General features: G+C 40.1%; 1 protein-coding gene across 2 annotated transcripts; it reads left to right on the top strand.

Moving 5' to 3' along the window:
- The first annotated feature begins 22,763 nt into the window (after window positions 1-22,763).
- Window positions 22,764-137,320, top strand: GNG2 (G protein subunit gamma 2). 2 transcript variants are annotated; one of them, XM_050796957.1, is made up of 5 exons: window positions 22,764-23,486; window positions 34,716-34,773; window positions 40,503-40,543; window positions 118,519-118,634; window positions 134,076-137,320. In XM_050796957.1, the coding sequence occupies exons 4-5, from the start codon at window positions 118,548-118,550 to the stop codon at window positions 134,202-134,204; spliced, it is 216 nt and encodes a 71-aa protein (XP_050652914.1). In that variant the 5' UTR covers window positions 22,764-23,486; window positions 34,716-34,773; window positions 40,503-40,543; window positions 118,519-118,547; the 3' UTR covers window positions 134,205-137,320. The 2 variants fall into 2 exon arrangements, with proteins under 2 accessions (XP_050652914.1, XP_050652913.1); XM_050796956.1 differs by lacking the exon at window positions 34,716-34,773 and having other exon boundaries at window positions 22,769-23,486.
- The last annotated feature ends 6,859 nt before the right edge of the window (window positions 137,321-144,179 follow it).

Here is a 144,179-nt window from a genome sequence, read left to right as displayed (position 1 = left end):
TTGTTAATGAAGGAACCAGCAGGCAGCTGAAATAGGAAAAACAAGTATTTATAGAGGCTGAAAAACAAAGAAGAATGTTTGAATAAGATTCATAATTTAGATAAAGATTGGTTCATGTCCAGAGGGCAAATAATAGTGTAACCTTGGAGTGATATTTCCAACCAAGATATTTTTATCCCTCTGCATTGCTCTTTGACGAGAATTATTTGCATTGCTAACAGTTTCCTATGAATTAACTTTTATACTTAGAGTTGTAAAATATCCTCATCAGTAGTAAATAGCAAGTCAAACAAAAGTACCCACCTGGAGAATTAGATAATCACCCACTCAGGTCTATACATAAGCCCCACTGACACTGAAAAGACTTGCTAATTTCCATGTCTTGGATAATTGTTAGCAGTACTTTATGCATATTATATGGGAGAATTTAATATTCATTATTTTATGAGAGCTACACAATTCTGAAAAGTGTTTATTAACACCTGTAATCCCAGCACTTTGGGAGGCTGAGGTGGGCAGATCACCTGAGGTCAGGAGTTCAAGACCAGCCTGGCCAACAAGGTGAAACCCCCAACTCTACTAAAAATACAAAAATTAGCCAGGCATGGTGGCGTGCACCTGCAATCACAGCTACTCAGGAGGCTGAGGCAGGAGAATCGCTTGAACCCAGGAGGAAAAGTTTGCAGTGAGCCGAGATTGTGCCACTGACTCTAGCCTGGGCAACAGAGCGAGACTCTGTCTCAAAAAAAAAAAAAAAAAATGTGGTTATTAATCCCATTTACACAGATAAACTGAAAATCAAGGAGATCAAGAAATGTGTCCAAATCTGACATAACAAATGATTACTCAGATCTGTTTACTTAGGAAGTCCTTGTTCCACTTGCTACAAATTATATATTGACAAAAAGAAAAGTGTTTTAAATTTTTTATTGAGATACAGCATTCATATGGTAAAGTGCAATACTCCCTAATAAACTCACGTTTACATATACATCTATCCTATTAGTTCTATCCCTCTAGAGAACCCTAGCTAATACAGACCCCATCTCTACAAAGAATATAAAAAAACTAGCCGGTTTGGTGGTACACACCTTTAGTCCCAGATACTCAGGAGGCTAAGGTGAGAGGATTGGTTGAGACTGGGAGATCGAGGCTGCAGTGAGCTGTCATTGTGTCACCACTGCACTGCAGCCTGGGCGACAGAGTAAGACCCTGACTCAAAAAAAAAAAAAAAAAAAAAAAGCAAGACACTCAGCAATAAGTGACCCACTGGCATGTACACCCCATGGATGAATCTCCATTACAGCGTGCCAAGTCAAATAACTCAAGTCCAAAAGGCCACCTATTGTAATGATTCCATATATTTGACATTCTGGAAAAAGCAAAACTATACAGATTGTGAACCCCAAGTATCCGAGACAGGTCTCAGTCAATTTAGGAAGTTTATTTTGCTTAAGAACACACCTGTGACACAGCCTGAGGAGGCCCTGATGACATGTGCCCAAGGTGGTTGGGGCATAGCTTGGTTTTATACATTTTAGGGAGACAGGAGACATCAATCAATATATATAAGATGAACATTGGTTCAGTCTGGAAAGGTGGGACAACTCGAAAGAGGGAGGGGGCTTCCAGGTCATAGGCAGCTAAGAGACAAACGGTTGCATTCTTTTGAGTTTCTGATTAGCCTTTCCAAAATGAGCAGAGGGGTGACTTTGAGTTCTGTCTGTCCTTTGTCCTCAAGGAAATTCCTTGTGAGGGAGGTATGTAGCTTTTTAATCTTAGTAGCTATCTTTTTAGGAATAGAATGTGAGGTAGCTTTGCCCTACACAGTTCCCAGCTTGACTTTTCCCTTTGGCTTAGTGACTTTGGTGTCCCAAGACTTATTTTCCTTTCACAAGATAAAAACATCAATGGTTGTCAGATGCCAGGGGTTGGAGGAGTTAACTACAAAGGAGTATGACAGAATTTTAGGGGTGATGCAGCTGTTCTATATCTTGATCGTGGCAGTGGTTACATGATTATGTGTGTTTGTCAAACTCACATAACTACTTTAAAAAGGGTAAATCTTGCTATATGCAAATTATGCTTTAATTTTTTTAAATGGAAAAAGAGCAAGATGTACCATAACACTTTTAATTTTTTAAACAGATTTCCTTTTAGTCATTCAGTATAAATATGGAGTCCTGGAATATGTGCAGAACCATGTCTATCTTCATGTTATTACCGTTCTGGGGTAGGTCTCCAACAGTCTTGCAACTTCAACGAGTTGTAGGATGCTCCTGGGGAGTTGGTCTTTGATTAACTGTCTTGCAATAAGCATTAGAAATGTGTTGTAGTTTTGAATCAGTTACTTGCATCTGGCAACCAGGATACTGTGAAGGACTCCAGAAGGTATGAAAGTACCTGTAAGAATGGGCAGAGGTGAGTTTCTCATGCCTAGTGAAATCACTGCTCCACCTGGGCAGCTCCATCAATAGCTAGATGTCATTGTCGGAGCTGGGAATATGGAAGCCTGCACCTCGGTCAGCAGGACACTTTATCTTCTCCTTTACTCCCAGAACTTTTCTTTCTTTCTTTTTTTTTTTTTTTTTTTTTTTTTTTTTTTTTTTTTTTTTTTTGAGACAGAGTCTCGCTGTGTCACCCAGGCTGGAATGCAGTGGCGGAATCTCAGCTCACTGCAAGGTCCACCTCCCGGGTTCACGCCATTCTCCTGCCTCAACCTCCTGAGTAGCTGGGACTACAGGTGCCCGCCACCGCGCCCAGCTAATTTTTTGTGTTTTTAGTAGAGACGGGGTTTCACTGTGTTAGTCAGGATGGTCTTGATCTCCAGACCTCGTGATCCGCCCGCCTCGGCCTCCCAAAGTGCTGGGATTACAGGCGTGAGCCACCGCGCCCAGCCAACCCAGAACTTTCTTTATCCCTTATTTTATGACTAAAAAACTTTATGTTCCTGTACAGTGTCTGTTGCATCTTTCCATCAATCGTGTCCCCTGTGACATCTATAAAATGTTCCACACAAAATCTACTTCCCACAGAGAATCCAAAGTAGCTCCTTGAGCCCATTTGTCCTCCTCCCTCTTTACTGGGCACAGTCTTAGTTCTCCACCCTGGATGCAGTCCCCACAGTTGCCCAGTTCCCAGTTTACTGAGAGACTTCTCTCCTCTGTAAACACCTCACTTCTGTTCTCCCTCTTCCACTGGTGCCCCAATCTCAAACTCTCTGCACCTTAAATTTTGCTTCTCAGCCTTGTGCCTGGATTGTCACTCATTCTGTTGCCTCAGAATATTTCCTGAGGTAGAGCGTAAGGTGGTTTTGGACTCAGGGAATGGATAAAGAGAGAAATAATCTATTTCCATCAATCTGCCCATAGGTCAACCAACCAGGAGAGTAGCCTGACCTTTCAGAGCCCTGTAAGTGACTGCCTTTTAGCACATCTGCTATGATTATATGGCAGAAGACAATCCCCTCCTTTCTTTTATATCAGTTAGTTATGTTAGATAAGCAAATCCCTGAAGCTTCTCCTACCTTACAATATGCTGATCCCTAAAGCTAGGTTCAGTCCCTCATGTATAATGCTACAACAATGTACTATCTTTCACCACAGCAAATCTAGATTAATTGGAGCCTTCATGTATCTGGTAATTTTTTTCCAAGAGTAGAAGTCACAATCATACCATGAGGAGTGACCACAAATACATAATATGAAACCCAAGATCAACAAAATACTATGGTTGGTCAGTTTAGCAAGTAAGAAAATGGGTAGTTATACAAAGGTCCATAACTAGCAGGCAAAGAAAACCCCAGACTTACAAATGGAGGAAAATGCAAGAGAATAGGAGGGAAAAACAAGGACAGCACCACAGGAGACCCCCACATTTTAAGTAGTGGTTCCCAAATGTTACTCCATGAATCAGCTGCAACAGGCCCCTCTCCAGACTGACTGAGTCAGAATCTATGGCAGGGGACCCAGGAACGTAGACTTTAAAATTTCTCCCCAGGTGATTCTGATATTTGACCAGGTTTGGGAACCCTATGTTTAGAGTCTCCACCAAAAAAAAAAAAAAAAAAGCCTGGCACTGTTTGTTCTATATGAAATTCATATAATCCTCACCGTAATCCTCTAAGGTAGATACTATTTTTCTCTCCATTTTACAGACAAGAATCCCAGAGCATAGAAAAGTCACACAGCTAATTAAGTACTGGAGCCTGGATTTGAACCCAGGTAATCTGGTTTTGAAGTCCACAATAATATTTCAACAGAACCATTAAAAGGAAAGAAAACAAGCAAGCAAAACATTAAGGCACATGAAAAGGGAAGAGAAGGAAGAGATGAAAGGCAGATGAGAAAAATTACTTTGTAGGAAACAGGAAATTATTGTGAAATAGACAAGACTTCCAGCATATAGAGGTAGGTATAGATACAAGGAAATGCTTTTCTTTGGGGCCATACAATGACAACTGTGATCTTAATGACAGTTCCAGGCAATGCAGACTTCTTCAAGAAAGAAGAATAAATTGTGTCTAATAGACTATGCATGAAAATTATATTATTAATATATTTAAGAAAGATGTTTAATATAAGTTAACTGTTTACACACAGCTACCCAGAAAATCCCATCAAGGAAAACAGGCTGATCTCTGAACATTCTGTCTAATGAAGTTTCTAATTCACTGTATGTTATTTTCCTGTTGTCAAGAGGGCCTCCTTTTTAGCTCTCCTGGATGGTTACTATGATGTCATGCTTATTTGCCCTCTCCTGACCTAAACCATAATAAAATTGAGGTCCTTGAAAAATCCTCCTATTCAGAGCCAGCACACTAAAAGCTTATTCAGATATGAGACTATTGTCCTGATAATATCTGGTCTAGACATAGGGATTCATGCAAGAAGGTACAATTAGAATCTTTTAGTCTGGCGTTGGTGTCTTGAAATACATTTTCTAAAAATTTGATTTTAATACATGTTATTTTGTAGAGAGAACAAGGAATCATCTTCCCCAGGTCTATACCAGAACAGTTCATTTGTTTCTTCCTTCTGCATCCTCTAGAGCTGTCCAAGTTGTGCCCAGCAATAATGGAACCTATGACGGCAGGCAGAATTTCTTTTGCAGCAGCCACAGGGCTCCGCACGCACAAATGGAAGTGCTCAGAAGCTGGGACACCTACTGTCCCAGTTCCAGAGTAGCTTTTCCTGAGGTCCCACCCCAATGGTCACAGACCTACTCAGGGCCCAAAATTTATTTAACAAGATGGTTGGTTGGCCTATGTTACCACAAATGGCCTGTGTGTGACCCTTTTTCAGAGTACAGTTATTTGCCAGAATTTTTTTTTTTTTTTTTTTTTTTTTTTTTTTTTGAGACAGCATCTCACTCTGTTGCCCAGGCTGGAGTGTAGTGGCACAATCTCAGCTCATTGCAACCTCTGCCTCCTGGATTCAGGTGATTCTCATGCCTCAGCCTCCCCAGAAGCTGGGAGTACAGGCACACACCACCACACTCAGCTAATTTTTGTTTTTTTAGTAGAGATAGGGTTTTGCCATGTTGTCTAGGCTGGTCTCGAACTCCTGACCCCAAGTGATCTGCCTGCCTCAGTTTCCAGAGGTACTGGGATTACAGGCATGAGTCACCACACCTGGCCTATTTGCCAGACTTGAAGAAAAATCTTCTTCTCCCTCTGGAGAACTCTGCTGTTAATCTTGTTGCCACTAAGGTAGCAGGCTGAGATGTTGCAGCTAAAGACTGCAGAAGAGACTAACAACCCAATTAAGTTATAATTAGCTGAACTATTTCAGGTGTTTTTAATCAATGCCCTCCTCACCGTAAATCATAGGCAAGGTCTTCAGGGGAGAGGGAAGAAATGACGCTTCTATATTAATGCAAATGTATACTTGTTGAAGGGCTGGATGAAGGCACAGACATCTACTTGGTTGTCTCACTCTTGGAATTAATGCTGACCTCCTCTTTCTTGCTCTTCTCTCCCTCTTACCTCCTCACAGACATACCCAGACACCTGACTGCCAACTGCTATAGAAACCCCTCAAATAGAACAATGAGAACACACGGACACAGGGATGGGAACATCACACATTGGGGCCTGCCGGGGAGTCAGGGGCAAGGGGAGGGAGAGCATTAGGGCAAATACCTAATGCATGCAGGGCTTAAAACCTGGATGACAGGTTGACGGGTGCAGCAAACTACCATGGCATATGTATACCTATGTGACCTGCACGATCTGCACATGCATCCCAGAACTTAAAGTTAAAAAATAAAACCCTCAAATATTTTGAGTGTGTCTACTCTGCTCCTGCCCTCAACCCTTCTTTCAATGCCTATCCCACACTGTCACGGGGCAGTCTTTCCAACATGCAAACCCGGTCACATCAGTCCCCTTGACTAACATTTTTAATGGTTCCTTATGTTTCCATTTTGATCGAATTGCCATGGAAGGTACTTCCTCAGTTAACCCCAGCCCACCTCTTCAGTCCACCATACCCACATACCCTGGCCTTTTGGTCCCACTATGCCAAGCTATTCGTGGCTCACAGGATAAGCCATGCTCTGGCCCAACTCATGCTTCTGAGCAGCCAGTTGCCTCAGTCTGCAAGGCCCCCTTTCTCTTCCCCAGCCCTTGGCCGCCACCTTGGTTTCCGCCGCTGCTCTCAAGACTTTCCTGGTGACTCAGGCAAAGGAAATGTGTCTCCTTTCTGTACCTCTCCCAGCTGTGTGTTCTCTTCTCAGTTCACTCTGCTCCTTCCTGCTTTGTTCATGGGGCTTTCCCAGATACTCAACTAGTTTGATTGAAGACATTCAATTTGTTGAGGCAGAAACACGGAGCAGTTTTATCTTGCAAATGGCTGCTACCAGCTGTACGTTCCTGTTATTGACTGTCCTTTCCCTCTAGGGACCCAGTCCCCTTACCATTTGATTCTATGTCATAACTCATAAGTCATCACTTGTGTTTATTAAAACAAGCTGGTCTGGTTTCCCATCTCATATTTGGTTCAAACTCTCTTTCCCCAGGGTAGGCTGGACTAGGCTGGGTAGGGGGCAGAGCTTACGTCTGAGACTCTCCCCTTGTTACTCATGATGTCGCAGAGGAGAGGAAGAGGAGGAGGAGTTTCTCTAAGTCATTGTTTTCTTCGTTGGCTTCAGTGGTGCTGAAGCTGCTGGTGACTCTGCTGTTGTTGCCAGCTCTGTGTGTGTGTGGGTGGAGAGGAGTGTTGTATAAAGAGTTAGTATGCTCAGATGGAAGCCCCAAAACCTCCACGGAAGAGGACTCAGTTCCAAGAAAGTCCCCTGAGCACTGGTGGTTCCTTCCCAGGAGAACCTACCATAGCTTCTGGCTGACCCCCCCTGGAGGCGCCACACCATGGCCCTCGGTGTCTGTTCCTCTTCACCTCCTGCCACAATTTTTTTTCTTTTTTTGAGACGGAGTCTCGCCCTATCGCCCAGGCTGTAGTACAAAGTGCAATGGCACAATCTTGGCTCACTGCAACCCCCGCCTCCCAGGTTCAAGCAATTCTTCTGCCTCAGCCTCCCGAGTAGCTGGGATTATAGGTGCAAGCCACCACGCTGGCTAATTTTTTGTATTGTTGGTAAGAATGGGGTTTCACCATGTTGGGCAGGCTGGTCTCAAACTCCTGACCTTGTGATCCTTCTGCCTTGGCCTCCCAAAGTGCTGCGATTACAGGCATGGGCCACTGTGCCCGGCCCTCCTGCCACAATTTTTATTGAAACAACTTGGTGCTCTTGCTTTGATTTAAAATAGATAAAAGACACCGAATTTATTGTGAATTCTTTTTTTTGTCTTGCCTCTCTTAAAAATCTGTTTCTCTATGGGCTAAATTAGTGTATCATATCGGCCAAATCACTTTTTAAAAATACGTAATTTTCAATCATTAATAACGGCTGGTGCGGTGGCTCATGCCAGCACTTTGGGAGATCGAGGCGGGTGGATTGCTTGAGCCCAGGAGTTTGAGACCAACCTGGGCAATATGGTGAAGCTCTATGTCTACAAAAAAAAAATACTAAAATTAGTCGGGTATGGTGGTGCGCATCTGTGTGGTCCCAGCTACTCAGGAGGCTGAGGTGGGAGGATTGACTGAGCCCAGGAGGTCGAGGCTGCAGTGAGCTGAGATCATGCCACTGCACTCCAACCTGGGTGACAGTGAGACCTGTCTCAATAAATACATAAGTATCCATGGATCTTTAAACTATACTTAGATCTTAGAGACAATCTTGCCCAGCATTTCTCAAAGGATGCTCTGAAGAACTACGATGATTCTGTGAAAGCAGTACTCAGTGGCCAAATACGTTTGGGAAACGCCACATTCTTATTCTGTAGAATTCCCTCTCAGAGAGTCATCCCAGATATCAGAATATCAAAAGCCCTGAGAAGTCCCATGGTTAATAAACCTGGTCTTTGTTCTTGAACCTAAGATTTTGAAAATGAGTTGAGCTCTGATTTCCCCATCTGTACTTTTTACCCTGTGTGCCACCTATTGATCCAGTTTGGGACATGCTGGTCTGAGTGACGAGGCAGTGGTACATGCTGGAAATAATGTTAAAAAAATGGTAGTTACAGGGCTGGATCCATCCTCTTTGTGCTCTGTAGTCCCCTGGGCACAGAGCTTTGTCTGTCGACGTCACTGCTCCAGCATTTATAAAACGTGGGACACTCTAGTTCATTGCAGCTTCCACCTTTGACAAGATAGGTATCACAAAATGACCTCGTGATTCAGCAGCCAAAAATTAACAGTAAAGCACCCGTAACTCTGTGTGAATCCTACCCAATTCAGTTTTTTAAATGTATAAACCATTTGTCAAAAGGTAGAAAGGTGGATATTGGAAAAGGAAAAACAGATTAATTTTAAACTACTTGAGTCAGATATAATCATGAAAAATCAAGGAGATGTGTTATCAACCATTTTAGTTTTTGTATATATTTGGAGTAATATAGAATATTTTTTACATACAATTTTTTTCACACACGAGTGCTCTTCATATATATTACTAAAGATAGATATTACCCAGGCTATGAAAACTATAGAAACCTGGATTAACCAACTTTTGTTATGTGGTTTTATCAGGCTGTTACAAATCAATTTTAAAAAGACAGGAAACCATTTAAATTTGTTGTTAATTCTCTGAAGTTGTTGAATAGAAGTAAAAATTCAACTTCAACCCCATATTAAATTTGAGCGTTTGGAATCTTAATGCTAAAATTTAGAACTATAAAAAGAAGAACATTCTAAAAATATGTCTGTGAGACCTGTTTTTTGCTTTGTTTTCTACCTAATTCTGCCACCCAGTTGAATATTTCAGGTTTCCTTGGTGGAACACAGGCTGAGTGCTGAAGGGCTCTAGCCACCTGAGAGTGGCATCTGCCTTCCCGTCACCATGCCAACACTCCTGGCTACAAAAAGAGGGATTTCCCCTTTTTCCAGTCTTCCCTCCCATGTGGGACAGGTGCATGCACCTCTACTCCAGGAAGGGCACCATTCGTAATTACAATTGCTTCCTTCCCTCCACTTTTGTGTGAGAGAAGAAAGCTTGAGATGCAATCCTTTGTCTTTTCAAACGTGATTTTTTTGGTTTTGTTTTTTGTTTTCTTGCTATTCTTACTGACGTCTTTGTGTGGTGCAGCGGCTGGGATCCCACTGCATCTACATGGCAACCAGGAAATCAGTCATTCAGAGTTGCCATGGTAACCAGAGGGGGGGAGGGGAGGAGAAGTCCATTTTATCATGGTAGGCTGTGTCCCTTCCTGAAAGCCTACAGAATTTTTAGACAGAGGTCATTATGAAATCAACAACAACAAACGCCCGTTGGCATCAAGACAGGCCTGTGAACTGGCATCCCCGGGCAAGATGCAGACTGGGAGGGTGGGAGTGAGCATGCAGCCGACCCCACCACGAGGCACAGGGCGTCGCCTTCTCCCCTCAGCACAGATGAGAGGTGACGAATGCCACTTGGTCTCTGCAGCGTCTGTAGAGGGAAGTCTGTAAGCGGGAGTGCCAACCCCAATTGGCAGATTCTCTGACACTTCAAGTCTGCAAAGGAAAGCAGGTAACCAACGTTGTATAAGAAGTGAGCCTCTTGGTTTGGGTGGGGGCACAGCTCTACTTTTATGGTAAGAGGAGCCCTGACTGCGGAAGTGGGCTGAGGCGTGCTGTCCCAAGAAAAACGGAAGTATCTGTTAAGTCTTGTTTCCTGTCACATCCTGGAGCTGAAGGTAGTCACATTTCAAATTTAAAAAAAGAAAGTCATGGGAAGTTAACCAGTGAGATTATCTTTTACAGGCAGGATAATTAGAATCCTCAGTGGTGTAAAATCTTCCACCTGTAGGTGGGTTGAGTTTTATCACAGACAAGAGGGGCCCTGGGCCCTCAGAAGGCCTTAGCTCCTGGATTTATTTAGTCTGATCTTTGGAGAGCAAATTACCAAGAGTTGATCACACTTCCAACTAAAACTGAGAATGTGCTCCTTGATTTTAAAAAGTCTTCTAATGGCGATATTCTAATAGGCCAGGACATAGTGATGTTACTCTATGAATACAGGTCCGTTTTTTGTTGTTGTTGTTGTTGTTGTTTGTAAAATGAAAAATGACTTCTCATCTTCCTTTTTAACAGTAGAAGGTTACGCTTTTCCTCTTTTGAAGTTAAGATGAACAAATTCTTGATTTCCTCACCTCTTCCCTCTACACTGCCCCCTCCACTCTCTTGATTCCATCCTAGTAAATAGCTCTACCAGTCACCCTTCACTTTGGAGTCTTCCTCCCCCTTACTCTCCTTCCCTCACATCCAAGTCAGCAGCAAATTCTTATAGCCCTAGTTTCAAAATAGAGCCTGAATCCAGTCTCTCCCCATCGCCTTTACTATTCGTCATCCTAAGCCAAGCCAACATCATCTTTCTAAATTTCAAAAGGCCCTTCTCATTGTTCTGGTGTCCATTTTGGCTACCTTCGTTCTGGTCTCACAATGCAAGTCAGATCATGCCATGCCCTCGTTCAGACCATTTCCCACCCCATGGCTGTACGTCACACTCAGAATACAACCATGACCCACAAAACTCGATTAAGTGTAGCCCTCGACTACTGCCCCATCCTTATACCCTATGTGTGCATTCTGCTCTATCCATGCTGACCCCTCCTTGCTGCTTCTGAACACGCCCAACTTCCACAGTCTCGGGAGGGTGTTGTGCACTTGTTGAAATAATCTTCCCTAGATGTTAGGAGGCCTCCTCTCACTTCCTTCAGGTCTCTGTCTAAATGTCTTCTCCTGCAGGAGGACGTTTGTATCAGCCTGGGTATTTTAGGAAATAGAAGGCGCACCATTTTTAGGAGAATGAAGGGAGTGTTTACCGAGGTATGTGTGGGGATCAGGAAACCAACAGCAAGATCTGATGCCACATCTAGGCTTGAAGGGGCTAGTATTGTAGGAATGCAGAGAGTTGCAGTCCTGGACACCTGTGGGGCTGCCCAGAAGAAGCTGTGGTTCTTGAGGAAGGAAACCAGGACCAGAGAACAATGCTGAGGAATGGACACACTGACCTCACTTTCTACCCACTGGTCTAACACAGATGGAAATCAGAGACTAAGGGAGTTGGAGTAATGAAGTACTGGGTACTATACAAGTTATCTACTGTTGCATAACAAATGATCCCCAAAACACAGAGGTTTCATACAATATATACTTTTTTTCTCTTATAGTTTCTGTGGATCAGGAATTTGGGAGCAGCTTATCTTGGTATTTTCTGGCCCTCAGTCTCACTTGAGGTTACAGTTAAAATGTCAGTTGTTTGAAGCCTTGTCTGGGGTGGAGGATCCATTTCCAAGGTGGCTTGCTTACATGGCTGGCAAGTTGGTGCTGGTTGTTGACAGGAGACCTAAGATCCTCCCCATGTGGGCCTCTCCACAGGGCAGCTTGAGTGACCTCACAACATGGCACCTGGTTTCCCCCAGAGCAAATGATCAATGAGGCCAAGGTGGAAGCTACAGGGCCTGTTACAACCTAACCTTGAAAATCACACATTGTCATCTCAGTCACATTCTATTAGTCACACAGATCAGTTCTGAGTCAGTGTGGGAAGAGACTATACTAGAGTACGAACAGTAGAAGCCCAGAATAATTAAGGGCCATCTTGGAGAGCAAAGCAAAGAAAAATGGAGAATGAATAGAAAATGGTGAGGGAGGAGATGGCAATCAGAGAATAACCAGCACCCTTCCTTGATCATCCAATTTAAAATGTTGTGTGCATTCCTGCTGCTCTGTTCCCCTTCACTGCTTTATTTTTCCTCTCCAAATTTAATGCTACCTAACATATTTATCTATTAATGATTTTATTTTTGGATTCCCTCACTATCATATAAAATCCATGAGATCAGAAACACTGTTTTGTTTCCTTCTGGCACCTAGTAAACTTCCAATAAATATTTGTATATTCAAATGTATGAATTATACCCAATTTTAGATACAAAGCAAATGGGTTATTTTTTGTTGTTGTTTGTTTGTTTTTGAGACAGGGTTTCACTGTGTTGCCCATGATGGAGTGCAGTGCCATGATCATTGCAACTCATTGCAGCCTCTATCTTTTGGGCTCAGGTGATCCTCCAACTTTAGCCTCCCAAGTAAGTTGGAACTATAGGCGGGTACCACCATGCCTGGCTAATAAAAAGTGAATACTTTTATATGGCCAATTCCAGTAATATCCCCATCCTTTTTAAACTAAAAAGTTGTTCCTCCCAACCCAACTCCATCCCTAAAAAGACTAATTACTAATCACGGAATTATAACTTTGTTTCTGCGAGTTTTGGAAGCAGCATAGTTGCCTCTTGGTCCTTTCTCTTTCTTTGGCTTCTGTTGTTTTCATTTGGCTGTTCCTTGGAGATTTTTATTTTTGTTTTTTGTACTTCCGCCCCTTAATTTTAGAAGTAAGTTTTCATATTTCTCCCTCTTAAAGTAAGTTGCCTCTTATGTGGCTGTTAAAATTGCCTGTTTATGTGGCTCCCATTTGAGTTCTCTTTGCAGCAATCTTATTTAAAAAATAGCTCTCATGAAAAGAATAAACCCCTCCCTCCTAATCTTCTCCCTTATTCTCTTTCTTCTGTTTATTCCTGAAATCTACCAAACATACCAGTGAAAATTTCTTGTCTTCTGTGGCACATATGAGGCTAAAAAGATTGCTGACCTATGGTTACTGATGGTTGGAGGAAAAGAACAGATTACAAGCAGAAAAACCTTTCTTCTGGGCACTGGGGAACATGTAGAGTCCATTGTATTAGGCTGTTCTTGCATTGCTATAAAGAAATATCTGAGACTGGATAATGTATAAAGAAAAGAGGTTTAATTGGCTCACCGTTCTGCAGGCTGAACAGGAAGCATGGTGCTGACATCTCCTCAGCTTCTGGGGAGGCCTGAGGAAGCTTACATTCATGGCAGAAGGTGAAGAGAGTTCAGGCACATCACATGGCAAAAGCAGAAACAAGAGATAGAGAGTGGGAGCGGGGTGCCACCTATTTTTAAGTCATCAGATCTCCTGTGAACTCAGAGTGAGAGCTCACTTATCACCAAGGGAATGGCCCAAGCCATTCATGAGGGATCCACCCCCACGACCCAAATACCTCCCACCAGGCCCCACCTCCAACACTGGGAATTACAGTTCAACATGAGATTTGGGTGGGGACAAATATGCTAAGTATATCAACTGCATATGCAATGCCAACCCACCGTGGAGCTTATGTACACAATGTTATCCCAATCAATTGATTATAAGAAGAAGAAGGCAGCCTCAGGAACATTTGCACCCAAATCTAGAGAGGGTGGAAGGATGATTTTTGTCCTCCATTGGCCCTAGAAACCGATGATAAATTAACACCTTTCCAGATACCAAGTGGGAGAAACCAGCCCCTTAGGTTATAAAGCAGGTTCCCTTGGAGCAGGGGAGATAATCTGGTTGTCAAAATACATAACTTGGCTCCCCATATGCTTACTCATCATTCTACACAAAATCTACACAGGAGTCTTCATCATAAACCCTTTGATCATAAGATGCCCTTCATATCACCATCAGCTTTTGACCCAATGGTACTAGAGCAGCAGTTTTGACTCTCATACTAAGAGTACATACTAACCTTGTCATTTACTTATATCATAAATGGGAATAGTGAGTTTCCATTGTTCTTGTGGAGTTCATTTACTCATTTGACAAAGATTTAGTGAGCACTTACCGTGTATCAGGCACCATCAAGACCCTGCCTAATCAAGCACACAGTTGTTGTCTTCCTACAGACTTAAGGGTAGAAAGATGTTTTTATTTTCCCATCTGATGATTGTCGTAGATGGTGAGTCTTTGAAGAGTTTCCTTAGACTGTTATTCCATAATAAAATGTGAGTCTGTCTCACTAATAAATAGATTAAGCAAATGTATCCATTCTGAACACTTTAATTTATTCCTTAAAATCTTATCTTTTTTCTGGTGGTGTCTTCTCAGCTGTGGGGCATGAACAACTTTTTTCTCTCTTGTCTATGTTATTTGTGGTTATTGCTGTCATGTCTTTCAGATATAAAAGCATTGATATATGTAATCCTTAAATAAGGGTGCCTGTAATGTCATTTTTCCACTTTTATATCAGCTCTGCACCAAGTGTGTTGACAGGATTTTGGCAGGATTTACTTAAGTCATATTATGCTGTTAATTTTCAGTTTATGCAAATCTACTTTCTAGATGTAAAAATTTAGCAGTGAGGGATGTACATAAATATTTTAATAGTAAATAAATGACTTGGCTGTGGTCTGGGTAAATTTCAATATTCTGAACTAGGAAGAAACCAATGACCATAACTGATCTTGAACATGTAACTCACTCTTTTCTTTGGAAAATAAAATCATAAACAATAAGGTATAATGAACAAACTTGCGATACTAACAGATACTATAGGACTTTGTTAATATTTTAAAAATAAAAACAGCCCTACAGAAAATTGACTTATCTCCCTCCTCCTAAAATGAATATCTGGACCTTACTTGTCATGCTCTTGCCTTTATTCATATATGCAAATAAGATTTATTGCACACCTACTGTGTCCTATGCACTGAGCACTGTACAAGGCACTAGAGATACAAGACTGAGTAAGACATTACCTGTGAGTTCTAGGATTTCACATGTGGTTGAAGATAGAGGTAAACATGTAATGATAATACAATGTGATAAGAGTTATAACCAGGATAAAGAAGTGGTAATTTGTCGGGGCAAGGGAGGGGAGTTATAAAACTGCACAAAAATAGTAATTTGCTAAGGAATCTTAATTATAGATTATTTTTGCCAAGTCAATAATTTGAGACTTCCAATTTTACTCTATACTACATAATTCTTCTCTGTTGAAATTTCCCTGTGTAATCATACAAGTAATACTTAAAGAATGCTGAATAACTTCTTACTAAAGTAATGGAAATCATTTTAGCAACATTTCGTGAGCAGTGTTTTGCATTACTGCAAATGCACCTTCAGAGTTCACAGATTTGCTGGAAGAGCAATCAATTGACAACACTTTGCTTCATAAGAGTTTTCTACATATAGTGGGATTTACTATCATCTGAGTAAAGACAGATTTTTTTTTTTCCTGCTGGTTTAATGTTATTACTTGGTCGGTAACTTCACGGTCTTTCCTTTTTCAAAATCACTATCACATTTACCCCCTTGCTACTCTTCTCATTTTTTTGATTTCTGGGGACATTTTTGGTAATATTTTAAGCAGTCTTAGTAGTTATTCACTCATTCTCTTAGATTTTTAGCTGATTTTATAAAATGTTCTGGTATTTTCAAAATGGTCAGTAGTGGTCATAACTTTCTTCCACAGGATCTAATTGTTTATATTCAGTTAAAGTTAACAAACAAATACTGAGTGCATGCAATGTGCCAAGTGCTGTGCAAGGTGGGTGCTGAAGATGCAGAGATGTGAGACCCAGCCCTTGCCCTCAGGGAGTGGCAGGTCTAGTGATCCCACTCTAGTGGACTCTGATGGAAGGGATACATTCACAAGCCATAGTTCCCTCCACTGCTATGGTTCTGTTCGTGAAATTCTGTCATAGAAAATTCAAAATGAGAACCTGAAAACTTAGGTACAGAATAGAGGCAGGGGAGCCAAGGAAGGTCACAAGTAAATTTATGAAAACCCCTTCCAGTAGAGAAATCAACAAAGACACAAAGAAAAATGCCTTTAAACAGCTCCTTTAATTCCCTATCCTCTCTTGCCAACCTATTTACTGACAAAATAGATCACGCTGTCTAGTCTACATTTTTGGCACAGAAAAACTAAGTCTTGCCTTTCTGCCTTGCCTATAAATTATTGGAGTTATTATTGTATAGCTTTTCTTTCAAGATACTTCAAAATGATTTACATGTGTGATATTAATCTTGCAGATTTGTATCCTTTAATTCTGACATTCCTTTTAAAGGGCTATTTTTCCAAGGCTTTGTGCGTGCACAGTGTTCTCTAACCTCTGTCACACTTCACTGCAGACTCCCTCTTCTTGATCTTCTTGCTTGTTTCCTGTTGTCCCTGAATTTCTTTTTCTTCTCTATTTATTTTTATTTTTTGGGGGGACAGAGTCTCACTCTGTTGCCCAGGCTGGAGTGCAGTGGCACTATCTTGGCTTACTGCAACCTCTGCCTCCCAGGCTCAAGTGATTCCCCTGCCCCAGCCTCCCGAGTAGGCGTGCACCACCATGCCTGGCTAATTTTTGTATTTTGGGTAGAGATGGGGTTTCACCGTGTTGGCCAGGCTGGTCTCAAACTCCTGACCTCGGGTGATCCGCCTGCCTTGGCCTCCCAAAGTGCTGGGATTACAGACATGAGCCACCATGCCCGTCCTGTCCCTGAATATCTATATTGATCTTCAGGGACTTTTTGGAAGCAACAAGTTTTACTTCGCAGAATCACTGTTTCTGTTTTTATGGTAGTAACACATTTGGTTTAAATTATTTCACCTGACCCCAATCAATAGCCCAGCTCCAACTTTTGCTGGGGTTTGGAACAGTTTCTGCTTATGGGAAGACCAGAACTTCAGAAACATATAAGGCAGCCCTGGTTTGGGGAGTGTGGAGCCCTTGTTCCTAGTAGCCTGGTCAAACTTTCTCTGGGCACAACCGTTTGTATCCACAGCAAGGCCTCCATGGCTGTTTTAAAAATTTTTTATTTGTTTTTATTTATTTTTTTTTTAGGTGGAGTCTTGCTTTGTTGCCCAGGTTGGAGTACTGTGGCGCTATTTCGGCTCACGGCAGGGTTGCAAGCGATTTTTCTGCCTGAGCCTCCCGAGTAGCTGGGATTACAGGCACCTGCCACCACGCCTGGCTAATTTTTGTACTTTTAGTAAAAAATGGGGTTTCGCCATGTTGGCCAGGCTAGTCTTGAACTCCTGAACTCAAGTGATCCTCCTGCCTCGGCCTCCCAAGGTGCTGGGATTACAGGCATGAGCCACCGCACCAGGCCGGCCATGGCTCTTTCTTACCTACTTCCAACTCTACTTCTGCCTCCCTCCTGTCTTTTGCCTTCTCCCTGCCTGTGTCCCTCTGTGCTACTGTCCTCTTCAGTAAGACCTCAGGCTTCATGGTTAGCCCTCCTCCAGCCCCCTTCTTCAACTTCCATCTACTCTTGGCCTCCTTACCCATCCCCTTCCTCTCCTCATCAACATTTGTGTTTGTTTTCTCATGAGGGATTAGGAAAGCAAGCATCTTTAACTCATTCATCACCGATAGCCTCCCCAGGAGTGTATGTATATATTCAACACACACATGTATTATGTGTGTGACATTTCAGGCAATATCAGAGAAGGATCTGGGGGGCTTCACACTACTGGCTGTGCCCAGAGCAAAAGGAGAGAACTCATGGTTCCAACACATTTCTCTCTGATGAAAGAGTTGGCTATTACTCTTCATGTCCCTTGTCCCACTAGCTTTCATGCTGGGCCGTGAGACAGAGACTGACATTTTTCATTAGTGAAGGCCAGCCACTCTCTCTCCAGAAAGATTAGTTCTGCCCACCCACCCCCTGACTCTCTTCAAGCCAAATATGATTCAGTCTTCTTGGCTCCCAACAGCTGGGCTTAGGCTCAGATGTCTGGGGGTAGGGAATGATCCTGTGACACACAGATCAGATCATGATTATATCTTTTTGAAGAACTCTTTAAAGAGGCTTCTGTTCCCTTTAGCTGATCCAAGAAATGCCTGGAATTCTAGCTTTTCTGTGATAAAATAACAGCTCAGTAATTTACTTATTATTGATTACTATTCAGCTGAACAATTAAGTAAGCCATTAAATGTACCATCAATGTAAAAGAGTGGACAAGATTTATGACTACATGGATTTACCTTTTTGTTCCCATTTACTCTTCCTTCTTCCCTGCAGCCCACACATGCACTCAAGGGGTGGCTTTGCTGGCACAGCTGATGGCTCCTTTCTGATAGGCTCCTTTCTGATTGGAAACAGAGAGAGAGAGAGAGAGAGAGAGAGAGAGAGAGAGAGAGACCGACTGACCTACCTACCTATCAAAGCTGAGACAGGGAAGAAAAAATAGGGTGGGCTCTGCCAGAGAAGGCAAGACAATCAAAAAATAACTAGGCCGGGTGTGGTGGCTCATGCCTGTAATGCCAGCACTTTGGGAGGCTGAGGCAGGTGGATCACCTGATGTCAGGAGTTCGAGACCAGCCTGGGCAACATAGCAAAATGCCATCTCTACAAAAAATACAAAAATTAGCTGGGCATGGTGGCGCACGCCTATAATTCCAGCTACTCAGGAAGCTGAGGCAGGAGAATCCCTTGAACCTGGGAGGTGGAGGTTGCAGTGAGCTGAGATTGTGCCACTGCATTCCACCCTGGGTGACACAGCAAGACTGTCTCAAAAAAAATAAAAAAATAAAGAACTAGCTGGGCATAGCGGGGGAGGAGAGAGAAGGAGGTGTACAGCATTGCAGAGAGATTAGGGAGTTTGGGGATTTGGCATATGAGATGCTCTGGGACAGTTGGGATGTGGCAAAGATTTGAGAGTGCAGAAGGGGATGTGAGAAGTGTTTCTAGCTTATTCATCAGTCTCTTTAAAGTTCCTACAGAGATACAAATAAAGAATAGCTTTCTTTTTAATATTTATTTTCTTTATTGATGTTGTTGTTCAAGGTGGAGTCTTGCTCTGTTGCCTAGGTAGAGTGCAATGGCAAAATCTTGGCTTACTGCAACCTCTGCCTCCTGGGTTCAAGTGATTCTCCTGCCTCAGCCTCCTGAGTAGCTGGGACTACAGGTGTGCACCATCATGCCTGGCTAATTTTTGTATTTTTAGTAGAGATGGGTTTTCACCGTGTTGGCCAGGCTGGTCTCGAACTCCTGACCTAGTGATCTGCCTGCCTCAGTCTCCCAAATTGCTGGGATTACAGGCATGAGCCACTGAGCCCAGACTTAATATTTATTTTCTAATTACTTTTTTGTTGCCAGATTATGCTTCTTTATAAGAAGTTCAATGCAGAAATGGAACTAGGAGTTGTCCTAGAATTTTTTAGGCTTGCCCATATAACAAATATTAAGAATTTGTTGTGCATGTGCCATGGATTGCTATAGAAAATTTGCAAAATATATATATATATAGAGAGAGGAATTATTGTTTCTTACCCCATGACCAACTTCTCGTTTTTGAGACTTCCTTTTTCTCCCCTCACTCAAAGGAATGGAATTTCTGCCAATGATGCCTTTTCATTATACAAACATCTGTTGACTACCTGCTGTGTGACAAGCAAATGTGGACTTAACCTTAACAGACCCAAATGCTGAGGGGTGAGATGCACATCTAACAAAACATGAAAATAATGTCCTTAATGCTGAAATGGAAGTAGAGGCAAGGCACCAGTCGCACTTACAGAAAAGGAAGCACCTGCTTAGTTTCCACGGTCAGGGAAGGCTTCTGAGAAAAGCTGAGTCCTAAAGGATAAGTAGGGGTTTACTAGTAGGCAAAATAGAGGAAGGGATAGGGCATTTCTGGCGACAGAAATAGCATGTGCCAAGATGCAGGGAGAAAACAGCACAGCCCCTTCAGGAACCTGCTGTGAAGGTTGTAGCATATAAGGCTACAACAGGCACTAAGGGAGAATGTGGACAGGTGACATCACAGAAGGCTTTGTATGCCATGCAGAGGAATTAAGGCATACATCCTGTGAGCAACCCAGAGGGGAGATACTGAAGTATTATAGTAGGAAAGTGATTTGATCAACTCTCCATCTCAGCAATGTACTTCTGGTGGGGATGGCTTTGAAGAGAGACTGGAGGTCGGAGGACAAAGTAGAAAGTATTATAATTGCACAGAAAAAAACAAAGCATTTGTGAAATAAGACAGTGGCAAGAGGAAGAGAGAGGAGGAGTTTGGGCAAGGAGATAGTTTGGTGGTGAGAATGAAAGGATGAAGAATTTTAAGTCAGATTGGGATAACAAAGATAAAAGATTTGGTGGTTATTCTTATATTCCTGATGTGGGCAAATGGTTTGTATTCCTCATTAAATGAAATGGAGAATATAGAAAGAGGAACAGGCTTTGGGTGAAGGTATAGTATATAATCTGGGGATTATTAAACATAAGAACTCCAAGGAACATCCAGCTAGAAAGCTCAATAACATAGGAGAGACATCAGGCCAAAATTATGTCCTCTTCATTACCCAACCTCCGCTGCCAGTAGATGTAAGAAATACAAAGTATTAATGCCTGCAAATACGGCCATGCATGAGTGTTAGAGTATTTTATAGACTTTTGTTTTACCCAGTGATAAAATGTACTGGGATAGGCTCATGGTTGGCAATTGATGCATAAACTATTAATGGTGAGATGTCATTTTCCTAAGAAATTAACACTTTGCAAACTTGGTATGCAAACTTGTGTTAAGAGCTCTAAACTGGATTAATCTATCCTGGCCAAGTTATACCCCCACACTTTACTTTTCTCTCCTGAAAAAGAGGCTATTAGGATCAGTTGAAAAGCAATGAGGTATTAATGAGAGAGAGATCTTAAAATCTACTTTTTAGCTTTGTATAGAGTTTTGTTGGCACCTCCTAAGACTGGCAATTAACCTACTCTGAGTTTTATAAGGGCCAGAGATGGAAGAACTGATTAGAAGGCAGCAGGCAAAATTCCTAGAGATTTTATTGTTTGAAAGAGGTTTTACTATATAGGCTTAAATATAAATACCAGCCACTCTCTGATGGTTGAGAGAGAGAGAGAGTGAGTTAGAAACAAAAAGACACAAAAAATTACTGTACTTGAATCTAGAGTTAATGCCAGAACCTACTGGTCTAAAATTAACCATAGTCTTGTTTCCAACCATTAATAACATGCTTCTCATTTTTCTTAGGCTTGGCATCATGCATGTTTAAATTTACATTTAAAAGCTCCTGGTAACCTTTGGCACCAGGGTTCCTGGTGTGGAGGTAACTCACATGTTGGTGGATTCATGCCCAATCCTCTCACTACTGCAATTCTATTTGCTGGTGGATCGAAGGTAATTGCTCATTTTCAATCTTAAATCAATCCATTTTGTGGCTTTCAGGTTTGAGTGAGTTGACATCAGGGTCCTTTTTGATGGAAGATTTCCTTGAAAAAATAAGCAAACTCTGTTCATGGAACATCAAATCGAAACAAAGGGTGTTTTGGGACTGTCTCAGAACATTTCACAGAAATTAAATTCTGTACCTTCTAGGTTAATGTGCTGTGGTCCCCACGGTGTGTTTGGAAGGCTCACCTGGTGAGTTATTCTCCATCAGTCCTAGATTTCTAACATTTCCTGTTAGTTTACTTGCTGGAGGATTAAGGCAAGACTGGATTAAAAAGGAGGAGTTGGGGAATTAACTGTTGCCTGGCAAGATTAGCTTTCCAGGCACTGATTCCTGAGAAAAGGTGATTTTTTGTTGTTGTTTTTAGCTCCATAGTGTTGCCTGGACACTAGAACAGGATTCCCCTTCCCCCATCTCATGTTTAATCTGTAGCTTCCCCAAAGTACCTTGTGTTAGTACTGGGGGGAGAATGACTCACACGTTGAATAAATTGTTATTAAGGCATCCGGGTTCAGTTGCGAACATACTAATAGTGAGGAATCGGAAAACCAAGTACTGGTGAGGGTTTGGCTGCTGACTGCCGAAATCACTTACTGAATGTGAGGCCCAATGTCCTCTAAAAATAATAAGAGTTATTATGTGCCGAATACTCCCTATGTCCCCAGAACTATTAGCATTTTGTATACCATCTCATTTAATCCTCAGGTTTCCACTGTAGAGCATGGCTATCATCAACTACATTTTGCAGATGAGGAAACTGAGGCACATAGACGTTAAATAATTTGTCCAAGTTCATACAGTCAGTAATGGCAACTTGGATTGAAATTCTGGCAGGCAAACAGCTTGCAGTCTCTACCCTTGTGTGTTCCACGATATTACCTCCTAAGATGAAGGGAAGGGACTGGAGGATGGCGAGGGTCCTTTCAGCCCTGCTAGTGTGTGGGGGATGGGGAGAGGGATATTCAGTTTCTCTGTTGGGAATGTGTAGCATTCAGCACCACCTCATTCCTTCCCATCTATGAGAATCTTTTGGAAATAGTCCTCACTGTTAGGCCTATAGGTAGCATCGCCAAACTTGGTTTAGTTCCTGTGCCCCATAAGAATACTTATCAGGCCATTCTTTTCTGAGCATGTGGGTTAAGTAAGATCTCAGTGGTAGTGGGACCTTGGAGAAATGAAGCATCTGAAATGTTGGCCACTGAGAAAATGCTGCAGTGAGAAGCTGCAAGCTGCAAGCTGCAAGCTCCCAGCTAGCTGGCTTGATGGGGACCACAGTAAATCAGGAGGAACAGTGGAGGCTGGTGTGGGATCTTGGGGGCCAGAACCTGACCAGGGGATGTTGACCCAAAAAAGCAGCAGCAGCAGTAGCAACAACAACAGCAAGAACAACAATAGCTACAAGCCAAGTTCAGGCTAAAAAAGCAGGCAGTGTGCCAGGAAGGGGGCCGACTGAGCGGTGTGTGGAAGCTGTCGCGGAGGTGACGGTGGGGCCATGAGAAAAGGGGAAGGAAGGAACAGACAGCACCAGAGGGACTTGAACAAAGGGAGAAGGGGGATTAAAGTCAAATCACTGTCAGCAGCCCAGGAGCAGACAAAACCACCAGAGTAAGCCCTGAAATGGAAATGAGAGGGAAAAGAAGCAAGCCGCTAACAGCTACCAAGAAGAGGAGGAAGTGGGAGATGCGCTGCTTCCTGTAGAGAGAACGTTGATTGAAGACAAAGCTGGGTGGGGACTAGTCCCTGGGCTGCAGCCGCCGCTACACATACTCACAACGCTGCCGCCGCGCTCCGTGGGCAACTCCTACTACTGCTGGGCTGGGCTGGGCTGGGCTGCGCCGGAGCTCGCCTGCACAGATCAGCTCCGGAGACAGGGGAAAACCACACTCCTCTGACCAAGCCTCGGGAGCTAAGGTAAAGGAAACGTTTTCCATGTTGCTCGTTTTTAATTGAGAAAAATGACCGTCGCCTGTGGTTTTAAGGTCCGATTTCTAAGGGATGATAAAGACATCGCTTCAGGACTAGGGGAAATGATTAGATTCTTTTGGAAGGGTCTTTGAGAACGACCACATTTATGACACATTTGATTAAAAAAAAACCTCATCATCAGTGCTTAGATTTGATGACTCGACAGGGCAACATGCTAAATACAAGAAGCTGTTTGTATAGTTCTCTCGGAAGAAAACCAGGGCTGAGTCGAAATCCATCTGGGGCTGTGAAGCCGTGGTCTGGTCATCGGAGCCTTGCAGTCCCCTTGTTTTAGGGGAGTAAGTGGTGTAAAATATTAATTGCATTCTCTTTCTTACACATTGCACTGGGATGTCTTCTGATCTGCAAAAATAATGGCTGTGATTTCGCTTTTGGGGGAGTTAAATTCTTTTGTACTTAGATTTTGCCAACAAAGGCTCGAATTGCGTATGTGAGGGGCAGTATTTACCATTAAAAAAACAGTGTCTTCCTCCCTTAGCTTGTGCAGCTGCTTTCAGGATAACCTCAGGCACAGCTATCATTTGCCAGTAGGTCTTATCCTGAAGTTGCATCCTTGTTCAAAGGAGTGTGGCGGGTTTAAGGCCAGTAACTTGTCCAGAATCAGATACTAGTATATGTATGGATTTTATGTTTATATGCGTTTTCTTCACCTCTAGGTCAAGGTGCATGCTAGCCTCGGTGAGGGACAAAATAAAAAAGTGCAGCTGGGTTCTTTCCTTACACGAATATGCTGTAGATAGACGGAAGTAGTAAAACCAGAACATGATTTTTATCCTTTGATTTTCTTGAGCCAAGAATGTTCTTAATGAGAGCTTGGGTCTATGGCTTGTTCATATTTATGAATGATATGTAAAAGTACACTAAATAGGTCTGGCAGATGAGAACTGAGATTGTGAGATTCCTCTGACAGGATATATAGGTGAGTTTAATACCCTGGTGTAGCACGATTTAAAGAATTAAGCTATTTTTTTAATCTTCAACAGAAAGTACAGTTAAGCAGTAAGTAGTTATTGATAAAAGGGTTTTTTTTCTAGAGTTTCTATAATGAAAGGAGATAATTTTTCAAAAGAAAGAGGAAAAAACTGCTTATATTGGAGTAAAAATAACAAAAATGTCAATATTTTGACACTCACAAATTCTTGAAGCATAGGTTCTTAAATACCAAATATGCTAGTTGAGAGGGCATGTATATATGTATCTCCTCGTTTATCATCATTCTCACTTGTGAAGAGCTATAGGGCTGTTTTTAATGCTGTCTTTATGAAATCGATATGGCTTCTCAAAATCTGTGGAGTAGCAGCACATTTTGAGAGATGGGAAGCTTTCATAGCTACTAAAGAAAAAAAATGTCTATTTCTCAGAGGTTTTTTGCTCATTAAAGTAAACCTGCACCGTGCCTAAGAGACAAAGTACTGCTGGTATTGAAACCATGGAACTCCTTGAAGGATTTACTGAATTTAATCAAACTTGTGGGCAAAACAAGTCGTGACATGGATTTTGCAGTTCGGCTTCCTATTTGCATCCTAAAGGGAAATATGTAAAGATCATCTTCTTAGAGAGGAGACCTAGGGTAGATCTTAGATCCAGAATGACCCAGTGGAGTTCTAGAATCAAGCTGTACATCATGAAATGAAGTAAAAAGTTGGTAACCTGAGCTGCATGGATGAGGACAGGCTTACCCTTTGATACTTACTCCTCTGCAGGCTGTATTCACTAGATAATGCCAACACCCTGCTTTGTTTGGGGAGGCACAAGACAATCTGCATTACTCTTCTGTGTGTGTTTCACACATGAGTAAGAAAATGAAACCTTGCCCGACGGGCATAGTAGAGTCAAGAGGGCCCTGCTATCTTTCTGAAAACAACTAAGAGGTGCCTATTTTCTGCACAGCACAAAACATTTCTTAATTGTTAAATTCCAGCTTGAAGCAGAACATTAGTGAGTAACAGCAGATCAGTAACTATGATGGTAGAATGTTTAGCAAAAAGATGAATATGCTTCTATGCTGTAAAATGAAACTATTTCTACTTATTCTGGCCATATGGAATATTGAAAGACATAATGATTTTTCTTGGGGTATTCACTGGCTGTTGAGGAGTAGACCAACACTGAAATTTTAATTGTACTATTTTTTTTTTTCTGCCATATGGCCAATGGCTGAATGGAAACATGACTCCATTATTTCATGGCCAGCCTTGGGCCTCATATGGTGGGCATGTAGTGAATATGTTTGGTTGACTGACTTTGTTTAGCCTGCTTCAGAAAGCAAGCCCAACTTTTAAGTCTAAAAGCTGTATAGTCAAAGTAGAAAGCCTGTTCATAAAAGACTTCTGTGGGTAGGAGAAAACACTGTGGAGTGAAAAGAACACAGGCTTTGGAGGCAGACAGATCTGCCTTTGAAACCTATCACTGGTTCTTACTACTTAACTTGGTACATTAACTTAGGAACCTCAGTTTCCTCATTGTAAAGAAGGGCTAATAATACATAATCAAAGTTTTTCTTTTGTTTTGTTTTTGCTTTTGTGTGCGGATAAGTGAGTGCTTTCTACATAGAAGATACTCAAATGTTATTTTTTCTTCCTTGGTGACATAAGGAAAAGTTAGCATATTCTTGGCCTTTACCACTGCCTCACAGGTTTAGGGAGACTTTTTTTATAGTGATAAAATATACATAACATAACATTTCCCATTTTAACTATTTTTTTAAGTATGCAGTTCTGTGGTAGCGAGTATATTGATGTGCTCTCATCACCACCGTCCATCCACAGAACTGTTTTTATCTTGCAAAACTGAAATTCTATACCCCTTTATCAATACCTTCTCTTTCCCTCCTTAGCTCCTGGAAACCCCCATTTTACTTCTGTCTCTATGAATTTGACCAAGTATCCCATATAAGTAGAATCATACAATATTTGTCCTTTTGTGACTGGCTTAATACACTTAGCATAATGTCTTTGAGATTGATCCATGTTGTAGCATGTGCTAGAATTTTCTTCCTCTTTAAGGTTGAATAATATTCCATTGAATGTATAGACAATACTTTGTTTACTCTCTTTTGATGGCCCCAGGGCCACATTTTGGCTATTGTAAATAATACTGCTATGAACACGGGTGTACAAATATCTGTTAGAGTCCCTGCTTTTCCTACTTTTGGGAACCCAGAAGTGAAATTGACATAGTAATTATATATTTAATTTTTTGAGGAACTGCCATACTGTTTTCCATAGCAGCTGCACTATTTTACATTCCCACCAGCAATGAACAAGGATTCCATTTTCTCCACATTCTCATCAATATTTACTTTTTATTTATGTTTTTGATAATAGCCATTATCAAAGAGGTATGAAGTGGTATCTCTTTGTGGTTTTGATTAGCATTTCCCTAATCATTAGTGATGTTGAGCATCTTTTCTTGTGCTTATTGGCCATTTGTGCATCTTCTTAGAAAAATGTCTATTCGTATTCCTTGCTGATGTTTTTCCCCAGAAATACTGTGTTGAGAATCTTTGCCAATTTTTAGTCAGATTTTCAAGGAGACATTTTCAAATGGTGGGATCTTTTAACTTAACGTGTCATTAGATCATAATCATAATCTTTGTATTTAACGTCCTTTATACAACAGTATTATCCCTGCCCAGATAAAATACTTCTCTCAAAAGTAACATTTGAAATCAAAAGGAGAGGGTAAGAAAATGTGCCTAGTTTCTGCTAGTTGGTGATGTCCAGAACCTGATAGTGAAATTCAAACCTTTATTGTAGACGGTCACACCAGTGATTCTGCTGGTCAAGTCTTAGACCAGGCTACCACTACGGAGGCACTGGAGAGCTGTTTCTTCAGTGCTTTTCTGGTCCCCTCTCATTCAGCAGAGAAAAATGCTCAATAGGTACATGGTCAGAAAGGGAGGGGAGAAATTAAAGTACTAAATTACTCTCAAATCCTTTATAATGGGGAGCATTAACTTGTGGGGAGGGGCTATGGTAGTTAAACAATACAATGGGTTTCTGAGACAACAAGTTTCTACTAATGAAATGTGATTCTAACCAAAATTTCACTTTTAAAAATAATGAATCCTCTGTTTCCTTTTCCATGACAGATTTTACTCCTTATCCTTAAACTGGTGAGGCAGGGTATGGTGAGGCTGAGGAGAGTTGGGCAGAACAATTAGCAGGGACCCTACTGAATAGCAGCAATATCTTAGCTTTATGGTGTGGGGGCAGATATTGACCTTACACGGTTTGAAGAGCTCCTGAATAATTAATGTTAACTTTCTGTAATGCACTTTGTCCATGTGCTGGGGGTCGGGGTGGGGGGAAGTTTGCAAATAATGACCCCTAATTTTATTTAATGTGCACATCTATTCATTCTACAATTACTGGGAGAACCCAGGTGCCTGGCATTACTAGATCTGGGGGGGAGAGGAGAGTTGCAGAGCTGTGTTAAGATTTAGTCTCCACCCTCCCACCCTCACCCCCAAGATGATGACTATGTTAATTAGCCTGATTTGATCATCACAATGTATACGTGTCTCAAAACATCACATTGTACCCCATAAATATACACAATTATTATTTTTCAATTAAAAATATAATGCAAGTTTTATGAAGGACTTAGTCCCTGGCCTAGGACATGCTAGAATGGTAGAGCTAAAAATGATCTGGGGCTGACCCAGCCTATATCGACCTCTTCATAAGGGATAATAAAATAGGCCTGGAATTTAGAGTTGCACAGTTCATTAATTCTTTACCTCCCAGTTAAAACTCCATTTCACTTACCTCCATATTAGAGCAAAGTCTTTATACATTATCACATTTAAATTTGTTTGTAAGACTAAAATATTTTGTTTAAAAAAAAAGAGTAGACTGTTTACATTTAGTACCCTATATAAATATGGAGTTTCTGTGTACACACTTGTTCAGGTGTAAAGGCTGCCACTGTGGAATAGAGATTTAAATTTTCAGGTAAGAGTATTAGAGATATCTGTAAATATATGGTTCTTGAAAATTCTTATGTTAAAGACAACAAGTTGTATTTAGTGGGAGTCAATGTTCAGACAGTCTCTAGAGGACTTCATTAAACACTGAAAATAAAAAAGGGAGCTCAGTTCTCAAACTTTAGTGATAACATGTTTCTTAGAAGTAGTACCACTGTATACAGAGGCTCAAGATAAGACAGGATCAGCCCCTTTATCTCTTGGCAAATATGTGTAAACAGTCAAGCTGTTAATGAAAAGGCTTTGAAAAACCAGTCTCTTGACCACTTCTTCCCTGTTCCCTGGCCTTCCTTTGCTCCCTGGCCAGCCCGGGTGTGGGGTCAGGCATTCCCCTGATCCTTTTCCCAGAACCCAGCACTCAGAGGTAGAGGAGAGGGGCTGAAAACTGGGCTGACTGGTTCTACTTCAGATTCACTACATCTCCGAGGGCCATTGCTGTTCTTTCAAAATTCCTTCCTTCTTCCTTTTGTAGTTCACTTTTCACTCTCTGCTGTGCATTTTCAATGGAAACCATTCAACCAAGTCCCTACTGCCTTTATTCATTAGAAGTGACCTCACCTTTTGTCTTTCTGAGAAGGCACATATTACAGACTTCCTCAACCTCATTCTTACCACCTCAAAATTTCCCCCATGTTTTCCTTTATTTTAGTTCATTTGAATTGCTGTCACAAATTACCAAAGATGAGGTAACCCAGAAACAATAGAAATCTTTTTTTTTTTTTTTTTTTAACACTTCTATGGGCTGGAAAGTCCAAGATCAAGGTGCTGGCAGATTTGATGTCTGGCAAAGGCCATGGACATCACTTTCTGTGTGTCCCCACGTGGCAAAAGGGGCCAGCTGGCTCCCTCCGGTCTCTCTTATAAGGGCACTAATCCCATGCATGGGACTCCATACTCATGACCTAATCACTTCCAAAGGTGGCCTCACGTCCTAATACCATTGCATTGGGGATCAGGTTCCAACATATGAATATGTAGGGGGACAGAAACATCTGCATCATTCACATCATTCCTTCTCCTCTTCTTCCTAAGTCAAATTAACACCGTCTTTCCTTCAAGCCAAGAGTAAACCCTCTACTTGGACTCTCTATACCATTCCCTTTTACTTTCTAAGGGATCATGTTGTGACAATAATTCTGTCCTACATATTTAGTTTCTTCTCTTTCTTGGTCCTTTCCTCTTTGCCTGTAAACATGCTCAGTTTTTCCATACTCACACAGAGTAATTAAGAAGTAGATGAAACAAATTTCCTCCTACCTCTCTGAGGGCTCCAACTTCACTAACTTCAGTTCCTGTCCCCAAATATGAGTGTTCTCAAGATACGAGTCTTTGGCCATTTAATTTCTCCCTCTCCCTTAATCAAATTCTGTCCTGTGATTTCAGTCATTGTTTCTGTGTGGGTCAGTCCCAAATCTGATTAAGCATCCTGATCTCTCACCTCCTCTCTCAGCTTGCACAGCAAGCTGCCTGCAAATTCACCAGAACATCCAACCCACAGAAATTGAAACTCACATGTCCAAAACCGTGCTCACCATCACCTTTCCCACTCCTCAAAACCAGCTCCTCACCTGATTTTGTAACTGTTAATGACACCCCATTTCTCATTACCTCAGTTATGATAATTCAACTTCACTGTTTTCCTCAGCAAGCACCCCTAGTTGCAGGAAGTTGTATAGCCCTTTGCAATTGTGATTGGGAAAATATCTTCATACTGATTCTTTTCCATGTTTATCGGCAGTGTCTTAGTTCAGGCCCTCCTAACCTCCAGCTGGGCTGACTTGTTTTTTGAGTTCTTTTCTCTCTGCCTGGGATAGGTTAGTTCCTGCTTCCCCTTCCATACTTCTTCCCCACAGTCTTACTTCTCTGAATAACCAAATTCCATCTGTCCTGTAAAGCTCAGTTCAAATGCTGCCTCTTTCATGAAGCCTCCCTTGGTTTCTTCCCTTTTTTCCCCAATAGAAAACAATGCCTCCTCTGAAATCTTTTGTTCTTTCATCACAGCATCTAGCTCATTCTAGTGTGTATAACAGCAATCTGCATTTTTTTTTTTTTTTAAACCACACTCCAATCTCTTTGAGGACAGCGGTCACATTTGGTTTCATCTTTGTCTTCCTTATACCACAAAATGCAGTTTGTTTATCATTCATTTATTTAGTGAACATTCTTGAGTGACTCAGTTTTTGATGCAGAGTGTGTTAGACATAGTACTTGTCCTCTAAGAGCTCACAGACTCATGGGGAAAACAGACAAATACAGAAATATAATTACAATACAATTAGTCAATCTGTTCTAAGTCTTAACGTCTGCAGTGTGCCACGTGCTCTTCAAGATGCCAGGGAGATTAGGATGAACAAAACTGTCCAGTTGTTTTCTTGAAACTTCCATTCGAGAATTGGGAGAGATTCAATAAACACAGAAACCAGTGGTTTTTAAATCTAACTGCATGTTAGAAATCACTGAGTGGGTACTTTGAAAAAAATATCTATGTCCCAACCTCACCACAGAGTAATTAAATCAGAATCAACCAGGATTGGAACCCATTGACAGAAATGACTTACAATAAAATAAAATATCAAGTAGCAGTGAGTGCTTTGATGGATTGAAGTAGAAACAGATTGAACGGTGGGGACTGTGCCTATGCTGGCAGGGGTAATTGGGAGATTACTTCATTGAGTAATCCCTGAAGGGTGTCTCTGAAAAGGTGACATTTGAGTTGAGAACAAAACGATGCTGAGGAGTCAGCCATGTAAAGATATTGGGGTGAAGGGGGCTTGTGGAGAAGGTTTTGAGCAGAAGGTGCAGGTGCCTTTCTGAAATAAGGATCAGTTGAAATTTCAGAGGACATGTGTCCTTCTTCACATGCATGTACTGTAATCTATAAAATATGTCTTTTCCCTACAGAAAGCAGCTTTTCAATAAACTTTGTGGACTCCAAATGCAGAACACTTGGCTGCTGTGTTGATTACTTGATCTGGGTTGGATTTTATTTAGTTCAAATTGATTTACACAGTCAGGAAGACTACTCTGTTTATTACTTTTTTTTGTTGTACACTGCAATCAGCACTACACTACTTGTCTGAATTAAATACTGTTCTTATTGTTTAAAATAACCTTAGGTACCTGATATTATCTTTATCTGAATAAAGAGGAGAAAGCAATCACTTCTGCCCTTAATTCTGTTTTGGGGAACCAGGGAAAACCTCCTAGAGGAGTCATTCAGACCACACAGAGTAAAGAAAGCATTAACTAGTTTGAATAAGTGAAGATGAACATACGTCAAGAATTAAGTTGAGAATGAGCATTTATTAAGCATTCAGTTTGTGCTGGATACTTTATATACATTACTGTTTTAGCTAGTTTTAAAAATAACCCTATGAAATAAGGTCACTATTTTTCTATCAGGATATTTCTGGCTGCTGGTAAAGGAATGCCCTACAAAAATGGTGTAAACAATAGGAAATTGATCCCAAGACCTCTGAAAGGAGGGTAGCTTCAGAGTTACTTATGTGGTAGCTGGATAATGTCTTTAGCAACCTGGATTCTTCCCTTCCTCCTACTGTGACACCTTCAGCAGGTTGATTTCCCGTCACTGTGTGGACATGGCTGCTACAATTTTGGAATTAAAGGCATATTTCATACGTAGAGGCATATCAAGGGGCGGCTGATTTGTTATGTGGCTCTTTTTGGTTTGTTGAGACAGGGTCTCGCTCTGTTGCCCGGGCTGGGGTGCAGTGGCATGATCATGACTCATTGCAGCCTCAGCCTGCAGTGGGAGGGCTGATCCTTTCACCTCAGCCTCCTGAGTAGCTGGGACCACAGGTGCGTGCCACCATGCCCAGCTAATTTTTGTATTTTAGTAGAGATGGGGTTTCACCGTGTTACCCTGACTGGTCTTGAACTCCTGAGCACAACAGATCCACCCACTTCAGCCTCCCAAAGTGCTGGGATTACAGGCCCGAGCTACCTTGCCCTGCCATGGCGCTTCTTAAAGTCACAGAAAATCTGTGTCCAGTGGAATTTCCCCTCACAACTCACATGCTCTATGTATGAGTAAGTAGGCAGACAGAACCACTGTGATTGGCTAATTTAAGAGTTTCCTCCTGAGGCCATGGAGCAGCCCAGCCTCTGAAAAACAAAGTCATCAAACCCCAGCAAAAGAGTCTGGTTCTGTTAACAAGGAAGAGGGGGTTAGTGGGTAGACAGTCAATAGAGTTGGCCACTATTATTATTCCCATTTTATAAGTGGAGATATCAAGGCTAAAAAGCTTAAATAACTGAGCAATATCATACAACATTGAATTGAACAGAGTTTCCACGCATTTCCTTTTGAGAAAAACACAAACAAAAGCCTTGTTTTTGGCTATATAACAAACCTATACATGTACCCTTGAACCCAAAAGAAAATATATATATTTTTTTAAAACTTGTTTTTGTTTTTAGCAATGATCCAGGTAGGCCAGAGGAAGAATCCTGGCAAAAAACACAGACTGGAGGAAGCTAGGCCAAGTGAAGAATAACCTCCTAAACAAAATATTCCAGAAGGAAATACATCAGGTCCTATAAAGCAATAAGAATGCCATTTAATTTAGACAACCAGCCCTGCATTTCTGCATTATAAAATATATATATATAATTAAATTGAATTTTCCTGACTGGTCATTTAAATCAATTTGGTCTACGTAAAAATCTACCCTGGGCCAAGTAATGAGCTAGAGACGCCAAGTGTTCTGTGTATAGTATCTGTCAAACTTAAATGAGAACCTTGTTTTCTCTAGAGAGGTAGGTATTTTGTTGACTACAGTACCTGTAAAGAAGAATGGATCATCTCTGGAATTTCTGATTATGAGTTATTTAGAAAATAGTTTCCACTTTCCAGCTCCGGAGGCAGCATATACAGTTCCATTATTGTTACAGTCTCTTTATGGTTGCTACCTCCTACTTTGGCATTATATTTCAGAGGCTATGCATGTGAAGCAGCAATAGTGAAAAAGGGAAATTTCAGTGGAACTGCTGTCATTACAGTGTTTTGACTACTTGTCTCTAAGGTGTATTTCTGTGCATGTTCATCATAACAGACTAAGCATTAATGGTAGGAGTACTTTTTAAAATAAATGATGGAGTGCTTCCTACTCTTAGATTTGCATTTTTAGACAGGAAAGTAAGTTAATTCTAGACTTTGCCAACAGAGCTCTGTTTAAGGAGAGTATTTATCTGATATATATATATCTTATATATTAGAACCATATAAGAAAAATTGTGAAAAAATTTAAACCGAAAAAAACCCCTCACTTTCATTTTCTTTCATTATAGAGGCTTTATTTAGGAAAACTAATTGATCCTTTGCCATTTTTTTAAACCTCATGAATGATGGTTGTGTTTAGGGAACATTGCTGTATATGGGCATTAAGACATTTCACTGACATTTTTATTTTTTCTTTGGAAAAAAGTTGATATTAAATAGTTTTATGACTTTTAAAATTAAAATAAGAAAAATTTAAGTAGAGGTGAAAAGTCCTAGGCAAAAAAAAATATATATATATATATGGTCCAACTAGTCTTATTCATCTTAAAATAATCATAAAATACTGAAGTGTGGAAAAGTAACATTCAAAGATAGCACGTAGGAGAGCATAGTAGTTAAAGGATATTGGTTTAGAGTCAGAATTACTTGGGCAAGTTTCCTAAGCTTCCTATGCCTCAGCTTCTTCATCTATAAAATGGGAAATAAGATGATATCTACTTCACAAAACTGTCAGGAGAAAATTACATAATAAATGTGAAATGTTTACTTAGCAAGGTGCCTGAATTGTAACGTCATTATTCAAAATGAATCTATTATTAGTATAAGTTATTGTTACCACAAGTCTGCAGTAGACTATCTTTTATTCTATCCAAGGGATTTGCACCAAATTCTGCAGAAATGATTGCTATGGCCCAACATTAATCATAGGTGCTCAGACCTTGGAATAAAGCATCCCCGAAGGAAGCCTATTATCGTCGGATGTCGTTTTGGCTTCATGAAGTGTTAGTCTGGGTTTGTGCTATTTGTTCAGGAATCCATGTGCTTGGCTATCAATATCTCCAGTTTTCCTTTCCAACTCAGGATAGGCTTCCACTTCCCAGTCTGCTTTGGTTAGGTGTGACCACACGCCTTGCCTTGGCAGGTGCAGTGAACAGAAGCGAGGTGTGTCACTTCCTGGAAGAAGCCATCAGAACCAGCATGTGAGTGCCATGGTTGAAGGATAGAAGTGGTCTCTGCACTCTTAAGCCTGGGTCGAACAGTCAAGACAACACAAAGATCATCTTTGCCAAACCGCAGTAGACATGGAGAGAAAGTGAGAAATAAGCTTTGCTCAAATAAGCCAGAGAGTTTTTGAGTTGTTGCCACAATATAACCTAGCCTATACGGATTGAAACAATCTGGTTTGCCCTTCAAACTCTAGAGAAAAAAAATATATTATTGGTTACAGTACAGTAGATATTTGAATATAGTAATTTTAAATGACTATTTTGTGTGTGTGTCTGTGTGTGTGGTGTGTGTGTGTGTGTAATATATGTTAGCATCAAGGGATTTAAGTGAAATAGATTTATATAAATTCCATTTAAATTTCTTTTAAAATAGGGTTTATTTCCACTTCACATCAGAAGAAATCAACATATTAAAATTACTAGCATATATATGTTTTATTTGTTTTGAGGGAGTCCACTGTGATGCCGATGTTAGGACTCTGAACTCCAGGCCTGGTATAATCATTAGGTAATGTTCCCTCTCACTGATAACCTTACCCAGAATGGTGCCTTGTGAAGCAAAGGAGCTCCCTAAGAGAAGATAATGCACTGAGCCATGCCCATGGCCTTTGCCTCCCGTGAGAACATAGTCTTCCCTAAGCCCTATTGTGATGTTCCAGTTATAAACAATGGTGCTTAGTACATAGAGGGTCTAAAAGATATTTATTGAATAGATGAGTGGAAGTAGTCCACAGTTCTCCAAATGTCTGGACTCTTTCATGTTTGCATTTTAAAAATAAATGCTGTTGTTTTGTAGATTTGTTTGAAAACGTCTTGGTATTAAGACTGACATCTATTCTTTTATAACACTTTACATGTGGTCATGTACCCATAGATTTAGACTTTGATTTTATATTTTTTCACTAAGTTTATTTCACCTGATTATTTCATTTGGGTCTCTAAAACCACATTATGAAATACTGTAGATTTAGACTGTTTTATTTTATATTTTTCACTAAGTTTATTTCACCTGATTATTTCATTTGGGTCTCTAAAACCACATTATGAAATACCTTAATTATTTAAATTAGGAACAGATTAATTATCTCCAGTGTACAAACTCAAATTAATTTCATTATAAACCTGAGGTTTAAATTGATTAATCTTGGAGTGTTTAAAGAACAAAATGGGTTTTTTCATCCTTAAGGAGAAAGGCATATTTGATGAATCTCTCTTCATCACACCAGTTATGATAATAGGCACAAGATATGTGCAAGAAAACTTCAGATGGATTTTATAAACCAGCCAGAAACCTGTGTGTCTGGGGCTTCTTGGGGAACAATCTGTGAGTCATTTTAAAAAACAAACACACTCATAATCACGGTGCATGTTGTTACCATGGTAATTAGGCCTGTTGAGTTGGCTTGCTTATGTTCCTGCAAAGGCAAGAGGGGGAGAGAAACAGAATTCAGAGCTTTGACTATTAGCTTCAATTTGCCTACTGCAGGAGAGAGTGAAGGGGTTTCTCAAGAATGTACTGGCACAGTCATTCTGAGAGGGAAGTGAAGAAACCCTGGCATCCTGCCTTTGTTATTGAATATAGGTTAGTCATATTAGTGTTGGATATTATGGTTCACAAGGGAGAAAAGGATCATTTGGCATTCTCTTGGGGAAAATAGTTTCTTTCTCTGATATATGACTTCATGTAAGTCTCTAAGGTCAACCTTGTGGAGTGTCTTGTGTGCCTCTGCACAAGGTTTTAATGATCCTCTAAAAGGCATCAAATGCTGCTGATGAACATTATTGCAAGTTTAAATGATCTCAGCATATTATTCTAATATGGTTAGAGGCTGGTTTTAATGAGGCCATTGTTTCAGATCTGATTCCCAAGTAGGCAAGATATCGTTTCTCTATTTTATGGACTAGGTATGACTCCTTTATCTTGGACAGTCATCTTATAATGCAGACCTGTGGGACACAAAGGAGACCAGGAAGGTTATGTGAGCTCTGCCAAATCTATTACTACTCCAAGGGAAAATAAAATCAAAGCATATACTTGGTTGATGGACAGTCAACCAAATTCATGGGCCAGTGGAATTACTGTAGGAGAAATCCAGTATGATTCCATGTGAAGAACCAACAGCACCCTTAAATTAAAGGTATGAGTGTACACACAAATCTGTTTTGAAGACTATTACTAAATTCACTTCAAGAAGTCTGGGGCCAGGCACTGTGGCTCACGCCTGAAATCCCAGCACTTTGGGAGGCCGAGGTGGGGCGGATCATGAGGTCAGGAGATCGAGACTATCCTGGCTAACACGGTGAAACCCCGTCTCTACTAAAAATACAAAAAATTAGCCTGACGTGGTGGCGAGCGCCTATAGTTCTAGCTACTTGGGAGGCTGAGGCACGAGAATGGCGTGAACCTGGGAGGAGGAGGTTGCAGTGAGCCGAGATTACACCACTGCACTCCAGCCTGGGTGACAGAGCGAAACTTCATCTAAAAAGAAAAAAGAAAAAAATAGTCTGGCTGGGTGTATTGGCTCATGCCTGTAATCTCAGCACTTTGGGAGGCTGAGGCAGGAGGATTGCTTGACTCCTGAGTTTGAGACCAGCTTGGGCAATGTAGAGACACCTGTCTCTATAGAAAATAAAAAAAAAATTAGCTGGACGTTGTGGTGTGCACCTGTGGTCCCAGCTACTACTTGGCAGGCTGATGCAGGAGGGTTGCTTGAGCCCAGGAAGTTGAGGCTGCAGTGAGCCACGTTCACACCACTGCATTCCAGCGTGGGTGACAGAGCAAGACCCTGTCTCAAAAAAAAAAAAAAAAAAAAAAAAGTCTGGGTATCCTCTGTAATGAATAATTATAATGCATTGACTAAAGTTTTACTGCTTAGAGTATGCCTCAATCAGATTTTAAAGCAGAACTTTTTAAACTATAGATTTCGTTTTTCCTATCCTATGTGGAAAGAAGGCACATGTTGCCCAAACTTTATACTATGTTTAATTTTCTTAACATTAGTAAACAAAACTTAGTTTTTTTCGGATCAGCAAAGTAATTCATACTGATTATTGAAAAATGTGGAAATTATTGAAAATTTGAAAGAAAAAATAAAAATGGCCCCATCTATTAATTAAATTGTTAGTTGAACTACATGTAACAGAGGCCTGAGTTCACAGTGGCTAACATAAGTTAGAAGTTACTTCTTTTTAATGTGACAATCCAGATGTGGATGGCCCAGGACTGGCAAGGTAGCTATGCTCCACAAGATCATGCAGGAACCCAGCCTCCTTCGATCCTGTTGTTCTATCATTCCTATGAGGTTTCTCTCACTTTCGTCATCTAATGTGGCTTGCCATAAAGGCTCTGCTATAACGGGCAGGATGGAAGAAGTTAGAAGGGGAAGCTCTGACCCAGAAGTTACACATACCACTTTTGATGCTGTACCATTGAATTTTGTCACATGGCCACATACCTAGCAGCAAGGGAGGTTGGGGAAGGTAACTATTATTGATATGTAGGTGCTTAGCTTAGAATTCTATTAAAACCATGGAAGAAGACAAGAGCAGATGTTGGGATATATCTAGCAATTTCTGCCACTTTGGTTATTCTATTGAACAGAGGAAACATATTGTTTATATTTTGATGTATTTTCTTCTAGTCTTTATGTATTATAAAGATACTGTGTATAATTATACTAGAAAATGTGTTATATAATACAACATATGTATGTATATATATAATATATATGTTAGTACGTATATATTAGAAAAATATATTGACATAGAAAATATATATTTAAAAATATTAATATATGTAAATATGTATATTAGAAAATCGTTGAGTTCACACTATATGTAATATTTTATATTTTTACTTTAAAATTTAAATGACAAAAATGCATTTTATATTCTTTTTACTTTATAATAAAGTAATCTTATTTTAAGTTACTTTCTAAAGTAACAGTATTTATTAATTTTAAAATAAAGTTAAGTAAAAAGAGAATATAAAATGCATTTTTTCATCATTTAAAGCTTTTTTTCTTTTTTGAGACAGCATCTCACTCTGTCACCCAGACTAGAGTACAGTAGCATGATTATGGCTCACTACAGCCTCACTCTCCTGGGCTCAAGCTATCCTCCCACCTCAGCCTTCCAAGTAGCTGGGACCACAGGTGTGCGTCAACATGCCTGGCTAACTTTTGACTTTTTTTGTAGAGAACATGTCTCGCTATGTTGCCCAGGCTGGTCTCGAACTCCCAGACACAAGTGTTCGTCCCTCCTTGGCTTCCCAAAGTGCTGGGATTACAGATGTGAGCCACTGCACCTGGCCCATTTAAATTTCTTGTATTCGTTGTTTTAAAATTTTATCATGTGGAATTTCTGTTTTACTTAATAGGTTGAATTATTGATATTTAGGCTATTTCTAACACCTTGATAATTCTTCTTTGTCCACATTTTGGGTTTGTTTTGGTTAAAGTCATGGAGTGGCATCACTAAAACAATGACTGAGAGCATATTTGGGTCTCTTGATAAACAAGACCAGACGGCTTTCGAGAGAAGTTGTGCCAGCTTCCACTATCACCAATAACAAATGAGTGCCGGGTCCAGAACCCCCTTGAACAGGCTTATTTTGCGTGTCGCACCTAGTCTTTGTTACTCTAGGGTTCATTCTCTGAAAATAAGTTGTTTTTAGCCCTTGGCTTTTTTTTTTTTTCCTCCTTTTTGCTGTCATTAATCATGAGATAATGGTTTTCTAATAACTTTAGCCCATTTAAAAATGTATGGCCCTTATGGTAGTCTGGGAATATAATTGGTTGGGTTGACATTGTAGCACACATGCCAGTCTCAAGTAATGTGAGGCCTCTGGAGATACTGATGTTCATTTGGTCCTAGAACCCCTTGTGAATCTGAGTTCCACCCTCATTCATAATATTCTAGATGTGAGATATCTCTTTGTTCTCAGACACAGCAAAATAGGAATGGGAAAGTGTTCCTTGAGGCTTTAGCAATTCCCTTTGAGCTGAGCGCTCTAGAGCTTTTCAGGAATAAAGAAGCTCATCTACGCAGGAACTTTCTTCCGTAGGAACCACACTCGGCACTGGACAAAAGTAGGCCACCTCTGCTCGATAGCCACAGAGGTCATCAGTGGCTAAGGGCATAGGTGTCTTCTACTTCCAAACAGCCTTTTGAAGCTTTGAGTGCCAAAGATACTCTTATAACCACCAACGTGTCCTCTCCACCCTCCTAAAGGGCCAGATACACACAAACTGTATGTACTCAAACTCTGTTCCTAATACCTGGAACAAGACTTTGTTGGTCTCTGCTGCTTTGGTCCTGCTCGGAGCAAATTAGGTTAGGTCAGAAGGAAAGATGGTTCTTATTCATTCCATTGGTATACAGCCTCTCCCACCAAGAACTCTGCTTCGTCTAGTTTCCTAAGTGGGCGCTTTGTGTTTTCGTGTTTTCTTGCACGCTAGGGGATTTCACAAAGAAAGGGACTCCAATTTCACAAATCTATTTCTTAAAAGGAAAAGAGTTAATAAAAGGTTCATTTCTAGGCTCTGAAACGTAAACCTGTGAGACCTCCTGCCCTTATAACTATACTGCCATTACCACCCACCCCCGTGTCAGAAACTTCATTCATTCTGCTCATCCAGCTCTTGTGTATCATGTTATTTTTCCTTTTAAAAAATTCATTTTTCTCTCTGCTTTCTCAACAGCCAGATCTGCCAGTGAGCCTCAGGCTTTAGGAGCTGAAGAGGTAAGAATTCTGACATATTTTCTTCTAGAATCTTGAATTTAACCAGAACTTAAAGAGGAAAAAAAATGTTAAGTGGTCTATAGATGAAAACATGTGATGTTTTATTGAAAGAAACAGTCATAGAGTCCTTATCAATAGTGACATGACTTCAGGATTTAAAGAAATAATATTTAAAATTGATTTTCATCCAGAATTTTTTCATTTTCTTCTAAAAACCTGAGTTGGAGAGCCTTTGAGGCTGCTGCCTTAACAGAATGTATCCCTATGGCACAAACATAATTAATAGGTGGCAGACATTGAGGGCATACCCTGTGCAAGATAAAACCTCAGATAAGGCAGATTAGGTCAGAGAAAAGTAAACCCTGTTCTTAACAGATGGTTGTAAACATTGTAAGGGCTTTTCCAGCAGCAGCAGCAACAACAACAACAAAAGGTCAATCTAATGCTGTAGGGGTTTCATCTTGAAGAAGCTTACTTAGCTTTCGGAACTAGCTATAGCATTTGAATCTTGTTGTAGACTTGAAAGGTAACCATAATCCTAGACGGGTGATAATGTGTTTGCCTACTCCAAGATACACAGTTTCCTGTAGTCAATGACTTAGATTCCCCTCCACATTTTAAAATGTAACTTCATTATGAAAAATGCCAAGCATATACCAAAGTAGAGAGAATAATATAATGAACTCCTACATCTCCATCACCCAATTTCAACAGTTGTCAACTCGTGGCTGGAATTGTTTCATTTATACCTCTACCTACTTCTCTTCTTTCCCCATTGGATTATGGACACTTGTTGAATTGTTAGGCTTTTAATTGTTTATTTACATAACTGTTTAGGGAATACAGCAAATGCTAATAAAAAATAAAACCTACTCATAACCTGATTTGCTTTACTGGAGCTAATCATCCATCCATTTATGCATTCAGCAGGTATTTATTTCATGTAGACTAGGTATCAGACCTTCCTTAGGATAAGAGGATCAATTTTCCTCAACTCATGTTTATAAGGTTTGCAAATTTGGACTTTGGATATCTCCAAATGAGGTGATCTGTCAGAGATGTACTGACAATGAAACAATGGCCTTCATCATACAACTCTGTCAAATGTAAACATTCAGAATATGCCATAATTTTTGAAACCTGTTTTTGACATTTCTTCACTTTTGAATATACTGGAAACATGCAAGCATAAAACAAAACAAAGCTCCCAATCCTCTGATGGACCTTCCTGTTTCACCACAAACACTCATCCAGCCATCTGCCTCCCTTTCAAGAATACAAGCTCTGCGAGAGCCAGAATAGCAAATAACTTCCTAACCATTTGCCTCCAGCATATAGCAAGGTGTCTGGCACTTGTTATATATTTAATAAAACTGTTGAATGAATGGACAAAAGAATGCATGCCAGATACTGGGAATATGAACATGAAAAATACACAGGCCTTGGCCCAGAGTTGTTCAGTCTCACAGAGGAGAAAAGTGTGTAAAGAAGGAGGTGCTTGTGTCCAGCTTAGTAAGGTGGGAGCAGGGTGTGGTGGATGCTGCTGGAGGAGAGAACCAAGATGGGGAGGGGAAGAAGCTTGAAGGGAAAGGGGTCTTTGAGCTATCCATGAGGTACCTTCAGTCAGAGAAGTCAGGAAGGGCATTCCAAGAATAAGAAATCACGTGTAAGTGTACACAGAGGCCCCAGAGGGCATGACTTATTCCAGGAAGCTTTAGAAATTTAGGGTGGCCAGGGTGTGGCCAGAAAGTAGCCAACTGAGGAGATGAGGCTAGAGAAGAAGGCTGGTGAAGCCTGGGAGGGACCCTACGGGGCAGGCTCCAGAGTTTGAATTTTCTCTGCTGAGTGGGGAGGCAGAAAAGGGCACACAATCAGAATTTTTTTTTTTACAGGATAATTCCTTAGGCAGCAGAGAAGTGGGGAGAGACTAATGGAAGGGAGACGAGTGGAGGTCTTGGGTCTGGAAATGTTGGGCTGGATTTGGGAGAACTGAGGGAATTGTTGATTAAAGGTGAGAAGTAAAGGAGAGGAAGACATCTAGAATAACTCCCAGATTTCTTTTTTTGGAACAATGAATGGGTGGTGATAACTGTACTACAAAACAGGAAGGGAAGAACTGATTCAAATCTGTGGAGCAGCCACATTCACGTGAGTATGTGCAGGAGGCTGCTCCCTACGGACAGAGCAGTGGTTCTCAGTCCTGGCCGCATGTTGGAGCCTCCAGGGGAGCATCTAGAAACCCTAATTCCAGGCCCTACCCAGACCAGCTGAATCAGAATCTCCATGGTTGGGGCCTGAACATCTATAGGTGTTCCTTAAAGCTCCCCAGGTGACCTTAACGTGCAGCCAGGGTTGAGAATCTCTGGTCTAGAGCTGATTGGAAGAAAACCCTTTGTGCATGTGTGCTTTTAAGACCATGTATCGCTTTTGCTGCCCTATAGTCAAGTTCTTTTGGATTTAAGTACCTAATGTATTTTAGGTGAGGGCTGAGACATCCCGTATTCTATCAAATGCTACTAATAATGACTCTTTTATAAGTATCTGATGTTCTTTGAGTTGATTTCTGTCATGCTAATAAGTATGCTTAAATTTTTCAAATCAATCCAAGCAGAGTTTGTCAATGGAGTTTGCTGGCATGTCCAATGGGACAATTCTTCATTATCCTCTTTGGTATCCCTGTCCTTGGTTCACAAAAGGCTGTGGCATCTTCCAGTCATTGTGACATCCAGAGCACTCTAGGGAGACATTGTGAACCTGGTAAACTACTGTGTCTTTGCACACAACTTTAAAGAAGTTATTTGCCATTTTCCACTCAAAAAGCATTTTTCCTTCGTACAAAATCAGTGGTTTCAGTTATGCTCAGTAGTTCCTGATGTAAGTAGTCTCTGTGCTAACAAAGGCAAGAAGCTAAACAAAGTAGACAAGTAAAAGGAAGTATCATTCTGTACTGTCAGGGGGATTTTGAGAATATTTGGTCTAGTGCTAAATTTAGTTTTCAAAGTATACACATGGAAGCAAATTAAACATGAGGTAATGGTCAAATATTGAGGTTAGAAGCAAAATACTACCCAGGCATTATTGAACAGCAACTGTGATAAAAGATGTATTAGTTTTCTATGACTGCTGCAACAAATTATTACAAACCTAGTGGCTTAGAACAACACAAATGTATTATCTTACCATTCTGTAGGTTAGATTCTATAGGGATTTCACCAGGCTAAAAGCAAAGTTTCAATAGGACTGTGTTTCTTTCTGAAGGCTCTCTGGGTTGGATTTATTTCCTTGCCTTTTACAGCTTCTAGAGCTTCCTCCATCTTCAAAGCCAGTAGCATTGCCTCTCTCTGTGTCTTTCTACCATAGTCACATCTTCTTAATTTTTAGCCAGGAAAGGTTCTCTGATTTTTTAAGGACGCTTGTGATAAGATTGAACATACCTGGATAAGCCAGGCTAATCTCCTCATCACCGGGGCCTCCATTTAATCACATCTTTGAAGTCCCTTTCTCTGTAAGGATATGTATTTACAGGTTCCTGGGATTAGGACTGAACATATTTGGGACCTATTATTCTGCCTACTACAAGGTCAAAGAGACTAATTCTTCAGCACGGTGGAAATGCTTCAGATAGCAGACCATCTAATGTCTAACTGTTATAGTATTAAAACGTTAACATTTCCAACTTGGATGAAGCCAATTCTCATCTTGACTCTACAGTTCTCACTTTGCAGGTCCAGGTACTGAAGTCTTTTGGTTTTCTTGAAGTATCTGGCATTGGATCAAGGGGACAGGTTGAAGTCCAATGGCTTCTTTCTTGGCCAGACTTTTGGGTACTACAGGTGTGACCCCTAGAGAGTATGCTGCTTTCATCATTTCTCTAACTCTGGAGGGTTTGCCTACGGTGTACAGGTTACAAGGTCTTGAATAGAACCAAAGAAATGTGAGGTTTTTATTTTATGCTGTTATGTCTGCCTGTCATTTTATGTATTATTTATTAGGCTTTCAAATGTGGAAATTGGAGGAAAAAATAACATCATAATACAGAACCTCACTGGAGTGGTATTTATTATAGCCAATTTCTAGGTATGGTATAATTTCCTCCATACATTAAGTCATCCCCACAAAGTAAGAAACCATTTCTTGCCTGGTATATGAGATCGATCACTGGGTTGTTTTTTTAAAAAAAATCATCTTTTGAGTAGAATATGGCTGGAAATTTATGGTGAAGATTTAAAATTTTTCAGCTTTTTTTTTTTTTTTTTTTTTTTTTTTTTTTTGTAGCAAGTCCTCTTAAAATCCACTTTTAGATACTTCAGCAGTACAGACCTGAAGTCCAAACCTAGAGCTAGCAGCAGGGCAACAAACTGCCCTTACTTGCCAAGACAGGGCTTTCCTGGGACACAGGACTATCGGTGCTAAAACTGGGAGAATCCGGGGCAAATCAGGACAGTTGGTCATTCCAGATGCCTAACAAAATGACTCTAATAGAAAGTAGCTGTCACATTGATGCATTGTTAAAATATAAATTTTGAGTGAACCAAATAATGACCATATCCCATAATATCTGGGTTGAAAACGGGGGTTAATCTAACTCTTTTGGAAAATCTATATCTATATATGCATGTTTGTTCAGGCCAGCTTAAAAAGACCAAAAAAGCCCCTAAGACTCAGAACTGAGAAGCAGCAGCCACGTTTGTAGTCACAAGCCCTCGCTGCCCTTTCAGTTCTCCTGTGTTACCAGCAGGCTTCTGCACGTTGCCTCTGATGATGGAAGCTTTAAAAGCTTTGTTACTGAGGTGACCACAGGACCTCGCCGAATCTTTTTCAGCCTGTCAGCCTGCATGGAAGTTATAAAACCCAAGTTTGCCAATGCAGCACAGAGCTCTCTTAGCTTTAATCTTGCCTTTCATAGAGCAAAATTGAACTTTTCCCCGCTAAGAGATAGCAGAGACTGTTCAAGAAGAGGTAAGTATTAGGAAGACTATCTTGAATGCCCAGGGGGAGGGGATTGGAGTGGATCATGTCTTGGAGTCTTATTTGATTCTAAGAACATGGCGCTTCCTGACCTCCCAGCAGTGGAGCGTGAGCCACTTACCCCCATGTAAAGTTGGCTGCATCTGGGTAAAGACGCTTGCTGGGCCTTTCCACACTGCTTCTGCGGTACTCTGCCCACATCATCCATAGCAAAGCCACACTGAGAAAGCAGGGAAGCTGAAGGTCCTGGGGCCTCATCCCTTACATTTCTGTGGCTTTTCTTTGGAGAATTTTGTTCTCTAAATCATTAGGACTAAGCAAAGAGAGCTGTAATCGTACTTGAAAGAACAATAAATTAGCTTCCCTAGAATAGGCATCTGAGTTTTAGGAGCTGGAAGACTTTTTTTTTTTTTTAATATATTTAATCGTTTCCTGTCTTCCAAAATTTCCTACTTGGTAGATCCAAAGCATATTTCAATTCTTTTTTTTTTTTTTTTTTCCTTTCCAAAAAAGATTCAGCACTATCAGTCATTGAAGTAGAATCTGGCCTTCTGACAAGGATGGGGCCTGGACAGAATTGTGAATTATTTTGACTTTTTCCTCAATCTCTTTTTGGGTTTCTTCCTTTCAGGACTTTCAATCCTGGTTTCATTTTGCTAAGACTAGCCTCATTTCAGCTTCAAATCTTTACTGATTTTTGTGAATCAACAAGTTTCAGAAGAATTGAAAACACATCAAGTTCTTATGCTGTAATTTAAACTTAGGTTCTTTTATTGTTTTTCAAGGAGAAATTACAGAGTAAATGTAAATAAGGATCAAAATAGCTATTTATCTGGTACAGGGCTTCCTCCTGGGGTGATGGAATGTCTTGGAACTAGACAGCGGTGATAGCTGCACAACACCGTGAATGTACTAACTGCCATTGAATTGTACACTTTACAATGGCTAACGGTTAATTTTATATGTGAATTTTACCTCAATTCAAAACAAAATGCCGACTGAACGTCAAGAGGAAAAAAGAAAAAGACTGTTTCCTCCTACCTTCAAATTCTGGAAGAAGTGTGAATCCGTTTTAATACACTTATATTAAATTTCTATACCAAAGTTGTTCTATTCTGTTCCATTGCTGGGCGCAGATATTTGGATGTTATCGTGTCTGCAAGGTAGAACTAATTAGGAAACCCTTGAGAGGTAAAAGAGGAACATCTCTGAGAGTTAAGATACTAGTTGTTTATTCTTTAGATGTGTAGTTTTTGTTACTATGTTGTAGACTGGCCTATACTTTGCAGAGCTGGTCACAGTAAAAAATTGTTTTTAAGTTTAAAAATTTAAAATACTGGACTTTCTTCCACCTATCGTGGGATAGAATTTGCACCAGCTAGGCTGGAAAGTGTTTTAATAGCCTATAGTAGCAGACTGCAATTCGTAGTGATAAAAGGGAGAGTCCATTTGGGAGGTCGAGGCAGGCAGATCACAAGGTCAGGAGATCGAGACTGTCCTGGCTAACACGGTGAAACCCCGTCTCTACTAAAAATACAAAAAAATTAGACAGACATGGTGGCGCGTGCCTGTAGTCCCAGCTACTCGGGAGGCTGAGGCAGGAGAATGGTGTGAACCCGGGAGGCGGAGCTTGCGGTGAGCCAAGATCGCACCGCTGCACTCCAGCCTGGGCTACAGAGTGAGACTCCGTCTCAAAAAAAAAAAAAAAAAAAAAAAAAAAAAAAGGAGAGTCCAGATGTAATAACTTTAATGAAATGAGAGCAAGGCAACAAATTTCATATATATAAATGCTTTTGATTTAAAATCTCCTTAAGACATTCCCAAGCACCATTACCTGATGGGGATTTGTGTCAAGGCATGACTGCAGAGGGATGCGCAAGCAATCCTTAGCTTAATCATGAAACTTTAGGACTTCAAATTTCTTTTAGATTTAGAGACAACCATTTTAACCTTTCTACAGAGATGTAACTAGGCAACCAGTATAGCACTTAACCAGTGCATAGCATTCAAACTTCCTAGCCATTTACATCATTTTTAAAAAATACTATTTAAATCTCTCTGTTAGCTTTGGCATATGCTGCCATGTAACCTTTAATTTCTTAGAAATATCATGCAAACCCGCAGCTGTAAAATGGTATGGTTCCTAGAAGCCCAGCATCGTCCAATGTTAATAAGGAAGTCAGCTTATAAGAAGAGCAGTAACAGCGTTGAAAGGTAGCCACATGTACTGTGTTTATAATTGAGAATTTAAAAAGGAGGTTTCATGTTTGGTGTGTGAATTTATGAGTTTAAAATCATATCCGTGGCAGATGGTAATGAGCATTTCTTACAATATGATTCATGGAAAAATATACATTCATAGAAATAAAACTAGATTTTATTTTAGCTGATTAGGTGGTAACTAGGGATATCTAGATCAATAAGCACGAACTTATTGAAAGCTTTTTCTGTACCAGGCACTATATCATTTATATACTATAACTGCTATATACTGTATACTATAACGGGCATATACTATATACTGTATACTGTAACCGGTATACGATCCTTTTTTGTGGCAATTATGATTTTATTTTTAGTTAGGGTTTTTTTTTTATTATGAAAGGAATTCATGCAGGAAAAAAAAGAATATATGTGAAAGATTTTAAAAATTCAAGTAGTAGAGACAGGCATAAATGAAAAATAAAAGTGTTTCTTTCCACCAACTTTTAGCCTCAGTCCCTAGAGGTAACCACTGTTGAGAGTTTCTTGTGTCTCTTACAGAGATTTTTCATCTCCTGGTTAATCTGTATCAAAAAGGTGAGTATAAGTGCCATTGAACCATCTGTTCATAAGCTTTTCTTCTGAGCTAAATTTTACATTTTGAGACACTATTATGCTTCTTTTTAAAATGTGCCTTTTAAAACTGAAAGAAAAAAAATGTCAGAACCAAAGTGATGCTAACAGAGAGGGCTGGTGGTAGTGAGAACTACAGCTGAAGGATGTTAATGTGTAGTTTTAGCCTCTGTTAACATTTACATGTGGAACTTAAGTAATAAACCTTAATGTAGTTCTTTTATGATTTTCAAAGTCATCTGGGGTATATTATCTCCCTTTATCCTTTAGATGACCCTGCAATGCAGGAACTGTTTATTTTACAAAGGAGGAAGCTGTGGTTCCCAGAGGTTAAGTAATGTGCTTAGGGTCACACAGCTGAAAAGTGACAGAATCAAGACAGAATCGAGTCTTTTCCAACTAGTCTTGACCCAGACCACATGGTAACTGTGAGGAAGAGAGAAGCGCAGTTACACCTCTGTGGCTCCTGCAGGCAAAGGCTGTGAAGTGAAGGAGATGGGTGCAGCCTGAAAATCTGGGCAGTTGTTTTGATTCAGCCCCTGTACAAGTTATTTAAGGCAGTAGAAACAAATTAAGGTGGCTGCCTCTCTCCTCCTAGTCTCCTCAGTGGCCGTTGTGTTCCGATTTTGTTAGGCTGTTTAGGTAACACTGACCACAGGGGAGGAGACTTGACCCATGCTGAGGAAGCCACAGTATTTCATCCCCAGACCACAGTGGTTAGTTCAGAGGGTGGGCCTGCCATCAGCAGGGGCCAGTAGGTTCTTCCTCTAGAATTTTCCAACTCAAGTTGAGAGGAGAGGTCCCATCCTTTCTGGTCCCAAGGCAGTAAGAATCACGTAAAGCTGTGTTTCAGTCTGTGGAGAGAATCAGGTCCAGTGCACAGAGGGGAAGCAGAGAGAGTCAGAGAGAGAGAGAGAAAGGAAAGAAGGAGAGAGCTCAGTCATAATTGCAGTCCATGAATCCAGTCCACATGAGCCAATACATTCCCATGTTTTGCCCAAGCTAATTCAAGTTGTGATTAAAAGAGTTTTGACTTATACCTCTAGGCCTTAGTTTCCTCATCTGTAAAATGGAGGTTGTCACATTCACCCTGACTCTACCTGAAATACGTAAATATCAGTTGAGATAATGAATAGGAATACACTGTATAAATTGTAAAATATGACACACATATAAGATGGTATTATTCACTGATATGTCACACTGAGTTAGGAAAAATTGAAAGGGCGAAATTACCACTTATTTGGAAAATAAGTGAGTGCTTTCTAAGAGCCATCTGATGTTATGCAGAGTTAAACGAAAGCTGCCAGGGTCCTCCAGATCTTCTTTTGAGACCTTCTTTCAAGTACTCTTTTAAGTTCTAATCAATACCCATAACGAATACAAAGATAGAGCTTTTACCTTTCTGGCCTAGATTTATTCCATGGGTTTCTCTTTTCTATCCCCCGCCCTATTCTATAACATACACACACACACACACCCACACACACACACACCCCCCAAACAAAAAATAAACAAAATGTCATTATTAATATTTCAACATTTTAGCCTTTTTACTTAAAAGACCTTCATAGATTCATGTTAAATGTTAATAACATTTTGGCTTCATTAAAGAAAAATCAAGGAAAATAAATCTTAAAGCAGCTATTTTAGATATACTTCATGGGAATGATATAGTTGAGGTGATTCTGGAGATAGGAAGGTATTTGTTTTGGGCTCAGATAGGATCAAGATCCATCTTTTCCTTAATGGACTTATGTCTTTGCTATAAGCTCTAAGTAATCAAAATCTACTTGAGATTATAACTTATTCATGACACAAAAAGCATCACTTCACTTTTATAGCATTTTTCACTATATATGATAATACCTCTCAATGAGGAAAAACAGATGGTACCTCTCTGAAATCTTAGATTTGCCATTTAGGCAGTTTTTATTGTAGCAAGTGTCTCTTTCTTTATATTTGATAATTACAACCAAAAAATGGCTTAAAGCTTCAATCGAAGTGGAATACCATATGCAAAAAAGGTTGATGTCACCATGGAAATATAATTTATAAGCGTGAAGAAGCATGACATATCAACCCGAAAATGTTTGGCTTTCCTCGCATTTTAAAATCTGTGAAATGTATCTACCACCTTCACTGTTCTCCTAAGTCTATGTGACTATGCTTTCACCTTACACAATTGCCAATGAGCATTGGTGTGAGGCTGAATTGATGCTGTCTGACCACTCTACACCTCATCTAGCCATTGTTTATCTTTGCCTGGGCTTGTTATTAACCCCATGAATGTCAGTGTTTTCATATAAACTGAGAACTTTGAATAAGTTCATATTCTGAATAGGGCATACTCAGCCCTCAGAAAATGTCAGCTGTGTTGGAAACAGTTGACATCCTCAAACTGGTTAATTTCAAGAGCACTTAGTAAAAAGAGTATTTCCAAGGATGAGGGCAGAGTATAGGAAAACTGCAAGGGAGAATGCAGTTTCCCAGGGCTCCTGTATTATCCTTTGGCCTGAGGTATGAGGACAGTGAGGAGAGGACCTCCTTAGTGGAGCTGTGGCCTCCAGGAAAGGAATATAGCCAGGTTATAATGATCCTGCAGGCAGAGACCCCAGGAAACAAGTAGCCTGAACTGATTCTTCCACTTATTCTGACTGCCTGCTCATGCTCCTCATTGGCCAAACCCAACTGGGAGGCAAAGAGCAAGGAAGTCTACTACTGGCTTCATGCAGTTTAGTTTCCTGGGGCATAAACCAGGTGGATGGAGAATGGGTTTGGAGGGGCAAATGAAAGATACACAACACAGTTAACCTTCATCGTGGAAGTCTTGCATGAAGGAAATGGCAGCATTTCCAAAAAGTGTAGATAACTTAGAAAAAAATTGTTTTAACCAGCTTTCATGTTTTTATTAATTTTACTTAGTCAAGGTCATAGCCCATGTCCAAGTGGACCCAGCTACAGTGGTGGCATTTGGACTGAGTTCAGTTGCTTGTGTGGTGAAAGATGATCTGGAGGAGCTACACAGAGAGAAAACCACCCTATGCTTTCCCTATTCACAGATAGGATGGCAACCTCAACTTACAGTTTAAGTTTGCTACAAAAAGTAGCTGGACACCTCAGAGCACCTTTAGATAGCCACCTTCTTGGGCCTCCCAACATCAAAGGAAATGACTGTTATCCCAAAGAAATGCCATGCCTGGCTAGTGGATTGAGTGGTCAGTTTTTAGTGTTGTCCATCTTGCTTTGAATCTCAGATGAATTATTTTCATTTCTTTGAGCCAGGGACCAGGATTACTTGCCTTGATCTAATCTAGATTAACCACTCTGATCCACTGAAAATGAATAAATCCACTGAATCAGATAAATTTGTTGGGGAAGTATTTGTGGCAGCACAAAATGATGGACAAAACAAATGTGGAATGCCATCCTAAAGCACAAACCTCCTCTGTGGATGGGAAAATTCCCTGACTTGGGAAGTGCTGGGAAGGGTTGGGTCTATAATAGGAGCAGTGAGAGGCAGTGTGGTGTAGAGAAAAGAGCTGGGGCAGTGGAATTAAAACTAACTGAAGTTAGCATAGCACTGACTGTGACCACCTTGGCAAGTTACTGAACTTTCTCAACCTTAAGTATCCTAGTATGAAAAATGAGAATAACTTGACTTGCTGTAAAATTAATTGAAATTATATATGCAAAATTAAGGCAGTGTTTTCCACACAGTAGTCATGCAAATACCTCTTTAGGATGTATACACTTGTTGAAAACAACCATTTGGAAGTATAATTGAGATTTTAAAAAACTGCACATATTTGATATATGTAATTTGATGAATATGCCTATGCTCCTTTAAAAAATTATTTCTTAACAGCTTTATTTATGTATAGTTGATATACAATAAATAACACATATTCAAAGGGTATGATTTGATGAATTTTGATTGCCTACACCCATGAGACCATCATCACAAACAAGATGATGAACATATTCATTCAAAAGTTTCCTCATGCTCCATGATCATCTCTCCCTTCTATCTCCCTCTCAGTATAATTACACTGCGATACATCCATGCTGTATGCATCAACTATTTATTCTTTTTATTCTTGGGTAGTATTCTATTGTATTGGTATACCACAATGTTTATCTGCTTACCTATTAATAGTGATTACTTAATTATGGTTTTGTTTGTTTTTGTTGTTTTGAGACAAGGACTCACTTTGTCACCCAGGCTGGAGTGCAGTGGCATGATCATAGCCTCGACCTCCTGGGCTCCAGCGAACCTGCCACCTCAGCCTCTCCAGTAGCTAGGACCACAGGTGCACACCACCACACCTGGCTAATTTTTAAATGTTTTTGAAGAGATGGGGTCTCGTTATGTTACCTGGACTGGTCTTGAGTTCCTGGGCTCAAGTAATCTTCCTACCTCAGCCTCATTTTTTAAAAATTCCATTTTCTTTCTTCTTTCCTCATTAATAGTATAAAAGAAATTTTTAGAATTCCATGTTACCACAGCTGACATCTCATTGACATCCTCCAGGAGTAGGGCAGTTTGCAAGAACTGGGTATAAATGCAGATATAATAGTAATTGTGTTTGTTAATCCCTGGTTTAGGTTGAGTACACAGCTGGAATCTGGTTCTTTCTGCTTCCCAGGCTTGCTTTTGTTTTTTATCATAAACAAGCAACCTGGAGGAAACACCACAAATGTGGTGTATCCATACGATGGATTATTCAGCCATAAAAAGGAACAAGGTACTGATACATGCTACAGTGTGGATGAACCCTGAAAACACTGTGCTAGGTGAAAGAAACCAGACACAACAGGCTACATATTATATGATCCCAGGCACTGAAATATCCAGAATAGACAAATCCATAGAGATAGGAGGTAGATTAGTGGTTTCAGGCTAGGGGAGAGGGAAGAGGGGAAGGGGAAGTGACTGCTAATGGGTATGGGTTTGCTCTTGTTTTGTTTTGTTTGGTTTGGTTTGGTTTGTTTGAGACGGAGTCTCGCTCTGTCGCCTAGGCTTGAGTGCATTGGCGCTCCAATGCAACCTCTCTGCTCACTGCAACCTCTGCCTCCCGAATTCAAGCAATTCTCCTGCCTCAGCCTCCTAAGTAGCTGGGACTACAGGTGTGTGCCACCACGCCAGGCTAATTTTTGTATTTTTAGTAGAGACGGGGCTTCACCATGTTGGCCAGGCTGATCTCGAACTCCTGACCTCAGTTGATCTGCCTGCCTTGGCCTCACAAGGTGAGCTACCACACCTAGTCGTTGGGTTTGCTTTTTTGGGGTGATGAAAATATTCTGATATTTGATCGTGGTGTTGGGTACAGAATTCACAGTCTAATCTGTGACTATACTAAAAACACTGAATTGTATACCTTCGAAGTGAACTTTATGGTATTTCATTGTATCTCAATAAAGCTGCTATTTTATAAAAGCAGTCTGAAAAACTTTGGGAAAAATAAACATTCAAGGGAAGCCATTAATTTAATCCGCCCCCCTTTTTTTTTGTTTGCCAATGGGAAAACTTAAAGCTTTTTAACTCATTGGTTGTACTGCACCTATATTTCCAGGTGTTGAGCACAATGTAGAACTTTCTAGCATTAGAAAATAAAAATGTGACATCTGCAGATAAATTGTGCTTGCAGATACAAGGTAGTTCAGTGCCGTACTGTTTTGGTTTATTGGAGATAATAAAGGCCCTGTACCTACTTTGGCTTTTTTGGCTTTTCCTTTACTTTTTAAAAATAACATGCATTCAGATTGTCTAATCACTCTTTCCTCTAGCCTTACTTAGTTAACTAGATACAGGATATCCTGTCGGTAAAGCATCTTAGCTAAATCAGATTATTTATCAAACTCCTAACCACAGTAGATACAACTGAGTGAGTAAAATAGAAGTCCAAGTACTCAAAATAATCCTTGGAAAGGAAAAGAAGCTGGGAGATCAAAATGAGTAGTGATTTAGTCATGGGTACAACTTTGGTTTCAGGCAGCTGTGGAGGATGGGAATAAGGACAGACTTCCTCCCTTTCTAATTGTCTTCCTTCACCTGGTGAAACACTGCCTTATTTAGAATGCTTTTAGCTGCTCAACTGCTGTGAATCAGGACCAACATTGTAATATCTGGAAATAGAGCTCCACCTGGTCTATTCCCAACAAATCATTGTTTCCTGAGTACATGAGATTTGTGGTTGAGAAAAGGCATTTTTTTCACCTGCCCTCAAAAATCTTACTAGCCAAGGTTGGAGTTTTGGTGTCATTTAGTTTAGATCTTAAAGTGAAAGAAAGGTATTATTAACCCAGGGTAAAAGTAAAACCAATGTAACTCTACTCAGAAATGTTACCTTTGCTTTTTGCTATAACTTGGTAAATTATTTTCCCAAGGTGACTTGGAAACATTTATGTCACAGTGTGTGTTTAGCTTGGGTTTTCTGTTATATTCTTTCCAGCTCTGGCATACAACAAAAAATTCCATAACTTTCCATTTTACTCTGGCACTGGAAGAATATGGCTCCCAGCAATGTTCCTTTGAGTATTACTCTAGAAATATATTCATTCCGTTATGTATTAAGAATCTACAACACAAAGTACACCTGGAAGATGGTTAAGTGGCTTCTTCAATAAGAAGCCCATCTTCAATAAGATAAAATTCAGTAAAGTAAGTTTTTCTTCAATATTTATAGGTTCTTAGTTGGAATGACCCCCTGTAACAAAAGACAGATTAAAAAGCAAAAAACAAACAAGTTTATTAACATGTTTATTTCATATACACATAGTACACATGGGAGACACACAAAGATTGAGTAGTTCCTAAAGAGATGACTTTGAATTCCAGCTTATAGAGCATCTTCAGCAAAGAACAGTACATTCTTTAGAGAAGTGACAAGACGATGGAAAAGAACTTTGAGTCTCTAACTGGGCCAACTGTGGGGAAGGCAAATAAATGACAGATAAAAGCAAGTTAGTAATCGTTGTTCATGTGGATTCCTCTCATACCATCTCCAGGCCAATAAGCGTCTAAAGTTGTCCCCAGTAATTAGCCTTCGTTCTCCCCGGTACAGAAGGAGAGGAGTGCAGGGCGGGATACCTTTTGTCTTTAATAATCTGTGTCCTACTTTAAGGCAAATAGAAGGAGGTAAAGAACTTTCTTGCGTCTACTTCTTGGTAACCTCCAGATGAACATTCCTTCCCATTTGGGGGTTGCATATGCTGGTCTTTCGTAGCTTCATAGGCGTGAAGCTATGAAAGTTAGACATAGACCTAAAGGCATTCTTTCTGTGTCTATATGTGTATGTATGTGTGTGTATGTAAAATACATCAAAAGAATGCATATGTGTATATACATATATATATTAAAGACTGTTAGTAAAACAAACCCACATACATTCCCCATCTTTTAAGTACCACCTTTAAAAACTCCTGTATGCTTCTCTCCAATTCCATCCTCCTTTTTCCTCCTTCCCAGAAAGCCATAATCTGGACATTTTATTTATCACTTCCCTGCATATATGGTTTAGTTTGCCTGTTTTAGAACTTTAAATAAATGACATCATGCTTCTTCTTTGGCTTGGATTTTTAACCAACATTATGTTTTAAGTTTCATCTAGGTGGACGTGCATAGCTATAGTTTACCCATTTTTTACTGCTATCTAGCATTAACTAGTGTACCATTCTTCCACTGTGTGAAATACCACACACTTTATTCATTCTACACACGTTGGGCGTTTGGGTTGTGTCCAGCTTTTTGCTCTGATGTGCGACGCTGCTGTGTGCATTCTGTTCGTGTATTCTGGTTCACATCCAGGAGTTTTTCTAGGACATATACGTTGGAGTTCAGTTGCTAAGGCATAGAACATTGCAAATGTTCACTTTATTAGGTTGACCATTAGTGATTATACCAATTTATTCTTCATTAGCAGTATGAGAGTTCTTTTTGCTCCACTTGTCAACAGTTAAGTGTTGGACAGAACAGTCATTCAGTTCTCTGAATTTTAATTTTTGCTAGTTGCAAATATATTCTGGAATTCTATTTTTTTAAATAACAAAGAGTTGTTATTTAAACAACTCATTTTTAACCATCTTGGTGAAAGAGACAAGGATGTAAATTATTTGTTATTATGTTTGATAAAGTGAGCCATTACCATAGACAAATGTAGATATGTTTTCAAGCAATATTGAACCTGAGAGTCTTTTTTCTTTCTTTTCCTTTTTTTTGAGACGGAGTCTCACTCTGTCCCCCAGGCTAGAGTGCTGTGGCATGATCTCGGCACACTATAACCTTCGCCTCCTGGGTTCAAGTGATTCTCCTGCCTCTGCTGGGACTGCAGGCATGTGCCACCATGACTGGCTAAGTTTTGTAATTTTTATAGAGACGGTTTCACCATGTTGGCCAGGCTGGTCTCAAACTCCTCACCTCAAGTGATCTTCCAACCTCAGCCTACTCCCAAAGTGTTGGGATTACAGGCATGAGCCAACGTGGCTGGCCTTCTTTATTTTCTTTATCAGATATTTTAAATTTACAAATGTAACATGCTCTTGGTTTTACAAGTAAAAAGCTATAGGAAGAAGCTCATTTCTCCTTTTTCCCTTACTTCCCTCCTCCCCCATGTAACCAATGTTAATGCTTTGGGGTATATCATTCCACATTTTTCTTCATGCTCATGAATGTGTAATAAATATATGTTGGGTTGCAATTTATGAGATTGTTATTTTATTAGGCCATAGTAGTTGAAATCAGCAATTGCATATAGTTCAATCACATGCATGCATATTAGGTAGTTGTATGGAAATTTTTCAAATGTAAGAGTTAATGTGCAACTATCTTTTATGTGACAAATGTCACATAATTCACCTAGCTTGTAGCTGTTGGTCTAACAGATTCATGTTAATGATTACATCATCTTCACTCCCCTGTCGCCTGTGGAGCGATGTTAGTTTTGTCTTCTTGGTTGTGGTTGTGTTTCTTCTAACTAACCTGTCATACATCCATGCTTCATTGTGGTGGAATCCCAAACAGCGGGATTGTTGAGTCAAAGCACTTAGATCTCTTAAATTTTAAAATATATTGCTAGATTTCTTTCTTAAAAGGTTGTAGCAATTTGGATGCCCATTAGTAAGTATGAGCCTGCCTGTTTTCTGTCTCCTAGTCATCACTGGAAATTACCACTCTAATGGGTGAGGAATGGTATTCTATTTTAATTTGCATTCCCTTGAATTCTGGTGAAGTTGAGCATATTTTCATATGTTTTCATTGATCTTTTGCATTTTCTTTTCTGCAAATATCGTTTCGAATCCTTTGCCCATGTTTTTGTAAGGTCATTTGGCTCTTCACTCAATTTATACAGAACCCTTAGTTTATTAGTGATAGTAATACTTTATCACTTTACACGCTGAAGTTACTTCTTTCCCAGCCCATCATTTGTCTGTTTTGTGTATAGTATCCTTTGCCATAGTTTTTCTTTTTCTTTCTTTTTTTTAAAGTATTCACATATGTCTATGTTTTCCTTTATGGTTTTTTGGCTTCTTGTCTTGCTTAGGCATATTTCCTCTATCTAAGGTAATATAAATATCCTCCTTATTCTTCTTCTAATATTTTAAAAAATATTTCTCCATGTTATATATTAAATCCATCTAGAATATATTTTGTATATGACATGAGCTATAAATATGTTCCTCCAAACAGCCAACTCCATGACACCATTTACTTTAAAAACCCTCTTTTATCTAATGAATTGAAACACGTCTTTAATCATATATTGTTTCCACATATACTTGGATCTGTTTCTGTACTTTGTATTATATTTCCTGGATTTATTTTCTATTCCAATATCAATGATACCATCTTCATTACAATAGTTTGATTTCAGGTTTAAGATCTAGAAAAGTAACTGGGTCCCATTTTATTCTTCTTTTTAAACATTTATTGCTATTATTTGACATTTTTTCCATATAAAATTTAAACTCATTTTGTTATATTGCCAAAAGGGGAAAACAACCATTGGAGATTCTAATTACAACTGCATTAAAATCATGTATTATTGGAAAGGACTTTTTTATATTTTGCTGTTTCCATCTGGAAAACATGCCTCTCAATTCAAATATATTGTAGCTTTATTTTAAAGTGCATTCATCAATATATAAAGGTTTTTGCTTCTTTTGGTGTTGGAAATTTGGTAAAATGGCTGGGTGTATGTTAAATATTAAATAGCTTTTCTTTTGTTAATGCTAAAACTTGTTCTCAGACTAACATACTGAGGAGTTCCAAATTCAGATCTCCAGGGACAGATGTCATAAGCTTGACTTAAGAAATGAAGAAATGTTAAAGCAGAGCCTCGCACCACTTGACTTAATTCCAACTTTGCTACAATGGATCGTATTATTGTGGATTATTATTATAGAGGAAAACAGTACTTTGAGCTCTGTGTGGTTAAGCAGGATGTTTCTTCTTTTAGTTCTAGATCAGCTATGATGTTAAGAGTAAAATTCTAACAGAGGAAACGAATTACCTTCCATTTTTTTTTAAAGTATAATTTTATCTGTTGGACAGAGGCTCATTTGAAGATAAAACCTCAAGATATAAGCTTATTGGTACATAAAAGTACATGGAGGAGTCTCACTTATTGTAAGAATTTTATCATTAGTTTAACAAAACCTACAGTACTTATGTACTTATTTCTAAAAAGTAGTACTTACAAGTAAAAAGTACTGTTGCTTCTGGGAAATTAATGGCCTAAGTAGCAGTATAGATAGCCTTCTTCATAGTAAACCCATTCAAATGCCAATGACAGTGTCTCAAACAAAAATCTTCAATAACATAACCTCAGTATCCAAAAAACAAAGGAGAACTTTTAAAATAATTCAACTAATTTTTAAAAGTTGTAATTCCAAATTGCAAAACTATAAAAGAATAGGAAAAAAGAAAAACCAATGAAGTTTAAAATTGCCTGATATAACTAAAGTCAGGAAATAAAAAGCCATTTAGTGAAAATTACAGTATTACATGCAATTAAGAATATTTCCAGAACTAGTAAAGAGAAGAGTTTACATGGAGAACTACTAAATAGTTAATTAGGGAAGCATATTTATTAACTACAGAATCAAATAAAAAATTAGATAGCTTAAATAAACATGTATAAATAATGCCAGACCAAAATGATCCACTTCTATAATGGAACACAGTGTTTTAACTTAAAAATAGTAAGTGAAAGTACTTGAACTGATAGACTAAATAAATGTTAATGAATCAACAATTTAAGGTAGACAATATTTCCAGAATTCATTAAGGACGTGGCCTACATATTAGGAAGTTAATCTGGAAATTAACATCCAGAGAAAGATGCCAAGATGTTTACTTATAACATTTTCAAACTTCAGTGAGGAAGAAATCTTAAACATCTGGAAAAAAGGCCAGATAATATTCCAAGTACTGATTTCAGATGTAACTGAAATTAAGACCGTGAACTCCCCAAGGAAATGAAACAACATCTGCAGCTCTTTTTGTGGAAAAAATTATCCAGGCAAGATGTCATTCATTTGGAAAAGCTAGAGAAAGATTTTCACATATCCCACTGATATGGTTTGGCTATGTGTCCCCACCCAAATCTCATCTTGTAACTCCCATAATTCACACATGTTGTGGGCGGGACCCAGTGGGAGATGATTGAATTATGGGGGCGGGTCTTTCCTGTGCTGTTCTTGTGATAGTGAATGGGTCCCATGAGATCTGATGGTTTTAAAAATGGGAGTTGCCCTGCACACGCTCTCTTTGCCTGCCGCCATCCATGTAAGTAAGATGTGACTTACTCCTCCTTGTCTTCTGCCATGATTGTGAGGCTTCCCCAGCTATGTGGAACCGTAAATCCAATTAAACCTCTTTCTCTTGTAAATTGCCCAGTCTTAGGTATGTCTTGATCAGTAGTGTGAAAACAGACTAATATACCCACTAACCCTAAATAGTCACTGACCTACACTTTGGATTCAGAACAGGAATTTCTTCACACTGTGGCCATCTTATCAAGTCCTGCTCTCAAGATGGGATACCAAAAACATTAACTAGGAGGATCATACATACACATTAACTAGACCATAGACCCATTGCAAAATAAAATTGTGATCTAAAATGTAAAAGGAAGAGAGGAAGGGAACTAATATTTAGAGAACATCTACAATTATCAAGTTTTTTATAACACATTGTTTCATTTAGACTTCAAAAAACCCTGCTGGTATTGTCCTCTTGTTTCAGATGAGAAAATAGTCTCAAAGAGGTTAAGTAACTTGCTTTGTTAAGTTGTAGAGTCAGGATTTGAATATGTGTCTTTCTGACTCCCAAGAAAAGTATAACTTTCCGAATAACAATCTAAAAATTGAGAATGAGATAAGAGGAGGAAGGACTAAAACCAATAGCCTAAATGTTCTTTTTTACCCATAGAAAGAAGCCTAAGAGCTTTGGGTTTTACTATTGCTGTAACTAGAAATCACCAAAAAGTGACTTTGATAATTTTAGTGACTTGTGTGTGTATGTGTTTGTGTGCAGATTTGATTTACATAGAAATAATTTACTTGAAATAAGGTAGCATATTTAAGATGCTTAATTAATAACTACAGCATTTATAAAGTAAAAATAAGCAATAGCAAAAATAAGAAAAAAAGAGATAGATGGCCAAAATATAACAATCATTATAGCTATAAACTTTAAAATGCCACATAAAAGATATGCACTTTAAACAAAAAGTCATACATTAGAATACAAGGCAGGATTATAATACATGAACTAAAATCATAAGGAAATAGAATAATGTGTCATTATTGAACATAACATAAAGCCAAAAAAGATGAATATGTGAATTATGTAATGATGACCACTATCACAAATAATAAAGTGACTAAAGGAGCAATAGTGTTGAAACAAAAGGAACAAGCAAATAATGCTACCATGCAGTAGAATGATATTAGAATAGATACCAGTCTCTTTGGGTGTCGTCCTTTTTGCCACAATCCAGGAGTGAATGTTGACTTACCATGGGGTATATTCCAAGAGCCTTCAGGGCTAAAGAAGAACTTTGGCCTTTGGAAATTTAGGAATATATGTTGTATACTGCCTGCTTTGTTAGCACTAACTAGAGTTGGACAGTTTGGGTCAATCTGAGCTGAATACAGTAGAGTCAAGTCATTTACTTACAGTTAGGAAATGTATGAGTTTCCTTAGCTTGATCATCTAGGCGAGGAAGGAGACTTTGTAATGTCAGGCAGCTGTAGAAGTGATGGCCCCCCTAACTAAGGAGGCAGGTTGTCATCTTGTACAACTCCGGGGTGGTGGCATCATGGGAGTAAACCTGTGATGTAAAAAGGATAATGTTAAAATTAAGAGGTATCACTTGGTGGACCCACAGATGGAACCAAATTTCCAGTTGAACTAGTATTCTAGCAGTAACTTCAAAAAAGGAGAGATAAGTTGAGAAGTTTGATGAAAAAGTTATTAAATGGGTGAATCCATGATCAAATTTGCTTTCCGGGGACATAAGCCCATGTTTAATGTTGCCTTCATTTCCTAGTAGATTACCAAATAGTGTAGGGTCCCTTCTCACCTGGTTCTGGGAGGGCAAGGAACTTATGTGATGGGAGGCTAGATGGAACTGAACATGGCCAAGTAGACAGACTGTCCTTGGCTCTGCCATGTTGAAGCCAGGGTCCCACAGGGGCGTAACAGCTGTGTGCCCCACAATGTTTTGAAGGAATAATGTTTTAAAGCAAGTTAGTGGGAAATATCTGCATAGTACTAACATTCCTTTCAAGTTCTGCCTTAAAATGAGATGGCTGGGAGGCCTGCTAGTATGAAAGGGGCTCTATCAGCAGAGAAACCCTCTGGCTATGTATTTAACACTCCCTAACTGTTCTCTAGAGGGTTCATGCTCTCTGGGTATTGTTTCCCATTTATTTTACTTTCCATGTATGGCCTGGGCTTCTCAAGTGAATTGCCTGTGTCCTGTGGTTACATATGTTAGAGAACATGAATACTAGTTTACAGATCTCATTTTCTAAAAATTTTGGAGTGGCATTATTCCAACCATGTCCCCAAGTTGCCTTTGAGGCTAATATTATTGCTTAAAAATGATTATGAAATATTCAAATTATACAGGAAAGGACAGAGAATTATTATTTTTTCCTTAGTGGTTCTTTTGAATGACTTGCAAGAACAATTTTAGGGGTAGAAGTAGCCCCTGCATTTAGATTTTGCTGGGTCTGACATATGGGTCTGATGAGCATTGGAATGGATGTAGGAAGGCACACCACAGACCTGGCCAGGAGAAAAGTTGGGATGGTTCTCCGAGCTCTTCCCTTGCTTCCTCATCCCTGTTTAATAAAAAGTGAAAGATACAAGCAAGTAACATGAAACAAAGCTAAAAAAGATCACTTATTAAAGAAAGAAAGAGGAAACTGTTAAATAACAGCTCCAGCAAAAGCCCAATGGAACAAACAACCAGCCACAAAGGACCAGGGAAAGCTCTTTGTCTGAATTAAAAATAACTAAAAATGGTACAATGTGCACTGAATGCAAATGTGCAATTCATTGCAGAGCCATCGAACTCTGTAACATTGCAACCTCTGAGATGAGGAATGTCTCTGCCACCCATAGGGAAGAGCTTCCCGGCCAACTGCTCCTGGGACCAAGGCACTGTCCCCTTTCTTTGACAGCCAGCTACAGCACTTGGGTATTGTCAGTTCTCCCTTCAGTGCTCCTACTGCAATACCATGAGGATTTGGTGGAAACCAAATGGTAAGGTAATCCAGAACACTCATTAATAAAGACCAGAAGATTCTGGTTTATTTCCCTTCAGCAGCAATGAGGAAAGATGGTAAAAGTGGAAAGAAAGAGCAGCTGTGGGAAGATTTCTGTATCTAATGGTGCCTTATTGAGCTTTCTGGGACCCCCATCTCTACTCTGGAATTGACCTGATCTTCAAGGACCTATGTCCCGATGTATGATACTCTCCCTTTTAACACTACCCTGTCTCTACAGCATATTTCTTGTCCTGACCCCTTTCTGACAAATAGTTTGCTCTAAGGCTTGTTAGAGGAACTTGATCCTTTCCCCTCTCCCTGCCTATTTCAGCCCCCAACCCTACCCCCATCAGCTCTTAACTGGCTTTGCCTCCACCAGGTTCCAGCCATTCTCTAACTGATGCCACAGTCTCTGAGCCAGCCCTACTCCCTTGGGGGTTAGGCCATCCCTAGCTCAGGCATTAGTTGGAACTGAAGTATGAATGGTTCTGACATTAAACAGAATTAGGGCTTATGTTCAAAATTGAGGATAGAAAAAGGAAAATAAACTTTTAAAAGTATGGTAAAATACCCATAGCATAAAAGTTACCATCATAACCATTTTTAAGAGCACAGTTCAGTGGCATTAAATGCATTCACATTGTTGTTCAACCATAATCACCATCCATCTACAGAGCTCTTCATCTGGCAACGCTGAAAATCCAACATAGTGAGACCCCCCATCTCTATAAAAAATTTTTTAAAAATTTAAAAACTGAAACTCTGTTTTAAATAAACAATAATTCCCTATTCTGCCCTCCCCCCAGTCCCTGGCAATCAGCATTCGGCTTTCTGTCTCTGTGAATTTGACTACTCTACATACATATAAGTGGAATCACACAGTATTTGTACTTTTATGACTGGCTTATTTCACTTAGCATAACGTCTTTAAAGTTCATCCACATGGTAGCATGTGTCAGAATTTCCATTCTTTTCACGGCGGAATCATATTCCACTGGAAGTGTTCGTCATGCTTTGTTTCCCCAGTCACCCATCAATGGACACTCGGGTTGCTTCCACCTTTTACCTACGGTAAATAATGCTGCTATGAACGTGAGTATACAAATATATCTTCAAGGCCCTGATTTTCTTTCTTTCAGGTATACACTCAGAAATGAAATTGCTGGATCATATGATAGTTCTATTTTTAATTTTTTAAGGAAGCATCATACTGTTTTCCATGGCAGCTAAACCATTTTACATTCCCCCCAACAGTACCCAAGGACTCCAATTTCTCCATATCCTCACCAGTACTTGTTATTTTCTGTTTTTTAAATTCTAATTCTGAAAGGTATGAGGTGATATCTCATTGCCATTTTTATTTGCATTTCCCTAATGATTAGTGACTTTGAGCATTTTCATATACTTATTGAAAAAGTTAAGAACATGAAATCTCATACAAATATGTAACAAGCACATGTAAAAGATCTGATTAACTCATTGAAGGAAACACTGAGTGAAAAAACCTGGTTTCAAGAATACAAGAGACTGAATTATATACAATCAATGAAAGAAAAAATGCTGAAATGAGATTGCCAAGTTATATTCAAAACTGGTTAATGTCCCACAGGGCAATAAAACCATAAGCTTTGGGGTTATTTTTTCATTCAAATAAGCGTCCTTCTACAGTGTCAGATGAATGTAGGATCTAGTATGACATTGAAGGGGACACAACAATCTTTCTACCTTCTTTCTGAGCTTTGGAACATTTTCCTTAACAGACTCAATACTTTTACTCCCAGAAACCAGTTCTGTTTCTTCTTTCCATGTTCTCTGCAAGAGGGTAGAAATGGGCCTGGGACAGAGCAGAGAGAAACTTTTGCTTTCCTAAAGTTCTTTCCAACTGGCCTTAGTGGGATTTTGGATCTATTGGTAGTCCAATTGCCAGAAAGAGTAGCTCAACAGTTAGGATTGAATAAAAGCGATGGTGCAAATGTATTCATCCTTTATATCCTTTCATCAGTTGACTTTGGGTTTTGTTTATTTAGGTTAGATATTCAGTCTGTGCATGCAAAGCTCAAATGTGGAGCATTTAAGGATGATACCAGCGTGTTCCCACATCCTGCCATATTGACCATCTAAAATATTTGAGAATGCTTAGGATTTGCTATCTAAGTAAGTGTTAAGTCTGCCAAAATTATGTTTCTGAATTATCATTTTATATAAAGCATTTGTTGTTGTGTGATATCCAGAGTTGGCATGCACCATTAGAGCTATATTGGGTGTTAACATACTGAAATGTTTTCATACCAGTTGGTAAAGATAAAGTATCTTTTTTTGTTTGTTTTCTTTTTTTTGGAGACAAAAAAGTTGCCTAGGCTGGAGTGCAGTGTGATTACGGTTTACTGGAGCCTCAACCTCCCAGGCTCAAGCAATCCTCCCAGCTCGGCCTCCCAAGTAGCTGGGACCACAGGTGTGCGCCACCATGCCCACCTAATTTTGTTTTTCTATTTTTTTGTAGTGAAGCAGTCTCACTTTGTTGTCCAGACTGATCTCAAACTCCTGGACTCAAGCAATCAGCCTGCCTAGGCCTCCCAAAGTGCTGAGATTACAGATGTGAGCCACCACACCCAGCTGAGAAAGTGTCTCTTTATTGAGATTATAAGGCATCTAATCATGCCACCCATCAGTGGCCATGGCAGGGTAGTGGACCTGGGAGGACGGCCAGCATAGATACTGACAGCCCCAATAGCCACTGAGTGGTCAGTGGAGGTGTGCACAGTGCCCTCCCTCGGCCCTAGAGTTGTCAGGGATGACAAAGCAGGCAGTGGAGCAGGTGGCATTGGTGGCAGTGTTTTGGAAGTGGGGGTTGGGGAGAATGGGGGTGCAGGGGTAGAGTCAGTTGGAGCATAGACCCTCTGGGAGGCACTAGCATCCAGGTATATAATAACCCAGTAGTGCAGAGCCTGTGGTGTGCCCAGGAGCAGACTGTCAGTATGACAGCTACATCAACTAAGATCACAATAACAATCTGTAAAAAAAAAAAAAAAAAAAAAAAAAAAAGACCAATGATGTGGAAATTTCTAGAATATTTTGGTGAATTATTTTCTCCATAATATAGCATGTATATTTTATGATATAGTTAATTCAGCAAACAAAAGAAATTTTAAATAGATTTTGATTAAATCTTTTTGATTTTTTTATATCACATACTGATATTTTATCTTTCTAATAAACATTTTCATTTTGAGTATGACTGTTATTTCTGGCTATATAAAAATTAAAGTTATTTAACCAAACCATCAAAACTAAGAAAAGAGGAAATTGGGAAGATACTGGCAATAAAATAGGTACATATTTGTTTTCTAAAATTACATAAAGTGCTTATTCAAGCTAAAAAGATGGCACAAGACTCCTATAAGCAGACAGTTGAATTTTAATAGACAGTTTGTATAAAAGTAAAGACAGGTGGAGGAGAGGTTCCCCAAAGGCAAGGACAGCGTCTGACACAGGCCTGGTGTCCTGGTCTGCGTAGTAGGAGCTTGATAAATGTTAATTAATTGAATGAATAACTGAGTCAATGTATGAACAACTCTTCAACCTCACCAGTAATTAAGTAAATGCAAATGAAAACAAAAATGAGATATAATGTCATATCTATTAATTTATTAAAATTAAAGAAATAGGCTGGGCATGGTGGTTCATGCCTATAATCCTAGCACTTTGGGAGGCCAAGATGGGAGGATTGCTTGAATCCAAGAGCTTGAGACCAGTCTGGGCAACATAGAAAGACACTGTACAAAAAAAATTAAAAAATTAGCCGGGCAGTGCACACCCGTAGTCTCAGCTACTCTGGAGGCTGAGGTGGGAGGATCATTTGAGCCTGGCAGGTCGAGGCTGCAGTGAGCAATGATTGCACTACTGTACTCCAACCTGGGTAACAGAGGGAGACTTCATCTCAAAAAGAAAGAAAATAAATTAAAATCCAACGCAAGAGAAAAATTCAATGCAGGAGAACCATTGTGGAAACAGGAAAGCTTGTCATCACTTTCTGAAAGGACCTATTTAGTTTATTATGAGCAATCAGGGATACTTTCTTCAACCTGTTTGGGGTATTTATCCTCAGGAAATGATGGTAAAGAAAATGAAAACTTTCTTTAAAATTGTTTACAATAGAGCTAAAAGCAAAAACTATAAGCAATTTACATACCCAATAGTTCAGTGAAATATAATGCTTTATATTTGAAATAATATATTTCAAATATAATCAAGTGATTATATTCACCTCTAGTTTAATGTTAATGAATCAACAATAGATATTAAATGTCTTTTAAACAAAAACACACAGAAAACAAGGTTATATGTTGATTGGTTGACCAAAATGTATAACAGAGGCTCCCAGCAACCTAACTCCATATTTTTGTTAGATGCAATGTTCTGTGTTTTTGGCAATTTATAGAACATAACTACCATGAATAATAAAAATTGATTAATATGTGGTTTGAGCAAGGGCGTGGACTTACGTGCTTACAGCTGCTCAAATATTGTTGATGATATTCAAAATCTTGGGTAAGGCAGAAATCTGTTTTTAGGTTATTGTATTTTTTAAAAAAAATATGTTTTCCCTATGGCAGTTCTGGCAGAACATACACAGTTCCAGACCTCTATGATTTTCAGTCTTTTCTGGAATTTTTCAACTCTCTTATTCTTTTTTTCCCCTAAGGTCAAGAAGAATATCATTATTTGAGTAGCATAGACCTGTACAATAAATCCTTACAAGATGGCAGGGACTTTCACAGATGTACTCAATATTTTCCCTTGTGTCCCTGCAAGGTCAGAAAATGAAAACCACCACCAATTCTATGGTTTGGGAAGAACTCAGATAGTGGCAGGGTAGCTGTGACCCAAACCCTAATCAAATAACTTTGCTACAAATAACAAGGACTCCAACCTCAGAGAATTTTGTTCTGTTCCCAAGCTGTATCCACCACGGGCATTCTTAGTTAAAAGCAGTAGTCAGCAGCTTTGGTGAACTTTACCATAGAAGGAATTTCTCAAAAGCCATGCAATGCTCAGAGAATCTTGGGAGAGCTAGAGAATCTTCAGACATGCAGGATGGGTAGACAGAGTAACACTCAAATCACACCACAGACCTGATCCTAACAAGGTGCCCCACCTACCTCTATTGAATGCAAACACCACAGCTCACACAGCCAACACCTGACCCTGGGTGCTCAAAAACTGCCACTGGGATTGCTGCCACAGCTGTCCCTGAAAGTCCAAAGTGGCTGCCATCACCCCCACATCTACCATCACTGATTCTCCACATTACCAGCTTCCAGTTAAGGGTCTGGCAGGAGCCTGAGTGTGTACCTGTACCTTAGCTGCAAGGGAGCCTGGGAAATGAATTTTAGCCTCTGCTTCAAAACCTAGGAAGAGAGGGAAAGGAGGGGAAAAGAATAGTAAAAGTGCCTTACCACCTTGCACAGGCTGTGTTAGAATTCTTTACAGAGAGGGATTCATTTGTGGTTACTCAGAGCACCATAGGGAGAGGTTGTTGGGATGAACTGCCCTGGCCCACCCACTCCAAACTAAGGCAGTTGGAGCATGATTCGTGAAGGGGCCTGGGCTTCCCAGACTGATGTAACTGCTCTGTATATATCCCCCTTTCACTCTAGTGTTGAGAAAGAGAGAAACTAGATACAGTGATTAAAAAATTTTTAATACCAAACTTCAAGCTTTTTGACTCACTCATGCTCCAAAAACAAGCGCAACATCAAGACTCTAAAGATGTTTGTGTCCACGCCCATTGTGAGATTCGAGTTTTCGGTGTCATATTTGTGGCTTAGCAAGTTGTTGATCAGCTTCATTTCTTTAAAAAATTATTCTTCTGAAGGCACTTTGTGCTCATTGATATATGAGACCTCTTCAAACAGTTGCTACGTCTGCCTGATTGCCCAGCCAACTGGGGACACACAGAACACTATGGTTTGGATATGTAGGTTTTGACAGATCTTGACAGATAAATGTAGATGGAAATATAGCTACACTTAAAAATATTTTTTCCTTGGGCTGTAACTTGAGGAGGGGAGAGGAAGGGCAGTATGTGTCCAAAGAATGAGATCAGGAATAGAGGAGTTGTGGAGTAGAGGGAACGGGGAAATAATAGGAAAAATGGGAAATGACCCAGGGTTAAGAGAACTTGATCACTGAAACAATTTTCATCTTTTGTTTCTGTAGTTTTCTATGGTTCTTGTACTTATTGGGGACTACAATTAGCAAGATAGACGCATTATCTTGAGCAGGATTCTGTCTTGTGTATATCTTTATATCCCTCACAGTGTCTAGTGTAGTGCTGGGCACATGGTTCTTAATAAAAGTCTGAATGAATGACCCCCCAAAATTTTTTTCTTTTGCCATTGTATTTAATATTTTTCAGTGTCAACTTCCTGTTATGTGAGTGTGAGGGGTTGTGGGAGGTAGAGGAGTTTGTATTCTCTTCAACTTCTGACTCGGTTGGCTCGCTGCATCCATGCTGCTGAATCACCCCATCACCCAGGGACTGGAAATGGTTGGTCCCAAGTAACTATTTACCTTTCACTGTGACCCCAATATGGAGAAAAGTCTATTCTTGTTTCCTAGACACTTAAGATTCAATAACATTTGAAAGAATTATTTACAGAAGTATATTTGTTTTACATTTTTATTGTGAGATAGCTGTGGTTTTCAATCTTTGAGGCGGTTTATATTTTCTGTTTACCATATAAATGAAAACTACAGTAGATAAGTACCTTGAAAATAAAAATGATTAGGACCTGTGTTAAAACTGCAATACAATTTTCATCCTAAATACCTCACTACATAGTTTGGCTGAACTTTTTCTGACCATACCTTTAGATTAACAGTGAAAAAATAAAAATAAATGTAGGGACATTAGATCCACCTTGGTTACCTTTACTCTTTAATCTGAATGACAAGACAAGTTTCAAAGGAGTGGAAACTGAATTTGCCATAGACGTCAACCATGGCAACAGAGGGGATATTCTTTGGCAGGGCAATATGGTTTGGTTGTGTCCCCACCCAAATCTCATCTTGAATTGTAGTTCCCATAATCCCTGTGTGTTGTGGGAGGGACCAGGTGGAAATAATTGAATCGTTGGGATGGTTTCCCCCATCCTGTTCTCATGAAAGCTAGTGAGTTCTCACAAGATCTGATGGTTTTATAAGGGGCTTTCCCCACTTTTGCTCGGCACTTTTCCTTGCTACTGCCATGTGAAGAAGGATGTGTTTGCTTCCCCTTATGCCAAGATTGTAAGTTTCCTGAGGCCTCCCCAGCCACGCAGAACTGTGAGTCATATTCTTTGTAAATTACCCAGTCTTGGGAATGTCTTTATTAGCAGCGTGAGAACAGACTAATACATTGGGTACCATTCGGTTCAACAGAGAACTAAAACAGATAGCATTTTCCTTCTTTACCCTTCTCAGCCAGTAAACTCAGAGGAGACTCTTGCTATCACTTTAATTCACAGAAGTTGCTAGAATCTGGGCTTTCCACAAGAGTCAAAAGTTTTTACTCTCTGCCTTTCCTACCACCTGAGCCTCAGGGGCCCTGCCCCTTTCCTCCTGCTTCTTTGTTTTACTATTTCATATTAAGCTTTGCTTTTTTAAAAACCTACTAGGAATGAAGACATTGTGATACATTTTATGTACCATACTTACTGATACATAATGAACCTATTCTCTTTTTTTGTTTAAAATTAGTATTCTATAAATGTAAATTTATGCCAGAAGCATGATTTGGTTTAATCAATTTACTGAGTTTTTACTTTTACAGAGTGGTAAAACTGGATTAGAATGCCATTATATCTTAGTGAAGAACAAGAATTTTTTAACCTCGCAGTGGCATCTCTAGAACAATAATTCCCCGCACTTTGAATTGGAAAAGATTTCTTTTTAAATAACATTTTATAAATCTCAATATATTATAGGATAGGAGATGTACTTTTAATATCCACTGGTTGAGAAAGCTATTAATTGTAAAGTATTTTTAAAGGAATTTGCATTTGATCTATCACACTACCATCTCCCTATAATCGTGAAAATAGAACATATGTGTGTAGAATATATTTTGCATGCAGCCTGCTGGAGAATCTTTTACAGGGACTCCGTGACTTTATCATTAAGCCATGCTGGAGGCATAGGCATGACAGCTCCTGGATTTTATTCAGGCTGACAGCCACTGCCAAGTCTCCTTGGACCAAGCTAGCAATGAATTGATGGTGCTATGGGAGAAATTGGTTCCTTCCAGACATGCTGGCCATGCTCCTCTGACCTGTCATTGATTTTTGAAGTGCTGATTCATTCAGACGTTTTTTTAATTATATAAAAATACATGTACAAACCATTTTAAACAGAAAATAAATCATCCTACAACTATTTGAACACATATTTATGGCTAGATTCAAAAGCGTTGAAATTAAGGGTCTTGAGTAGAAATATAGTAACAATAATAGCAGAAGAATTTCTGCAGTGAGAATTCATTTCCCTCTCTGCATTTGGTGCTCAGCAAAACTAAACCTTTATTGGAAAGGAGTCCATTCCTCTTTCATCAGAGATTGCATTTAGCAAGGAAACAATGGACAGCTTTACCCAGTGTTCTGTCCTTTTCTCATTGTCAGGGTGTTCTTCTGTGACATTTAATTTGAACCACTGCCTGACTCAATACGTAACAATTTGATTGGGTCAGATAGAAAAGGTAGAAGTCTTTTTTAAAGCAAAGGATTTTCATTTGAAGGTTTGATAACCAAATTGATTCCTGGCTCCTGTGATCCTGGTGATGTCCCCTGGATTCAGTCCCCCTCTCCTCATCATTAGTGGTATCCTCCTGAGGAGAGAACAGAATACCCTACACTAACTTTAGTTGCTGGTCTTTACCAGTTTGAGGTTGGTATAAAGACAGAACCAATGTGAGACTAGGCTTAGAGTATAAAGTTGGTATGTGCAGGTTGGGAAATAGGCACTAAAAATTATAGAGTTGACTGGGTCATGTATTAGTTATCTACAGCTACATAACACATTAACCCAAATTTAGTGTCTTAAAACAATAAACATCTATTGTCTAATAGTTTTGTGGGTCTGGAATCCAGGGTGGTTCCGGCTCAGGCGCCCTCACGAAGATAGAGTTAAGGTGTTAGCCGGGGTGGCTGTCATCTGAGGCTTAAGTGGGTCTGGAGGATCTGGTTTTAAGCTCATTCATATGGCTGTAGGCAGGAGGCCTCGGTTTCTCTTGGCCGGGGCCTCTCCATAGACTGCTCATGACCTGGCTTTTCCCAGAGCAAGCGATCCAAGAAAGAGGGCACAAGACGGAAGCCACGGTCTTTTGTAATGTAATTTTAGAAGTAACATATCATCATTTCTACAATATTCTGTTGGTCACACAGGATGTGAATACCAGGGCAGGGCTTACTGCAGGTCATCTTGGAGCCTGGCTACCACGGGCCCAAATGCCTAGTTTTTCTAGAAACCATGGAGAGCTGCATTCTTTTAAGTCCGGTGCTATGTCTAAGGACAGACTCTTGGTCAAGTTAATAAAAATGATCTGTCATATTTTATTTATTTATTTATTTATTTATTTATTTATTTATTTATTTATTTATCTGAGACAGAGTCTCTGTCGCCCAGGCTGGAGTGCAGTGGTGCGATCTCAGCTCACTGCAAGCTCCGCCTCCCGGGTTCACGCCATTCTCCTGCCTCAGCCTCCCGAGTAGCTGGGACTACAGGTGCCCTCCACCACGCCTGGCTAATGTTTTTTTAGTTTTAGTAGAGATGGGGTTTCACCGTGTTAGCCAGGATGGTCTCGATCTCCTGACCTCGTGATCCGCCCGCCTTGGCCTCCCAAAGTGCTGGGATTACAGGCGTGAGCTACCGTGCCCGGCCCATATTTTAAAGTTATATATATATATAAAAAAAAAGATACACGGGGTGGGGGGGAGAGAGAGAGAGAGAGAGTGAGAGAGTGAGTCTTGCTCTGTCACCCAGGCTAGAATGCAATGACGCGATCTCGGCTCACTGCAGCCTCCACCTCCTGGGTTCAAGCAATTCTCCTGCCTCAGTTTCCTAAGTGGCTAGGATTACAGGCATGTGCCACCACGCCCAGCTATTTTTTTTTTTTTTTTTTGTATTTTTAGTAGAGATGGGGTTTCACCATGTTGGCCAGGCTGGCCTCAAACTTCTGACCCAGTGATCCACCCACCTCAGCCTCCCAAAGTGCTGGGATTACAGGCATGAGCCACCACACCCGTCTAAAGAAAATTTTTATACCTTTGCTTTTATAATGTAAATTTGATTGTTATATTTAAGTAAAATACACTTATAAAGTGTAAATAATACTAGGGTACAATATAGAAATCAAAATTTTCATGTAAACTTCTTATATAACCATAGTTATTAACAGATATTTACATATCACTATAGAATAAAGAACTGCACTATTCTGAATCTTTTTTTTTCACTTAACAGTATATTATGTATATCTTTCAAGGTCAGTATATAAAATTCATTCTGTTTTTTGGCTACATAATATTCCATTGAATGACTCTGGCAAATAGAATAACGTTACCAGAATTATCTAACCAGTCTCGACTGTTGGACAATTGAGCTTTTTCCTTCAGCTGTTAATAAAATATGAATCGTGTTTGTACATAAATCTTTTTGATCTTTTTGTGCTGTGCGAGAATTCTTCAGGGCAAATCTTCAGAAGGTGAATTTTCAAGTGAAAGGGTATAGACATTAAAAATTCAACAGATATTGCTGAAGTATCTGCTAAAAATGTTGTACCTAATGACACTCTTTACAATGGTGACAAAACTGGCAATAACATCTTCCTTCTAAAATGAGCCTCACTCGACTTCGATATACCTTACGATGATTTTGAGGAAGGCATGGTGTCGTACTTGGCAGAGGAGTTTAAGGCCAAAAAGGAAAATAAAGGGCCTGCTGTAAGATCATAGCAACCATCAGGGATTGCATAAAGGACCCAGTGAGTGGCTGATTCGTAGGCAGAAGCAGCCCTTCAGAGCTGCATGTAGCTCCAGGGCCCAAATTTGACTTCTCCCCCTTGAGTAGGAACACTGAGGATGTTTACATACCTCATTTGTTAATGAGCTAAACTCTGACATCTTCTGGCATCTGTCTGCGCATTGATGAAGGCACTAATCGCCAGAAATGAAGAGAAATGGATTATGGAAAGCTGGCTTCTTGCAGTTCTTCCCAATAGCCTACAACCATTTCTTTTTGAAAATCCCACTGTTGCTTTGGTTGATACCTCAGACTCAAGATCCTTTAAGCAGCATACAAATAGAGAAAAGAAATGCATTGAGAGACCAGGACTCTGAAAGAATGGAATTGATCCATTCATTCATGGATTCATTCAACAATGAATAAATATAGTTCCCAGCATGGTGAGGAAGCTAAAATAAGCCATATGTATGTAATTGTGAAATAAGACCGGCACCAGCATGGAGGTTCCTGTCTAGTGGGGAAGATGTACAATAATCACAAATATATATTTTGAAACTGTATTTATGTCTAGAAATTAGTATTCCAGGAAGCCAGGAAAATGGACATCTACAGGATGAATTTGAGGTCACTAAGAGAGCTGCTGGTAGAGTCATGACAGGCAGAAAACAAACGAACAAATGGTTTGTGTGCAAAGGCCCTGAGGCAGGAAAGAGGGGGGTTAGCTAAGGAACTGAAAAAGGCCAATGTGGTCAGAGGGAATCACAGCAAGAAATGAGGCTGAAGAAGGAGCTGGGAGCCAAATCATAAAGGACCGATACATTTTCCTGGAAGCATTTTGAGAAAAAGAATTCAAGATATGGAAGTGTTCAAAAGCCCAGGGATAGAAGGAAGGGGGAAAGTGACAGCCACTGGGCAGGAAGCGAGAGATCTCAGCTGGGGCAGGAGATCTCAAGGCTCTATTAGCCATGTACCTTTTACCCCTCATTGTCTACCTGGGCGTCATGGGCAAACACTGCTGTGCCCCATCTTTGCACATGGCACACACTTCGGAAGCTGAACAGCCTTGCCTGAGCCTACTTTTACCATCATGGACTTAAAAGTCTGTGCCCCACTTTGCCTTTCATCCACCTGGGAGGATTTCAACAAAAGTCCATGCCTTGTTCTATTAATTGAATTACAGAGGAAAGGCCCTGGTGCATTCAGCAAACCTTAATCCATCTCCCCATTACCCTAAAATGTTCAATGTTGTAAAAAGCCCATGGCAGCATGCCTCTAGAACAGCACTTAATTGACATAATATGGGTCACCTGTCTACATGGAATTAGCTGGCAGAGCTTCCAGAACAACCTACTTTCCTCCCTTCTGTCTTTAGTTTTTGAACTTCTGAAATGCATCACTGCTACTCACGTCAGTTTTGAGCCATTATTTAACAAAGAGGTGTACAGTTGGGAACTGTGCTTCTAGCTCAGAATTTGTCTAGTGGTGCAATTAGGGGGTGAGAAGGGAATGTGGTCAGGGCCCTGGAAGCTGGGGCAGAGGCTTCTCAGTACCATTGGTCAGCTTCGGCATGTGCAGCAACGAAAACAGAAAGTGTAATGTGGCTTGGTGTCATGCTTTAATGGAATAAGCCTTATAAAAATCCTATGTACATGTGTATGTATGTGTGTGCTTGGGATGGGAAAATATGAATAAATTCGGTTATGGAGTAGGGAAGGGAATGGTTATCAAGGCCTATGAGAATGAAGTAGTCCCTAACCAGTAACTTGGTGGTTCTTGTGTCCTGACTTGGGAAGTCACAGAGCTGAATGGCCAAAGATGTGACCTTAGAGACCTATTGCCCGAGTTCAAATTGTGGCCCCACCACTTACTGACTGGGAAATCTTGGAAATTTAGTGAACTTGATCTGAACTTAATTTTCTTCATCTGTGGAATGAGAGTAATGATAGCTTTTTTTTTTTTTTTTAAAGAGACAAGGTCTTGCTCTATTGCCCAGGCTGGGTTACAGTGGTGCTATCATAGCTCACTATAACCTCTAACTCCTGGGCTCATGTAATCCTCCCACCTCAGCATCCTGGGTTGCTAGGACTACAGGTGTATGCCACCAAGCCTGGCTAATTAAAACAAAACAAAACAGAACAAAAAACATTTATAGAGACAGGGTCTCACTGTATTTCCCAGACTGGTCTCAAAACTCCTGGCCTCCAATGATCCGCCTACTTCGGCCTCCCAAAGCACCGGGATTACAGGCGTGAGCCACCATGCCCGTCCTGATAGCCTTTTCTTATGTTTTTTTGTTGTTGTTATTGGTAGATTAAAGGAGTTGAAGCATGAAAAGGGCTTTATATAAAGTAAATGCTTAGTAAATGAAAAAATATAGCTAACAGTATCAGGCACTGTTCTAGGCAATTTACATATATTAACTTATTTAATCTTCCCAAGCTCCCAGGAAATATGTGGTAGTGTTACCATCCCCACTTTCAAGATGAGGAAATGGAGGCACACAGGTTAAGTAACTTGCCCAACATCACATATTGAGTAAATGGCAGAACTGAGACTCAGACTTGGGCAGTGTGGCCCAGAGTCCAAGCTCTTGACCACTTTCCTGCACTGCCTCTCAGTCATACATAAATGTTAGCTTTCATTATTCTTGGGAGATGGGGAAGAAAGAATGGGGGATATAGTAGGAATGGCCAGAAAAGGAAGAGAGCACTAAGATTCCCTTGTACTTTAGGCAGGACTGTGAGCTGCTCCCATCTTCCACCCCCACACCCCAATCCCCAAAATCCCTTAATTCCAGTGGCTCAGCCTAAATACTGAGTGTATGCTGATAATGTTACCCCCTCCCTGACTCCAGTTAGGTGAGGGAAAGACCGTTGCTTCCTGCTGTTGCTAAGGCTGCCCTGGTTGGTGAAGGTTGAGCAGAGGTCTTTCCAGAGATGCCTGACCCCTTTTCCAGGACAAAACTCCCCTTGTGGGTGGAATCCTGTCGACTTTCATTACTGCTGGGCTTCTTCAGACAAACCAGTGCCCAGGGGTAAAATTCCCAAAACAATTGCATAATTGACCAAGTCTGACATTCTCAGAGAGCTATTCCCTACAGGGTTACCAGCCTGGATGCTTTCTTCTAAGATGTCAATGATTCTAATAGGAGGCCAAAGGCACCACACAGGTGAACAACATCGTGTGGGCAGTCCTTACAAAAACGTTACATCAGATATTATGCTGCAACCTGTATTTCAGCTACTGGCTTGGTTTTGGGGGTGGGGATGTGTGTGTATGTGTGTGTTTTGTTTCTTTGACGTGGAAGATAGCCCAAGAAAAATGAAAACAAATGTTTAAGTAAAACTGCTGAAGCTCACTAAATCTGCTAGAAATTAATTAATTGAACCCGTAAGCTTATGTTTCTGCTTTCAAAGGGATGATACTGTGAAGTGTTCAGGAATGAAGTCTCAAGAAATCTGCTACCTAGTTTCAAATGGTAGGAGAAACAGAGGGACAGGGGAAGCAAAAGTGACCATTGTTAACTCTAGGTGGTTGGTATGTGGGTGTTCCTTGTTTTATTCTTTCCCCTGTAATGTATGTTTATATTTTTAAAAAGTTAATAAGTTGGAGGATGATAGAAGCATTAAAAAGTAGGCCAGGTGTGGTAGCTCATGCCTGTAATACCAACACTTTGGGAAACTGAGGCAGTAAGATCTCTTGAGGCCAAGAGTTTGAGACCAGCATGGGCAACATGGCAAGACCTCGTTTCTCAAAAATGTTTAAACAAGAAAATTAGCCAGTGTGTGTCTTGTGCCTGTAGTCCCAACTGCTTGGGAGGATGAGGCAGGAAGATTGATTGAGCCTGGGAGACAGAGGTTACAGTGAGTTAAGGTTGCATCACTGCACTCCAGTCTGGGTGACAGAGTGAGACCCTGTCTCTAAAAATAAACAAATAGGTTTATGAGGGAGAGCAGAAAGAACAGGTGCTATGGGATCGGTAGGATGAGAGGACAGTACAGGATGAATGGTCCTTTCCCCCATGTCATCATCTTTGGGATCAGGGAAGAAGGAGAGACGTAGGGAGGAGGTCTAGAGGTTGTATGGAGGAGCAACAGATCAAAAAGCAGTGCTCTTGATAATAAGCACAGAGCTCTTAGTACTGCTGTAAAACTAGAAGTTACTGTGGGAGTGGAGGTGACTTCCTTTAAGGTACATTTATAAGTTCTATTATTAGGATCAAAGTACTCTATATTCTCCCTTAAAACTGACCACCAACAATGAAAATGTTGCATGTATATAATTTATGCATATGTTGCATATATAATATATGCATATATGTTACATATATCCAAATATTTTTATACATATGTTTCATTTCATATATATGAAAAACAATGGGAAGAATATCACTAAAATTTTATCTGTAGGTAAGAATTTCCTTGTGTGCTTAAAACTGGGAGTCACTCTATCCAATACAAGGTTAAAGGTCTTTTGTTTGCATGCTTGCCTTTTTATCTACTTTTGCAGAAGATATTGAAATTGCAATCAGCTTGTTTTTGGGGGAATGGAGTCATTCCATATTGGCTCTTGAGTATGTCTGCCACCACTCTGATTCTAGCTGGAGGCTGCCAGAAATGACTGTGCCATTGAATGGAGTTATTAGACAACATAAAACAGACGAGTCAGACCAAGGTAGAATGGAAAAGGACTGCCGTCTCAGGCCATTTCGCTATGTCTGAAAGAAAAACTGATGAAGAAACACAGGCCACAGTAACCATAGCTCCTGCTTTAATCCTTTCTCCCTGAATCTTCTTGAAGGATCCTTGTGCTAAGGGTTCCCAAGGTGTGGGAGGGATTAGAATAAATGCTGTTTTGGCAAGAGGTTTGGTAAATCATCTCGGGTGTTAAGTCCCGTGTAAAATTATCTAATAGTAATGAGGTGTCAGCAGTTTTTTTATCTATTTAAAGCTTTAACTAGACCACATGAGTAATGTGCTTTCAGGTGCTTATCTCTAATTAATTAATTCATTTGTAAGTGAAATACCTAATTAAAGCAGTCTAAGGGAGCTCCTTTGCGGCCTGGATCTGCTAGATCCAGTAACAAAGAGAGGTCTTTGCTGATGCAACTTGTTGAACTGATCCTCATGGGCTTTTAGCTTTAGCAGATTTCATTTGAAGAGTTCTTCATGGTTTTTGTGTTTTCAAGTGTAACACAGACCAAATACTGGTCTTTGATACTGACCAAAGTCACTCATTTATGCGTAACTGTGGAAGAAACCTGAAGATGGTATGATTAGGGTCTTAATAAAATGGGGGAAATGGACAAAGACAATACATGCCCTGCCATCATGCCTTTCTGTCATGTACACTGTGATCAGGCAAGGCCAAAGAGCCTGTCACTCCATGACTGCTTGCTTGAGTTTAAAAGTTCAGACTCCTTTCTTTCTACTTAGGAGTATGCTTTGCCTTTACTTTGTCAGAAAACTATGTAACCCAAAGTATTTACCATTTCACTTCAGCTACTAAGAGATATTGGCCATGTTTAGAGCTTAAGTGTATGAATCAATTCAGTTTTCTCTTCCCTGTACTACCACTCACCTTCTTTGTTCTTTTCTTAGAATAAAGGCATCATCCTTAAAGAAAAAGAGCCAATGCCTTCTGTGAAGGGCAGTTCACTGGCTCACAGATAAGCATGGCAGCTTTGGATTGAGAAAATTCTGTTTTGTCATATTATACCTCTGCTCCATTATGAGGGAGAGGATGCATTTGAGTGTAATAATTATGACTAACTTACAATGTGTTTTGCTTCTTGTAAACTGTTACTGCCCTAAATATGACAAATGGAGCAAAGAGCTTAAATGAATTCACAAAAGACACCTAAGCTGCTCTGAGGATATGGGAGGGGCTTAAAGAGGCAACAAGAAAAAAAATTGAATTTGGGGTAAATGGAAAATTAGGGAGGGGAAATGGGTAAATATGATACATTAGAAACCATCTGTTCTCTTTTATAAAGTGACCTTTTTAAAAAAAAAAAAAGAAAGAAAGAAACAAAAGTCTTCCTCTGAAATTTTAGCCCAGCCCTTAAACGATTTCTCCTCAACAGAAAGTTGATATTTTTCTAAAATGTTTTGTGACTAAATGCTATTTGGGGGAAAAAAAAGAAGTAGTATTTGCCTAAATTAGTGCTTTGAAAGGAACACATACTTAGCCTGAATCACTTTTGCCTACATATGTGAATTACGGGTCCTGTGTTTAGAACTTAGGAAGCAGCTACTGTCCTGTGTTCCCAGACAAAGACACACCGCAGAACGCTACATCCAGGTTTTTGGGTTCTCCTGAGACTGTGGTAGTAGGTTACAGGTAACAATATTTGTTGTGAGTTAAACCTGTCCTAACTGTCATTTTCAGGGCAGGAGGCATTACAGTTATATAGTAAAACTATAAAAAAAAATTAAAAAGTCAACCTCAAAGATAAACTTCTTGAGAACAGGGGCCTATTCCTGTTTGTTTCTTTATCCCTTACTGTACAACATACTACATATAGTAGGCACCAAAAGAATAAAGAATTATTGATTGAGTAAATGACATCACGCATCATTCTACCTATGTAATCATTTTATTTCTGTGTAAAATTTTCTGTGTTGAGTGGTAGCTGATAGTGTCTAACCAGAGGCTAATTTTAGACAGAGAGCCATATTTTACATCTATTATTATTTCAGCTAGACGCAAACACCGAAATTGAGTGGGTGCTGGAACACATCCATTATTTGCCCCCTAGAGATAAATGGAGTAGTTGAGAATAGTGCACCGTTGGCAGAGATGGTGGGAAAATGTGCACATTGGCTTCCCACGAGGACCTATTTTGTGCTAAGTTATTTCATATTTCAGTCTCTAGGATGCCAGTGTTATAACATCTCAAAATGCTAAAAATTTTCCACTAAAATAATCCCGGAAAAAAAAAAGAGACGGAAATTAATCCAATTAAACTTCTCTCCTGGGAGAGCGGATTTGTAGCTGGCGCAGCTTCAACAGTAGCCATTGCGGGGGAGGAAGCCAGGAGTAGACGACCCAGGTGCTGGGAGGCCTACCTGCCTGCGGTGTGGTGGAGCAGTGCCAGGCTGCTGTGGACCACACCCAGGTTGGTGTAGGTATCCCAAGGGTGCAGTGTGATGGACAGGGTATGTCAGGTAGTAGATAGTGTCAGGGTTCCAGGGCCATCTGCCTGCTTTGAAGTGGCCTCCCATGTAATAGCATTTATTAAAATTCAGGGAAGAAGGTCTGGCCACTGGAGACTGAGGCCTGGCAGAAGACCCAGCCAAAACAGTGGGATGAAGGGAGCATTATCTGGGTGACCAGGTGTTTCTTAGGTCCCTGGCTATGAGGCTTAAGGAAGCAAAATCTGTTTCAGACCTCACCCATTGATGGAGATCTGATTTTTATCTACACTGCCAGGCATGTTCAGGGCTGGCTTGGGCATTGGTGGGCAGAGCCCAGTGAAAGCAAGGCTGTGGCTAGAGGGGAGGATGTAGGAGTTAGGAAAAACATGATCTGATGGACTTTCCCAAACCTTTGGTAGCCCTTAGGCATGTAAGTACATCCTAAGCTAATCCTTACTCTTTCAAAATGATATCTCATTTCTGAAATTTCTTCCATCATAGTGAAAAGTCCCCAAATGCTCTGGAGCCAAAATATCCACCAGTCAGCACGCTTCCCAGTGAATCCCAGCCGCTGCTGCGAAGAAGGATAAGGAAGAAACAATTTTTCTGTAGCTGTACTTACTGGGCCCCAGGTGTAAAGCACAAGAAAATTGCATCCCATTTGTCAGACAGCAACAACATGGCTGGTTGCCTTCATACTGCAATCGCCTCTGTAATCTTCCTGTGAGACGTAACATCCTCCAGGGAGAGAGTTGGAACCTTAGCCTAGTGCAGAGTTTATTAAAACCATGTCTTTTTAAAAATCACTTCACTTCCAGCAAACAGTATAAATCTTGCACACACTGAATTACCTCTGATTAAAGGTATTTAGGATTAATCAAGGGAGATTTCTTGTTCCCTGAAAGTAAAAATCAGACTTTTTTTAAAAATCATACCTTTGAGATATTTGGTCATGATTATTTTAATCACAAAGGAAAATCTGAACTTTGGATTATTTTCTTATTAAGCATCAGAAACACCATATTAAAAACTGATAAATGGCCGGGTGTGGTGGCTCACACCTGTAATCCCAGAACCTTGGCAAGCCGAGGTGGGCGGATCACCTGAGGGGTTTGAGACAAGCCTGGCCAACACGTTGAAGCCTTGCCTCTACTAAAAATACAAAAATTAGCTGGGCATGGTGGCAGGCGCCTGTAGTCCCAGCTACTTGGGAGGCTGAGGCAGGAGAATTGCTTGAACTTGGGAGGTGGAGGTTGCAGTGAGCCGAGATCGTGTCACTGCACTCTAGTCTGGGCAACAGAGAGAGACTCCATCTCAAAAAACAAACAAACAAACAAACAAAAACTGATAAACCAAGCCTCACTACATCCCTCAAAAGTGAATACAAAAGCTACAGGATAATAAACCAGAAACGATAGGGGCAAAACAGTGGGCTGAAAGCCATCCCAAAAGCATTTTTATTAGACAGTGTCAAAAACACCTGCTGACGTGGTGACCTAACAAGCTCTGGCCATGTCGCCAAGCTGTCTTCATGCTCGTGGTAAAGAGATGCACCATCTCCACTCTGCAAAGAGCTGCTTTTGGCCAATTTTGCTTCTTAGTTGTCCTTATGTAGACATGAGTCCCAGCTGAGAGCATTTTTCCAAAAAATAAAGTCAACTTTTACCTCCTTCATTAAAAACAAAAAGCAGATTTTGCTGTTGCGTCTTGATAAAATGAGGCAAAGGGTTGAATCCACATTTTAAAATTATCTATCCCAACGTACACGAAGATATTTTCTAAAAATAAAAGAACAGTTGTTCATCTGTGGTGTGACCTCCATGAGAGAATACTTGCCTTGTATTTGCAGGCTCTCTTTCCAATAATTTATGCTTGTGAAAATAAGTAAAAAATAAATACATTAATTTATATAACACAAAAATAAGACAATTTATACTTGGAGATCAGCTACAGAATAGAAACTAAAGCAGATTTGTTACTTAGGCACAAAATAAACTACAAACTTGCGTCTGTTTTCTTATTGCCTTCATTGTAAAAGGGTTTATAAAAACAAGTTTTTAGAGAAATTTTTGGAGAAATTCTTGTGTATCATCATCAAGGAAATAGAATTTAGAACATTTTGTTTTGTTCTGGTTTTAGTTTTGGTTTTGGTTTTGGGTTTTGAGACCAAGTTTTGCTCTTGTTGCCCAGGCTGGAGTGTGGGTGGCATGATCTCGGCTCACCATAACCTCCGCCTCCTGGGTTCAAGCGATTCTCCTGCCTCAGCCTTCCTGAGTAGCTGGGATTACAGGCATGCACCACCACGCCCAGCTAAGTTTGTATTTTTAGTGGAGATGGGGTTTCTCCATGTTGGTCAGGCTGGTCTCAAACTCCTGACCTCAGATAATCCACCCACCTTGGCCTCCCAAAGTGATGGGATTACAGGTGTGAGCCACCACGCCCGGCCTAGAAAACTTTTAATGATTTTACTCTAAATTTTATAATTTTACTCTAAATTTTATAACTTAAGAGTCTTCATTAATTTAAATTCTATTGATTCACAATTTGCTTTATTTCAGAAGTGATTGGAGTGGTGTTTAATATTACTCAAAAAATCTTTTCTTTGTAGATAAAAATGGAAGTGTTTAATGCAATAATGTGAAAACAAGATTGTAAGAATAATGCTTAAAATGTTAAAAGAATAATTTGTTTTTGAATATCTTTAAAGTCTTTAAAGATAGCTCTTTACATATAAATTTGCACATGCCAAACAAAAATTGTTTTATCTAGCCTTTCAAGCAGGTCCCCAGAAGAAGTGTTTTATAGCGAATCCAGCTCACATACTATGAGTTAGCCTCAGAACTTAAAAGTAATACATGTATCCCCAATTTGGATGTTTTAGACTGGTCTTTTTCCTTAGTTTGATGACTGAGGTTTGACAACATAACCAGTCCCAGCTAGTGGGTTCCTGGACCCTGAATGAAAGGTAGATTTGTAAGACAGCTGAGCTTTGGCTGACTGAGACTCGTTTGTTTGAACACGTTCCGCCCTAGTCATGGATACGGTCCAGTAACTGGATAAAGATAATAAGCACTGAACAGCAGATGTTTATCAGACAAAACAGAGATCATCTTTTAACACTCTGTTGCTGAGGCTTTGGTATAAGTTTATTTAACAAATTTTAACCAAACACCTGTTTATGTACCAGATTCTAGGTATTTATAGTCAAATAAAAATAGATATGCCCCCTGTCATGGAGTGTACAGTCTATCTGGGGAGAGGAAATAAACACACACACAATTAGATATAAACCGTTCTCACTTTGTATCTGTTGGGGATTGATTCCAGGAACCCCCTTGGAGACCAAAATCCACAGATACTCAAGTCCCTTGTATAAAATGATATTGTAGAGTTGGCCCTTTGTATCTGGGGGTTCTGCATCTGAGAATTCAACCAACCTTGGATCAAAAATATGGTATTTGTGGGATGTAGAACCTGCAGATACTAAGGACCATGTTTGCAACTAACGCAGGACTGACTGCAAGACTTGAGCATCCTCAGATTTTGGTATCCACAGGGGTCCTGAAACCAGTCCCCTGAAGATATCAAGGGACAACTGTATTTGCATGTAACTTATACAAACCCTCCCCTATACTTTAAATCATCTGTAGATTACTCATAATATCTAATACAATATAATAATTATAATACTTATAATACCTAATACAATATAAGTAAATAGTTGTTATACTATAGTTTTAGAAAATAATTACAAGAAAAAACAGTCTGTACATATTCAGTACAGATATAACCACCCATTTTTTCCAAATATTTTCAATCTATGGTTGGTTGACTTTATAGATACAGAAGGCAGAATATAATTACAAATTATGATACAGAAGTACTCTGAACAATAGGAACAGAAAGCCATGAAACATGAGATACAATTGGAAAGACTGACTTTGGAGAGAATTTATAAATGGAAAGGTCCAGGTGAGCATCAGAGATTTTGAGCTCTTAGAATAATGTTCCTTGAATGGTTCTTATTCCCTCTTTCTGTTTCATACTATGTAGGCAGTGGAAGATGCCTTCACCATGAATTTTACCTGTGTTACTGCCAGTATAGGTGTCAATCTTTCTCAACCAAGACATCGTAAATTTCCATAGCCCCGATAAATTGCAACTGTTGGGGCCATGGAAACATAGGAGCTGGGCTGCTTAGGAGAACCTGAGTTCTTTGGGTGGGGTGAAGGGTGTGGTATCTATACATTTCATTAGGATTAGAGAGATATTGGTTCTGCTGCAAACATTGCCAAGAAGTCACCATATTCCTCTGAATAAGTCACTTAACTTCATTGAATCTCATTCTTTCTCCTATAAAATTAGAGAATTCAGATGAGGTCATCTCTGAGGTCCTTTTATATTCAGTGTCCTAAAAGGCTGTATCATATAGTGAAAAAATGTACAGACTCAGGAACCAGATTGTGAGGGGTGAAATCCCAGCTCTGTCACCTGCCAGCGATGTAACTAAGTACATTTCTTAACTTCCCTGTGCATCCTGTTCCAAAACTGTAAGATGGGAGATAAAATAGTTTGCACCTCATAGTGTTGCGAGAATTCAGTGAATTAATCTAGTAAAGTACTTAGTGCCTGCCTCATAGTATGTAAGAAGTGTTAACTGCTATTACTATTCCCTGAAAGAAGGTCACTTCTTCTAAGGACTGGACTCCTGTAGAGGTAGAATACTCAAGACCCTGGAGTGAACATATAAACAAAATATTGTATGGGAACCAATAACTGACATTTCCACAATTCTTACCAAACCTCACTCTGTGTTAGGCATGTTTTAAAGCACAACTTTTTATTGTTGGAAGAAGGCTCAAACCACAGAATGCTTTATTTCATGCCCACTTCTTCCTTAGCACACAGGCAGGTAATTAAGCCCCTGAGGATGGGGTGCACACAGGATACTGAACTAGTGGTTTCTTCATAATGCTTTCACACCTGTGGCCAGGACAACAAAGCAGGAGAAATCGATGCCATTATTTCAGAGGCCGAGAGGTAGATTCTCTTATGCCAATGGGTTTTTGCTCTTCTTAAGCAACATGAGACCTCATAAATTAAACTTGAAAAGGATTTTTCAAATTATGAAAAAATTCATTAAAAATGTATAAGCATTAACTTCAGTTGACTTACTGTATCATAGAGATTCTGTTTTAATTAAACCCATACAGATTTGCAATAAACAGCATCATTTTCTCTTCATTTCTTAACACACCCAATCTCTGAAACTCTATCATTTTGTTCCTTCACACCATTTTCTTTAGCATTTTCTTCATAAATGATACTGCCTGGACTCAGTTATATTATGATAAATGGTTATTAAATGTTTAATAAAGAATGAATTAGTAAGACTTTTACATTTCTTCCATGTTCTGTGTGTATATACATGTTTGTGTAATCCTCTGACAGCTAAAACTCTGACAATTCAGACCACTGTGATTTGGGGATGGTTGAAATAATGGAGATTACACTTTCTTATAAAAGAGAAGAAACTACTTTTTCTGTGAGAAACTAGGATACTATCATGAGAAAGAAATTGCTTGTGGATCTTATAAAACAGAAAATGTAGCTTTTTAGATAAAAGGAAAAGGAGAAGAGAAAGACAAGAAATTAAGTTTCCTTAGCAAAAATCTAGTTTCCTGAAACTTTTCTGGAGACCAGAGCACTAGAGTCTCTCAGTGTTTTTCGCTATGGATGACTCCCTCTTTTGGGGATGGTGGTAGTTGGCGAGGGGAAAGACTCCAAGGGATAGTAGCAGCCAGCTCTTCTCAGCCCTGACAACCACACCCTGGCCTCTACGCCTATCAGCGGCCATCCAACACTGTCGCTTTTGCCTTAGAAAAGTAGAGTTCAACCTTTCTGACAATTTCCACTGCCCCTCCTTTGTCCTTAGCCTCCTGTCTTCCTCCCTTGAGCCTTCTCCCTGTCTTGGGTTTCTCCTCCCTCTCCAAAGACTTTTCAGAAGGAGCTCAGTTTTTCCTAAAGTGTAAGAAACAAAAGAGTCTTTCTGTGGGAGTCTGTTTAAGACATAACGGACTCCTAGTTATAAAAGGCCCTTTCATTCTGTTTGCTGGTATGTGTTTCCTGAGCAGCCGGGGGTGGAAAGTCTCAATAGAGTCCAGTCAAAGATTGCAACTGCAAATTTCCAAGGCTGCAGGGTGGGGGCAGAGAAGAAGGGAAAGCCTTGTGTATAATGCCATGCAGACACTTTCAGCAAGACTTACTCAAGGCAGCCCCAGGAGCTCTGTCTTTAAACATGCCAACATATGTTTTGTTAGCAAGGCAGTTCTTTCTGGCAAATAACTTTCTTTATGGTTTCCCATGTACAGGGTGGTTTTGTTTTTCATAAAATACCCTTATTTAAAAATGACAACTGAGCAGAGAAAATAATAGGCATTAAGCAGGAAATGCTTGGAGCCTGTCTAAAGCTTTTTTCTCTTGTGGGCTGGCGAATTGCTGCCATGGGAAGCTGATGTGTTGATGTGTTGCCGTTTCGTTGGAACCTTCAAGATGGTGCCCAGAGTGAGAGGGAGCATTTCAAAGAGGATTCCTTTTTGCTCTTAGGTCTTAAGTTAGAATTACGTAGGGGTAAGCAAATTCAAATCAGAAAGTTTGAGATTTGGATTTGAACTGTGGAGGTTAAGAGAGGGTTGGTGTAGAGATTCACGTTCTTTGAAACTGTGAAATTGGATGGTTAGTGTTCACTTTTCCCCATACATACACAAATATATGTATACATGTTTACATTTTTATATTCTGTATTGGTAAATGTGTGTGTGTGTGTGTATATATATATATATACACGCATATGTTCTTGATTTTGATTTAAGTAAATAAATATTTGTTTGGCAGACCTTAAATGGATTTCATACTATCTTAGCACTTTCTTAAATAGAGAAATTGCCACCATGTGCCAAGATAATTATGGTAAAAGTTTCACTTTATTTAAAAAATATGTATATAGACATGGAATGGAATATAAAATGTATATGAATTTAAGATAAAATGGAATGCAACCCTTGCTTGGACAGGAAAGGATCCCAGATTCTCTGGGTTAGGGGTGGACTCTTCTCTCAGCTTCAACAGGCTCTGGGACGCCTCTGCCTAGGGCTGATCATGCCCTAGGAACGGGCAACAAAAATCAGAAAGATTCTCTGCTCAGAGATACTGGAATTCCTACTTCCCACCCAGCCTTCATTCTGTAGTTATAAAATTATGATCCTTTCCAGGTCTCTTTTTAAATGTGCATATTTCTTGATAGGCTTAAGCTATTGGTCATTCATACCTTATGAATTACTTTAAGCAACTAACATCATATTGAGATTGGCTTCATAGACCACAGAAGCACCTTTGGGTCCCTAACTGAGGTCCCTAGGTCCCTTAACAGTTTCGTAGACTAGAGCAAGCCAGTTAATTCACTTGAGCCCCAGTTTCTTAATCTGAAAATAGGAATGATGACACCCACCTAGATATCACATAATAGCTATGAAGTCAAAATGGCAAACTATACATGGAAGACCCCTATTAAATTATGAAGTACTATTTATATATCAGTCATCACTACCAATCATTTTACTTGAAATTAGTAGTACATCATCAGGCTTATTCATTTGAGTTGAGGTTAGTTAATAGAGAAGAATGGGATGGGAGAGGTAATTTTGAAATATAAAACATTTAGGAAGATTGGGCCTATATGTGAGAGTCTTTGGGCCAAAGTGAGAGTCTTTGCTGTCTGAAGGTATAATACTGCAGGTCAGAGGCAAACAGGAAGAGGAAGAGAGTCAATGCCACAACAAACTTCTGCTCTGTGATTCAGCAGAGGAACTTTGAGGAAGAAACAGCCCCTGACAACCTAAGTTGCTCTAAGGAGAAAAGTCCATGATGAGATTCATCTTAAATTGTTAGGCAAGCCGTAATACATAGACTGAGATGCAGTACTACTATACTACGGTTCTGCGCATGGCATTTTCCAAAGCCAGGATCTACCGAAAGTGTGAATAATTGGAGGTAAACACCGGTCTCACTTAGCATCTAGAAAATATCCTGTTCTCGAGCACGTCTGACAATGCTGCCTGTCATTTCTGCTCTTGTGTTCATCATCCTAATAACACACAGCAGTTGTTAAGCTTGCATTGTGTACAGGTCACTATTCTAAGCACTGGACATGAACCATCTTCTTTTATCCCCACAGTAACCCTAAGAAGTATATTCTTTAACTCTCATTTTATAAAGGATTCAAAATCACAGCTAGATAGGAGAGATAAGTTCAAGTGTTCCATAGCACTGTAGGGTAACTAAAGTTCACAATGATTGATTTTGTATTTTCAAATAGGTACAAGAGAGGATTTTTGAATGTTCACAATGCAAATAAGTGATAAATGTTTGAGCTGATGAATATGCTCATTACCCTGATTTGATCATTGAATGTTGTATACATGTATGAAAATATCACTGTGTACCCCATGAATTATTATATCCAATTATATTATGTAATTAATATAATACAATACAATTAACATACACAATATAACATATAATGCAATATAACATATAATACATGTCAGTTAAAAATTTTTCAAAAATGCTCCCATTTTACAGTTGAAAACCTGAGACTGGATGTTTAAGTAACTTGACCAGTTAGTATATGGCAGAGGATCCAGGTGACAATAGACCTGAATAGATTCTGGGCCTCTTTGAGGCTAACCTCTTCCCAACTTATGGTATAGCCATTGTAGGTAAAGATAATTAAAATGTGTACAAGATAGGAAGCGCTCAGAATCTGCTCCTCTGAAAATCAGAGGACGATGCCTTCTTGGGGGCCTGCTGCTCAAATTCTCTTATGCAAGACTTGACATTGAAGTCCTTCATTTTATTTTATTTTTTGAGACAGGGTCTCACTCCATCACCCAGGCTGGAATGCAGTGGCATGATCTCAGCTTACTGCAACCTCCACCTCCCAAGTTCAAGTGACTCTTGTGCCTCAGCCTCCTGAGCAACTGGGATTATAGGCATGCACCACAATGCCCGGCTAATTTTTGTAATTTTTTTTTTAGTAGAGATGGGGTTTCTGGTCTCAAACTCCTGGCCTCAAGTGATTCATCCACCTCTGCCTCTCTAAATGCTGGGATTACAGGTTTGAGCCGCCACACCTGGCCTGAAGTCTTAAATATACTTGGAGAAGTGAGGATGAAGTAGGGCCAAAGAGAAAAAGGCTCCAAGGAAGTGATCAGTTGTTTTTGTGTTTAATTTTTTTTTTTTTTAAGCTGAATAGATGACTGAGAAAACAGAGGTCTAGGGACATTGAGAAGGCAAAGTGTCCATTTTTTTAAAAAGAGTCCACTTTTTTTTTAAAGAAACATTATTTAATGAGTTCTCAATCTGATGATGTCATTTTTCTGTCTTCTGAAGTCTCCTGAAATCATCAGTTTGACTTTATGTTTGCTTCTAACACCAAGCTTCACCAAGGAACATTTAAGCTTATTTAGGGAAAAAAAAAGTCATGAAGAACAAAGCAAAAAGCAGATTTTAGATCTTAACTTTCACAAATATTCCATCTCTTCCCTTCTAAACAAGTCATAGAAACTATGGACAAAAGTAGACTCCTGTGTAATTAAAAAAAAAAAAAAAAGGCGAGAGTTTATATCTGACTGTGGAATGAGTTTTGGACTAATTTTTTTCAGGAGTCAGAGTAGGATGGCCAGGAACAGAAGCCACCTGTTTGGTGCTCAGCACGCCGTGAGAAACCCAAAATGACCTTGATACTTGCCCTTGCCTTCTCAGGTTGAGACAGCCAAGCGTAAAGACGTTCCCCTAGAAACCCCGACCAGCCTGCGCACTGGGCCGCTTGCGCGCTGGGGTGGAGCCTCAGGAAGTTGGCGCCATTTTGCTGGGGGGAGGAATCTGGTCTCTCCTGTTGTGGGTGGAACCTGGGATTTGGTCTCTGAGCGTGAAAGCCTCCTAGCAGGACTGTGGCTTTGCTAAGAGTCTCTCTTTCCCTTTTTTTTCTTTTCACCCAACACACCCTGTCCTTCTCACCCTTCAAAGTATCCGCAAGCCTAATTTTTCATGGTTGTGTGACAAGGACCCTGTTTTTAGTTGAACTAAGGAGAAAGCCCTACAACAATGTTTTGTCTTTCCCCGCCGTTAGCAGTTCCATTTGGTCAGATAATTTCATTTAAGTGGACAGTAAGTCCAGCAACATGATAAATAATTTTGTCTAGGATCAAATTTCTATTACTTATCCGAAGCTGATGTCATTTTGAATTACAGTCATCACACTTCTTTACTCTGATCCCATTCTCTCATTTAGTAGTATTAAAATTCTTCCAATTCACGTTTTATTTTGTAAGTCAGGGTCTCATGTTATTTACTCAAAAGTCAGGTCTTTTGAAGTCTCATGATATTTACTGTTATTCACTCAGTGGGTCTACTTCAATTAAGATCCATTGGGTGAATAACAGTAAAAACATGAGACCTCAAAAGTCAGACAGGTCTGATTCTTGATTTCATTGCTTCAAATTCTGATTCCAGTTTATCTCCATCAGATAGCCAAGGATCCAAAATGAATTTATATCACTTCCTTGCTAACTGAGGGAGTGCACTGAGCTCTGTATTTATTAGCTAGAGAAAAATTCTTATTCAATATAACAGATTGCTGTATTTCACATAAGTACTATCAACTAAAATTTTCTTTCGGTCTGGAAAAAAAAATGCCTCTTCTAGGTGTTTCCACCATACCCTGGGGCCTGCCTTAGTACAAATCACACCATGTTGAAATTCTGTATTTATGGGTCTGTCTTTACTTTTAGAGTGTAAGCTTCCTAAAAATAGGGACTGTGCCTGGTTCCCTGTTTTATCCCCAGCTCCAAGCACTGCCTGGTACATTAAATAGGCAAGCCTGAAATCTCTTGATGACACTGAGATTTGAAAGGAAAGTAGGCCCAGAGGGCTGGCAGGGTTTCTGTTCAATTGCCCAGTTAGATTAAATAAGGCCACCTAGATGTTTAGAAAGTGATCTGTTATGTAAAGGAAGGCTGAAAGTTTTTAAAATAAAGTCTTCTGGTGGTTTGTTGTTTTGTTTTTTTTGCAAACGAGAAGAAAACATGAGCTGATCTCCTTGTGTAATTAGAATCCTGAGGTTTTCATCATGACTCCAAAACATTTCCTAGAAATACCAAGTCTCCTCTGAAGTCTCTGTTGGGTGTTTGCCTTTCTCTCTCTCTCTCTTTTTTTTTTTTTTTTTTTTTGGAGACGGAGTCTCGCTCCATCCTCCAGGCTTGACTGCAGTGGCCAGATCATGGCTCACTGCAACCTCTGCCTCTTGGGTTCAAGCAATTCTCCTGCCTCAGCCTCCCAATAGCTGGGATTACAGGTGCACACTACCACGCCAGCTAATTTTTTTTTTGTATTTTTAGTAGAGACGGGGTTTCTCCATGCTGGCCAGGCTGGTCTTGAACTCCTGAACACACCACCATGCCAGCTAATTTTTTTTTTGTATTTTTAGTAGAGACGGGGTTTCTCCCTGCTGGCCAGGCTGGTCTTGAACTCCTGACCTTGTGATCTGCCTGCCTGGACTCCCAAAGTGCTGGAAATTACAGGCGCAGTGGCTCACACCTGTAATTTCTAGAAACAGATGTTTTTATTACCAGTGAACTTAAAATTAAGGTGATATATTTTTTTCTGGCTGACAAGAACAGATAATATCATCCTAGCAAATAGTTTTCTAGAGGCACTGAGTCTCCTATAAACATTTTCATTTATCTGTCTAACTGGCATCAGAGCAGCCCGCGCCACAACTGTTGCCAGCCTCTTCTCTCGACGCCAGCCTCATATCGTCCTTGTGTGTTCCACCCTACCAAGGGTAGAGGGATCAAGGAAGCTCCTGTGGCAAACGGATTCCGTTTTATCTCATCCTAAAAAAATACTGTAATGTCATGAAAAATCAAGCCAAAACTGAGGAGGAAGGAGAGATAGACATGACTTTTAGTTTTACCACTTGTCTATTCATTAACCTCACCCACGTCTAATCACTTTTGGCTTCAGGTACATACGGCTTATATTTATGACTAATGCCTGGTATTCTTTCTTTACCTTGGGCCTTGCTTGGAGGAGCAAATACTGCTGGAGCTGCTAGAGGGTTCTGTGATTTACAGGCATGAGCCACCGCACCTGGCTGGGTGTTTGCCTTTTTCTAGCCTCCATACCATCACAATAACTAGTGAGAACTAAGCTGTAGTCTATAATAAATGATGTGCTTTCTTTGTTCTCACCGAACTCTAACATTAGGCATTTTTAAAGACTTTTATTAAAGATTCTGTTCTGTCGTTTATCTATGTGTGAAGCTCAGGAATAAGAAGTATTTCCCAAGCAACTGAGATTACTGACCTTAGGATTTGTAGGACCAATCCTAGGAATTTGAAGTGACTCTGTAATGGTAAAGTATTAGCCCTCTGTAAAATGAATCAGACTCATTTACTTAATCAGGAGTTACCTCAGTTAAAGGGCCAGCCAGCAAGTAACCTGGCTTAGATACAGGGCTGCTTGTTGTTTCCTTTCCAGCTATTTTAAATAGCTGCTGAAATGGGGCCACGGACCATTTCTGTTCCTCCCATTCCTATCTATCCCCCAGTTCATATCTGCGAGACTCATCTAACATTTGCTGCAGAAGTGAAAAGAATGGGAGGATGATGAGAATCAAGAAGCACTAAGCAACCTTTCAGGACACACAGGGTTTCTGAAATGGATATCCATAAATCACAGAACCCTCTAGCAGCTCCAGCAGTATTTGCTCCTCCAAGCAAGGCCCAAGGTAAAGAAAGAATACCAGGCATTAGTCATAAATATAAGCCGTATGTACCTGAAGCCAAAAGTGATTGGACGTGGGTGGGGTTAATGAATAGACAAGTGGTAAAACTAAAAGTCATGTCTATCTCTCCTTCCTCCTCAGTTTTGGCTTGATTTTTCATGACATTACAGTATTTTTTTAGGATGAGATAAAACGGAATCCGTTTGCCACAGGAGCTTCCTTGATCCCTCTACCCTTGGTAGGGTGGAACACACAAGGACGATATGAGGCTGGCGTCGAGAGAAGAGGCTGGCAACAGTTGTGGTGCAGGCTGCTCTGATGCCAGTTAGACAGATAAATGAAAATGTTTATAGGAGACTCAGTGCCTCTAGAAAACTATTTGCTAGGATGATAGTATCTGTTCTCATCAGCCAGAAGAAAATATATCACCTGAATTTTAAGTTCACTGGTAATAAAAACATCTCTCTCTAGAAATTCCATAGTGTTTCTATGCAGAGTACCAATCACCACTCCCTCTCTGTAAGGTGGCCTGTTCATGTTAGCCTCAAGCCATGTGACACTGAATAACTCTCAGCCAAGCAAATGATGCCCTAACCAGGCATGAGCTGGTCTTCCGATTCCTTTGTGTGTGCTGCTTTTGGCATATTTGGTTAATACACTGTACAAATATAGTCAGAACATGCTAATTTCTCCTACCAGCGTCAGCTTTGCTTTATTCCAGTGACAAAAAAGCCTTGTCCGGCCCATCCACATTTCTTGGTGAGGAGGACACAGTAACCAGCAGCCTGACCAATCCATACCCACTATCAAAGCAAAATGATTTCAGATGAGAGCTCTCTCCTTGGCCCTACTTTATAGAGGAAACTAGTCATTTTCACAGGAAATAATTAGTGTGAAAAAGGACTTTGTTTCCTAGGGTTTCTTAGCGCAAGCTCTTGTTCTCAGAGACACAAAACTCGGCTTCTGGTCACCATCCTTGACCTTGGTCATGTCACCTGATCTCTCTGTTGTCTCTTCATCTGCAAAATCGGTTTCTGGTTGGCCTCAGAAGTGTTTCCCCAAAACAGGAAGATACAATATAAGTCCTTGAAGGCTACCTTTCACTATCAAATGTATCACTTGTGTTAGTCCATTCTTGCCTTGCTATAAAGAAGTACATGAGTGGGGGTAATTTATACAGAAAAGAGGTTTAATTGGCTCATGCTTCTGCAGGCGGTAAGGAAGCATGGTGCCAGTATCTGCTTCTTGTGAGGGGCTCAGGAAGCTTCAAATCATGGTGGAAGGTGAAGGGGGAGCAGGCACATCAGAGAGAAAGGGAGAGAGAGAAAGAGAGTGAGGGAGAGGGAGGAAGAGGGAGGGGGTGAAGAGAGAGAGAGAGAGACCCACCCACACTCTTTTACACAACCAGATCTCACCTGAATTCAGAGTGAGAACTTATTACTGTGAGGATGGCACCAACACATGGTGGTGGCATGCACCTATAGTCCCAGCTGCTGGGGAGGCTGAGGTGGGAGGATTGCTTGAGCCCAGGAGCCCAGGAGACTTCAGTGAGCCGAGATCATGCCATTGCACTCCAACCTGGGTGACAGAGCAAGACTCTGTCTCAAAAACAAAACAAAACAAAAAAAAAGGAAAGAAAGAGAAAAGAAATACAGAAATACAGGTAGCCAGGCTAGTGTGATAGCAGTAGAACAAGGATAAGGGGTTGGATTCTGATTATATTTTGAAGAAAGAGTCCAGGGGTTTGCTGGTAGGTTGGAGGTGAGATGTGAAGCAAAAGGAAGCAGTAAGAAGACTCAAAGTTTTTAATCTGAGCAACCAGAAAAAATTGAGCTGCTGTTGACTGCTGTATGGGAAAGACTATGGAGGAGCAGGTTTGGAAAAGAAGAGTTTGGTTTGGGACATGTCAAGTGAAAGGGGCTTATTCACATACAGAGGGTGAGTAGGCAGTGGATATATGGGCCTAGAGGTGAGAGCCAAGATTTGTAACTAAGATACAAAATCGGGAGATGTAAGCAAAGAGAAAGTGTTTACAGCCACGAGAGTGAATGAGATCACTGAGGGGAGTAAGTGTCGACATACACGAATAAAGTACAAACACTCTGAGACCTGGGGATCAAGGAGATGAATCAAACCAAGAAGGGATACTGAGAAAGAAGTGACAGGAAAGCAATACAAGAATCCAAAAAGAAAAAAAAAAAGAAAGAAAAAGAAAAAAGTGTTGGTGAGGATGCAGATACATTGGAACTGCTGGTGAGAACGTAAAATGGTTCAACTGCTTTGGAAAACAGTACAGAGTTTTAAAATAAAGTTAAAAATAGAACTAACATATGATTCGGCAATGCCTCTTCTGGGTATATATCAAAAGAATTGAAAGCAGGATCTCAAAGAGATAGTTGCACAGCCATGTTCATGGCACCACTATTCACAATAGCTAGGAGGTGGAAGCAACCCAGATGGCCATCAGTGGATGAATAAAGAAAATGTGGTATATATGCACAATGGATTATTAGCCCTCAAAAGAAGGAAATCCTCTTACATGCTACAGCATGGGTGAACCTTGAAGACATTATGCTAAGTGAAATAAGCCAGTCAGAAAAAGATAAATACTGTATGATTCCACTTTTATGAGGTATCTAAAATAGTCAAACAACTCATAGAAACAGGAAATAGAATTGTGGCTGGGCTGGGTATAGTGGCTTTCACCTGTGGTCCCAGCTACTTGGGAGACGGGAGGATCACTTGAGCCCAGTATGTCAAGGCTACAGTTAGCCATAATCGCACCACTGCACTCCAGCCTGGGGGACAGAGGGAGACTCTGTCTCTAAAATAAATTAATAAAATAAAAATAATTGTGATTGGTAAAAGAATCAAGAAAGTACAGATCACTGAAGTCAAGTGAAAAAATTGTTTAAGAAAAAGGAAACCATCGACTGTGTTAAATCCTGCTGGGAGGTTGTAGTAGCCTGAATAAATGGTCTCTAAAGTATCGGGTCCTAATCCTTAGAATCCATGAATGTTAACTATAAGGAAAAAGGATGTTTGCAGATGTGATTAAGTTAAAGCTCTGGACATGGAACAGTTATTCTAGATTATCCTGGGGCAGGGGAGATGGGGGGGGGGCACCTAAATCCAGTCCTAAGTATCCTTATAAGAGAGGACAGAGATGACAGACAAGGAAAAGGTCACGTGACCACCGAAGCAGTGATTGGAGCAAATTGGCCACAAGTCAAAGAATGTCAGTAGCCATCAGAAGCTGGAAAAGGCAAGAAATGGACTCTTCCCCAGAGCCTCTGGCAGGAGCATGGCTCTGCTGGCACCTTGATTTTGGCTCAGTGAAGCTGATTTCAAACTCTAGCTTCTCTGTTATAGAATAAACTTACATTGTTTGAAGCCATCAGCTTGTGGGAATTTGTTACAGCAGCCACAGCCAACCAAGACAGGGGTCAAATAGGATTAGGACTGAGAAGTGATCACTGGATTTGGCCAACTGGAAGTTGGATTTGCTGGTGACTTGAACAAATGTCATTTCAGGAAAGGCACTGGGGGAAACTATTTATAGTGGATATAAGAAATAATTGAAGAAGAGGAAGTGGACACAGTAAGGATAGCAACTCTTTCAAGTTGTCTATAAAGGAAAGCAGAAAAATAGGATACTGGCTGGGACGGGAAAGCAGAATCAAGGGACAGGTTTTATTTGTGTTGTTGCTTTTATTTTTTTAAGATGGGAGATATTTTAGATGTTTACATGCCAATGGCATTGCTTCAATAAGGTGGAGAGGAAAATTAATGATGCCAGAAAGGACCAGGAAAAAACTACAAGAATCAAGTCCTTTAGTGAGCAAAAGAAAATGAGAGCCACTGCTTGAGTGAAGGGGCTGCCCTGAGACAGGGGCAGGAGTGTTCATTCACCACAAAAGAAGAAAAGGCAGAGCTTATGCAGACAGAAGTGCAGATGCAGGTAAGTTGGTCATGGGAGAATATGGGCGTTCTCTTCTTGTTGCTGCCATTTTCTTAGTGAAAGAAGCAGCGAGTTCACCAGCTGAGAATGAGGATGAGGAGAGAGGAGGTATCAAAGGTCTGAGGAGAGAAGGGAAGGTGTGAAAATCATGAGGTGACTCAGGAAATGTGAAAGGAAAGCTGGATAGCACTGAGGATCCACTTGAAGTTAATATCTGTGAATTTTAAATGAGACCAGCTCTCATGATGTGTGTTTATTTTGCACTCTAGTTGCTCCAGAATAGGTTTAGAGTTGAATCCAACCAGGATTGGGGATTTTATCAGCCAGTATGATGGAAAAAGAAAGAGGCAGGATTGCTGAGTAAAAAGGGAATGGTTCCATGACAGGCCACGGACTCGAGGCCTGGTAAAGCAGCATGTGAGGGCATGAGGGTTTTGAGGGCCGGAGGAAAGGCATTAGGCTCAGTGGATGGAAGTCCTGCTAGAGTCAAAGAATCACTAGTGTCAGGGCACAGTGGGAGTGATCCTGAAAGCCAGGAAATGGACACCCAAGAATGAAAAGCTTAAAATCCCCTTTCCAACCAACTGGGATCCTATAGGTCTTCGGGCTTTTCTGCATATTCATCCACTTTCCTTGTACATTCCATTTTGGAGTATGGACTGAAACTTCACTATACTGAGAGAGTCCCAGAGCTGTCTGACTCACTGTTGCAGTGATAGGAATAAAACTACAATCGACCTCTTGAACTGGTGCAAAGAACTAGAAAGGAATCGAGCAGTTGTTTACCTCAGCACTCTCACTTTACAGAGGGGGAAACTGAGGCCCGGGGGGGAATCACTCATCCATGATCACTCAGCAAAGTTGAAAGTCAAAGCCAGACCCTCAGCCTCAGCATTCAGTACCCTCCATGTCACCCACACTGACTCCCACATCCTCTGTGAACATCGGTTCAGACCTCGGGGTGCCAGGACTGTCAGCTCATTAAGCATCTTCATGTCTCTGCTACTTCCATGACCCTCTGTCTTTCCCTTCACATTTTCATCACAAGATACCACATTTATAAAAAAGAGCTGTCCTCTAAAAGCTCCCTGGAGATCCACACAATTATCTGTTTCTCCCTTTGTACAACATTAAACCTATTTTATTAAAGTGCAGAGACCTGCTTAGCAAATACTATTCACACACTAATCAGGGAGCCTTTGTAGTCAAATTTGCAGGCTTTTTAGTCTTTGTAAAACAGTGTACAAAAATAACAACTAAGGTGGAAATTCCAGCCCAGTTTCTTTAAGCCTAATACATCAGAATGCCTCACTATTGAGTAGTGATCACCATAGGGAAGGGAGGGGTCAACAGGGACAGTAGGATATTATTTTTATTTCACACACTCCCACTCATCCATTCTCCTAACAGGGTTTCTCCAGTAGTGACCCTACATTTGGAAGAGAAGAAAGGCAACTTAGTGAGAAACCTAAACCTGAATGATGCTCCCAATTTGGGGGGATGGCAAAATGTTAGAAACATTCAAGACAGTAAAAAGTATATCTAACCAGGTGTCTTAAACCTGGATTTAAGTCCTTTCTTCTGACACTGTGTTATGGCTATGTTTTCTTTCTCTTTTCTTTTCTTTTTCTTTCCTTTCTTTGAGGTTTAATTGGCTCACAGGCCATGTAGGAAGCCTGGCGCCGGCATCTGCTTGGCTTCTGGGGAAGCTGCAGGGAGCTTTTACTCATAGCAGAAGGTGAGGTGGGAGCAGGCAAGTCACATGGCCGGAGAGAGAGCAGGAGAGAGATAGCTGTGTTTTCTGAGGCAATTCATATAATCACTCGGTCCCTTAAGTTTTTTATTTGCAAAATCAGAGTCGAGGTTCAGTGGGTTTTTAAATGCCTCATATTTAATCTCTCTTTAAGGCTTCGTGGCATAAATTTGCAGAGGAGCCATTTTTCTAGCTTGCTAATTCCTAGAAAAATCCTCAAGCCCCATCCTGGAGAGTCTTTCCTCTCATGAGTCTCCAGGGGCTGCCAGAACTGGACCAAACTTGTTAAATAAAACACAGTGCCACTCCGGGCTCCATGCTTTGGGAGGAATTTTCTAAACCTGTATCACAAGTGATTAAAGTGTATTAAAGGGACTTCTGTTTTGGATAGATGGTTCTGCAAGATACGTCTGGGTCCTGCTAAACACTTAGATTTAAGAACTCTGTACTCCATGGTATATGTTAAGTAAGGTCAGTCAAGTTCACAGCCTTTGCTTTCTTGGAAGTGCTCTTGGTACCTGGGGACTGGTCTCAAAAATGTTCATTCTATGAGGGTAGGCTAGAAAAGGAAGAAGGTGAGCAGCAGAGGTGGCTAAATAGCTTCTTAAAATAGCTTCTGCAATCATGGTAGCTTAGGAACTATATATACACAATTGTCGACCCCTTCCATTGGCACACTAACTTTTTTTTTTACTCCACTGATTTTTTTTACTTCGTATTCTTTTAGAGATAGTGTCTCACTCTGTGGCCCAGGTTGGAGCACAGTGACATGATCATAGCTCATTGCAGCCTCAAACTTCTGGCTCCAGCAATCCTTCTGTCTCAGCCTCTGGAGTAGCTGGGGCTATAGGGTGCATGCCACCATGCCTGGCTAATTTTTTTTTGTAGAGACAGGTTGGTCTTTTGGCCCAGGCTGGTCTTGAACACCTGGCTACAAGGGATCCTCTCACCTCAGCCTCCCAAAGTGCTGGGATTATAGGTGTGAGTCACCACACCCAGCTATGAATTTTAATGTATATAAATTATATCTTGATAAAACTGACTTTAAAAAATAATATCTGTAAGATAAATGCTGGTCATCAAGTCAACTTTTCAAACAAGCTCCTTTCACCCTTTGGAGATGGCAAATAAACAGTCATTCTGTAAAAAGGGCCCTTTTCTTGGTTCTCCTCCCCACAACCCAGGGTATTTCTCTACTGGCATGGGCAATAGCTGTCTATGCCCTTGGTGAGCAAGTAAAAGGAAAGGTTGCTTGTCCCTTCATCTTTAATTTCTTACATTTTCCCTCTACTCCTTATTATCAAAGGGATATTGGCATAGCAGTTTATTTTAGGTAGCTAGGGAAGTCATTTTAAAAACAGTATTGATTGAAAGACTAAAAAGTGGCTCTGTACTATACATTATCAGAGATGTATAATAACCTTAAAAGATGGAAAATAAAGTTTGACACTTGAGTAATGGGGAAAAATTAAAATAACTTCATTCTCTAAAGGAAATGGAGCAGGGTGGTAAATCCTGCAGTGTAGATAATGAGAAATCTTCCCAAAAGGTCAACATTTATGCAGGCCCCACAAATGACTATGTATATTAGTTAAATTTCCTTCCCTGCATGATATTAGACACAAAAATGTAAACACTCCAAGGTGGGGAAAAGCACTTGAAAAATTACTGCAAAGATTAAATTGGTTGTCTATAGGTGCTAGGGTTGTAGAAGATTTTTACTTTCTGAATCTCTAAGCTTTTCAGTTTTCCAAAAATGGCTATGTATTTATTTATAAAAAGAAGTACATAATTTTAAAAAGTGAGTTGGGAAATAGTATTTTTAAAAGCGAATTGGGAAACAAGTGTGTTACCAGCCCTCCCTGTACTAAGCTGATAAAAGGAGACAGGTGCCCTGGTGAGCCTTTGTATAAAAGATATAGGCCTGAAGGGGAGAAGGGAGCAGTCAATTATGGAAGCCTCAGGTGCTAGGCTTGCAAGTTTATTCTGTGGCCACAGGAAACCTTAACAAACAATGAAAGTGTCTTCCAGAATTAGTGAGGTAACCCACAGGCTCTCACGTTCATTCAGTGGCTGGTTTCTTTAGAAACATAGCATAATGTGTGCATGTGCTTCTGGGTCACACACATTAAGCATGCAGTAAATCCTTGTAAATGAGTTTTAAACCGCAACTTAAAATAGTCACCATCTCTTTAATAGGTTGTTCATGAAAATTAGAAATTTCAAAAAAGGATTTACCAACCCTCCCTCAAAAAATTTACCCCCCTTAGGATTGCTCATTAAGTTTTTGCTTAATAGAGTCATAGTTGGTTGTATCCAGAGATTTTTCCCTTTGCCATTCTTATTTCATGAGTCTTTCTTCATGTTCTTTGTTATGAGGAATGGAGATTATGCATGTAATGTTTGAGGTCACAGTGCTTAATAGTTGCTCAATAAACAGTGGTGGTCATTGTTTTCTGTTCATTCCCACTCCTTGTATAGCACTCCTTAATTTACAACGTGCTGTCACAAACATTAGGCATGCATGTACAATCCAGGAGTTGTTATCCCCACTTTATGGCTGAGCAACTGAGGCCCAAAAAGATTAAATCATTTTCTCTAAAATGGCTGGGAGTTTCAGAGTGGACTAGAATCCAGCTCTTCTGTCTCCTGGCACATGTTTTCTCACTATTATACCTAGTGTCAGTTGTACCACTAGAAATATCCCCAGATAACACAGTGATGGCAAACTAAGTGAATTTTACACAAGGGAGTGGAAGAGGTCCAGTTCCTATTTGGGGAGCTCAGCATCCTTTGTTCACCAAAGGATTTCTCATGTTATGATTTTGGAAGCCTAAGAGACCATCTGAGCAATGGCAAGGAAGCTCCACCAGGGTAGTCTCCCTGAACTACAGGGGTTGCCTGAGGTTCGAGAGACACTGAGGATTTAGGATGGAAGAAGTGTGAGTGTTTTTTTAAAATAAAGAAATTAATTAACCAATAGATAATTTCCTGCAAGGAGGCAGAAGGCTGCTGCCTGTCAGATCCCCCTTGCCTGCTGTTGCGGAGTATTAGGCATCCATAGGTTAACAGAGCCATTTTTATGGAAACTAGTTCCTTATTTCTCTTTTGTTGGAACCCTACTGGTTCATGGTCTGGGCTTCCATATTAAAAAAAAAAAAAAATCCAACATACACAGTTCAAAGTACTAATCTTTTTTCCTTGGAGTGAACAAAGCCCACCTAGCGTCTAAGAATGCCAGCTCCCATTTATAGATACAAGCCATTTCCTTATCCAAATCTCAGATGAAAACTAAAAGCTTACATGTCATTTTAAAGTTGCAACATGGCCTATTCATTTCATTTTACAAAATTCGTGAAATCCATGACTTTGAAATCATTTTTCAAGGACTCTGTTTTTTGTCAAGGTTGTTAGAAACAGCTAACCAATGACCCTCTTTCCAAGAGGAAGGCTGCATCTTGTAAGGTTAATGTTTTCAAAACCAGCCGTTTACTGGAAAGCAGAGAGCTGTCATTTCAAATGATGGCTTCTGGCACCTGCGTGAGACAGGGAAGCCGTGTTGTGTCTTACTCTCCACCCACACAGCAAAGATGGCTCCCATGCTGATTTGAGGGAAGAAATACATGGTTTTGTCTCTCTCTCACTTGGTAAGTGGCAACTTCCCAGCGAAACCTCATGGAAATAGTCCAGAGTGAATTTTAGGTTGCTCTGTCGATATTTTGCTCCCTTGAGTCATTTTCTTCCTTCTTGACCCCCACAGCAGGTTTGGTTTGATGGGGTTTCCACACTGGTCCTCATTTGCATTTGCTCTCCCCGTGGCCATACAGGCCATAAAATTGCTGTTACGGATGTGAAAATGGCCAAATATACCATAGACCCCAGATTAGGATCAGTCTGGTGCCTCTGAAAATGTGAGTTGAGAAGAACTGAAAGAAAATCTTTCCCTGGGGAGACTGCTTCCGAAACACCCTTCTGACGAATGTGCTGACCTAATCTAAGCCTCAATTTCCTTCAACAAGGGATGCAGCGCTCACTTCCCTTGAGTTGTGAGAATGAAACAAGATAATGCGGAAAGCCCTTGGCCCAGTTCCTGGCAAGTGGCGAGCTCTTGGTCCATAAGCAAATCTTCGTATTAGTGTGAGTTCCTGGTCCTCCATGAAAGAACAAAGCTTTCGGCCTGTAAAATCAAATCTCCGGAAATAAGAAGCACTAAAAAGATGAGGAGTGGGGACAGAGGGAGTGGGGAGGCACTTGGAAGGCTCCTGTTTTGTTTCGTTTTGTTTTGTTTACAAATCCATTCTTCATCTTAGCCAGCACCATGGAGTGAGTCCAGCTCTCTGCATCTGGCCCCGCTGTGAACCCCCTGAGGCTATCCACAGTTGGATATCTTCCTGTTCTTTCCCTGCCCTTCCCTCTTCAAATGCAAACTTGGGGGGGGGCTCAAGATTATTCCATACCCTTTATCTCCAAGCTAGTCCATGCCTGTTGATATAGACATCTACCCTACACACACCTGCCCCCACCCTCTCTATTCTCATCTCCTTTTTTGTTCATCTCAAACCTCCACACTGCTGCTCAAAAATGAACAAAGGTGAGTGAGGAAACCAGGACATCATGACACCTAAAAGATCTTTGTGACTTCCCAATTGTTGAAAGACATGATTGGGAAAGAGTGACTGAGTGTTCAAGGTGGATTCCAACCCAGATCCTCTGGGGCTTGTAAGAGTTGAGAGAAAAGCAGTAAGTGTCCCAATAAATCTTTATTGATTTAAAATCTCCTTAGTGACTGAGAAACCAAAAGAAATTAGTGTTTGCTGATTAGTAGAGATTGAAATGTGCTCTTTTAGTATTTTTAGGTCAAAGTGATGAACTGGCAGTAGAAAAAGGTGACTGACAAACAATGACCCTGAAACCTGGCAAGCCGATATTTTGCAATTATTACTTGTTCACAATTCACATTGCAGCCACTATTGATAAGTTCACTAGAGTTCTGTTTGTGAAAACCGTTTGGAGGAATGGATATTAACAGTATTCTAGTATATATCTAATAGTAGTATATATACCAATCTAATTAATGTATATAAATATGATCAATTTTATGTTGTGTGTATATATACATCATTTAGTAGCATATAATATAGCATATGTTAGTATATATAATATCAATTTGATGATGGTTTACTTACTTGCTGCAGAATAAATTAGAGTAGGGATCAAAAAAAGTGAGCGGCAAAAATGACCAAACTAAACATGGGTTATGGTATGAGCAATTAACAAAGACATTTATTCAGATGACTAATTGCAGAATCTCTGACAAATTCTAAATTGGAACATCTTGAAATTAGTCTACTAATTCAAAAGCAACTTACAATCACCAAAGATGTGGCTGACTGACACACAAGAATAATAAAACTATTATCAAGTGCCTAAGAGACTATAAACCCCCAATTTGTATTCTAGACACAAAAATCGTTTTTTTTTGTTTTGTTTTGTTTTTTTGCCTATGTAATCCTAACTTGTAAATACACAAAACAAAATATCTCAGCACCTACTGCAAATACCAAAACACAGTCTTGAGAAACACACAGATGTAATTGAAATTACAGGCCCTAGGGAAGTCTGTCTGGATGCCACCATTGAAAAACATCATTAAAGTATGAAAAGGATGGAATCCTCCGCAATTAACCTACGCTCTCTCCACCCATTAACAAAACATTTATTTATCTTCGTGCCACAGAAATAAGGGGTTGTGTGTTTATTAGTAAGCCTAAGTGACAAGAAAATGTGTGGTTTCTTAACAGAAAAGTTCCTTCTGAAAGAAGTTAAAGTGCTACATGTATTTTTAGAAAATGAAATCTGCTCTAATGGTTATTCTATAACAGGCCTATTTTTCATGTTTCTTGTTGGATGGGTGGGATGGGGACTATACTCGTCTCATCAGTTGAAAAGAATAAAATTCCTTCTGTATTATTCTTCAGTATGGAATTCAGGTGGGATAATTAGGGCATTCCTGCAGAATTCTATCAATCTCTTATACACATTTCCTATAATTTGTTCCAGGGATTTTTGCTATTTGTATCTTTTTTGCTTACTGGCAAATATAACCCGGAATAATCTCATTCTGTCAGTACATTGCATAAGAGACTCTGCTCTGTTTTAGATGAGCAGGGACGAGATCTCCACAAAGCACAATGTTACTGAGAATTAGGAATACTTAACACTTATTCATCATCACTGAGAAAATAATAGGGATTATAAGACATAAGATTATAAAAATCTAGTGAGTTGAAAGTTTGCACATGGAGTGCTTTCTTTGAGTAGATTTTTCATGCATAGTTTTATGGCTATTTTTTCAGTATCCTTTCATATTTCTCATTGAGGGTATTATGGGCCTTTGAGCAGCACAATTCATTGTTGACTGGCATACTACAAGGCATCAGAGTCTCCACTTTTGCACACTAAATGCCAGTAGCACCCCCAGTTATTGTCATAGCCCTAACCAACCCTACGCATTTCCAAATGCCTCGTAAGAGGCAGTACCTTCCTGGTTGGTTACCACTGCCAGTAAGTCTAGTATGGGACCTTGAGAAAGGATTGAGTCCCATTAGAATTTCCGGATAGTAGATTATTAGAATTTTATTTATTTTTTCTTTTTCGATTTTTTTTTTTTTTTTTTTTAGAGACAGGGACTCACTGTGTTGCCCAAGCTGGATTCAAACTCCTGGACTCAAGCAATCCTCCCTTCTCAGCACCCCCAAGTAGCTGGGATACAGGCATGTGCCACCAGACCTGGTTAGATTATTAGAAATTTTAAAAGACATTTTGGCTGTAGAATTCTTAAAGGATCAACCTGTGGTGTGAAGCTTTTCTCATTCAAATTTAAAGAAGTGTAACCACATGTATTCCATGCTATACCATGGTTGCCATATGATCCAGTACTTGGCAGGTGCTGGCAACTACTGGGCTCACAACAGCTTGTTGGACCAAAGAATGTCACTCTAGCATTATCCAACCTTTGGTCATCACCCCAGCTGATTTCCAGAAATGTTCTGAGATCCCAGAAGTGATTTCAGGAACTCAGATTTTCCCCAAGAGAACCTACCCTGACTCCATTTACCACTGCCCCATCAACTCCTAGAAAAGGTGAAGTCCACTGCTGGGCATGCCTCCGGGGTGGTCCTCTGGTGGCCCCAAAGCCAGGGTGGGCCCTACAAAGGGAAATTCCAGGGCATCACAAGTCGCAGGGCATCACCAAAGACTAGGCTGATGGGGTGAGGGGGACGAGTCTGTAGAAATGAATCACCCTCTTTTTTAACTAAAACGTTTTTTTTTTTGTCATTTATCTTTAAGAGGTATATATGTTTTGAAGCTTTGTCTACATGATCTTCTCAGCACATTTATTTTAAAGCCATTTCAGGGGTTAATGTATTCAAACCTTTATTGTCTCTTTAAAAAAAACTTCTGCACAATTTGGATTACACGTAAAATGAAAAAGGGACACTTGCAAAGCATATATGATGTGTGTCTGTGCTTCCCTGTTGAAACTGCCTAAGCCTCTAATGGGACTCTGTCAACCCTTTTTATTGACCCGACCATATTCACAAGGTGCAACACCCTTTCCTCAAGAAGACTTCTTATTATATGCAATTACTTTAAAACTCATGTGAAGGTAGAAGACAAAAGCGTTCTTCTCCATTAAGAATCAGTGAATGTATGCACTTACTCCAAAATTGACCCCATAGTTGGAAGTAATGCACCCCTCAGCAAATGTAAAAGAACAGAAATTATAACAAACTGTCTCTCAGACCACAGTGCAATCAAACTAGAACTCAGGACTCAGAAACTCAATCAAAACTGCTCAACTACATGGAAACTGAACAACCTGCTCCTGAGTGACTACTGGGTACATAATAAAATGAAGGCAGAAATAAAGATGTTCTTTGAAACCAATGAGAACAAAGACATAACATACCAGAATCTCTGGGACACATTTAAAGCAGTGTGTAGAGGGAAATTTATAGCACTAAATGCCCACAAGAGAAAGCAGGGAAGATCTAAAACTGACACCCTAACATGACAATTGAAAGAACTGGAGAAGCAAGAGCAAACACATTCAAAAGCTAGCAGAAGGCAAGAAATGACTAAGATCAGAGCAGAACTGAAGGAGATAGAGACACAAAAAACCCTTCAAAAAATCAATGAATCCAGGAGCTGGTTTTTTGTAAAGATCAACAAAATTGATAGACTACTAGCAAGGCTAATAAAGAAGAAAAGAGAGAAGAATCAAATGGACGCAATAAAAAATGATAAAGGGGATATCACCACCGACCTCACAGAAATACAAACTACCATCAGAGAATACTATAAACACCTCTACGCAAATAAACTAGAAAATCTAGGAGAAATGGTTAAATTCCTGGACACATACACTCTCCCAAGACTAAACCAGGAAGAAGTTGAATCCCTGAATAGACCAATAACAGGTTCTGAAATTGAGACAATAATTAATAGCCTACCAACAAAAAAAAGTCCAGGACCAGACGAATTCACAGTCGAATTCTACCAGAGGTATAAGGAGGAACTGGTACCATTCCTTCTGAAACTATTCCAATCAATAGAAAAAGAGGGAATCCTCCCTAACTCATTTTATGAGGCCAACATCACCTGATACCAAGGCCTGGCAGAGACCCAACAAAAAAAGAGAATATTAGACCAACATCCCTGATGAACATCGATGCAGAAATCCTCAATAAAATACTGGCAAACTGAATCCAGCAGCACATCAAAAAGTTTATCCACCATAATCAAGTGGGCTTCATCCCTGGGATGCAAGGCTGGTTCAACCTACGCAAATCAATAAACTTAATCCAGCATATAAACAGAACCAAAGACAAAAACCACATGATTATCTCAATAGATGCAGAAAAGGCCTTTGACAAAATTCAATAGCCGTTCATGCTAAAAACTCAATAAATTCGGTATTGACGGAACGTATCTCAAAATAATAAGAGCTATTTATGACAAACCCACAGCCAATATCATACTGAATGGGCAAAAACTGGAAGCATTCCCTTTGAAAACTGGCACAAGACAGGGATGCCCTCTCTCACCACTCCTATTCAACATAGTGTTGGAAGTTCTGGCCAGGGCAATCAGGCAAGAGAAAGAAATAAAGGGTATTCAATTAGGAAAAGAAGAAGTCAAATTGTCCCTGTTTGCAGATGACATGATAGTATATTTAGAAAACCCCATTGTCTCAGCCCAAAATCTCCTTAAGCTGATAAGCAACTTCAACAAAGTCTCAGGATACAAAATCAATGTGCAAAAATCACAAGCATTTTTATACACCAATAACAGACAAACAGAGAGCCAAATCATGAATGAACTTCCATTCACAATAGCTTCAAAGAGAATAAAATACCTAGGAATCCAACTTACAAGGGATGTGAAGGACCTCTTCAAGGAGAAGTACAAACCACTGCTCAGTGAAATAAAAGAGGACACAAACAAATGGAAGAACATTCCATGCTCATGGATAGGAAGAATCAATATCATGAAAATGGCCATACTGCCCAAGGTAATTTATAGATTCAATGCCATCCCCATTAAGCTACCAATGACTTTTTTCACAGAATTGGAAAAAACTCCTTTAAAGTTCATATGGAACCAAAAAAGAGCCCACATTGCCAAGACAATCCTAAGCCAAAAGAACAAAGCTGGAGGCATCATGCTACCTGACTTCAAACTATACTACAAGGCTACATTAACCAAAACAGCATGGTACTGGTACCAAAACAGAGATACAGACCCATGGAACAGAACAGAGCCCTCAGAAATAATACCACACATCTACAACCATCTGATCTTTGACAAACCTGACAAAAACAAGAAATGGGGAAAGGATTCCCTATTTAATAAATGGTGCTGGGAAAACTAGCTAGCCATAAGTAGAAAGCTGAAACTGGATCCCTTCCTTACTCCTTATACAAAAATTAATTCCAGATGGATTAGAGACTTAAATGTTAGACCTAAAACCATAAAAAACCTAGAAGAAAACCTAGGTAATACCATTCAGGACATAGGCATGGGCAAGGAATTCATGTCCAAAACACCAAAAGCAGTGGCAACCAAAGCCAAAATTGACAAATGGGATCTAATTAAACTAAAGAGCTTCTGCACAGCAAAAGAAACTACCATCAGAGTGAACAGGCAACCTACAGAATGGGAGAAAATTTTTGCAATCTACTCATCTGACAAAGGATTACAAATTTCCAGACCCTACAAAGAACTCAAACAAATTTACAAGAAAAAAACAATCCCATCAAAAAGTGGGCAAAGGATATGAACAGACACTTCTCAAAAGAAGACATTTATGTAACCAACAGACACATGAAAAAATGCTCATCATCACTCGCCATCAGAGAAATGCAAATCAAAACCACAATGAGATACCATCTCACACCAGTCTCACAACCACAATGAGATACCATCTCACACCAGTTTCTGGAGTGAGATGTGGAGAAATAGAAACACTTTAACACTGTTGTTGGGACTGTAAACTAGTTCAACCATTGTGGAAAACAGTGTGGCGATTCCTCAAGGATCTAGAACTAGAAATACCATTTGACCCAGCCATCCCATTACTGGGTATATAGCCAAAGGATTATAAATCATGCTGCTATAAAAACATATGCACATGTATGTTTATTGCGGCACTATTCACGATAGCAAAGACTTGGAATCAACCCAAATGTCCATCAATGACAGACTGGATTAAGAAAATGTGGCACATATACACCATGCAATACTATGCAGCCATAAAAAAGGATGAGTTCATGTCCTTTGTAGGGACATGGATGCAGCTGGAAACCATCATTCTCAGCAAACTATCACAAGAACAGAAAACCAAACACTGCATGTTCTCACTCATAGGTAGGAATTGAACAACGAGATCACTTGGACACAGGAAGGGGAACATCACACACTGGGGCCTATTGTGGGGTGGGGCGTTGAGGAAGGATAGCATTAGGATATATACCTAATGTGAATGACGAGTTAATGGGTGCAGCACACCAACATGGCACATGTATACATATGTAACAAACCTGCACGTTGTGCACATGTACCCTAGAACATAAAGTATAATAATAAAAAGAATGTAGTATCTTTATTCACTAACAATAAGTAATGTGAAAAGGAAATTTAGAAAAAAATTCTGTTTACAGTAGCACCAAAAAGAATAAAATACTTAAGAATTAACTTAACCAGGAAGGTAAAAGACTTATTCAACAAACATTTTTTTAAAAATTACTGAAAGAACACATAAATAAATGGAAAAAGACATCCCATGTTCATGGATTAGCAGACAATACTGTTAAAATGTCAATACTTAGCCAAAGCAGTGTACAAATTCACTGTAATCCATTTCAAAATCCCAATATTTTTTGTAGGAATAGAAAAATCTGTCTTAAAATTCATATAGATTCTCAAAGAATCCCAAATAGCCAAAGCAATCTTGAAAAAGAACAAGTTGGAAGACTCAACACTTTCTGATTTCACAATTTATTACAAAACTGGTAGTCAAAACTGTGTGGCACTGGCATAAAGACAGACAACTCATATATATACACCAATGGAATAGCATAGGGAGCACAGAAATAAACCCTTACATATATGGTCAAATGATTTTTGAGACGGATGCCAAGACCATTTGTCTGACTCAATTTGGGCTGCTATCAAAAAAAAAAAAAAAAAAATGTGATTGACAAGGTGGTTAAAGAATAAGCATTTATCTCTCACAGTTCTAAAGGCGAAACGTGCAAGATCAAGATGTCAGAATGATAAGGTTCTGGTGAGGGTTCTCTTCCTAATTTGGAGATGGCTATTTTTTCCCTGTTTACTCACATGGCTGAGAGAGAGGGAGAAATCATTTCTCTTTTTATAAGAGTACTAATCTCATTTATGCGAATTCTACCTTCATGACCTAATTACCTCCCAAGGGTTCCACCTCCAAATACCATTATATTGAGGATTAAGCTTTCACATGTGATTGAGGGAGAGAACACAAACATCCAGGCCATAATTCAATGGAGAAAGGCCAACCTTTTCAACAAATCATGATGGAAAAACTGGATATCCACAGGCAAAAGAATGAAGTTGGCCCTAACACTGTGAACAAAAATGAACTTAAAATGGATCAAACACCTAAACGTAAGAGCTAAAAGCTATAAAACTCTTAAAAGGAAACATAGGGCAAAAGCTTCATGACATTGGATTTGTATATAACACCAGGGCTGGCGGAGACACAATGGCATCCAGTGTTGGTGAGTGGAAGAGAGGAAGATGACCACAACTGGAAACACTGTGGTGGAGCTGGAGCAGTGTGAGAAGACTGTGAATTAAGCCATTTACACCCTTCTCTGAAACTGTGCACATTTTGATGCTTCATTCCTTTCCACTCAATGGTTTTTTATTCTTTGTGATCAGTCTCTTCCTTTTTCTTTCTCTTTTAAACTGACCACAATGTAGAATGTACATCTAAATATTCATTGGAATTTGCTGAATTACCTCCTGTGTTCTTAAGATATTCTCTTTCTTCCACTTTCCCCATACATCAGACAATATCTAAATACTAGTTGTTAGTTGCTTTTGATTTGCCCACATCTATTTTTCAGTCCATGAGCGTGGTCCACAATAGACAATCTTCCCCACCTCTACTGTGAATCACAAAATTCCAACTTTGAATACTATGTTGCTGGATCTTTTAAAAACAGATCATAATTTTCTGAAGCTCATTTCCTTGTAGACTTTTTGCTCATGTTGTGACTTCTGCACAATTTGAGGGTCAAGCAAATGAAACATTACACCCCAAAACATTAAACGCATGCTGTCCGAGAAGCAAGTATTGACTTTGTATATGATAAAAAAGACAACATACATGCATCCGTGCTTTCTAGCTATTTCCTGAAATGCCAAGTGATGTACCTCTATTCCTGGTTTATTTGAATTTGTTCAAACCTTATAAAGCCAACTATTGCAAACAAAACAAAGAAGAAAACGCATTCCAATTTTTAAGTGTGTAAGTAAGAAAAAGTTTGTCTTCTAAGCTTGAGGTATTTGGACCCTGCATCTCTCTCTCTCTGTCTCACACACACACATACACACACACACAGACATACACATACATGCACGCACCCCTCCATCTATGCTAAAAGAAGACCTCTACACTGATTCGTTTTTCTTTTTTAAAAAACTGTGATAAAATGCACAATATAAAATTTACTATCTTAACCATTTTTAAGCATATAGTTCAGTGGTATTAAATACATGTATACGGTTGTGCAATTATCACCACTATCCATCTCCAGAACTCTTTCTATCGTGCAAAACTGAAACTCTATACCCATCAAACAGCACAGCAACATGGCACAAGTATACATATGTAACAAACCTGCACGTTATGCACATGTACCCTACAACTTAAAGTATAATAATAATAAATAAATTTAAAAACAAACAAACAAACAAAAAAAAAAAAAACAATAACTTCCAATTCCCTTCTCCCCTCAACCCCTGGCAGCCACCATTCTACTTTCTGTCTCTATAAATTTGACTACTTTAGGTATCTCATAGAAGTGGAATCATATAGTATTCATCTTTTTGTGACTGGCTTATTTCACTTAGCATAATGTCTCTAAGGTTCGTCCACACTTTGAGCCTGTCAGAATGTCCTTTCTTTTTAAGACTGAATAATATCCCATTGTATGTATATACCACATTTTCTTTATCCATTCACCTCTTGATGAACACTTTGGTTGGTTCCATGTTTTAGCTACTATGACTACTGTGAATAAGGGGGTCCAAACATCTTTTCAAGACCCTGCTTCCAATTTTGGGGGGTTATACCCATAAGTGAAATTGCTGGATCATATGGTAACACTTGTTTTTGTTATTTTTTTTTTCATAGTAGCCATCTTAATGGGTGTGAGATAGTATCTCACTTTGGTTTTTATTTGCATTTGCCTAATGATTAATGAATTGAGCATCTTTTCATGTGTTTATTGGCCACTCATATTTCTTTGCAGAGATATCTATTCAAGTCTGTTGCCCTTTTTTTTTTTTTTTTTTTTTTTTTTTTTTTTTTTTTTTTTTTTTTTTGAGACGGAGTCTCGCTCTGTCGCCCAGGCTGGAGTGCAGTGGCCGGATCTCAGCTCACTGCAAGCTCCGCCTCCCGGGTTCACGCCATTCTCCTGCCTCAGCCTCCCGAGTAGCTGGGACTACAGGCGCCCGCCACCTCGCCCGGCTAGTTTTTTGTATTTTTTTTAGTAGAGACGGGGTTTCACCGTGTTAGCCAGGATGGTCTCGATCTCCCGACCTCGTGATCCGCCCGTCTCGGCCTCCCAAAGTGCTGGGATTACAGGCTTGAGCCACCGCGCCCGGCCTGTTGCCCATTTTTGAATTGGTTTTTGTTGTTGAGTTTTAAGTGTCTCATATTTACAATATTAATTCTGTATCATTTAAGTGGTTTACAAATATTTACTCTTATTCTATGGGCTGTCTTTTCACTCTGTTGAACTGTCCTTTGAAGCACAGAAGTTTTACATTTTATGGAGTCCAATTTGTCTATTTTTGCTTTTGTTACCCAGCCCTACTCCTTCACCAGTTGATTCTACTCTCTGGTGTCCTTCTGTTGCTCCTATTTTAGCTTCTGGCCTGTGGAGATCCCCCACTACGTGACTCTAAACCCAAAATGGATCCAGTATCCATTTTACATGAATCTCACCCTTAGCCCAAATGCACTGTCACCTCTTAGGAAAATAAACACTTCTTTGGAACACTGGCCTAGTACTTTACAATTCTTTCAGTCTTCAGGAGGGGATTTTTTCATTGCTTTTATGGGAAATCAGCTGGATGTGAAAAAAAGGGAAAAATGCACTAATTGATTCTAAAAGTGGTGCTTGACTCTGCCTGGTTCATACAGTAAAGGAAGAATATTCAGGGTGTAGCTGCCTAAAACTAGGAACACAAACTAAAGCCTAGGTTTACTTTTTCTCTTAAGTCCATTGAGGTTTCAAATGTGTTTTCTCTCCTGCATTTCTAGACTACTACCCCATCCCTCTTGTTTCTCCATCTCAACATCCCGCCTCCCTACTTCCCTTCCCTGCCTATACAGAGGACTTCTTCCATGATAGGCAGAATAACAGCCCCCACAAAGATGTTCATGTCCCAATTCCCAGAACCTAGAAATACATTACATTACATGGCAAAGAAGTTGCAGATGGAATTAAGGTTGTTAATCAGCCGACCTAAAAGTATATTATCCTGGATTATCTGGGTGGGCACAATGTAGTTATAAGGGTCCTTAAAAGTGGAAGAGGTGGGCAGAAGTCAGAGTCAGAGGAAGATGTGACTTCAGAGGAGGTCAGACTGATGTGACATGAGAAAGGCTCCGCTCACCTTTGCCAGCTTTAAAGATGGAGGAAAGGGCCAAGAGCCAAGAAATGTTGGCAGCCTCCAGAAGCTAGAAAATAAAAGAAAGTGGACTCTCAGAGCCTCAAAAAGGAACATAGCCCTACTTGTACCTTGATTTTAGCCCAGTGAGACCCATTTGAGACTAATGCTCTCCAGAATTATAAGATCGTAAATTTCTATTGTTTAAGCCCTTAAACTTGTAGTAATATGTTACAGCAGCAATAGAACCAATATGTTCTCTATCTCAGCCTCCTCAAGCCACTCCATCAGGAGATGGAGCTTTTCCCAGGGAGCATGAAAGGCATTGAGACACAGACTTTCCTTATGCTTGAATGACAATAATGGGTCATTTACTCAGTTAATAGCAGGTCTGTTGGCTAATGACAGAGCACTCCTCAATAATGGTGGCATCAATAAGATAGGCACTTATTTCTCTCTCACATCAAAGGTAGCCATCTCACAGTTGGCATGATGGCTCCACAAAGTCAGTAAGGACCCAGATCCTTCCTGTTCACCCTAGTGTAGCAGTCATTCTAGAGGTTTAAGATGGATTTCTGTGATCAATGCAGATGCCTCCCAGGCCAGTAGCAGGAGGAAGGAGAGACAAGGCATATACCTCTTCCCTTCAAGAACATTTCTGCTTATATCTCATTGGCCAAAACTTAGTAATGTAACTCTACCTAGCCTCAAGGGAGGCTTGCAATGTATCTTTCAGCAAAATACACCTAGCTAAAATTCAGAGTTCTTGTGGTCTCCGCTAAGAAGAAAAAAAGTCCCGTTACTAATGAAGAAGAAAGGAAGAGGGATTAGAAGGCAAGTTGTGATCTCTGCCACAGGTCACCCTGTAATCTGATGTAGATTCAGGGCAAAAGAGTCACTGGCCAGAATCTTAAATCTCCCAATAAGAACTTGGTAATTCTGTGATAGTCTGCACTCCAGCGTGATGAATGAATTCCAGTTTGGCAGAAACATTAGCTTCACAGAACAGCATCCAGGGGCTTGTAGATTGTGGCTGCACCCAACGTTGTATGAATAGAAGAGGCTACTCTTCTGAATAAGTCAATGCTCTATCTTGGCCCTGTGAAGTCTTCCTAGGCTGTTAGATGTTTGTTTAATTGTGGGGCATGTAATTTCCCTGTGAGGCTGCGATGATTGGGTCCCTAACCATGCTGATGAAATAATACTTGTTAAAGTCTCCTTTTATTATTTTGTTTTTCCATGCAATTCTCCTTCCTTTGATCTCCAAATGTACAAAAGTAGAGTTCAGAGATCTCTGATTTCAAAAATTCCTTCAATCTTCCCTCCCATTTTGTTGTCTCCAAACTCTTTGAAAATAAATTGAGGGATGGCCAGGCACTGTGGCTCACATCTGTAATCCCAGCACTTTGGGAGGCTGAGGGGGGCGGATCACGAGGTCAGGAGATGGAGACCATCCTGGCTAACACGGTGAAACCCCATCTCTACTAAAAATACAAAAAATTAGCTGGGCGTGGGGTGGGCGCCTGTCGTCACAGCTGCTTGGGAGGCTGAGGCAGGAGAATGGTGTGAACCAGGGAGGCGGAGGTTGCAGTGAACTGAGATTGTGCCCCTGCACTCCAGCCTGGGCGACAGAGCAAGACTCTGTCTCAAAAAAAAAAAAAAAAGGAAAAGAAAAGAAATTGAGGAAACAATTAATTATCCTCCAATTTATTCTGTAAATGTTGTTGGGTGGCTTATTTTCTAGTGTTCTTTAACATAATATTCTCCATGAAGGGACTTGTATGTTACAGAGAGTTATACATAATTTCTTCTTTTGTCTTGAAAAATTGGATATCAAGAAATAAGTACCAAAAGAGATAATTCATAGATTTTTGCTTTTTGGTCATTAAGAAAAGAATAATTTGTTGATTTTAGTTGGTATGTTAAAAAAATCTATGTACAGAATTTGTTATGGGTTATTCTTCCTTTTCCAGCTTTTCTGTGTGTTCTCTCTTTTTCTTTTTAAAATAAGTAACCTGATCTTGCTTCATCCTTTGGTAAAAAGATTGCCCAAAGCTAGCAGAAGTCATTATTTTTATATAGTATCTTCAGAACAAGATTCCATTAGTGTCGACGAGGCAGTGTTTAATGTTTCTGTTTCATGGGTCATGCACTCTAGTCAAATCAAAGCACTTAGGTTTTGCTTTATCCAATAGGGTATCAGTGATCTCAAGGAGCACATTTACACAGATGGTCCTAAAATTGCGTGTGACACCTTGACACAAAGTAAGATTGATTCAGAATGTGGGGGAAATGGGTATTGAGAATAAAATAAGATATTTTCCAAGATGAACAACAATAATAAAGTGAGATGGTATATCAAGAAAGGATTAGAAGAGAAATGAATGTGGGATATTCATGAATATGAAAGGATTGGAAGAGAAATGAATGTGGGATAGGATTTGAAGGAGAGCACACATGGAGAAAGAGGTACGGTAGAGACAAGGAAACCATCTCACAGTCTGCGTAGGAACAGAACTCTACTCTCAAACTCCTGGCCTCAAGGGATCCTCCCACCTTGACCTTTCAGAGTACTGGGATTACAGGCGTGGGCAACCATGCCCAGCCAAGAACTCTACTCTCAAAATGTTAATGTTCCAGATTTATAAAAGAAATAAGTTAATAAGTTTGTTGTACTTCATTTAGAATAACACTGGTGAACTAATTGACATATTTAACCATTAGGCATGGCAATCCCTCCCACTTGGCATGATAGACATGTCCCTGAGGAATTATGAGTAAAGTAGATCGTTGTGACTCAAACTTAATTTCAAATAGAGTGGGGAGGAATGGTTATTTACAACAATGCTGGAGTAAGTGACACTGAAAAGCCAAGCCTCCCACTATAGTGTCTCTGTAGTATAATACGCTGAAGTGGTCACAGTTAACCAGAAGGATAGGGTTTGAGCCCACTGGGAGAACATTTGGTAATATTCTTTGTGTGTGTGTGTGTGTGTGTGTGTGTGTGTGTGTGTGTTTTCCCTCTGAAGAAGGGATGGGGAAGTAGGGAGAGTTGGAAAATCAAACCTCATCCTCTGGTCTGCCTGCCAATCTGAGGTAATACTGACCGTGGATGGAGAGGGCTGGAGAAGCCGGGCCTGCCTACAGCCACTGCTTTGAGATCCCCTAGTTGCGATGAACTTGCACATTTGCTGGCTCGTGAATTCTCTGATACAATCTTCGTTTTGTTTTCTTTTCTAGTGTTTCTGAAAGATCTATCCAACACTCCGATGGCCAGCAACAACACCGCCAGCATAGCACAAGCCAGGAAGCTGGTAGAGCAGCTTAAGATGGAAGCCAACATCGACAGGATAAAGGTGAGGATGGCCTAACCCCACACTTCATCTAGCCTGAGTCTAAGGCACATGATTTGCCGTCATCTGTCACGTGACCACTCTTTCCTAGAGAGGGATAAAACCAGTAATGACAGGAGAGCATCTTAAAGATTAGGCAGAAGTTCATTTCTAATGTATCTTTCCCTCCTCCAGCATAAAATAATAGAATAAATTAGATCCTCTTTCCCGTGTAGAATTAAAAACAAATAACGCAACATAATAAAAAAGCAAAACAGGCTCATGGTTAAATTCCAGTGACAGAAATTAGAGAACATATGAAATATATCAGTGCACTAGTTCCCCTACCTGTTCTCATGGAAACCTTTTTCTCATTTGGTTTTTAATTTTTTCTGTCCTGGTTCAGGTTCTAAAGCTAAATGTCTATCCTTTGTGTCTAACCCTTCTAGTTATCCTTGCACATTATAAGTTTTTTCTTCTTTATTGAATTTTTTGTCCTGCAAAACACAAAAGTCACACCTTGCCTCCCTCAGAAGTCTATGTGTTTCTTTTTTTCCTCTCCCTCCCCAGACCTAACCTGACAACTTTGCCGTAAGTTGGGGCTAATGCACCTAGAACCAAGACTTCAAATTCAGACCCTTTGTTGGTAGTTTTCAGATGAAAAGTTGGCTAATATGCTGTCATTATTAATAGATGGCTATGGCATGGTGGCAAAGTGAATTTTTGTTAACCATCAAAACTTTACTGCCCCAGAAGTAAAATGCCTTACCCAAGAATTCTATGAAATGCAACTTGGAAACATATCTCATTGTACTAAGATAAAGCTACAACCTTCTTCTAAATGCCCTTTTAAAACTAGAATATTTTTCCTATTTTCTCTATACTTAATTCAGCACCTGGGCAATCCAGCTGTCCTTTGGAGTCTGACAGGGTCAATAAACTGTAGCTCATGGGCCAAATCCAACCCACTGCCTATGTTTATAAATAAAGTTTTATTGGAACACACTCATTTACATATTGTCTATGACTGCTTTCACTCTAAAACAGCAGAGTAGAGTGGTTGTAACAGAGACCATATTGCCCACAAAGCTAAAATAGTTACTCTCTGGTGCTTTATAGAAAGCTCACTGACCCCTGGGCTACAGCAGCCATTCTCAGCTCATCTGTGGGTTCCCAACACCCAGAGAGCTCTATAAAAGGACCAATTACCGAACCACACCCAAACCAATTAAATTAGAATCTATTGGGGTATGATTCAGGCATCAGTATTTTTTAAAAAGAATATTTCAGTTCATTCCGATGTATGGCCAAGGTTGAGAACCACTGTCCTATGGGAAGGAGTTTGCTTCTGCTAAGTTTCATCAGGTATGTGCTAGAGAGTGAAGAGAGAGCTATTCTTGCTCTACAAGTAAGATGAGAAAATACCCATGGACGTCTTCCCATTTATCCTGAATCTCCTTTGTAAAATTTGATGCCTAGTAATGGACCACAGGATTTAATCAGCTCCTGCTCTTCTTTCAACAGCCTTAATTCTTTACTCATGACTGAGATCAATAAAGGGACCTTACCTGGCTCCTTTGCCATCTTCCTCTTCTCTTTTCTTGCTTCTTCTTTTTCACTGTCTTGCTGAAAAAGCACAAGGCAACAGGTGGGCACAATAACTGCTGAGAGAAGTAAGGTGGCCCATGGATTGTCAAATCAGAAAGGGCCATTCAGTTATTTTTGAGGGAGAGGAGGTTCTGCCCATGGGCCTTCTGGAAAATACCACTTTGATTTTTGAGGTGGTCCAACTGTGATAAAAGTTTGCGAAGCTTTACTGTGGTTGATGTTTTCTGTTAATATTCAGCATCCCCAGTTACTGTTCCTGAAGGAGGATGTGATGTGCTTATGGGTGATGAAAACGGAGAGCAGAAGAACGATAATAGAAATAGAGCTTTTCAGAAATAGTCTAGATTTTATCATCCCTCTCCTGAATTACTGAATGCAAGGGGCTCCTATTTGCTGTCTGCAATTCCATCTCAACACATCTCCATCCCCACCATCAATTACCTTCCATATTCCTGCCAAATATAATGTTCTAAAAGAAAATCTAATTATACTCCTCTTCACTGAAAATCAGCTCATGATTCCCCATTACCAGTAAAATAAAATTCAGACCCTTTAGCAGTGTATACAAAGTTTCTCTGACCCCTGTCATCTCTTCAGCTTTATTCCTGCTCTCTTTTCTGCATGCCATGTAGAACCACTTTTAATTCTTTTGATGGAAATTTCAAATACCTAGAACATCCAATCTCCTTTGCCCCTCTACCTTGCTGCTTTACTTACCTGACTTTACTTAACACTTCACTGCATTGAATCATTAAAGATTCAGATCAAATTATTAGATCCTTTAAAAAGTTTTCCTGGATCTTCATCATAAGGTTGGATTTTTGCTGTTTGTTCAGTTGTTCATTCATTTACTTATATAAAGCTCTCTTACTGAGAACTTTCTAAATTGCAAGGGCTTGTTAGGTTCTAAAGAGATGGAGATAGACAAAAACATGATTCTTGCTCTCAGAGAGCCCTGACCTAGTTGGGGGCTACAAAAACATTGAACAAGGCCTGTTATTGATGCAAACAAGATATCCAAGAAGCATAGTTACCAAATGTCATCAGAAAGAAGCCAACCCCACATTATGATTGCCCTTTGAAGAGACACAAATCACTACTAAAAAAGAAGCAAAGCATGAACCTGAAAAATTGGGTGTGAGTAGTTGCCTTCCTAGGTGATCTTCACATTCAAATCTCTGAATCCCACTTGACGCCACTGGACCTTACATTGAGAAATATAGCAACAGCCTGCATTTCAGCATTTGCTGTGTACCTCAGAGCCAGGCAGGCTTGCTGTGGTGGAGTGACAGATTATTTTTAGTTGAGCAGTTGGATAAAACGTTGACTGTATTGACACGGTTGTCAGCTAGCTGGTTTAGGGCTTGGTTATCTGCCTTTACAAGTCTTTTCAAGGCTTTTGAGCATTCAGGCTTCTCCACCTACTTTCCATACATGATCCCGTCAGCAGAAAGGGGCTTCTCTCTGAAGATCCCAGGCTTGTGATTTTCCAGTGAGAGTAGTGACCTCTTCAAGCTATAAAGGATAGAAATGGCTTTATATATGTCTGGCAGAACCTACTGCAACTGAGGTGGCAAAGAATAGGACTCTTAAGAAGAGGATTTGGGGACACAGCTGGAATTGGAGTTGTTGAGGGTCTCTTAAGCAGGCGGTGGCCTTATCCCTCATGTGACCCCCGGAATAAATTACACTGCATAGAGTAGCCCTACTCTGTAAATAACATAGTCACATGAATAACATGTTTGTTTTTTAAGCCTTCTTGTTTTCTATTCCTTTATATCACAGACCCTGGAGATTTGGGCTAAGTGAACCCATTATCTGTTCATAAGCCTCAGGCATGTATAAATTATACTCCCAGCCTCTTTATATTTCTTTGTTAGGATTTCATTCAAGGACAGAGGGTAAAGAGAAATAAAACGAAACTGGGAAGAGAGTTAGGGGAAGGGGGAGAGAGGGGCTGTGGGCTGTGACACCTGGATGAATGAAACAGCAGTAGACTCACACTAACACTAACCAAAGACAAAATGAAATAAACCTTGTCCTTAGAGCACAAGAGGAGGGAACATGCACAAAAGTAAAGGACAGCAGGGCTTTGGTAAATCTCTTTATTCATCATTGTATTAGGACTCTTTGAGTTTCTGATAATAGGAATCTAAACCAAGCTAGCTTAAGCAGAAAGAGGTACTGATTATAAAAGATACAGGATGTCTCAATCCAAGAGCGGAAATGTGGCTGGATGGGCAGTGGAAGCGAGAACTGCAAGGCCATTGAGAACTGCGAGTGCTCCATCACCTGTCTCTGCTTCTTTCTCTGTGTCTGCCTCTTCCTTTTCCTGAGAAGAAGGGATTTTTTAGCTGCCAGGTCCATATAGTAGGCACAAGATGACTGCCCATGGTTCCCAGGATCACAACTCATAGTTCCAGCTCCATGAAAAAAGAGATGGCTTGATTCAATACTTTTCAGTCTCCATAGCACATGGTCCTAGAGTGCCATCTCTGTTCCAGCAAGAATGAGCTATCTCCAGCTTCAATCAACTGACATTCGAATTGAACTCCATTATACAGACATAGACCGTAGGAATTAACCTGCCCATTTGGAGGAATGGGAATGGGAATGGGAATCATTGTAAGCTGAAAAGATGCTCTTTGGCAGGAGTTGCTATTAGTACTATGAAAAATAATGTAGATTTAAGAGCAAAAGATATAAGATGCAAGGCCAGGAGCGTGGGTAAAATTATTGCTTCTTAATTAATTGGCTGTTCCATAAATTGACCCCACCGGAAAAAATGTCTCATTTCTCCCATATACTCACCACAGACCTTTCCAAGTGATTCCCTTTATTGTTCTAAAAGTGTGCTATGCAAAGTGTCACCTCCCTGGTTATTCTGGGTTTCTCACTGAGAATACCCTTCCCCCTTATTTCTTTGCCAATCTTATTCCTCCTTTAGGGGTCAGCTCAAGTTCCTACTTGTTCATGAATCTCTTTCTATTCTGATCATATTTACTAATCAATTTACTAATTAGTTTCATCTTCATCAAATAAATTTTTCCACCTAAACTACATAGTCCTTTTCAAAGACCATGTTGTCCACTTGTTTGCATCTTTCATGGTACTGGGGTGCACAAGCATTTTGTAAAAACTTTTTTTAGTAGACAGCTTTAAATTTGTATATTAAGAGTGTCATACAACAAAACATTACTATATTCCCCATGATATTCCCAATTACATTTATGGACTTGGAGATTCCAAGCATGAATGTAACTGGACAAATAAAACTGTGGTAATGGGGAATTCAAATTAAATTTTTTTAAAAGGATGGAATTAGTCATTTTAAAGAAAGATAAATTGTTTCATATCATTGTATGATCATACGTATCTAGCGTTTATAGTGTGCCTTCTGTTTAAAACACTTTAACATATAAAAAGAACAGACTGACTTTCTTGACGAGGACAAATATGTATAAATTAGTGAGCTGAATATGGACATTTCTAATGATTAAGTCATCTTTATGATGATTATGATAATAGATTGAAATTGAACTTCATGGAACCCTGTAGTGAGAAATGGTCCAGTTAGACACCATGCTTGGAACTAGAGAGAGGACATGTATTCCAAGTTTAGGACATTTTGAGTATTTTTCCAGCATTTGAGCTGAGAGTATCCCTTCCCTAAAATGCTTGTGTTCAATTTTATTAGGAAAAATGGAATACAATCCTCCTTCTAGGTCAACTGACAGTATTATCAGGGATGATAAAATCAGTAAAGTGTATCAAAGGACTAAATACAGGAAAGGGCTGTGTTCAAAGATAGCCAATGCTAATTCATTTAATTTGCTGAAAATGAAGCAAACACATTTAAAGTTGAAGTAAGGCATACATTAATAATGAAGCATAAAACTTCATTTTTATGATGGTTGATTAATTTTTAAAAGTTCAATAGATATTAATTACCAAGTACATATTTAGCCTTGTGCATCACATCTAACAACAATAGAAGTAGTACTATATAACTTTGGTAATTTGAAACCTCTGGGAAGTGAATTTTTCTGAATAGCCTAGTTTTTATACCAGATAAACTCTCCCTTCTTAAAAATGTAACTATTTTAATGCTAGTAGTGAATGTCTTTCTTCTTTCATTAAATAAATACATATAATATACTTTGCTTAATGACTGTTTTGCAAATTATTTACTTCCTTTAAAAAGAATCCTATCAATAAGTACATTCAGTTTAATATCACCTTGAAGGAGCAGGAAGAAGAAGACAACTTAGAAGAGTCACACATGATTTTATAAATACAAAAATAGTGGACACTTGTTCATACAATTATACTTTCTCTAGTGTCACAATCAAAATTTGATTGTGGGCATTCTTCACAATCATAGTGGAAAAATCCTTTAGGCTCACCTTTGGCCACTGGCAGTGATACTGGCATCACAGTGATTCAGGCCATCATGGTGATCTGTAGGGCATCAAGGTATTGCAGACATGGTGATGCAGACATCCTGGTGATGCAGGCTATCATGGTAATGTGGGGCATCAAGGTGTTGCAGTCATCATGCTGATACAGATGTCATGGTGATGCAGTCATCATGGTGATGCTGTCATGGTGATATAGTCATCATGGCGACACAGACATTATAGTGATGCAGTCATTATAGTGATGCAGGCCATCATAGTAATGTAGGGCATCAAAGTGATACATCATGGTGATGCAGGCTATCATGATGATGTATGGCATCAGGGTGTTGCAGTCATCATGCTGTTACAGACGTCATGGTGATGCAGTCGTCATAGTGATGCAGGCCATCATGGCGATGTAGGGCATCAAAGTGATACAGACATCCTGGTGATGCAGTCATCATGGTGACACAGACCTCATAGTGCTGCCATCATCATAGTGGTGCAGTCATCATGATCATACAGGCATCATGGTGATGCAGGCATCATGATAACTTCTGCTTTTCATTCCCTACATTAGTGATCTTGCTCTCCATAGCACGTTTCATATTTTTAGTATAATTTCAAGACACATGAGAGAGTGCTGAATTTTCTGGCATTTACACTGTTTGACATAGATTTTAATTTTCCTGACTTGAAAAATAAAGCCTTTCTTTAAAGTAGCCAATTAGCCAGGTGGGTGGCTCATGCCTGTAATCCCAGCAATTTAGGAGGCAGAGGCAGGCAGATCACCTGAGATCAGGAGTTCGAGAGCAGCCTGGCCAACATGGTGAACCCATCTCTATTAAAAATAAAAAAATAAATAAAGTAGCCAACAGCTTTTGACCTGGTAAAAGAACTTTCTAAATAAATATCAGACCAACCTCTCCTTGTTTGAAAATTCTGTGATCTCCTCCCAGTGATTAGGCAGTTTCTTTTGTCTTTGCCCACATTGCCAGACCTGTGTATACTCTGTTACAATAACATGCTGTGAAGTAGTAAGAGATATATATGTATTGGTCTCTGCCCCCAGTTCCTGACACAGAGCTCCTAAAACCTTTGTAAATAAGGGGGCTAAGACAATCTTCGTTCTCGTATTTGGTCTTTGACCCTGATTTCTAAGAGCTATGTCATTTCCTGGATAATAAGAGCATATTTTGTTTCAGTGAGGCGACTCTTGGTGGGCTTCTAGATGAGCTAATAATCTATCATGCCTACATGACAAACCCTCTATAAAAATTCCAAAAGAACAGTGTTCAGAGCCACACACACTGGCTCATACCTATAATCCCAGAACTTTGGGAGGCTGAGGCAGGATGATAGCTTGAAGCCAGAAGTTTGAGACCAGCCTGAGCAACAAACTGAGACCCCATGTCTCCAAATATTTAAAAATTAGCTGGGCCTGGTGATGTGCACCTGTAATCTTAGCTAATTGGGAGACTGAGGCAGAAGGATCACTTGATCCCAAGAGGTTGAGGCTGCAGTGAGCTATGATCATGGTACTGCACTCCAGCCTGGGCAATAGAGGGAGATTGTGTGTCTTAAAAATAAACAACAACAACAACAAATGGAGATATGAGATTTTTGGGGTTGGTGAACACATCCACCTGCTGGGAAAGTGGAATACCCCAACTCCAAGGGGATACAAGCTCCTACCCTCATGACCCTTCCAAACCTCACCCTATATATCTCTTTCTCCAACTCTTCATTTATAGCTTTTAAAATACCCTTTGCAATAAGTTGGAGATAGCAAGTGAACTGTTTTCTTGGGTTCTGTGAGCTGCTCTAGCAAATTATCCAACCTGAATAGGTAGCCATGGGAACCTCTGATTTGTTCCCATGTCGGACAGAAGTTGTGAGTAACCTGGGGGCCTATTACTTGCTATTGGCATTTGAAATGGGGCGGGGACAGTCTTGTGAGACTAAGCTTTTAACCTGTGGGATCTATTTCTATCTCCACATAGATAGTATCAGAATTAAATTAAATTGTAGGACACCCAGGTGGGCCAGAGAATTGCTTGGTGTGGGAAAACCCACACATCTGGTATCAGAAAAGAAGTATGTAGAGTGGTATGAGTACAGAGTAGGAGGAAACAGTTGGATTGTTTTTCTGTATACACTTCCCATCTCAAGCCTCCAGCCAGTATAATCTTTGAAATCCTTTTAAAAAACAAATTAAAGTTAAGTCAACCTTAGATGGCTCCATTAATGCAGGCAACCCAACTGAAGCCATGATTTTATGACTGATACCCTTAATGCAGAGGCAATTTCCCATGTGTATAGGCAATGACAGCTTGTCCAGGCTTATTTTTTTGCCTGATGGCTTGCAAGCATTTTGCAACATCAATTTTAAGATGTGTCTCAATTTCAGATGTAATGAAGATGGATTATATCTCTACCTTCTGTTTAAACTTGGGGGTCTGGTTTTTATCCTTACTGACAACTGCTTCCTCTTGGCATTGTCAAGCAGTCTTCCTAGGTAATTCTCCTGTTTTTTTGGAGCCTAGAATCACAGTCCGGTAGCCTTCATTGAAGCTGTCTAGAGTACCCCCCTGCCACCCCCACAACTCCTTACTTCCTGGTTCGCAGTCCCAGTCTGGTTTGGTGAGGATGCTGGATAGCAGGATTTTAGCAATTGCTAATCTGGGGAGATCCTTGGTGTGATCAAAAGTGAAGTCCTTCACTTGTGCAGTAGATCCCATCTCTCTAACCAAGAAACCTCCTCCAGCAATTTATTCTTCCACCTCCTGCCTATCCTGCATCATCAGTTTTTGATTCTCTACATCATTTCCATTATCATACAAACATGGTGTTATTTCTTCATCTTAAATAAAATTTGATTTTTTTCTTGATCCCTCCACTTCCCCTTCCAGCAACTGCCTCATTTGTTTACATTTTTTTTGCAGTATGACTTTGAAAAAATCATCTATATCCACCATCTCTAATTTCTCTTTTCCTTTTCTTTTGCAAAGTCATTTTTATTCTGGAAATAATCTCAAAGTCACAGAAGAGTTGCATGTATGTTGCAAAGAATTTTGTTTTCTCCTGAACCAGCTGAGAGTAAGTTGTCAAAAGATGTCCTGTCACCTCTGAGTACTGTAATGTGTATTTTCTACCAGTAAGGACATTGTTCTACATACTCATAATACAATCATCAGAATCAGGAAATTAACATTGACCCATTACTACCTTCTAATCCTGAGATCCCATCGAAGTACGCAAATCATCCCCGTAATGTCCCTTTTGGCGAGAGGACCGAGTTCAGAATCATTTGTTGCATTTAGTTGTCCTGTCTGGCACAGTTTTTAGACTTCCATGACCTTCATGACCTTGATACTTTTGGAGATTATAGACCATTTTTTAGAATGTCACTCAGTTTGGGTTTGCCAGATAATTATAATTAAATTCAGGTAACAAAACTTTGGCATTAATATCATAGAACTAATGAGTATTTATTTCATTCTATTCTATCAGTGAGACATTATCTCAAATTGTCACTGACTGGTAATGTTAAGTTTCATCACCTGACTAATGTGTTTTCCAGATTTCTCCACACAAACCTATTTGTTTTCTTTTTGAAGTTAAAAAGTATTTGGAATTTGGGAAGGAATTTGCTCTTTTATTCAGTGGTTTACAGTCTGCTACTATCATCATGCATTGTTGCTAGGACTCTACTTAATGTCTCGTGTGCTAGGAAGCCTTTCTACTCTGTCCCTATGTGATCTCCAGGATTGTTTTACTTTCTCCTTCCTGATATTCTTTGCATAGCCTGAAGTGGTTTTCTCCTATGCATGTGCCAATCAGTTTTTAACTAAAGACTCAAGATGAATCCTCCAGAGGCCTTAAGAGCTTTCTCTCCCCCAGTGTAATTCTTTCTTCTCTGCTATTCTCTCCTCAACTCAGGGAGATTGCTGAACTCTGGGTACTCCCTCCCTGTGCAGTGGCAGGCAGTAAGCTGGGGAAACTATAGAACTTATCTTATCTCCCTTCTCTCAGGTATCACTCCTCTGTGCTGACTATTGTCTAACAGTTAAAAATTATTTCTTCATATATTCTGCCCAGTTTTTAATTTGAGGCAGGACAGTTTAGTTGGCCCTTATTACTCCATCATAGTCAAAATCGGAAGTATAGAATGCTATACAAGCTCTACAGGGACAAGCATCTTTGTACATTTTGTTCCCTGGTTATTGCAAGTATCCAGACTACACCTGGCATATTAGATGCTCAGTAAATGTTTGTTGCATGAAATATCTGTTGAAGAAGATTATGTTTGAGAACTCCTTCAGCAGTTCCTATGAGTGTTGAATATGTGTCAGGCACTGATTATGTGGTGGTAAATAACACAGGTGTGGTCCCTGCCTTTGTGGAGCCCAGAGCCTAAAGGGAAAGGCAAATATTAAATGGCAAATAAACAGACGATGTCCATAATTATAAATTGTGATAGCAATTTATAACTTTCTGTGAAAGAAAAGAATGTGAGAAAGTACTCTGAGAGAATAATGAGGAAAGTCACTGTGGATGAGGCGATCAGTGAAGGTTCTGCAAGGAGGTGGTATTTCTGCTGACTTCTGAAGGAAGATAAGAAGCCAACCCATTGAGGAGATGATGAGAAGAATGTTATAGGATACTGAATATGTGACACTCTGAGGCAAACGAAGAACTTGGAGCTTTTGAAAAGTAAAGGCGATATGTGAGAGGGAAGAATGCTACAACATGAACTTGGAGAGAGGGGCAGGCCCAGAACATGGCAATACCCACAGGCTGTTTTACAAAGTTTTGGTTTTCTACAAATTACAATGAAAAGTTATTGAAGGCTTTAAATAGGGGAATGATAGGAATCCACTTATATTTTAAAAATATCTTTCCAGCTACAGTATGGAGAATACTACTCCTGCACAGTTATGAACATAGGAAGTCATTTAAAACTGAGATAATTAAACATTTTTGTGCTCTCGACTCAATTGCCTGTCTGCTGAAGCCTATGGTCTCCTTCTCAGAATTATGTTTTTAAATACAAAAGAAACTGATGATATTGACATGAGGGTCATTAGAATATTTTTATAAAACATTTTAAATAATATTCTTTAAAATATTTAAAATAACAGTTTTTAAAAATATATATGATGTAGTTATACAAACGTACTCCTTTGTTAACTGATTATGTAAGATCTATAGGCCTACAGTCATAAGGTGGATGAACATAAATGCAATGTTGAGGTGTCTGCAATGAATATAATATGATTGAAAGTATCTGGTTTCTATCAGTGGCCGAGTCACATGTACTGCTAAGGCTACTACAGTGTGTTGTCTATATTTATAATGAGAGTAAATGCTAAATTTCCATTTGAGGTTAGTGAAAAATAAAAATGGAAATTTTTTGTATTATTTGAAGTTCACATACCACCCCCCGAATTCTATCTGTGGACCCCTGGGGTAATCCAAACTAATTGCTTTTTATTTACAAAGTTATTTTAGTAATCACAAAGAGAGAAGACTGCAGTATGAACTGGGGTAGCTGCAATAGAGATAACAGGAAGGGAGCCAAATTAGAGATATCTCTGGAGGAAGAATCAACAGGTCAGAAAAGGGAGAGATTTTCTGGAGTTAGTGGGGAAATCTTTGTAGAAGTAAGCATAGGAATGTAAAAGAAGCTGTGTGCAAAATGTTAGCAGAGATTGTCAGAAAGCAGAAAGATCCGCTAAGCAGACTATTGCTGTGACTCATTATAAGGCAAAGGACAAGGAAGACAGCCACAGGTTAGAAAGGAGGAATGTTCATGAAGATTAAGTCAGGGACACTGAGACTCACAACTCAGTAGCTCAGGAGCTGTGGGACCTGGGGCAAACACTTAATGAAGCCTCCACTTCACATATTTAAGATGAGAATGATAATAGCTTGTGACCCATAATGTTGTTGTAAGGATTAAATAAGATACCGTATGTAAAGTGGTTAGCACAGTTCTGACACATAGCAAGGGCTGATAAATATTAGCAATTATTCTGATTACTGCTGGGATTCTGACACTGTTGGAGCATTGCCCACAGGAGATTGCAATCTCATTGAGGAAACAAGATAAAACACATAATATATTTTAAGAAGGAAACCATTCAGAATCAAATGTTCAAATATAAAGATGTGAGCAACTCTAAGTTATTAAATTTTCCTAGTATAGCACTTCCTGTATCATAAAAAGATTTTGAATATTCATGCCACATAGTTGTATGTGAGTGTTGCAAATGAGTAGGGATGGACGGTGCTGCTTCTCTTCGTAACAAATGAGTTTTAGAAATCACTGATTTACAGCCTCTGCTGCGTAACAGCTAAGCTCCTGTTTGGTGTAACAATGACTATTGCTCAAACTAGAAGAAAGAAGGAAGAAAAAAAGTGATCTCACTTCACACTGAAAGTCTGTCCTTTGTTTTCATGTAGGGGAGCTAAGACATAAAGAGGCTGTTTCCTTTCATTTTGTCATAGAGGCATTTCATAAAGAATTTCAATTTCAACCTTTGGAGCAAAGCCCACAGTTGAGTAGTTTATATGCAGATGGCTGTGACTTAATGGCAACACATTCGAGTTCAAGTTCTTTTTCTGCTGTGTGCTTTGCTGTATGATATTGAACAACTTACATAATCTGCTGAGCCTCAATTTTTCATCTATATAAAGAGGATAATAATTCTTACCTCAGGATTACTGTGAAGATCAAAAGAGGAAATTTAACTCAATGTCTGGAACAAAATAATTACACAATAAAAATATTTTTATAAGTACTGTAATGTCTATTAAAGAGTGAGACTGATTTTTACGTACATATCATGTATTGGGTTGACTAGGGTCCCCTAAAATTTATGCCTACCTGGAATCTTAGAATGTGACCTTACTTGGAAATAAGGTATTTGTAGATGTAATCAAATTAAGAGGAATCATACTGGATTACGGTAACTCTAACTGGTGAGATGAGAAATTTGGACACACAGGGAGGAGAATTCCACAGAAAGACACACACACTCAGGAGAGAATTCCATGTGAAAATCGAGATTGCAGTGATATGTCTATAAGCCAAGGGACACCAAAGATTGCCAGCAACCACCAGACACTAGGAGTGAAGCATGGAACAGATTCTCACTCAGAGCCTCCAGAAGGGACCAACCATGCTGATGCCTTGATTTCAAACTGCCAGCCTCTAACAGAATAAATTTCTGTTGTTTTAAGTTACCCAGTTTGTGATGACTTGTTCAAGACAGCCAGAGGAAACAAATACACGAACCAATACCTGTACCACTTTGTGTCAGTTAGTGTTGGCTAGATGTTGTGGTAGTAACAGAAGGTGCCCTACCCTTCATTCTTAGGGGGTTTGCCACAGCACAGGCACACTTCTCACTCCTACCACATGTCAATCATAAATCAGCTGCCACTCCACACCGTGTCACCTTCATCAGGAACACTGGCAGACAGAGCAGCCTCTGTCTGGAATGTTGCCTCTATCTGTTCTGTGGCAAAGGGAACAGAGAGTCAAAAAGCTGAAGGGTTTATGGGATGAGAAGAGGAAACTGATTTCCCTACCCAACCAGTAAATCATAAAGTTGAAGTAGCCTTAAGTAACAAAGGCTGGGTGCAGTGGCTTATATCTGTAATCCCAGGACTCCAGAAGGTGAGGCAGGAGAATGGCTTTAGGTCAGGCGTTCAAGACCAGCCTGGGCAACATAGCAAGAAAATGTTTGAAAAAACAGCCAGGCATGGTGGCATCCACCTGTAGTCTCAGCTACTCGGGAGGCTGAGGTAGGAGTGACAAAGGTTTAATCAACTCAGCCCTGGGACAAGAAACAAATCAAGGGTATGGCCACTATGCCATTTGTTAAAATCTCTGCATCAGTTAGGAGGGTTCCTCATAAATTATTTCAGTTGGATAAAGTGGCATAGAGGAAGGGACATGGCAAACTGTGCATTGGCTCCGAAAGCTTCTGCCTATAAGTTATCCATATAAATTCTGCTCACGTCTCTCTGGCCACAGCAAGCTTATGTCACTGGGCAAGTCTGGTGTCGTCCTGTGGGCATGTATGTCCCACTTGTAGGGAGGGGCAGTGACTATCTTTAGTAATAATATAATTCACCCCAATCTTACATTAGATTATCCTTTCAGTAGTTGCCTTGATATCCTTTCAGTAGTTGCTTGAAAGGCTTTCATAGTAGTACAGTGGTGTTGCTTTCATGTGGAAATCTGTTTTTTTGTATCATAAATTTGACCCCAAATGGGATTCCTCAGGTTGATCATTTACCTAGTCCCCAGATGTAGCTATAGATGGCTTTTAGTTTATTTCCTGAAACTAAATCCACCCTCTCATGTAGTAAAAATTTCCTCTGGTGAAGATGGTCAAAGGAAGGTACTACAGGGAACTCCTAACAAGCAGCTACAAATGTGTTCTAAGAAATGACAGCATCGCCAGAATCAGTGACAGCCTCCCAGTGAAACATCACTAAAGGGCACAATGCTTGGTTAAAGTCACAGATATAACACTTTAATGTATATGATACATAAAAAATATGTATTATATAGTGTGTGTATACATAGATATACCTCCTGATGTCTGCTTAAAAAGGGAAACTGACAAGGCTTTAAGCATCCCTAGCACAACTCCTGAAGCCGAGGCATGGCTACAAAATGATAATAATGGCTAGCCTGTGTGGAAAGCTTGCTATGTGCCAGACACTAAATGATTTACATGGATTATTTCATTTAACCCTTGTTACCAGGGCTGGGACTAGGGTGGGGCAATGAGATATCGGAGCACAAAAGTGAAGGAGGACCGGGCACAGGGGCTCAAGTCTGTAATCCCAGCACTTTCAGAAGCCGAGACAGATGGATCACTTGGGGCCAGGAGTTCAAGACCAGCCTGGCTAATATGGTGAAACCCTGTCTCCACCAAAAGTACAAAAGATTAGCCAGGCACCATGGCACACACCTGTAGTCCCAGCTACTAGGGTGACTGAGGCAAGATAATTGCTTGAACCCAGGAGTGAGCCGAGATGGAGCCACTGCACTCCAGCCTGGGCAACCGAGCGAGACTATCTCAAAAAAAAAAAAAAAAAAAATGAAGGAGACAGCCACCCGCGGGGCTGTGTAAGTGCAGGGTTGATACCTGCATGCCCCTGCTAGCGAGTGCCTCCTTTGGTTTTGCACCCTAAGTGCCTCACTCACCTTAACCCAGTCCCAGACTTGCTGGCAAGAATCCTGTGAGGTCAGTGTCATCAACTTTCTTCTTTGCAGATGAAGAAGCAGAGGCTTTTAGAGGCTGAATATCTTGCTTCACTTTCACACAACGATGGAGCAAGGATTTGACGCCAGGACATTGGGCTCCAAAGCCTTGGGCCTTGACTGACTGTACCAGATTCCAGTGTTGGTTGTTTTTGTCTCCTTTTCCAGGTGTCCAAGGCAGCTGCAGATTTGATGGCCTACTGTGAAGCGCATGCCAAGGAAGATCCACTCCTGACCCCTGTTCCGGCTTCAGAAAACCCGTTTAGGGAGAAGAAGTTTTTCTGTGCCATCCTTTAAGTCTTCAAGAGGGGCCTGAAGAGCCTCCGGGCTCCTGGGACATTGACGTAGAGTTTTTAGCAAAGTGGGCACCTTTCTAGTCCACGGCATTTGAAGAGCGCGAGGAGAACCATCCTGGAAACTCCAGGCTATGCATGTTTAAAGATCTGGTCCCCTTTATGAGAATGCAAGCTGATCCACATCCTGAGTTAAGAGATCTGATTCTGCCGAACTGCCTGGAGGAGGGGAATATATAAAAATAAAATTGGTGTCACTTCTTTTCTGCTATCCCCCAGTCCCCCCCAAAATCCTCATGTTTCTGCTTCATATTTTAAAGAATAACAATTAAAACAGACAGCTGTACTGAGGTAAGATATGTATGACCTTCTTGGAATGAATATTGTCTTTAGAATACCCTTTGATAAGCTGCGCTGTCCGTGTAAGCCGAAATTCTGTTTAATGGCATTGATGTATAGTCATTATGCCTTTCTTTTTCTTTTTTCCTTCTCCTCTACCCCTCCTTCCACCCCTTCCCATTAGAGTAGTGTGGAGATAAGGCTGGACTTGTCTATCAGATTGAAATCCAAGAATGATCACATGAAATGTTTAGGGAGATGTTCCCCATGGTGTATCCTCATGGTAACAATGACAAAAAATGCCGGTTGTCTGTGTTCTCTTTTCACTATTCCTAACATGTGTACATGATAGCTTTGATTCTGCAAGTAAAAGTAAATCATGTGTTGTGACTGGTGCTTTCATATATTTGTGACAATTTTTGAGTAATATTGCATGAAAATGTCCCTACGTTACATCCATTCAGAAGTTTTGTTGTTTTACTCTAAAGCCAGGAAAGGAAATGAGAGGGGAAAGACCCTGGGGAGGAAAGGAAATCTCAGTATTTTGAAAATTGAGATTACTTCAGAGCCTTAGCCATGCCTAAAATACCTCTGAGTTAATAGTGGTATAAATGCCTCTTCAATACGTTTTCCAGAATCCAAAGCATTTTGGTTTATCCGGGACCCAGGGCAGCACAGCTGTCACCAAGCAGGAGAGTTAAGGATTCACCATGAGTTGGGAAGTGCTTTTGCCATGAGTATGAGCAAGTTCCCTCCTTCCCTGAATCATGGACATTCTAGATTAAAAGAACATTTTTTCTGCTCTTAAGAAGAAAACCATGGCCCTCCTTTGTTCAAGTATTGGAAGAAATAAACCCACAGCTCCAGAGAAGGTGACCATTCTCAGAACTCGGGCTCTTCAGAAGGACCTCGAATCGCCACTCTTTGGGCAGCAGGTGCGGCCCCCACAGCCGGCTCTACCAGGAAGAGTTCTGGCTCTTCTGTCCACTGAGATGGTCTTGGTTTTTCACTTAACACATTTTTTAATGGAATCTTTGTTTTTGTTCTCCATCTTGTTTGTTAGAGTCTCTTGGTCTTTATTTACAAATTCCTGGCAACTAGAGTGCTCCTTTCCCAAGATATGGTAGTGAGAGTAATTTTTCATTGTAGCTGTAGTCTCCATCAGTAACAGCAGGCCCTGGAAGGCTTGATCACCTTTTTCTGTGTCATTTTCAGTCAAAGAGTCCCTCTCTTACATCTTGTTTGCTTTCAAATCCCCAAATACCATCTCCATCTCCCAATTAATTTTATTCTCCCCTCTTTCCTCTCTATTCTCTTTCTCCTGTTTTTTTTCTTTTTCTTTTTCTTTTTTTTTTTTTTTTAAGGCATGAAAAAGGAAGAGAAAAAGATTTGCTATGCCAAGGACAGATTTTGAAACAGACTTGGTAAATGTTTTCCTTAGCTCCTTCTTGGGCATGTGGGTGAAAGAATAAATACATCCAATTAAAGCTCATGCTGGGGTCGGGGAGAAGAAGATACTGAAACATTTGTGAAATGTATCAATGCACTTCTGTAACCAGATGCTTCTCTTCAAATTGTGGGGTTTTTGTTACAGTCAGGACACCCATGAAGATTTAGGGGTGAAAGAAACAGCAGAGTATTTATTAAACTACAGCATTGTACAATTAGCTTAGTAACACTGTGGCATAAGCTAAAACATATCACGGTTTTTAAATGGGCAAAGCATGAATTGAATATGTGGTCACATGAAAACAAGCATGAACGAATAAAGCACTCTTTGGTAGTGATTAAGGCATCATTAGAAGGCCCAGACGATTTCCACTATTCACAGCATTTCCTTTTCTCAGAAGGACTCTTTATATTTCCATGTAAATCTAGATCTTTGGAGCAGTTAAGATGGAATTACAATTTCTAGGGAGCATTTTAAGGAAAATGTTTTGGCTTTTTCATAATTTTATGTCTTACAGTATGGAATTATAATATGAAAATCTTTATATGAGTTTTGGCTTATTGGTATTTGTACTTATTCAGGGGAAACAGTCTTTCGATTACTTATGCCTCTAAAGAGTTTAATTTCTTGAGAAATTCAACAGTCCCATCACCAGCATAATTTTATCTTAAGGAATAACTAACAGGAAAAGTCAACTTAATTATTTAAGACCCTAGTTTCTACGTATAATATATTCAATAGTAATGAAAATCTGCCATGGAATTAACTAATAAGTAGTAACAATAAACTTCATATTTAGAATACAAAGTCTATAAAGAACAATTTTACATGATCTTCAATATCAACTCCAGTTTAAAAGGTGTTATTTTTAAAACATTTGAAACCAAGTACTGCTTAATTTCAGTCAGAAGATGCAAATAAATACTTTGATCTATGTCTGATTTTGCTAATAATATTTGAAGGAGATTGCCTACCAAGGACAAATTAAACAATACATTTAAAAATCAAACAACAAACGATTTCTCCATACACTCATAGTCACATATGGAATTTTGAGAAAATAAAGCATGCTGTCTCTAGGAATTTTTATACTTCTTTTTCTTCCTAAATATTTGCTTCTAGCTGCTCTTGGCAATGATGAATTGTTATGTATGCATTAATGTTTTGCAGCCCAAAAGTTGTTCACATTTTTCCTATATAAGATCTGTGGAGTGTGTGTTTCAAAGAGAGAACTACAGAAATGTTAAAGCAGGAAAACCTGAATGTGATGTGCACATTTTCATCCCACATGGACAATGTATGTGTTTTAATAAATGGAATTTTCAGATTCATTTCATATGCAGTCAATTTCATTGTGGAGGCCTGTGGACCACCTCACCCACTGATTCTGTCGCTAATTGGAGAAGGACCTGATGGTACGAATGGATGGGGAAATAGGAATCCATTGATTTTCTTTAGGATTTTGTTAATAGAGATGTCCTGAAGAAGAAAAACCTCACTTGACAGTCTAAAAGCATTTCTTACTGGGTCTGTACATCTAGGGTAGAGCCTTTGGAGACCGAGAAAGGTGGGAGCTGTGAGGAGAGTCCAGGGCTCTGTGACAGGGTGGACTATGCAGACAGAGGAGCTGTATTGACACTCTCACTTGCTGCAGGTATGCCACAGTGGGCTTTTTCCCTCAGGAAAAATAAAAACTGAACAACAGAAGTGCTATTCTCTGTAGCTATCCGTGATTTAAAAGGAGTACAGGAGAAGCTAAGTCCTTAGAACTCTAGATGCAGCTGCTCCTCAGAGATCTTCTCAGTCAAGAAAAGACTTTCGAATGTCCCTCAGATTATGCCAGTAACAGACCCTGTTAGTAAAGAAGGAAACACTGGATCTCCTGGGACTTGTGCCAGCAACAGCAGCATCTTTAAACCATGGATGAACGGGACCACTTGGAGTTTGCACACTAGTGTTCCACTGACATCAGTGTTTCTGAGACTGTGGTCCATGGACCACTTGCTTCAGAAGTGTTAATACTTGGAATGCCTCTTTACAAGGCAGATCCTGAGCTACCCATGAACTCAGAATCCCTGGCAGTGACTCAGGAACATGCATTCTGTTACATGCTATAGTCTGAGGACCACTACAGTATTTATGACAGCTAGCTTTTCACACTGCCAAAGGAAAGGCACAAACACTCGTAAATATTCTCGCTCTTCTTCCCACAGCCTCCAGAAGTGACTGCCTAGGCATGAACATGTAACTGAAGGGTGAGAATCTAGCCAGCAACTAGACATGCCACACTGAGGAAGACGCTGCTGGGCTTTGACTCTGCTCCTGTTTTGTTGTGCCCCTGCGGGAGGACTGCCTCCAGTTCTCATTCTTTAATAAGCTGGTCACATTGTAGACGGCGCTTACAATGACAGAGGGAATTGGAGCTGGGTCAGCTCCAATCCACAAATTGCAAATAATTTGCCAAGGGAAATCCCTTTCCCTTCGGTTCTGTCCCACATCTACATTTTCTTCTATTTAGAACCAGGAGACTCAGGCAGAATTTATTTTAATGAAGAAGGCCATGGGCTCCTGGGCATTTCCTCAGCAAGAACTACTGCTGTTTCTCCCTGGAAGTCATAAGAACAGGCGGGAGCAGGGTATTGCATCTCTACTATGAAGCAACAGAAAGACAGTGCCTGGGGAGTTCAATCCACCTGTGCTCAAGCATTAGCATGCACTAGAGAACCAGAACTAGACCCCAGCGCTCCCATACGACCTTGGGCAAGTCCTTTGACTTCTCCCACTATAAAGTGGGGACAAGAATACCTGACTCATTTATCTCACAAAATGGTCAAAAACAAATGAAAGAGGCTGGGCACAGTGCTCACGCCTGTAATCCCAGTGCTTTGGAAGGCTGAGGCAGGCGGATCACTTGAGGTTAGAAGTTCAGCCTGGCCAACATGGTGAAACCCCACCTCTACTAAAAATACAAAAATTAGCCAAGTGTAGTGGTGGGCACCTGTAATCCCAGCTACTCGGGAGGCTGAGGCATGAGAATTGCTTGAACTGGGGAGGCAGAGGTTGTAGTGAGCCAAGATCATGCCACTGCACTCCAGCCTGGGTGACAGAGCGAGATTCCATCTCAAAAAAAGAAAAGAAAAATGAAAGAGGTAAAGGGGCGTCATGAAGGCAGAGGTGGTAAAGAACCATTAGACTCTACTTGACAGCAACCTTCGAAGAAAGGAAACCACTAGATAGCTCCTGCTCACCTCTTAACTCGCCTCCTTTCTCCTTAGTCCCCAAATGCCCTGGTTGAGACCCTCAGTGTCTCATGTCTGAATTCCCATCACACCAGCTGGTATGGCCATTCTGACGCTCATCTTCTCCCACTTTCACCCAATTGACCCTGAGTATTCATTAATTAGGACTTCTTTGCTTGCAAGTGACAGAAACCTAATGCCCCAAAATAGGTCCCACTTCAAGCCCAGCTGGATCCAGGTGCTTAGAGGATGTCATGGGATGTCCCTGTCACCCCTTGGCTATGCTCTTCTCTATGCTGGTTTAATTCTCAGACTCTTGCCTTGCAGCGTCAAGATGGTGTCAGCAGGCCCAGGTTTACATCTCAACAGCTTAGCGATCAAGGAAGAAAGATAACAACAGCTCTAGTAGAAGCCTCTACCTATATCCCTGGAACCCTTCCTAAGACACTATTGGCTAGATCTGGTTCCTGTGCTCGCCCACCCCTGGACCCAGGGATAGAGGTAGAGTCATTGGGCCATGTGGGCAGAACAGTGGTTCTAAGGAAATTGAAGTGCTTTTGCTATAGGAGGCAGGATTGAAAGTTAAAGGCAAAAAGCAACTGATGCCAACCACATCTTAACAGATTTATTGATGTTACCTCATCTTTCACCACATTCAGAAACCCAAGGTTCTCTGGTTCATAGTGCTCTTGTCAACCACATCACGTCCAATTTCAACTTGAGAGTCAGGCCGCACTTGGCTAATCCCATCTTGCCTTCCAAACCCTCTTTTCCAGTTCATCCTGTCTCCTTCACTGTGCTGTGAGTTCATCCCACTTCCCTGTCTTTGCTGCTTTTTACATTTTTTTTTTTAGACAGAGTCTCACTCCATTGCCCAGGTTGGAGAGCAGTGGCGTGATCTCAGCTCACTGCAATCTCCACTTCTCGGGTTCAAGTGATTCTCCTGCATCAGCCTCCCAAGTAGCCACCACCATGCCTGGCTATTCCCCACTTTGCTTCTGATGTTACTCCCTCTGAAATGTCATTACACAACTCCTTGAGTAACTAAACTTGCTTTTCTGTCAAGGTCCAGCTTGAATTCCATAAGGTCTGTGAATGACTTCAGGAAATAGGAGCCTTTTTCCTCTCTCCACTCCTGTTGCCCTTGTTGTCAGTATTGTTGAGTATTTGACTGTGTTTGAGGTGTTGTGCTAGGGTAGACGGCATGGCACCTGCCTTCATGGAGCTTGTGGTTTAATGGAGAAAGTAGACAAGTGAATAGTCAGTTAGCAAAGTGGTCAATTCTAGGACACAGAAGCTAAAGGGAGGATAGAAGTGATGACCAGCCTGAGGAGGTGATGCTGGAGCTAATCGTACTTAAATGAAAATCTTTGAGGCAGAGTTTCACTCTTGTTGCCTAGGCCAGAGTGCAGTGGCACAATCTCGGCTCACTGCAACCTCTGCTTCCTGGGTTCAAAGGATTCTCCTGCCTCAGTCTCCTGAGTAGCTGGGATTACAGGCACCCACCATCACACCCAGCTAATTTTTGTACTTTTAGTAGAGAAGGGGTTTCGCCATGTTGGCCAGGCTGGTCTTGAACTCCTGACCTCAGGTGATCCATCCGCCTCTGCCTCCCACAGTGCTGGGATTACAGGCATGAGCCACCGTGTCCATCCAAGAATCTTGTCTCTAGGGTAATGTAACCTTTAGGAAATAAAGAACACTGGGTGGGTGGGCTTCTCTTTAATCTTTCCCTCATTTTAGGGCAGCTGAGAATGAAGCTCTCCCCTGCAAAGGGGTTGGCAATTGGCTCTGCACACAAAACAATGGGCCAAAGCTGAGTGGAGGTTGTCACCTCTCCCCCTCCAACCTCTACTGGCTCCATGTCTTCACAACATCATGGGGACATTCTCTTCAGCCAGCAGCCCTTTGGTCTGGGTGATACCACCATGCACCAACCTGGAAGTCAGGTCTCGTGGGCTTCAGGCCCAGGGGCTGGAGGAAATACATTGCTGGCTGCATCACCTTAATTTCAGCTCCCAGGAAAGAGGCCCTTCCACTATCTACTTCGAACAGTATCTGTAATTGCCCTTCCCTGTGTGTGCATTTGGCTATTTGCATTTGGATATAAATTAACTAGAACTTTCAATAAAATTAAAAATTCAGTTCCTCAGCTGAACTAGCCATGTTTTAAGTGCCCAATAGCCACATGCACCTAGTGGCTATTGTCTTGGACAGCACAGATATAGAACAGTTCCATCACTGTGGAAGGTTCTATTGGACAGTGCTGCTCTAGGATAATAGCAACCTTTTTTCCATTACAAACAACTAACAGAATATGTCTTCTCCTTGAGCCCAAATTTTGACAAAACATCAAAAAGAGGGTGAGAAAGTAAAAGTAGTGTAACGACCCCTAATAATCACAACGATTGGCCACTGGTCATGGTAAATCATTGGTCATGGTAAATCATACAGGCTGTGGCATAGAAGAGATAAACTGAGGACTATATGTCATTCTTGGAACCCTCTAAGTCATATATTCACCTGTCAGTCTCACTCATGAACATACAATGATAATAATCATAATGATCACAACAGCAGCCGCAACAATCAAATGAACGCTTACTTAGTACTTACCTTTGAGCAAGGCACAATGCTAGACATTTTATAGACAGCACTTCATCTAATTTTCACAATAGCTCTAGGACACGGGTATTATTTATCTCCTGTAGCAGATAGCTTTGTGCCTCATGACACATCCATGATCCACTGCTGATTTCAGCCACACCTGCAGTGGAGAGTTCTCTGCAAGCTCATTCTTCCCAGGGAAAATTGGCGCCCCTGGGGCAATCCCCAGCCAATGAGAGATGAGTCTGGAGAAATGCCTCAGGCTCCCACCCTTTCAGAGGGGCATCTCTGGATGCATTTTATATGATTTCTCTGAGCATCCATAAGACAATGCTCAATCCTCAATCAGCCACAACAGTAACCAGCCCAATAATAGGACATATTGCTTTTTCTCACTTAAATCTGCCTCATTTTCTCTCTTCCTACATTTCTTCTTTCTGGGATCACCCTCAACACTACCTTTCATAAACTACCTGCATCCAGGTCCTTGACTCAGGCTCTGCTTTGGGAGGATCTCAAAATAACTTCACCCCTACTTTACAGATGAGGAATTTAGCGTTTAGAATGGTTGACATTTCTCTAAATTCCCATTACTGTGAAGTGGCAGACCAAAGATATAAACCTAGGTTTGTCCTGATTCCAAAGATTTAACTCTTAACTATGATCTTATAGTGTAAACTGGAATGTAAGTACATAAGAGGGAGGTGATAATAAAAGCTCTGAGTCAGTTCTTATTTATAGAATAAGTGGATTATTTATAAACTTCAAACCTCTGAGTTACTTCTCTAAAATGAAGAAGTCAGTGAGCTCATGTCAATATTTACCTTTTCTTCACGGTGGTCATTTGGTACCTAGAAAGTATCGGCAGTAGCTTCCAGGTTCATCTTGCACTGAAAATATTTCCTGGTATCAAGGAGCCTGTGCAAGGAAGAACAAGAAGAGTGATTCTAACAAGGAAGGCACATAGAGTGTTTATGTTTTTCTTCAGGACTTTCAGGAAGGAAAACTCTCTTCCTTTACAGACTGCTCTTCCAATACCTGCTTCTGTGTCATCTCAGAGCCCAGTGACCCTCCAAGGGTCAGAAGCAGGATCATCTGAGTAAGAGTGAAAGCTTCCAGAGGCTTCACTCTCCAAGCCATGATTTGAGTAAAGGATCAAGAAAGAATTTTAGGACAAAGGCCATTGCAAATGCAGTTTCAAGGACTCACTCAGAGCTTCTTTGGGAAAAAAGAATGGAGCTTATCTCCTTCCCCCACCATCGCTCCATTTCCTGTCCCTACTCCAGAGACATGTTATGTCCCACTCAAGCTTGTAACACAGAATCCCAGCACAGATCAACAGATGCTGCTACACATGCACACACTTGCATATGTGCACGCACAAGGAAAGGCTGTTCCAGAATGCTTGGGAAAGCCAACTGTCACTCTCAGAAGGGACCAGCATGATATGCTGGCATGCCCATCATCAAAAAATCACTACTCCCACCGCTAGGTAATCTGGGTTTACTTTATAACAGCAGTTCTCAAAGAGCATTCCAATAACTCTTGAGGGGCCTTGAGCCCTTTTCAGGGAATCTACAAGGTCAAAACTATTTTCATAATTTTATTATGATGTTATTTGCCTTTTTTACTTGCCTTCTTTCATGAACATAATTGGATATTTTAGAGGCTACATATTGACGTCACAACAGATTGAACGCAAACGCACATACAAGAGTCTGTCTTCTATTAAGCCAGACAATAAAGAAATTTACAGAAATGTAAAACAATGCCACTGTTCCCACTGTATATTTTCTTGTTTTGAAAAATATAGTTATTCGTCACAAGAATATGTTATTTATATTACCATGTAATGGGCTTGTTATTGTTATTTTCAATGAATTAATAAATACTTTTTTTTTTTTGAGACGGAGTCTTGCTCTGTTGGCCAGGCTGGAGTGCAGTGGCACGATCTCAGCTCACTGCAACCTCTGCCTCCCAGGTTCAAGCAATTCTGCCTCAGCCTCCTGAGTAACTGGGATTACAGGCGTGGGCTACCATGCCCAGCTTATTTTGTATTTTTTTAGTAGAGACAGGGTTTCACCATATTGGCCAGCTTGGTCTCAAACTTCCGACCTTGTGATCCACCCACTCCAGCCTCCCAAAGTGCTGGGATTATAGGCGTGAGCCACCACGCCCAGCCTCATAAATACATATTTAAAAAAATTTTCTCACTTTTAATTTCTAATATGGCAAATAACAAGAGCTATAACCCACATAAGCCAAAGCCCTAATAATTTTAGGAGGTCCTCAATAATTTTCAAAAGTGTAGAAGTTCCTAGACCATAAAGTTTGAGAACTGCTG

The sequence above is a fragment of the Macaca thibetana genome, chromosome 7, assembly GCF_024542745.1.
Source record: "Macaca thibetana thibetana isolate TM-01 chromosome 7, ASM2454274v1, whole genome shotgun sequence".
NCBI lineage: Eukaryota > Metazoa > Chordata > Mammalia > Primates > Cercopithecidae > Macaca > Macaca thibetana.
The sequence above is the reverse complement of the archived record's forward strand: the minus strand, read 5'-3'. Positions and strand labels throughout refer to the sequence as shown.

Bases quoted from the DNA above. Each gene is read 5' to 3' on its own strand.
- GNG2 (XM_050796957.1), top strand. From the start codon at position 118,548: ATGGCCAGCAACAACACCGCCAGCATAGCACAAGCCAGGAAGCTGGTA. The intron at 118,635-134,075 runs GTGAGGATGGCC...CTCCTTTTCCAG, and splicing joins CCAACATCGACAGGATAAAG to GTGTCCAAGGCAGCTGCAGA.